Below are 144,179 nucleotides of genomic sequence, written 5' to 3'. Positions count from 1 at the left end.
TAATTTGCAGGTAACAGGTATACTACCCGTGGCACGCCACGGTTTTATTCTAAAACTTAAAAAGAACCAAAAACCATTTTTTCGATAGTTTAAGTCACATTCAATTTTAGAGAATGCTAATGTATAACAAGGCACAATAAAATCATATCTCTTATATTTCAACTAATTTATCTATTGAAGTGGAATTTGGAGTTCACCAGGATATTATCTGTATATTTATTTGTGCTGCTCTTTAAAATATTCACTGTAAATTCCGTTCTCAGTGAATGTGACCTCTGTGAATGATATAAAATAAATTAACTTATTAAATTTCTACATAGGCTACAAGATATACATAGAAAATTATATAAGCTTACAATGTCGATAAACGTCAGTCTTTCACCATTCCATGACTTTATGAAATTATATACAAGAAAGTCTCCTATTTTCCTATAGAAGAAGAGAGAAAGTGTTTGCTTGTTATAGATAAAATCAAATGACTATTTGATAAGAAAGATAAAAAAATCAAAATAAGCTTCTTGGATGATTTTTTTTGAATTCACGACGCCAGACAAAGATTTTGTCGTTCCATATAGGATTTGCCAATTTCATAGCGGGATTGAAATGATTCAAAATAATATTTAGTATAGTTATATATGGCTGATGAAGGTGTCCTATAAGTTGAATACGTTCCTCCAACGGTCATAGTCTGTTGATATTTCAGCGCGGTTGAAGTAAATAGTGCAAGGACCCATGAACAAAAATAAATATCATATTCTTATACCACGCAAGAATAGTGAAGATCATGCACCTGATTGATCCGGTGCATATGAAAGTACACTTGTTTCAGCCTTTCAGCGAGCACAGTATTCATGTTGCCTCGTATTCATCTCCTCCTGTTCCTCGTCCGTTTCTTGAGCCCTTTTTCTAGCACGGTACTCACGTTGTTTACTATTCATCTCCTCTCTCTTGAGTTGTTCTTCGTTGCAAGCTGTGGACATACATGTTTCTTATTTATGGCATTGTATATATCTCATTGCAATATGTGTATATGTACGTAACTAGAGTATATATGTTTGTTACATCGTTGAGTTGCCCCTTTTAACACCAATTGACAAGACATGGCTCCAACGTTTTGGTTTGAAATTTGTAGAATCAAAACGCAATGACTCTGAAGAAGAGACGCCTAAGCACTGCAATAGATGAACAGGGGCAGCAAGCAGCACCGACAATGTGCGACAATGGTAGAAAGGTGGAGGTCTGCATGCACCTGATCTGCACTGCCGCACCGGCCGCCGAACGTGTGGATGCCTGAGACTCCACCGGCCACCGAACGTGTGGATCCCTGACCTGCAATGGTCTCGCTCGGCGATGGTGTGATTAGCAGATTTTTGCGTACCGTGAGCAGCAGGAGCCCTTCGTCCTCCAAGATCACGACGAAGACAGCGCCACGGCAGATCGCACGCTGGCCGCCGCGGCAGTGACGAGGAGGAGACTGCTGTGCGGGAGCACGGTGGCCACCGTCACCAAGCTTGCTCGCTGCCGCGGCAAAGGCGAGCCTCGAGATTAGCAGCGTCAGGCGCGATGGATGGAGCGGTCGAGCACGTGATTAGCGGCGGCGGCAGGTGTCTTTGAGTTTTTTGTGGGGGCGGGTGGGACCGTGGGAGAGGCTGAGGAGGTTCATACAAGCAATCTTGGCCCTTGGATTTGAGTGAGTAAGGAGAGAGAATGCTCAGATTAAATCTAGACAGTCCATTTTGAAGATGTTGTATTTTTGGGATAAAGAGAGGGCTCCTCAGCGGGGGACCTTTTTTGGTGTGGAGGTAGAAAAAAAAAACTCGGTGCATTATTAGGGTAGATTAACTCTCGGTCATCATTTATTATATCTTGAGATGTTCACTTATTATACATGTGATGTTCTACGATGTATTTACTGTTGTTCACGTACTATATATGCAAAGTTCTATAATATCTGGGGATGTCCACTTAGTATATATGTAATGTTCTAGAATGTAGTTAGTGTTATTCATGTGCTATATATGTGATGTTCTATAATATATCTAATGTTGTTTTCAATGATTCATTGCAAGAAATATGATGATGTAATCGGAATTAAATTTGAATATTTGGTTTAGTAGTTAGTATGACTTTTTTTTAGTTCGTGCATGTGTGCCCTATGCTAATTAATTTTCGGAACAAAGGATGTGCAATGTTGTCCATGGGCCATGGCAACCCAACATGATGTTCTTTTAATTTTTTTTTCTATTATGTGTTTTTTTATATTTCCCCTGTATTGTACTCTAGATTTTATATTATTTGTTTATGTTATGTTCTTATTTTTATGTATATTACAATATTAATTTTCTAACCCTAAAATCTAGAATACTATTCTATAAAAAAAAGAACATTATTTTACAATGGCAGAATATTGTTCTCTGAATCTAGAACATTGTCTCTGGCTAATAAAAGAAAAATATTCTATCTTTGTAAAATTAATGTTCGTAATTAAAATTTATCTAAATATATTCATGTGAGATCTTGTTTTGAAGCATTTATTATAAGAAACATAATTTTGTAATCGGAATTTTATTTAGATTCTCGGTTTAGTAGTTATGAGTTGTTTTAGTTTGTTTCTGTAGGGGTTTGCACCCATGCAGTAGGGAGCAGAAATTTTTAGACGGGAGGACGGTGACTTTGGTCTGAACGGCCGGACTCTAGCAGCCCCCGACAGCTAGGGTTACCCAGCTGGCGCGGCCATAGCTATGTGCGATCGTGGAGGGGGGCGGCAGGCAGCTTGCCGTGTTCGTTTTAGCTTATTGGCGAAATTTGTTTGTTATTTATCAATTTTAGAGCAACTTCAAAACCTTGACGGTTTTTGTTGTGAAGGGTATTTTAGAATTTACATAATAAAAGGTAGGCTCCAACAGATGTGCTATTTAGTTTTGTAAAATAGAAATTTTGCTATCTTTGAATTTCGGTGGCTATATATATATATATATAACCAACCATTGACATTGGCTATCTGATTTTATAAAATAATAAGGTTGTTGTGGACTTCTTTTTAATTTTTTTTATTTTATAAAATAACTAAACAATAAAATTTATTTAGTTTGGAGTTACTCTAATAAATCAGCGAACACTATTTTTGAACATGCATGAGATCCGATCCACCTGGCCTCCTGTTTCATTTGGAGTACAAGTGACGATCGACCAGTTGCCTCGTGCCTGTCCGATGGAGGTCCTTTTCTACGATTGTTCAGCGGTGGACAAATTTGATGTAGGACTAAATAAAGGCAGCTGCTGCGATCCTTTAATAATTCAACTATAAAATTTGATTTAGATGAGTTGGTTTACAAATTTGGTTAAATTTAAAATATTTCAATTTTTGAAAAAAAGTTAAGACATAATTTAGAACGGATGGAGTAGTTCTGTTGTTATTGCTCAGTGTGAAATTATTTATTTAAAATTGTTTGGTAAAGACGACTCCGGAACAAATTTCTCATACAAGTCGTTAGTCAGGGTCACGGAAGAGACCAACTAAAAAAACTCAGCCACACCACACGCATGCAGCGTCGTCACACATAATGATATCATCATCTAGATGAAGAAGAATACAAGTATTTCATGCGAAACCACGTCTTTCCATTGCACATGCTAACCACTTATCTAGGACCTCGTTGGCCTCTACTATGGGTCTCATGATGTGAAAAGTAATAACATACACCCACGACCCACGACCAATGTACTTAAAACCCATAGAATCGTAGGATCGGAGAAAATAATGGAGTCGAGAAATCTTAGGAATAATTCATAAGAAAACATCACTTATATCAATTACTCTTCGCGTGAAAATGAGTAATCTATAGTATTTATTTAATTTAATGGTGGCCATCAACGTCGGTCGAATTCTGCGTGAAAATAAGATTCGTCGGTGCCACACACAACAAAACTGTTTTCTTAATACTCTCTCTGTCCTTAAAAGCTTCAATTCCTAGAGTTGTCTTAAATCAAACTTTTTACACTTTGACCGAATTTTTAGAAAAAAAACTAAGATTTATAGTATCGAATTATTACCATTAGATTTATCATAGAATATATTTTAATAAGATACTAATTTTATGTTAAAGTATTGATGCTTTTTTCTATAAAGTTAGTTAATTTTTTTAAAAAAAAATTGACTGGTACGGATTCTAGGAATTGAAGCTTGCAGAGTAACAAAACAGGAGCAATTTCAGCATAGAAAACCACCCACAAAATCGCTGTAAATTGAAACTTAAAAGCCAAGAAAAGCCAGCTAGAATGAATCGGCTGGAAAGGGAAATCTGTCCGCCCCAACGGGAAATGGGTGCCCCGTTTTTCAAAAGCCCGTTCCGTTCTGGAGAGTGTGACGATCGACCATGCATGCATGTGGCGCCGCACCTCAACCACCTGCACAAACCACCGTCGTCTTCATCTAGAAGCCCAGGACTTCTGCTGTCCTCTTGCATTGGCTCTTGCTCATGTCTCCGCTGTGTGTGGATAGTGATGCAAAAAAAATGACAGTTGCAGTAAAAAAACTAGAAGAATGCTCCTACGTTGCTACGGGAATCGGTGGTAAAACTATACTACTTATATTTACTAATATGATTGAATAAATATCACAATACATGTTAAAAACTAGAAGAATGCTTCGTATGTTGCTACGAGAATTGCTGGTAAAACTATACTACTTATATTTACTAATATGCTTGAATAAATATCATAATACATGTTAACGTTAGTGGATGCTTTTTAGCATTCTTATGTGGAAAACTAAATATATGTTAGCAAATTATGTGATTTTCTAATGTGAATAGCTTAAATGAAGACATAATGGCATGTGTTTGTTAGATATATTAGTAGATGTTGATGTAGACACTTTGCATGGTAAAATAGTTGAATATGCTAGTGAAATATTTTAGTGGATGCTGATATGGATATTTTACATGACAAGATAATTGGCTAGTAGAGTTTATCTTTATAAAAGATATAGATTCAAAGTTTGTTCAAGGAAGATTTAGATTTCAAGTAGATGTCGTCTCGGGGTATTAGAAATCGGGTTCTAGAGACTTGGTAGAAACTTCAGAGAGCCAGCTAGACACACAAGCACTCTACGTACATGTTTATTCACAAGCTAGATTTGTCCAAACTTAAGATCGCACACGTGGCTCAATCATTGATCTCTCTAGCTTGTATATCGCTCATAAGATATGAGATTGTATATGCATTTATCTCTCTTGTCCAGTTGTCCTTTTGGAGGGGTCGACACAGTCTTCCGATGACCATTTGCTAAATGTAGAAAAAAAGAATGGATGGTCCGTTAAATGACGTTAACGTATTGATGAGATGTTTTTCTACACGAATCTTCTATGATGAGCTCCGAGGGGTTCCTTTTTTTTTCTCGAATATATAGATAGGTGGACTGAGCAAAAAGACAATTCCAGGTTTTGTCAAAAATAAACTACTTAAAATTTATCTATATTTGTTGAAAATAGTATGAACATATATGACTCCTAGTAGATATACTATAAAAATATATTTGATGATAAATTTTGTAATTTAATAAATAAATTTTAGCATCATTTTATTATTCAAAACTAGTTAAATATTAGATTGTTTGACTTAGCTCTATGCTAGAATTTTATCCTTTCTAAAACGGACGCCATGTTAATTAAGAGGGGGAGACATTGTTCATTACATGTGACCCTAAGAGACACACGCAACAATGCGATATATAACTCATTAAAAAGACATATCTTGCCGCGTTATATATATCTCTGTGAGAGTCTCCAATATGGGTACTCATGCCGTACAGTCGATCATCTTTCATCACTCGAGGGAAGAGGGAGAAAATAAATAATTGGGCAAGAATCCTCTTTCCCGCTACATTCCGACGGTCCATCTCAACCTTTATGACATACACTAAGAGCATCTTCAAGAGATTCGCTAAATTATTTTCTAAAGGTAAATTTAGCTATTGTTGAAGTAAAAACGTTTCCAACAGACTCTGTCAATGATTCTTCAAATTTAGTAGCTCTCCATCTCACATTATTCGCTCTCTACTTTTGGATAGTCTATCTCACTAGCTATCCTTTACAGAGTCTGTTGGAGTACTCTAATAATTTTTTTGTCAAATCTATTTTAAAGAATAGCTCAATCGGTAAATTTAGCTAATGTTTTTGACTAATCTCTTGGAGATGCTCTAAGGGTATCTGTTTGGTTCCTGTTGGGGAATGGTCACATCCTTCCCCCTGGTAGCGTCGAAGGATATCCTTCACTCGAGGAACCTCCGACGTATGAAGCGTCGAAGGCTATCCTTCACCCAAGGAACATCCTTGCAGATGCATGCGGAGGATCCTAAGAAAGACTGGCGTTGACATGCCTCTTGTGATGTTGAGCATATGCAGGGACTGGGACACCGGCGGAGATCTGCAGGCGAAGAAGGAGGGAACCTTCGAGCCTTCCTGTGACGAAGGATGTTCGAAGGACGCGGCAGAGGAGATAAACCTCCGGCGCATCTGAGCCGAGGAGCCTCCGGAGTGGCCAGCCCGATGAACCTCCAGCATGGCCAGGCCAAGGAACCTCCGACGGAGAAGTGTCGAAGGATCGGCTGCTGGGTGGAGGATATGAGCGTTCGACAGTCTGAAGCCCCAGACGAGGAGCGCGTGGAGAGCTCGTGGTGTGAAATTACACAAGTGACTTAGGGTCAGTAGACTGTGATGTAAGAATATGCTGGAATATTCCTCCACCGTCACGGGGCATATCTGTAATTGTCTTAGGTCGGTTTCCGAGCCCTATATAAGGGGTGTGATACCGTCATTAATGGAGAGAGCATTCATTGTATTCTCCTACTGTTGAGTTCACTGTTCATTACCGTTCAACCTCTCACGGCACTGGGTGAGTAGGTTCTCGTTTCACCGTGTTGCTGGGGAGTGCGGTGCGCTACTTCCCAACATTGGCGCCCACCGTAGGGCCGGAGGATCAACTACGATGGCAGGAAAGAGATCAAGCACCACAAGACCTCGGGCGGAGTCCTCCAGAAGAGGAAGGTCGAGGAGGGCCGTGCGGAGTGCGTATGCGACCGTAGAGGAGGAAGGCTTTGAGGACGAGCAGCCGAAAAACATGCAGCCAGAGGCCGGCCAGGAACCTCCTCCCACCGCGGGGCCGGCACAACCCACAGCCGCGCAAGAGCTTCAACTGCTGCAAGCGCAGCTGTAGAACCTTCAGCAAGAGCGAGACCGGATCGCTGCAGCCTACGCCACCAGCCAGGAGGCAGCGCTGGCAGCAGCGCAAGGAACTGAGATCAGGCAGCAGCTTTCAATCTTGCAGGCAGAGATCCTTAGCATGCAACCTCCACCTCAGCCAACGATCCAGCCCACTGTGCTGCCCAGCGCCGGTCCGACGGTAAATGTGCAGCCGACAAGCTACGGTGGCACGCTGCGGAGCACATTGGACCTTCGTTCCCCTCTATCGGAAGGATTGCAGACCTCCCCCTGGCCGCCAACCTACAAGCCAATCACGCTCCCAAGTTCAACGGAAAGATAGACCCCCACCAATTTCTGATGAGTTTCGAGGCGGCTGTGGCTTCAGCTAGAGGGAATGAAACTGTAATGGCGAAATCCTTTGTGATCGCGGCCGAAGGAGATGCCTTGGCATGGTACTCGATGCTCAGGCCCGGGTCGATCTATTCATGGGAGAACCATCGTGACAATATTTTGGCAAATTTCCAAGGATTCGCTGTTGAGTCACTAACCTCCACGTACCTATTCTAGTGTCGCCAGAGTCAAGGAGAAGCACTAAGGGAATACTTCCAAAGGTTCGTGTAGACTAAGGCGAGAGCACCCGGCGTGCCGGAGGAGGTCGCCATTGAGGCAGCCATCAAAGGCCTTCGCATAGGGCCCTTTGCAGCTCACTTGGCCAGAGAAAAGCCAGCATCCAAGCACGAGCTGTACCATGAGTTTGAGAAGTATTGCAGATCGGACAACGACTACCGCAAGAGGTTGGAAGACCAAAACTCTTAGAAGAAGCAGGGCAATGACAGAAACTCGCAGAAGAACCTTAGCCAGGATGAACGCCGGCCACAGCGAGAGGCTGGTGGGCAGATGATGAATATTGAGCAACCAAGGAATGACAAGTCGGAATATAACCGTCCACCGGCAGAACCGCGAAACTCGGAACGCGGACCCAATCAAGCTGGAGGAGGAGGTCGAAACACAGGATGGCAAAAGAATCAGAAGCAGCGGCCGTGGAAGCAATATTGTTTCTTCCATGGAGAGGAGAAGGGTCACTCCACCAGAGATTGCCCGGATGCAAAAGAAACTCAGGAGAGGATCAAGAGCAGGTTAGCTCCACAACCTCCGTCGTCGGTCGCTCAACCTCGGGAGGTGAATCACACATTCCCCCAGACCTTCTACCACTCATATGCCGGAGGATCGGGCCAGCAGCACCCAGATCCAATTCAGCCCAACGCACTAGCCTCCGCTTACTATCCCAGTTTCCTACCAGCTTGGCGCCCAGCACAGCAGCCCGCAGAACATAACCTGCAAACAACCTATGCACCTCCACGACCCCCACAAATTACATACATCGAAACCCCGCAGCCCCACCAGCACTCGTTACCTCCTCCCCCAAACCAACTCCAGTTAATCCAAGCTCCACCTCCATCAAAGCCAGAACCCCACCCTGACAATCAAATCGGCCCCCACACACCACTGCCCACGATTGGGATGATCTTACCAATAGCTGGAGGGTCCTCAATGGAGTTCCAGACAAAGAAGCAGAAGAAGGATCACCTCCTGCTTGTCAACAAATTTGAGAAGAAATGTGATGAAGGGTTCTTACTTGGTTATTCCACCACAAGCAAGGCATATAGAGTTTGGAACTTGGCAAGTGGCACATTAGAAGAAGTCCACGATGTTGAGTTTGATGAAACCAAGGGATCTCAAAGTGAAGCTCAAAATCTTGATGATGTGAGAGGAGATCAATTGGCAAATGCAATGAAGAACATGGATGTAGGTGACATAAGGCCAAGGCAAGTTGATGATGATGGTAACATTCACATGATCAATCAAGAAGTGCAAATTGATACAAATCAAGCAAGTACTAGTGGCTCTCAAGATGATGATCAAAATCAAAATCAAGCTAGTGGAAGCAATCAACTCCCAATACTCCAACCTACAAGTATAGCACGGGATCATCCATTGGATCAAGTCATTGGAGGTATTCAAAGTGGTGTGCAAACAAGATCAAGGCTAGCATCCTTTTGTGAGCACTACTCATTTGTCTCATTTGAGGAACCAAAGAAGATAGAAGATGCATTGAAGGATTCCGATTGGGTAAATGCCATGCATGAAGAATTGAACAACTTCACAAGAAATCAAGTGTGGGAGCTTGTTGAGAGGCCAAAGAACTACAATGTGATTGGTACCAAGTGGGTCTTTAGAAATAAGCAAGATCAAGATGGTGTAGTTGTGAGAAACAAAGCAAGATTAGTAGCACAAGGTTACACTCAAGTTGAAGGTCTTGACTTTGGAGAAACATACGCACCGGTTGCAAGATTGGAGGCAATTAGAATATTATTAGCCTATGCTTGTGCCCACAACATCAAGCTCTATCAAATGGATGTGAAGAGTGCATTTCTCAATGGATACATCAATGAGTTGGTTTATGTTGAACAACCTCCCGGTTTTGAAGATGACAAGAAACCCAACCATGTGTACAAGCTCAAGAAGGCATTGTATGGTTTGAAGCAAGCACCTAGAGCATGGTATGAGAGATTGAGAGATTTCCTTCTCTCTAAAGGGTTCAAGATGGGAAAGGTTGACACTACCCTCTTCACCAAGAAGCTAGGCAAGGACTTGTTTGTGTTGTAAATCTATGTTGATGATATCATCTTTGGATCAACCAATCAAGACTTTTGTGAAGAGTTTGGAAGAATGATGGCGAATGAGTTTGAGATGTCCATGATTGGAGAGCTTAGTTACTTCCTTGGACTTCAAATCAATCAAATGAAGAATGACACTTTTGTAAGTCAAGGAAAGTACATCAAGGACATGATCAAGAAGTTTGGGTTGCAAGAAGCTAAACCAATGAGCACACCTATGGGAACAAATGATCAATTACGTAGTGATGCAAGTGGCAACATGGTAGATCAAAAGCTATACCGGTCCATGATTGGAAGTTTGCTCTATGTCACTGCATCAAGGCCGGATGTGATGTTTAGTGTGTGCAAGTGTGCAAGATATCAAGCTTCACCAAGGGAGAGTCACTTGAAGGAAACCAAAAGGATATTGAGGTATCTTAAAGGCACTCATGATGTTGGATTATGGTATCCCAAGGGGTCTAAGTTTGAGTTGATTGGATATTCGGACTCCGATTATGGTGGATGCAAGATTTATAGAATGAGCACAAGTGGCACTTGTCAATTGCTAGGAAGGTCTCTAGTTTCATGGTCATCAAAGAAACAAAATAGTGTTGCACTATCAACCGCCGAGGCCGAATATATTAGTGCCGGTAGTTGTTGTGCACAATTGATTTGGATGAAAGCTACTTTGAATGACTTTGGAATCAAATTCAAGAATGTGCCTTTGCTATGTGACAATGAGAGTGCAATCAAGATGACACAAAATCCGGTTCAACATTCAAGAACCAAGCACATTGACATAAGGCACCATTTCATAAGAGACCATCAACAAAAGGGTGATATTAGCATTGAAAGCATTGGCACCGAAGATCAACTAGCCGACATCTTCACAAAGCCACTTGATGAGAAGAGATTTTGCAAGTTAAGAAATGAATTGAACATACTTGACTTCTCCAACTTGAGATGAGTGCACCCCCACGTTTACATATGACATGCCTCTCCTCCAACAAAGCAAAGTAAAGTTGGTTGACATGGCATTCATATCTTGCTAAGGACATGATTAGAACATATAGACATGTTTGCATGACAATAGGCTCATTCATGAAAAACAAAATGATTTGATGTATGTATGGTACCACTATTGCTTCTATGATTGATTGATCTAGTGGTAGCATATGACATATTTATGAGCTTGCAAGCCTAGTGTTGAATCTAGAATATAAGCTTATGATGTGTAATTCAACATGGTCAAGATAACCCTTATACTTCATGAGGTGTGAAAAAGCTTGTCCTTGGATCAAACCGAATTACATGTTTTAGGCAAGTGATCTAGATTGAACCATAATTTGACCCTCACATTGCTTGACTTAATTCTCACTAAAATTTGAACCTTTGTGGTCATTGATGACAAAGGGGGAGAGAAACAAAGATAAAGTCAAAAAGAGGGAAGAGAAACAAAGATAGGGAGAGAAAACTTTAAACTTGAGCACACAAATAGGGGGAGCAAGCTCATGAACCATTTGTTGCATTTGAATGTGCATTAACATAATGAGGTGTTGCATTGCAAGTTTAAAATTCACAACTCTTGTTTGATTGGTGCTTGCTAGAAATAGAACTTGAATGATGCTTTGAATTCTAGCATAGAGTTTTATTTTCATATGGTATCTAGACATATAATGTGATTTCACGAGGTAATGTCTAGCTACATTGGTGCTAAGGATGGTATATTGGCAACTCCGATTGGTATCACGCTTCAAAGGTCCATTCTATATACCTTAGCATCATTTTGGTAGTACTAAATCTCCCAAAATTCCAATTCATGCATATGTGCAAACTTGAACCAAACTCATGGAAGCACATATGTAGGGGGAGCTAGTACTACCAAAACCAAAATTGAAATGCTTGTCCAACCTTGTCTCTTGATTAAAATGCTTTGGACAAGCAATTCAAGTTCATTATGATTTCATTTCATATCTTTGTGATGGTTGTCATCAATTACCAAAAAGGGGGAGATTGAAAGCCCAAGTTTGGTTTTGGTAATTAATGACACCAAGTTGCTAATGCTTTGTGTTTAAGTGATTTGAGTTAGGCATAGCAATACATGTGACGAAGGTGCATGGTGGCATGGAGAGGTGGCCACATGATCACAAAGGGATGAAGCATGAAGTGAAGATCATGGTGTTAGACGAGGAGCAAAGTTATCAAGGCAAAGGTATAAACATAGGATTTTACTTTTGCCGGTCTAAGATGAGTAGAGAAGTGATTGACCGGGTTTAGGATAGATAGCCGACTATCAAGAGGGGAAATCACGGTCATCTCTCGAATCAAGTGCTACTAGGTCTACATCTTGAGCATATGCATTAGGATCTAGTAAAGTGCTAACCTAACTCCTTTGATGAAAATGTTTGTGAAAAGCTAACACACATGGACTTTGGTGGTGGACACTTGTTGGTGTTAGCACATTTACAAAGGAGGTGGAGTTCCTAGGGTTGAGAGGGGTGTGACTTTCGGCGCTTTTGAGAAAAATAAGTGTATATTTTCTATTGTGCCGGTGGGAAATTTGGAGAAGTCGTGGGAGTGTTTTTCGCTGAGAAACACTCACCGGACGCTGAGTGCAGAGGCACCGGACGCTGGCCTCAGAGTCCGATGTGCTTGACCCTGCTAGGGTTGAGCACCAGACGCTCTCTGAGTGCATCCAGTGTGCGGGTGTTTTGCGACCCTCTCTGCGCATGGGTCCAGTGAACACCGGACGCTTCCGGTGCTTAGCCTCCGGTGACCCGCACGTTTGCGGAACTCTCTGCGCATGAGTCCGGTGTGCACCGGATGCGTCCGGTGTGGACTTGCAGAGCGTCCGGTGTGTTGCAGGTAGCCATTAGAATCTGACACGCGAGACTCAAGAAGGACACGTGGCTAACCCCAGTGCACCGGACGCTGGGGGATGAGCGTCCGGTGCTCATTAGTAGCGTCCGGTGCCCCCGTTTTCAGCCCAGTGAAAACAGTCAACGGCTAGTTTCTTTGAGGGGCTTATAAATAGTTGGTGGCCGGCTTTGGGAGGTTCTCTCTTGAACATTTGATTACTTGAGGCATACTTTGAGCTAGAGAACACTCTCTCCACTCATCTCCTTGCTTGATTGCTCATCCTAGTGAGATTGAGTGAGATTCAAGTGCATTGCTTTGAGAGTTGCATTTAGTGGCACTTGATTCTTGAGTTCGCTGCGGATTTCTTGTTACTCTTGGGTGTTTCCCGACGCCCTAGACGGCTTGGAGCAGCGGTGGTGTTGAGCTCATGATTGGAGATTGTTTCGAGCCTCACCAAGTGATTTGTGAGGGGTTCTTGAGCCTTCCCCGCGGGATATCGCAATTGGCTACTCTAGTGGATTGCTCGTGGCTTGGAGGATCCCCATCTTGTGAGTGGATGTGCGGCACCCGCTGAGGGTTTGGCTTTGGATTGCCAATTAGCTCGTGATCCATCAAGTGGGTGTATCGCCACAACGAGGACTAGCTTGCCGGGAAGCAAGTGAACCTCGGTAAAAAATCTTGTGTCATCTCTTGCCGATGATTCTCTTGTGATTGTGAGTGATTGATTGGATATATCTCTACTCTACAACGTTGGTTCTCCACTCCTTTACTTTCTTGTATATCTTGCTAGTTGCTTGTTTAGGAGTGTAGCAAGTTTGTAGTTGTGCTTTCTTGTTGTAACTTGTGTTTAGCTTTCTTGCTAGACTTGTGTAGGTGGCTTGCATAGCTTAGTCGTGCTAGTGCTAGAATAGCTTCGCCTTTTGTTTTACTAATCAACTTGTCTAGTTGAAGTTTGTAGAATTTTAAATAGGCTATTCACCCCCCTCTAGCCATTTGGACCTTTCAACCGCAGGAGTGTCATTAGCCTAAAAAGAGAGAAACTGTTGGGGAATGGTCGCATCCTTTCCCCTGGTACCGTCGAAGGATATCCTTCACCCGAGGAACCTCCGACGTATGAAACGTCGAAGGCTATCCTTCACCCAAGGAACATCCGTGCGGATACATGCGGAGGATCCTGAGAAAGACTGACGTTGACATGCCTCTTGTGATGTTGAGCATATGGAGGGACTGGGACACCGGCGGAGATCTGCAGGCGAAGAAGGAGGGAACCTTCGAGCTTTCCTGTGACGAAGGATGTTCGAAGGACGCGGCGGAGAAGATAAACCTCCGGCGCATCTGAGCCGAGGAGCCTCCGGAGTGGCCAGCCCGAGGAACCTCCAGCGTGGCCAAGCCAAGGAACCTCCGACGGAGAAGTGTCGAAGGATCGGCTGCTGGGCGGAGGATACGAGCGTTCGACAGTCTGAAGCCCCAGACGAGGAGCGCGTGGAGAGCTCGTGGTGTGAAATTACACAAGTGACTTAGGGTCAGTAGACTGTGATGTAAGAATATGCTGAAATATTCCCCCACCGTCACGGGGCATATCTGTAATTGTCTTAGGTCGGTTTCCGAGCCCTATATAAGGGGTGTGATACCGTCATTAATGGAGAGAGCATTCATTGTATTCACCTACTGTTGAGTTCACTGTTCATTACCGTTCAGCCTCTCACGGCACCGGGTGAGTAGGTTCTCGTTTCACCGTGTTGCTGGGGAGTGCAGTGCGCTACTTCCCAACAGTTCCCTTTACTAAATTTTAGCAAGCTAAATTTTAGTTATTTTAATAGCTAAATTTTCAAACACACTGACTAAAAAACTAAAATAATTTAGTTTCACTAGTCACCCAAGAGACACTAAAATAATTTTAGCTGACTAAAATTTAACAAGAAAAACTAAACAAGCCCTAAGTAGGACATACACAATAATGATATGAATGATACAACACTTGTCCTACTACCGAATGTCATGGCGGAAGGTTTCCGAATTTTGGCATTTTGTCATTAAATAAAAGGTGTGGCATTTTGATCACTATCATCCACCGACATATATAAGTCATCACAGCAAAACACAGAATGGCACAAAGGCACACTTTCTCCGGTTTCACAAGATTTCTACAAGCCACAAGCGGTGCAACGACGCCATACAATCAGTGGAATTTTACTACTCCTTTTGGACAAACATACTATGTTTTATTCAACATCGATTTTTTAAAAAAAAAGTCTATGTAACTGTTTGAGCGTTTACTATGTAAAACTATCAACCATAAAACCTAGTACATTGTAGCCCTTGAAGATTTAACACTGCAAACCAATCCTTTCGGATCATTTGAACTAGAAGGTGCACTGAAAATAAATTAATTTTGAGGTCATTTGAACACCAAGGCTAAGTAGAACTCCAATTTTTAGTAGCACTTATCAGCGTTCAAGTTCTTTGACCTAATGGTGTTTATTTTTTTTAGAGAAATGCTACATTCCACTCAAGTGTTGTCGGAACACTTGGTTCTTGTCTCTTCTCTTCCTCTCCCTCTCTTTTTCTCTATCTCCAACTGCCTTAGAAGAAATATTTAGAAGGCACGTATGCTATTTGGAGGGGACAAGAGAGATGGCAACGAGGTGAAGGTGGCGTGACGCCGGAGCAGGCAGCGGTGGCGGAGGTGGTCGGGCTAAGTTGAGGCGGAAGTGATCATGGCCATGACGGTGACGGTGGGAGTGGAAGAAGGAGGTCGGCCCTAGAGCTCCGATGAAACCCTACCACATCACGATGGGTGGCGGTGAAATGGTGGTGACGCGTCTGCCTATATAGGAACAAGAAGACGTTGGGTTTGGGTGAGAGCCATGAGCCGTTGGGTAAGGAGATCATGGTCCAAAAATGAACTATTTTTGAGACCCAAAACAACTTAGTGCTGGCTAGACGGATCCTTTTTTAAGTTTATTTCTAGAAACATTTTATGCTTTTCTTTTAGCGATAGATGACACACCCTGTTAACAAGGATACCGTCTATATTAACTTTGTCAATATCAAGATCTAGTGGCACTTTTTACTTTAAAAAACTCAGATAATATAGTATGCATGCTGCAAGTATATATATTCATAAGAAAGTGGAGTTCAAACCTAACGGGCAACTTGTCTGCGACGCAACGATCCTGGCCATCAGGCAATCTGATGATCTGGTAAAATTGCTCGGAGAGTGTGCGTATATGCATGCGATCGGGCTAAAATTAGCGTGAATGCTACCCCCTTTAAACACTTGATAATCCGGTGTATAACATGTGTCACACACCAAGATCATATATTATTTATACGCTGCGCGGTCACTTGCGTCTTCTTTTCACCAACGTGTAAAAGTTTTTTTTAAAGAAAGAACTGCAAAAGTTTTGCCGCTAGTTTTATTAAACAATGCAAAAGAAAAAAAAACTGTACAAAAAATTTACATCACACCGCAGGCCTCCACTTTGCTAGCAACAACTATCACTAATCAGCTAGTTTCGGGCGCTTCATGCCGTGGAGCCCAAGCCAGCCGATATTGCATAATATCATCCTTTGCCAAGAACTTGTGTTGGATATTAAGTAGTGGCGGAGCCAGAATTTAAACATTGGGTATTCCCCTATGGGTGTCTGGTAGCCCGTGCGCTCAACTGTTGTCTCTAATAACCATGACCGACGTGCGCTCTCGCTGGTCACCATGTAGGCATAGGGTATGTGCCCCAGGAATAGTCGCACACATAAGTAGACAAATCTCGAATGTACCATTGCAGTGTTTATTACATAGCGGAACAATAATAAATCACATAGTCTCATACAAAGATGATAGCATAAAGTAAACAACGCTCTCGACGGAAGCTCCACACGGGGACACTATTGACTGGTTGACACCAAACCTAATACTCATAGCGATAGTCCTCATTCCAGTCATCATCATTGGCATAACCTGGGGTGCTGGGAAATTGCAAGAGTGAGCACATATCGTAATCAACAAGTATAACCAGGGGTTCATGAGGCTCAAATAGCTGACACTGGTTTGACTGCATTTAGCTTTTAATAGTGGATAGCATATTCATAATTAAATAGCAAATGTCAAGGTAGCATAAATAATCCATTAATTACATGATCAAGTGTAAGCATAATTAATCTCATAGCATAAACGATAATCAAATGAACATAATAACATAATAAGCTCATCATCTTAATGTAGATGTCCCCAAGGCCGCTCCTGACCGTGAGCTCGGCTAGTATACCAGTTTTACACTCTGTAGAGGTTGTACATCTTTACCCATGAGTCATGATTTACCCTTTCGCCCGAGGTAGCTAGTCTCTTAACCCCCTTCCTAGGGAGGTCGGTAGGGATCACTATGAAGCCTTTCAAAAGTTCGTCTAACATGTTAGGGCTGCAAGGTTTCCTTTGCGCGCAGATATAGATACCCCTTCCGAATGGCACAATGACGCGCAGCCTATACACATAGGGACAGGGGCTCGCGCTATACCCAAAACGGTTCAGCCCCTCCGCCCTTTCGGGTAACCTGTAACAAGCTAGAAAAGGTCTTCATACTGAGCTAAAGCCAGAGCCATTATAGCCCTCATGGTTGCACTGTTATCCCGGGTGATCACGTACAAACAAGATCTCATACAGTTATTTGTCATTCTTTTATGTTTATTGCATAGCTATTAATCATCTTACAAGATCATAGATTATATCAAGCACTAGCACATCTACAACAAATGCATGTCAAGTAGGTAGCAAGGAATCCAGGTAACAATCATCTATGATTTTGCTAAGGTCGACAAGGTGATAGCATGCATATGATATATATGTGTAGTTATAAGTGAATAGGTAACAAGGATGATCCCAAGTTATACTTGCCTTGATCAAAGCTCTCCTGAGCCTGCTGGTCTTCAAAGGCTTGGTCTTGATCACCAACGTACGGCTCACCGTCCATACTCGATCATCAATCAACAACACGCAATCCAATATAGACAATCATACACGAAGCAAACAAGCTATAATTAGAACATTACACCAAACAGTGGTAAAACAAATATAAAAAGTTTATGAAAATATTCTACGCAGCGCTACGATCACACAAACGCAAAGTTCATGAAAATCGGAATTAAAACGTGGAAGATATAAATTTTCTAAGATTTCCTATAGAGAAATAATTAATTAAATGCTACTGCAGAATTAAAAAGTTTCAAAACAGTAATCTAATACTTCTAACATGTAGAGCTCATGAATACGAATCTAACGAAATTTGAATGGACAAAAACGGAGTTAAAATGAGCATTTTATGACCAAAACAATTTCAATGGCAATTCTGTAAATACTGGAAAGCGTAAATTGATTCAAACCGACGAAAATGCGCTTTTAGAAAATGAAAACGTAAACTGTGAAAAGCGCTATGGACCGCGGGTTCATTTAGAGAAAAGCTCAGGGACTCTTTAGAAAGATCTCCAGGCGAAAGAGTATCTTCTAATCTCGACCGTCCGCGATCGATCCGACGGCCGAGATCTCTTCCAGGAGGCTTCGGCGGCGGGCTGGCCATCTCCCTGCGCCCCAGCGTGGCGGCGCCATGGCCAGAGAGCCGGAGCTCACTGGCGTCGTCCGACTTCTCGTTTCCGAGCACCAAAACTCAAGCCGAGCATACGGGAAGAAAGAGGAGAGAGAGGCGAGCTCACCACGGGGTTCGATTCGGCCAGGAAACGAACCGAGAGCTCACACGACGCGGCGGAGCGGCTTCGGCCTAAGCTGGATCTCGACCGAGTTTGCTGGTGTGTCTAGGGCTTGGTTTCGCGGTGCGTTTGAAGCAACGGAGTGCGGCCGAGGTCTAAGACCTTTATAGGGGGCTCACGGCGCACGGAGAACGATCAATCCCTAGTATCACGGGATTGATTCGGTGCGGTTTTCCTACTCGGTTACGAACAAGAGAAAGGAAGGTGGAAGAGAGGGAGCTGACGCGCGGGAACCGGCTGGCGGTGAGAGAAGAAACGGGGCCCGCTCGTCATCCAAACAGAGAGAGAGAGGAGAGAAAGCACGCCCTGGGCCGCAAGCTGGGCCGAACTGAGAGAAAAGGGAACCAGGGGGGAGGCTCGGCTGCAGGGGGGGAAACTGGGCCGGGGTGGGGGGTTTGGTTGGGCCTCACGGCCAGTTGGCCACCAAGCCGAGTCCGGCTGTTTCTTTTCTTTTCTTTATTTTCCAAAGCCTCTTTAAATAGGATTTTGAGAGCAAATAAATTCCAACCAATGTCAGCAGCACAAATAAATAAAGATGCTCCAGCATGAATGCACAATCAGGGTTGCTAAACCTATGATGAATTTTTAATTCCCACAAAATTATTTAGTTGCTAGATTTATATGCCCACAAAAATACTTAAATAAATCAAATTAAACCCTATTAAATGAAATTCAAACTTTGGGTGTTACAAATGGGGATTACGGAATTGCCTCTCACTCATATTTCGTTCACTCACATGAAAGAATACTTTATTGTACATGTTGCTATGTGTATATTCCGATTTATCTTGAAAAAGAGTTTGAAAGCAAGATATGATTTAACCGATATTTAGCAGCATGAGTCAATATGTATGTGGTCTGGAGATAAATAATTAGGTTCTAATTTGCAGAAATAACAAAGTAGAATAATTTTGACAATCAAACTAATATAGAACCTGTGTGGAAAAAAGGAATACAAGTATATACTAAAAAAATGAGAGAGAAATTTATTAGCTCCTTAATATAGAAATGCTAATATATTAAATATACATATGTATAAATATATCTATATATACTTGGTGCATAAAAAAGTTGGGTATTCCTAGAAATACCAGGAATACCTCTGTATCCGCCTATGATATTAAGGGTGAAATAATACCAATTATTATTGTCAATAGAAACATATACATCTTTAACATAAATCATTACATTTGTACCAAAAAGAATTGTTATATATGCCACCACTACACAAATAACTTTTTTATAGTTACCTCCTATTGTTTTATGTAAAACGACGACCCTGAAAATGTTTTAAAGGTGATTAAAAAATCACAGCGGTTAACTTTGAAGTCAACTAGATGTCTGGGGTGGTTGACTTAGTAGAACTGCCCTTTGAAAAGCCACATTTCAAAAACCGCATCTAGCTAAAACTTGACTTTGTGTGACCGCGTCTAAAAATCATTGGTGTGATAGTGTACTACTACGCACGTATGACGTTGGATGAATCTTAAAGTTGCTATTCTGACGAATCTCTTTAAATAAATTTGACACTATGCCATAACAAAACTGCAAGAAAGATATTTTGCTTATACACTATTGTGAGGGCAGTCCAATGGAAGAAACTAGTAGCAATTTCTACATCATGGGACACTGTACCAGGAAACTACTTTTCCCAATGTAAAATTTTCACAAAATGACCGATCATTCACCGCGATCCTCTCTTTCCTCTCCGGATCTTTTGTGCACAAAACCATCGAGTGCAAGGCGAGTGTTGAGTGGTGGCGCGCAGGAGGATGGGAGCAGCGAGGCAGAACTAGTGAGTTCATGTTGAGCCTGCACAACCATAGGAGATCCGTGGGTATATAAACCCCTATACCCTTACGGCTAGGTTTGGGCCGAAAGGATTGGCCCATTATAAGATGATTCGTGGCTTGATCGATCTGCTCGGAGTTCCACGCAAGAAAGGTAGTGGAGATCAAGTAAGATCTAGTCGGTTACAATAGGAATTGATATCGAACTATCTATGGCAATTGTAATCGACTAGGTTTAGTTTCCACTACTATCTTGAGTATACCCTAAGTAGACTGCCGACCATATTTAGTCGATAGAATCCGAGCGAGTGGAGGAAGAAACGAGCTGAGTCTCCCCATCGCTCATGCATGCCATCGTTTCTTTGCGCATCAGTTCAAGAGACGACTCGATTTCTTAGGGAGGAAATAGTTTCTCTGTTTTTTTTTCTTATCTCTTAATAATAAAAGTGTTGCCATATCAGTAAATTGCCGAATTGTCAAAGTAATTAATGTAGATAGAAACTATCAATGTCCCCTGAGACCGCTCCGAGTGAGCGAATGCTTGTCAAATTCTGAAAAAAATAAACCTTAAACTAAAGGAATGTTCGGCGGGCCTGTTTAGACGTACCTAACTCCGAAGTGACACCTCTCTAATTTACAACTGAATCCTTTTTTGCGTCACCTCGCAGGTACTTCAAATTCAAAACCGTGTCCACCAAGCAAAAAGTCTTTGATGTATCCATGGACGACTCCTCTTTCTTTCGACACTGACTTTAGCATTCATGTATGGTTTCTTCAATCTGACTAATCACGAGACCACAAACGTTTTTAAAGCCGTGCCCAATTAGTACGGTGCTCATCATGCCTTGTGGCTCCAGCTCTCAGATCGAGACCCGCTTCAAATGTTGGGCCAGAAGTTTGCCGTGGATTTTCTCGAACTTTTGATCATCATTTCATCTCGAATAGTTATTTCTAATATAATCGCCAATTCATTTGCAATATATATATATATATATATACTTTGATTGGTATGCTATAGCTAATCTAGCTCCTTCACATATAGAGTCAGGCCCACATAGAAACACACGACAAATTACAAGAAAAATTTTGAGTTCAGTAAATTGTAGAAATTTTTGGGTGTCCACGTACGGCACAAGATACACGTACAATCAGGTAGGTAGAGAAATATCCATACTATTATTTATCCTACGTGGATCTATGGAGAGTTTTTTTTTGTCTTGTTTGGGTCTACAGGACTAACAATTAGTTGATTAATTTTCCAGACCTTAATAAAGATGTAAAATGCAAATTAATTATTAATCCAGTTTGTAATATATACAGGTTGTTAGTTCATTATCTATATATAAAAGTTAACAGAACTACTTGTTAGTCCTAGTTCATTAAACAGGTTTAAGTTAACTAATGGCTTTGCTTGTGTCTACAGCCGTTGCAAACGTAACCAATGAGGTCATGACATCATCAGGTGACATGGGTGCAACAAATTTGCACGTGCAACGACCTTCCACGTTTGACCTTCTTGTCAGGCTCTTTGTTTCCTTAATTAGGTTAGTTTCAACATTCTCCACGATGCGTGCTAGAGCTCTTAGCAAGCATCATATATCGAAAGATGAAGACAAACATATCCAGCATTATTGCATAATTAAAATAATATATTAATATTTTTCAAAAAATAGCAGGAGCACTGTTATATATACTTCCTTTATTCTAAATTATAAAATATTTTAACTTTTTTAAATATATAGCTTTTGCTATGCACTTAGAATATGAGAAGAATGATTCTGCTATTGAGGCACAACAAGCGACTTTGGAGCATGCACTAGAAGACAAAAAAATTGTAGGCAAATTCACTTGCCGCCACTGCAATTGTTGGAGATGAAGCTGGTCGTGATATTAGGATTCTAGGTTTCAGGGGTTTTGTACTATCTGAGCTTGCAAGGAGCTTTCAGGGAGGATGTTGGACTAGCAGCGGCGGTGATCAAGCCAATGACAGAGGACTAGGCGCTCATGCCAGATCTTGAGAAAAGCTCAAGTTAGAGGTGGTGATGGTCGAGGGCGGTAGTTGAGGCCGTAATGAGAGTCGTGTGGAGTGAGGTGTAACCACAAGATAGCGCGAGGAAGACGAAGATGAGAGAGAGAGAGAGAGAGAGAGAGAGGAGGCGAGGAAGAATAGAGAGTGTGTATACCGCCCCATATGCTCTGCGTGTGCTAATAGAGTTTAAGACTTTTTTTTCTAGCCTCTTCATGTACAATTTATGGATCCACACAAGTTTTAAATGTAAAGTTGCATTTTGTCCCAATACAAGAACACCGTTACACTTGTACAACTCTAGTCTGCTTAGCGAGCAGGCTAGTCAAGTGGTTAGTGCTCCCTGATAAACCCAGCAGGCCATGCTCGGAGACGAATTTCTAGACTAGGTTAAAAAAACAAAAAAAATATAGTTAAGGGTGCCGACAACGGTTAAAAAAACTCTAGACTGCCTACATCACGGTATGTCTAAGTCCTTGTCTATATATACTTCCTCCATACCTAAAATAAGTGACGTTTGAGGTCTATGGTCTATTTTCATAAAGAGTGACGTTGTGGACTTAGCGTTAGTAGTTTTTCCTCATATGCCCTTGGATGCCATGCAACGTAGTAATTGCAACGTCCGTGAACACGCGCATGCGACGCGCTCCCCTTGTTCTCTGCTGCAAAAAAATGGTCCTTACAGGCGTCAAACACAGGACCTCACGCTTCGGGGACCAAACTTCCTTTGTTATCCATCTGAACACTTGGTTGTTTCTCGATGTAGATTCACCCAAAACCACATTTATTAAGGGCAAAGACGAAAAACTAACCCTATACTAATCACTCCTTGGTAAAAATAATCATGTTCAAAACATCACTTATTTTGAGTATGGAGGGAGTACATACTAGCTATGGTTGGAAGAATGCTCTAGTAAAGTATGTACAATGAATATTTTTACAATCCGTATATACAGGAAACGGCCGGCCATCACAGCATGCGCGTGCGTTATTATATCAAGGATTGGTACGTCATACTATCTTCGACTCTGATTTTACGCCCTTAATAATGATCTATATACACTACAATTGAGCTAGCTAGGTCAAGTCTGGAGATGGAAACGTGCCTTGATTTTTGAATCCTTCCAGCACGCTCATCGATCGGACCAAGAATTAATTAAATCTCTCATCGGGCCGCGCCACACAAACTCGTGCTTTCTCATCAATAACACAACATGCATGAGTTTATGGTGATCACCAGCGACGTGGTGCTGCTATATATATCTGCTAACCTATTCACACGCAACACGGCTGGCGGTCATTGCTTGCGAAAGTGATCACGTTCACACGGCCGGCCTGATGATGGCGAACGAATCGAGCTTGCTGCTCGATCGGTTTTGCAGCTAATAGTAACACTCAGTCATCATTCCTTTTGGTACGGTGTGTGGCGATCGATCGTCGATGGCTGATGGCGACCTAGCTAGCTATATGTCGTGTGGAAGAGACATACATACACAAAGTGAGTATATAGAGAGAGAGAGAGACAAACACACATTAGGGATCGACATTGAGATAAATCTTTATTAAAGTACCTCTATTGATCAAACAAGTCATATCAAAATAGACGATATTTATAAAAAAGTTTTAATAGGACGAACGGTTAAATAAGATGTCTAAAAGTCAACAACAACGGTTTTTTGAGACGGATGAAGTAATTTGTTTGTTCAACAACGCCTTTTGAAGATGAAATATAATGCGTGCACACTGCATGTACTGATGTACGGATGTAATTAATTTACGTACTCGTTCATTTAATATGTTCCGTGGTCGATCCACCTTCGAAAGTACTCTCCCTCCGTCTCAAAAATTAAAGAGTGACGTTTTTTACTTTCCGACATCGTGTTTGACCGTTCATCTTATTACACTTTTTTTTAAAGAAAAGAGGGGTGTACTTAATACAGCTAGCGGTGAATTCGAACCTACCTACACTACACCAGGAGTCCAGGACAGGAGCGGCAGCAGCGGGGGCCCGTAGATCTCGATCGGTGGGGGTTGAGATGACTCTGAAGTTCTGTTATTGTCAATCACTACTACGCTCCCTAGTTCTGTTATATTGCTCAGTGCGAAATAATAATAATTTATTTAAATTTTGGTTAGTAGAGAGACTCTGAACCGGCCGGAGTCATACAAGTAGCTAGAGAGGGGATTGTTGGTCATGGGTCGTTAGTCAAGTCAGGAAAGACCAATGCAACCCCCAGCCATGCACACCACACGCATGCAGCGTCGTCACGCATATATAACGATATCATCTAGATGCTGGAGAATACCAGTATTTTTCTCCATCAACAATATGTCAAACCACGTAAGTCTTTCCATTGCACATGCTAACTTATTTATCTGGGACCTCTTTGGGCTCTACTATTATATATGGGTCTCATGACGTGAAAATGACAAGAACCCACGTACTCAAATCCACAGAATCGTATAGGAGGAAAAAAAAACTAGCAGCACGTGTCAGTTAATTAGGAATAATTCATAAGAAAACACATCACTTAATTAATCTATGGAGTACGTATTTCATTTCTTTAATGGTGGCCATCAACATCGGCCCAATTCGGAGCGCGCGTCAAAATAAGATCCGCCGGCGCCACACATACACAAAAAAAAAACAAACAAACAAACTGATATATTTTTTTCTAATAAATAAAGTAGCAACAATAATTTTGGGATAGAAAACAAACGCGTGAAAAATCTATCGCTGTAAATTGAAACTTGAAAGCTAAGCTAAGAAAAAGCCAGCTAGAAATGAATCGGCAGGAAAGGGAAATAAACCTGTCGGCCCCAACAGGAAATCAGTGGTGGTGCCCCGTTTTTCAAAAGCCCGTTCCGTTCCAGAGAGTGTGGCGATCGACCATGCATGCATGTGGCGCCCTCGGCACCTCAACCACCTGCATAACCCACGATTATTTCTTCATCTAGAAGCCCACGACTTTTGCTGCTGTATCCTCTCTTTAATTTGATCATCCCCTCTCAAGTCTCAATCAATCAAACACACACATATATATACATTTGTGTGGATAGTGATGCAGCAAAAAAATGACAGTTGAAGTAAAGAATTCAGAGTTTGTTCAAGGAAGATTTTGATTAATTTCACAAAAGTAGATGTCGTCTCAATCGGGATGTTAATTAGGAATTGGGTGTTCTAGCTACAAACCTCCGGAGAGTCCAGACACACAAGGCACTTGCTGCTATTTCTAGCAGATTTCAGACAGATTAGTGTGACAAACAAAAGACCATTCTACCCTTAATTAATTTAGATTCCACCATTTAATCATGCACGTTAAGCCATGATTCTCTTGTTCCAACGAGCTGCATTTAATGTCAACTGAATAGACTCAACCAATTACCATGCGCCAAAGTACTACTCCCTAGAAGAAATTAAATGAGTTGGTGAACCACGCAAGTTCTGAGGATAATTAAATGGGCTGGTGTACTGAGTATGCTAGTAGAAATAGCAGTATTTGTGGACAAAATTTTCTCCTAGAAATAGCAGTATTTAAGACGGAGGGAGTATATTCACAAGATTTGTACAAACTTACATCACACACGCGTGGCTGAATTATTGGCATATATCTATGCATTTATATATATCTCTCTTGTCCAGTTGTCCTTTTGGACAAAGATACAGAGTCTTTTGACCAGTTGCAAAATACATAAAATATTAAAATGCATGGTTAAATTACGATAACGTATTGAAATGTTTTCTACGAAAAATCTTGTACGATGAGTTACGAGGTTTTTTTCTCTCTAATGAATAGGTGCACTGAGCATCTTTCTATACCTCTGTCCCACGAAAGAACTTTAGGTTTAGCTAAATTCATAATATTTTAAATTTAATTAAATTTATACAAAATATTATTAGTACATATGACTCCAGGTAGATATATACGTTGAAAAATATATTCCACGATGATCAAATGATATTATTTTTATTATGATAAATGTTACTCCCTTCGTTATAAATTATAAGATGTTTTAACTTTTCTAAATACATTGTTTTAACTAGTATATATCTAGACATAATAATATATATCTAAGCATATAGAAAAAGTTATGTATTCAAAAACAAAACGTTGTAAAATTTAAAATGGATGTAGTTGACCTTAAAAAATGGATGTAGTATCTTTATGCAATTGGCTATTTGAGTTAGCACTATGCGGACTCCCTCCATACTCAAAAGTCAAGTCATTTTGGATAAAGTCTGAGTCAAATATTGGAAATATAAATCATGAATAACTTTTAAGTTGTTGAGTTTGGTAATGTAAAAACCATATGAATAAATTTATCTTGAAAAATACTTTCAAAAAATATACATATATTACTTTTTGATAAATATTTTTATAAAAAATAAGAAGTCAAAGTTATATTTTGGAGACTGTGTCGTTGTCTAAAGCAGCTTCAATATTTTAGTATAAAGGCTGGTAGTACGCAAAATGTGGCCTGATCGAAGAGACACACACAAAACAAATGACATAGTTACCCATAATAGAATCTCAAACATGGATAACTCATGCTGTACAGTATATCATCGTTCATCACTTGGGTTGGGAACAGAGGGAGAGAAAAGGAATAATTGGGCAAGAATCCCGTTCTCGAAGCCACCCCCTCTCCCTACATTCCTACGGTCCATCTCAACTTTAAGACATGTACTAAGTACGACATATATACAATAATGAAATGCTACAACACTTGTCCTACTGAATGGCATGCCAGAACTACCTGGGTTTCCGAATTTTGGCATTTTGTCATTAATAAAGACCGTGGCATTTTGATCAGTATCATCCACCAACACAAGTCATCACAGCAAAACACACAAGCTCCTGTTTCACAGGATTTGTCCAAGCTACACGTGGCGACGTCATACAATCAGTCACTGCTGCATATTCTCTCCCTCCACGTAAGAATGTAATTCTCGTTTTTTAAGGAGTCGGATTATCTAAAATTTGACTAAATTTAACATTAATCATGTAAAATAAGTATCATTGGGTTAGTTATATAATATATTTTCATAATAAATTTATGTAGAGACATAGATGCTAATAATACTATTTACTATAATTTTAGTCAAACTTTAGCTAGTTCAACTCGCAACATTATATTACTGTAACAATTGTAATATAAATCTATAAACCAGTCCTTTTGGACAATTATACTATGTTTCGTTGAACATTTATGTTATAGCTCTTAAAGTATGTAACACTGCAAAACAATCTTTTGATTATTTGAACTAAAAATAGTATTGCAAAATATATTTAAAGGGCTACAATACATATTTTTATAGTTAATTAAGGAGTTATATAATTGAAGCGCCCCTGGTAAACCAGGAACTCAAATGTGATACAATACTAGTCCCAGGAGGCTAGTAACACATTTATTACATCAGATAAGTTTCAGCGCAGTAGTCTCGATAAGCGTGGACAATGAAGGCACGCTATAATAATAAACACCAAAATACAACATAGGTCCAAAGGACCCAGAAACAAACGATATCGCCATCGAACATCTGACGAGTCCCAATGCCACAGGCTTAGTTGGGTGCAGACACGACCTTACTCGAACGCCACTTCGGGATCGAAGTCCGGATCTTCCTCTGTTTAATAAAGCAAGGGTGAGTACAAAGTACTCAGCAAATCCAACCTTACCCTACGGAAGGGGATAACAGTATATATGCATATGGATAAATCAAGGATGAGGCTTAGTTCTATTTGCATAAAGCTATCTTTTTACACATGCAAGGTTTCATTTCACAAATACTGTTGTAAAAGACCTCTTTTTCCACATATGATAGTATTTCTAAAAAAATGGGGGTTTGATCACAATTTTAAGTGTTGTTGAACCCTTGTTCCCACAACACAATGGCAGTCAACCATTTATTTCCAAAATCACACTCACTCTCATGTTTTCACTCATCCCAATCCATCTAGTTGTTGAAACCGAACCATAACCCGTCCGAGACCGCGGACACGGCTATCCAGATAGATTTACACTCTGCAGAGGTTGTACACTTTTCCCACAAGTAGGATACCATAACTTACACCGTCGTGCAAGCACAGATCCATCAAAGTCATTACCCTCCATAGCTAAGTAATGGCGCTCACCACGGGAACACTAAGGCCACATCTCATGATACCACAATAATTCACAAAGCTCTTTTCATACAATTCCACAATTTCACATACATCACTTAGTGTCTCGTTGCACACCTGCCTCCAGGTGATTGTCATACTAACTAGAGGGATTTAGACTAAGCCTTTCCCATGCAAGGCGAGTGGTTGTACGATAAATGAGTTAGGCAAGATGAATCATCAACTCAGTCCTTAATCGAGACAAGGCGGATATCTTCACGCTTAACCCCGCAAGGTATAAGCCACAACACCAGGGCATCCCAAAAGAGATCCCATCCGCCCCATCTCTATAGTAAACACATCTGTAACTTGTTCATTAACCCTTTCACAATACCCACAATTTATTTTCACCACTCACACCTTTTACTTTTAAAATCATTATATTTGGGAAAATATAGCGATGAGTATCCAGAATGAGTAACAAGTCCTAAGCATACTAAATAATAATATTTCTGTCGTAGCATATTATTTGTTCCTAGGTTCGAACAAGACAATTACCGGGTAATATCAATTCAAGGATGGCTATTCAACAGGTTTTAACTAAGCAGCAAAAATACTTCGTACATATATCGTACAAGCAATATTTAAAACGGCTTCTACGGGTTGTGTTTAAAAATAGGATCAATATGCATCAAAGGGGATCGGTTGGACTTGCCTCCGTCGGCGTCCTCAGCAAACTCTTGCTGACAGTCCGAGTCCTCGGCGTCAAACTCGCGGTACTCGTCTCCAACGTTCTCGTTTTCCGGCTCGTTCACTCCGTCAGCTAAAATACGTGACGAACGACACAGACAACAGGCACAGATAAATAATCATATAAATTCAAATGAGCTCTAAAAATCATGAAATTAATATAGGAGGTAGATCATGATTTTAGATGAATTTAGGAAAAAGAATTATTAAAATCAGAGTTAGCATGTGGCATTTGTGAAATGGTCGGAATTTAATCATGCGAAAAAGTCTAACGATGATTAAGGAATGGATGCTTTACGTGGGCATTTGTTTGGCTGGTAGTGCATGTTGCATGCATGCATGTACTATTTGGAGTTAATGCTTGGCCCACACATGCATGGTTAGAGAGAAATTAGCAGGGGTCATTAGAACTCTTCTGTATGTCATGGTTCTATTCGTGGAGTTCTTGGCAGTGAACCGGTACAGACAAATATATGGAAAAATACAGAAAAATACTACAGAAAGACAGAGAAGAGCAAGGAGATGCTCATGAGCTGCTCACCTCGTCTTGCGACGACAGTCGAGCTCGGCTTGTGCGTATGGTCGTATACGGTATACGCGAAGTGAGAGCGAGTGAGTGAGTGAGTGAGTGAGTGAGTGAACGTGTTTCTCGGGTGGTGAGAGTGAGCACCCGAGAGTGCCTTTTTATAGGCCAGAGTGCTCAGCTCGTGGCCATTAGAATTGCTACTGTAGTGCATGGCTACACAGGACGACAGGACGGTGGACGGTGCCTAATTTTCATGCAAAGGACGATGTCCCATTTGCATGCACGTTGCATGCAAATGGACGGTGCCTAATCACCGTGTCCTTGCATGCAGGTGCATGCAAATGGTCGGTGGCATGTCCTGCATGCATGCATGAGATATATATTCGTGTAGGTGCACTGCTATGTTTTCTCGCATGTAAGCTTGCTGGTACTTGCTATTATTTGTGCGCGAAAAATAAATATGGATGGATTAGATGGAGATACTATAGAGCTCAAATTATTTTATAGTTTCTGAAATATATTTTGAAAATAATTTTTAATGCGAGTGATTTTTGAATGCGAATTTTTGGGATGTTACAAACCTACCCCACTTAAAAGAAATCTCGTCCTCGAAATTCGGCTGGGTCCTAAATAGATGGGGAAACTCTTTTCTCAAGGCATGTTGCTTCCGCTTCAGTGTGTCTACTCCATTGAACACGACAAATTCAGACTGTTGTCGTTCGAGTTTGCTTGGTGACTGTATCTAGGATTTTTATTGGCACTTCTTGATATCTTAGGTCATCTTGTAAATTAACTGTATCTGGCGATATTTGTTCCTCTGGTACTCTGAGACATTTCTTCAATTGGGAGACATGAAACACATTGTGTATATCTGACATTTCTTCAGGTAGCCGAACACGATAGGCTACAGCTCCAATCCTCTGTAATACTTGATATGGTCCAATATACCGTGGTGCTAGCTTGCCTCTAACTTGGAACCTTCGAGTTCCTCGAATAGGAGAGACTTTGACATACACAAAATCTCCAACTGCAAAACTTAACTCTCCTTCTTTTATCAGAATAGCTCTTTTGACGTGATTGTGCCTCTTTCAATTTTTCTCTGATTTCAGCTACACGATCTTCTGCTTCTTTTATAAGGGCTGGTCCAAGCAAGGTTCGTTCTCCAACTTCTGACCACATCAATGGGGTTCTACATTTTCTTCCATACAGAGCCTCAAAAGGTGACATGCCCAAACTAGCTTGGTAACTGTTATTATAGGAGAACTCTGCATAAGTTAGGCTTTTCTCCCAATCTTTACCATATGTGAGCACACATGCTCTTAGCATATCTTCCATAATCTGATTTACTCTTTCAGTCTGGCCATCTGTTTGAGGATGATAAGCTGAGCTAAAATCTAGATTGGTTCCCATAGCTTCATGCAAACTTTTCCAGAACTTAGAGGTAAATTGGGTACCTCGGTCAGATACAATCCTACTTGGCACACCATGCAATTTGACTATGTTATCCACATATAACTGGGCCAATTTGTCTCCACTATACTTGGTGCGCACAGGTATGAAGTGAGCAACCTTGGTAAGGCGGTCCACTATTACCCATATTGAATCATTTCCTTTCAGAGTTTTGGGTAATCCATTCACAAAATCCATGCCTATCTCATCCCATTTCCAAACAGGAATAGGCAATGGCTGGAGCAAGCCTGCTGGTTTCTGATGCTCTGCTTTAACCCTTTGGCATACATCACATTGTGCAACAAATCGTGCCACATCAGCTTTCATGCCATTCCACCAATATCTTTCTTTTAAGTCCATATACATCTTGGTGGCACCAGGGTGGATAGAATAAGCTGAGTTATGGGCTTCATCAAGGATTAATTCTTGAAACTTTCCCTCCTTGGGCACACAAATCCTGTTTTTATACCACAATACTCCTTTGTTATCCACTCTAAAGTATGGAGCTTTATTTTCTCCAGTTTGCTCACGAATCTTCATTAGATCCTTATCCTTATGTTGTGTCTGCTTGATTTCTTCCACAAGAGTTGGCTGCACCATCAGACTGCCATTTTGAGGTTGGCGTACTATATGCATGTTCAACCGTGCTATCTCTTCTTGTAGGTGAGTGTTCTTAGGCACCAACTGCTGACCATATGACCTTCTGCTTAGGGCATCTGCTACCACGTTGGCCTTTCCTGGGTGGTAATGAATCTCAAGGTTATAGTCCTTGATTAATTCTAACCATCTTCTTTGCCTTAGGTTCAAGTCTGACTGTGTGAAGATGTACTTCAAACTCTTGTGATCAGTGTAGATTTCACACTTGTTTCCAATGAGGTAGTGCCTCCAAATCTTGAGAGCATGTACTATTGCTGCTAACTCCAAATCATGGGTAGGGTAATTTTGCTCATGAGGTCTAAGCTGACGGGATGCATAAGCAACCACTTTTCCTCCTTGCATGAGAACACATCCTAAACCTTGTCTTGATGCATCACAGTATATGATGAAATCTTGGTGAATGTCTGGCAAAGTTAACACTGGTGCTGTTGTCAGTCTCTTCTTCAACTCTTGGAAACTCTTCTCACATGATTCTATCCAAGTGAATTTCGTATCCTTCCTAAGAAGCTCTGTCATGGGTCTGGCTATCTTGGAAAATCCTTCTATAAACCTTCGATAATATCCAGCTAATCCAAGAAAACTTCTAACCTCACTCACATTGGTGGGTTGCTGCCAATGGGAGACAGCTTCTACTTTCTCAGGGTCGACTGCAACTCCTTCAGCTGTCAAGATGTGGCCTAGAAATGCAACCTTCTCAAGCCAAAATTCACACTTGCTGAATTTAGCATACAACTTGTGTCTTCTTAGCTTTTCCAACACTACTCTCAAGTGTTGCCCATGTTCTTCAGCACTCTTAGAGTAGATAAGTATGTCATCAATGAAGACTACAACAAACTTATCTAACTCTTCCATGAATACCTTATTCATGAGGTTCATGAAATAGGCAGGGGCATTAGTTAACCCAAAGGACATCACTGTAAACTCATATTGTCCATATCTGGTTACAAAAGCTATCTTGGGAACATCACTATTCTTGATCTTGAGCTGGTGATAACCCGATCTCAAATCAATCTTAGAGAAATACTTGGCTCCTTTAAGCTGATCAAAAAGGTCATCTATCCTTGGCAGGGGATACTTATTCTTGATGGTGACTTCATTTAGGGACCTATAATCCACACACATCCTCATACTTCCATCTTTCTTCTTTACAAACAAGACTGGGGCTCCCCATGGTGAAGAACTAGGTCTAATATAACCTTTCTGCTGCAAGTCTCTTAGCTGCTCTTTCAGTTCAGCTAACTCTGCCGGAGCCATTCTGTAAGGTCTCTTGGCTATGGGGGCAGTCCCGGGGATAAGATCAATGATGAACTCTATATCCCTGTCTGGTGGCATTCCAGATAGTTCCTCAGGGAATACATCAGGGTATTCTTGCACTATTGGTACTTCCTCTATGGTCCTTGCATCCAAGTTGAAGACCATTGGATTAACTTTAGACCCTCGGGTTTGGCATTTCACTTTAATCCCTTCATGGTCAACTAATGATACTTCCTTGGTTGCACAACTAATAATTCCATTATGTCTGGTTAACCAATCCATTCCAAGGATAACATCTATTCCTTTAGACTTGAGCACTACTAAGTCTGCTAAGAAAACTACCCCACTTAGAATGATCCTTACATTTGAACAACCTAGATGACATTTGATGTCAGACCCAGGTGTTCGGGTTATTAGGGGTAACTTTAGTAGTACTGTGGGTATTTGATGCTTCTCAACAAAACTTGATGATATGAATGAATGTGATGCTCCAGAATCAAATAATACTGTTGCAAGTACTGAATCGACTAAGAACTCACCAAGTACCACTCCTGAAGCAGTCTGAGCATCCTGAGCATGAATATGGTTGACACGGGCTCTACCATAGGATTGTTGAGGTTGCTTCATCATCTGGCTATTATTGTTGGTGTTGCTATTGTTGCGAGGGAAACCACGGTTGACTCCAGACACTGCAGGTCTTGGTCCATTAACAGTGTGGGACTGAGTGGATACTGCTGGTGGGTTGTTCTTGTAGGGACAGTTGGCGATGTAGTGTCCAGTCTCATGGCAATTAAAGCAAGTCCTAACATTGTTTGTGACTTGACCAATGCTGTTCTGTTGAGTCTTGCCATAAGTTTGATTCTGATAGGTTGTCTTGGGTTGATATGATGACTGCATTTGGTTATTGGAGACACTAGCAGGAGAGCGAAACTGCATTGGGGCTTGAGTCCGCTGGCTTGGTTGGCTGAAGGTTTTCAGCCTCTGGGATCTAGCACCATCTTGAACCTTGCGCTCCAGAAACTTGCGCTTGTTTTCTTTCTTTTCTTCAGTCTTGGCCACATCAGTCAGAATGGTCCTGTTCATCAAAGTGTTGAAGTCTGGATAGATCTGTGGGGTCATGAGGGTTCTAAGCTCACAGGTCAATCCTTCTATGAACTTTGTCTGCTTCTTAGCATCAGTGTTGACCAATTCTGGGGCATAGCGAGACAACTCAGTGAATTGGAAGATGTATTCACTCAGGGTTTTATTTCCTTGCTTCAAGTTGCGAAATTCATTAGCCTTCAGCTTCATGATTCCATCTGGAATGTGGTACCGGCGGAATTCATCCACAAATTCTTCCCATGTGATCGTGTTGGCATTGTCCACAGCTCCACTATAGGCTTCCCACCAAGAAAGGGCAATTCCTGTCAGCTGATGAGATGCTAGCAGAACTCTATCCCTTCCATCGCAGTGGATTGTGTCCAACTTCCTTTCAATCACCTTAAGCCAATCATCTGCTTCCATGGGGTTGTCAGATCCAGTAAAGGTGGGTGGCTTAAGCCTCATGAACTCAGTCATCTTGTCTTGGACTCCGGCTCCACGGTTGTTCCTAGGGCGGTTCATGCCTTGAGCCAAGGTCTCCAGAAGGCGAGTCTGAGTTGCCATGACTTGTACTAAGTCAATTACTGGAGGAGGGGGCAAGTCATCTCCTTCATTATGGTTCCTAGTCTGACTCACTTCATCTTCATGAATACCGTCAACATTTGCATTGGCTTGACTTCCATTTGGATTTTGGCTTTGCCTACTAGCTGCACGACCACTTGGTTGAGAGCGGGTAGCTGGTTTGGGAGGCATCTGTTGGTTAAGATGAGAAAGCATTAGATAAGGGTTAGATCTATTGAGTGATGTTGTTTTTTTTGTTACGGCGTTATATTTTAAAAAGGTGCAAGTTTTAACACTTGCTATCCCGTAGGGGAACAACATAGAGCACTCAATTATTTAGCACAACCAACAAGCACAAATATATATTTTGAATAAGAGGGTGGTTTACAACATAGTAATGGAGGAAATAAGCGTACTACAATACGGTTCATCTACTTTGGGGGGGTTGAACAAAAGTGAAGTAAACTTCACTTCCCCAAGACATAAGGAGGAACTAGGTGCTACTATTCTTCAACTTCTTCGGACAGAACGGCTTCATTCCCTTGGTGTTGAGGAGGATCATGCTTCCGGCATTTGTGGTTCTTCTTTTGGACTAAGAGGTGGGTCACCGTCTTCCTTTGGTGGTGGCTGGGTGAGGAGGGGAAATCCTTCTTCCTTACTGGGCTCCAACTCTAAAGCTTCATGAGAGGCTTCTGTGGGTGGGGGAGCTGATGGCCCTTCTATGTCCATCTTGCTTTTTGTTTTTAGGGACATGATTGGGATACCTTTTAGGACTATGGGCTCTTGGTCTTCCTCTGCTAACATCCTTCTTTTGATCCTAGTGATAAGGTAGGCATCCTTCAACTCCTGAGCATGGCGGTCTTCAGCTGCCTTCAAGACTTCAGCAATGGCAGTTTCACGACTCTCGGCTGCAGCTGCTTGGGCCTGAGCTTCCGCAAGCTGCACATGGAGCTTTCTAACTATGATCTCGGCTTCCTCCGCACGATGGATGCACTTCCTTAACTCTGAGGCCTGCTCATCGTATTGCTTATCTAGAGCAAGTAGGTATGTGGTCATGAATACCACAGTTGGGTCATCTTCAAGTGAGTAACGTCCTTGCAAGAGCTCCATGCGGGTCCTCCAAACTGGTCGATCTTTTTCGTCGGGTGGAAAGAACCTCATGGGTGTACGGGTGATGGGCTTCTCGTAGATCTGGCATAGGTACCTCAAGGCTTTGCGGGCGACGGCTTGATATGTATCTGCAAACCGAAATCCGGTCGCAGTCATACTCCAAGCTTCAGCTATGTTAGGGAAGTCCTCACTTTTCCCAATATAGACGGTAACTTCACACCGCTCGGTCTCATGCTCTTCATATTCTCTGCCTTCATATTCTGGACGATCCTTGATTCCAAGTTTCTGCATGGTAGCATACAAGAGCTTGGGAAAGCCTTCTACACTTAGACAGTAACTGCTGGTCCAAACACCTTCTGCCATCTGAGAGAAATAGATGAGAGTAAATATTTTTTTCAAATAGAGGGAAGAGGGTAAGAACTTTTGTAAAATATATTTATTTAGTAAAATACTGGTCCAGAAAAGCCTAAGGTCGCGTCCTACAGCCAACTACGACTTTGATACCACCTGAAGCGCCCCTGGTAAACCAGGAACTCAAATGTGATACAATACTAGTCCCAGGAGGCTAGTAACACATTTATTACATCAGATAAGTTTCAGCGCAGTAGTCTCGATAAGCGTGGACAATGAAGGCATGCTATAATAATAAGACACCAAAATACAACATAGGTCCAAAGGACCTAGAAACAAACGATATCGCCATCGAACATCTGACGAGTCCCAATGCCACAGGCTTAGTTGGGTGCAGACACGACCTTACTCGAACGCCACTTCGGGATCGAAGTCCGGATCTTCCTCTGTTTAATAAAGCAAGGGTGAGTACAAAGTACTCAGCAAATCCAACCTTACCCTACGGAAGGGGATAACAGTATATATGCATATGGATAAATCAAGGATGAGGCTTAGTTCTATTTGCATAAAGTTATCTTTTTACACATGCAAGGTTTCATTTCACAAATACTGTTGTAAAAGACCTCTTTTTCCACATATGATAGTATTTCTAAAAAAATGGGGGTTTGATCACAATTTTAAGTGTTGTTGAACCCTTGTTCCCACAACACAATGGCAGTCAACCATTTATTTCTAAAATCACACTCACTCTCATGTTTTCACTCATCCCAATCCATCTAGTTGTTGAAACCGAACCATAACCCGTCCGAGACCGCGGACACGGCTATCCAGATAGATTTACACTCTGCAGACGTTGTACACTTTTCCCACAAGTAGGATACCATAACTTACACCGTCGTGCAAGCACAGATCCATCAAAGTCATTACCCTCCATAGCTAAGTAATGGCGCTCACCACGGGAACACTAAGGCCACATCTCATGATACCACAATAATTCACAAAGCTCTTTTCATACAATTCCACAATTTCACATACATCACTTAGTGTCCCGTTGCACACCTGCCTCCAGGTGATTGCCATACTAACTAGAGGGATTTAGACTAAGCCTTTCCCATGCAAGGCGAGTGGTTGTACGATAAATGAGTTAGGCAAGATGAATCATCAACTCAGTCCTTAATCGAGACAAGGCGGATATCTTCACGCTTAACCCCGCAAGGTATAAGCCACAACACCAGGGCATCCCCAAAAGAGATCCCATCCGCCCCATCTCCATAGTAATCACATCTGTAACTTGTTCATTAACCCTTTCACAATACCCACAATTTATTTTCACCACTCACACCTTTTACTTTTAAAATCATTATATTTGGGAAAATATAGCGATGAGTATCCAGGATGAGTAACAAGTCCTAAGCATACTAAATAATAATATTTCTGTCGTAGCATATTATTTGTTCCTAGGTTCGAACAAGACAATTACCGGGTAATATCAATTCAAGGATGGCTATTCAACAGGTTTTAACTAAGCAGCAAAAATACTTCGTACATATATCGTACATGCAATATTTAAAACGGCTTCTACGGGTTGTGTTTAAAAATAGGATCAATATGCATCAAAGGGGATCGGTTGGACTTGCCTCCGTCGGCGTCCTCAGCAAACTCTTGCTGACAGTCCGAGTCCTCGGCGTCAAACTCGCGGTACTCGTCTCCAACGTTCTCGTTTTCCGGCTCGTTCACTCCGTCAGCTAAAATACGTGACGAACGACAAAGACAACAGGCACAGATAAATAATCATATAAATTCAAATGAGCTCCAAAAATCATGAAATTAATATGGGAGGTAGATCATGATTTTAAATGAATTTAGGAAAAAGAATTATTAAAATCAGAGTTAGCATGTGGCATTTGTGAAATGGTCGGAATTTAATCATGCGAAAAAGGCTAACGATGATTAAGGAATGTATGCTTCACGTGGGCATTTGTTTGGCTGGTAGTGCATGTTGCATGCATGTACTATTTGGAGTTAATGCTTGGCCCACACATGCATGGTTAGAGAGAAATTAGCAGGGGTCATTAGAACTCTTCTGTATGTCATGGTTCTATTCGTGGAGTTCTTGGCAGTGAACCGGTACAGACAAATACATGGAAAAATACAGAAAAATACTACAGAAAGACAGAGAAGAGCAAGGAGATGCTCATGAGCTGCTCACCTCGTCTTGCGACGACAGTCGAGCTCGGCTTGTGCGTATGGCCGTATACGGTATACGCGAAGTGAGAGCGAGTGAGTGAGTGAGTGAGTGAGTGAGTGAGTGAGTGAGTGAGTGAGTGAACGTGTTTCTCGGGTGGTGAGAGTGAGCACCCGAGAGTGCCTTTTTATAGGCCAGAGTGCTCAGCTCGTGGCCATTAGAATTGCTACTGTAGTGCATGGCTACACAGGACGACAGGACGGTGGACGGTGCCTAATTTTCATGCAAAGGACGATGTCCCATTTGCATGCACGTTGCATGCAAATGGACGGTGCCTAATCACCGTGTCCTTGCATGCAGGTGCATGCAAATGGTCGGTGGCATGTCCTGCATGCATGCATGAGATATATATTCGTGTAGGTGCACTGCTATGTTTTCTCGCATGTAAGCTTGCTGGTACTTGCTATTATTTGTGCGCGAAAAATAAATATGGATGGATTAGATGGAGATACTATAGAGCTCAAATTATTTTATAGTTTCTAAAATATATTTTGAAAATAATTTTTAATGCGAGTGATTTTTGAATGCGAATTTTTGGGATGTTACAATAATCGACCGCTAGTATGTTGCAGGTTGTATAGAACTTTTTACTGTAGTTTCTGCATAAACTGCTGGAACTTTCATTTTGTACTAAAAGGCACGGTTCTACGCCTTAATTAAGAATGGTCAAAATATTTATAACATAGTGTATATACACAGTTATGTGATAAAAGTTTTGTTGAATTACATAAGATATATAAGTAGAAGAGCTTTCAACATTTTTGGATGCACTTATCAGTGTACAAGCTTTCTTTGACCTTGCATGGTGCTTGCAGTTTTTTAGTTTCTGTTTTAGGAATTTACACTACCGGATTCAGTACTTGGCAAAACCTCAAATACACTCGACACTCGGCAAAGAGTACTTGTCAAAATTTTGACGCTAAAGAGCTCTTTGCTGAGTATTAAACAAACACTCAATAAAAAACACTCTGCAAAATAAAAAACCAAAAAGAACCTAAAAACAAAGAGCAGTTGCCAAAATTTTAACGGTAAAGAGCACTTTGTTTAGTGCTAAACAAATACTCGGTAAAAAACACTATGCAAAATAAAAAACCAAAAAAACCAAAAGAATAACGAAGAGAAATTCAAATGTAGTTTTGCATGACAAGATGAACTCAAATGAAAAAGTTTTTAACTACAAGTTTCATAATTTTTTGAGATCTACATTTTTTATTTATGTTGTTTTTCCATTCGAGGTCGTTTGAAAAATTCAAGTTTTAAAATTTTGAAATTCAAACGTAGTTTTGCATGACAAGATGAACTCAAATGAAATAATTGTCAACTACAAAATTCTATAACTTTTCAAGATCTACAAAGTTTATTTTAGTTATTTGGTCATTTGTTCATGCGACATGGTAGTTCTAACATTGTTCACAAATCTTATATATCTCTATTGAAGTTTCATGAAACTTAGGAGAGAGATGTATTGTGAACAACGCTACTATCACTTTATCGAATGAAAAAATAACTAAAATAAAAGTTGTAGATCTTGAAAAGTTATATAACTTTATAGTAGAAAACCTTTTCATTTGAGTTAATTTATTGCATCAAAATATGCTTTGAAGCAACTCTTTGCCGAGTGCAAAAAAAAAAACACTCGGCAAAGCAGCTATTTGTTGAGTGCAAAAAAAAAACACTCGGCAAACAAACTATTTGTCGAGTGCCACAAAGAAATACTTGGCAAAGTAGTTGTTTGCCGAGTGCAAAAAAAACACTCGGTAAACAAGTTCTTTGCCGAGCGTAAAAAAAAAGTCGACAAATTTTTTTTTAACACTCAACAAAGAGCTTGTTTGTCGACTGCTCGAAATATTGCACTCTACAAATAATTTAGCACTCGGTAATTAGGCCTTTCATTTAGCGACAGATGATGTACATGTACGTTAACAATGTGACGGTTATACTGACTTCGCCGATGTCAAAATCTAGGGGCGCTTTATTTTGGCGAAAACTCTGATAATAGAGTATGCATGTATGCGAGCATTCATAAGAGCAATTCCGAGAGTTTGGCTATTCTCGTTGTGGAGGCTATTTTAGAATTTGTATAGCAAAAAGTAGACTCCAACAGATGTGTTATCTGATTTTGTAAAATAGAAAGTTGGCTATTCCTTGATTTTCGCCAACCACTGACAAGCTATCCGATTTTGTAAAATAGCAAAGTTGTTTCGGACTTCTTCTTTTTTAAGAAGTTTTCTATTTTACAAAATGGCTAAACAATGAACTTTGACTACTAATTTTAGCAAAGCTCTTGGAATTGCTCTAAGAGAGTGATATTTTTTTCGGTTTGTGACCTGACATACAGCTTGTGATCTGCCAGCAACGATCCTGCCCATCTCAGGCAACCAAACCCAACATGCATACGTATATGCATGCGATCGCCCGGGCTACAATGACAATCGACGACCGTGAATGGTAGCTACCCCTAGCTCTTCAAACACTTGATAAATAAATCCGGTGTATAACATATTAACACGTGTCACACACCAAGATCATATCTCAGTCACTTGCGTCTTCTTGTCACCAAAAACGTGTAGAAGTAAAAACAAGATGTGTTTCTGAATTCTTGGCATTCCGATTATATTCTGTGTCCAACACGTGTCACCTGGATCATCACTAGTTGTATCTCTCGCACCAACACGTGACTCTGTTTGACAAGGAGACAGACAGAGTCCCACGGCGTAAAGTGTGAACCGTGCCATGTCTTCATTTAATTAGCCTTTGTTTGATACAACTCAGTTAGAAAAGAACTTTATGAGTAATTTTCTAAGTAAAGTTAAGCTGTTTCAAAAAAATTATTTAACGAAATAGCTTCATCAACAGCTTTATGCATGGATGAAAAAAAATAAATGAGAGAGAGTTAGAATAAGCTACTTTTTTTTTTAAGTTCCATCCTAACTAATATCTTCGTGAGATAAGAAGAAAAATAGCTTCACCTATAAATATGTTTTAAAAAAATATTTGACAGAAAAAATAGTAGCTCACTACACTAAACAGACCCTAACTGCACCGGAAATGATAATAAAAAGCCGCCACGTCGTGCCGTGTTCTTCCCATCCCTGAATCCCTCCCGGTACGCGAATTTAAAGCCGCCGAAAATTAGCGCGAATTTAAATCCCCGCGACGACTCCGCGCACCCACCCCGCACGTCGCCCGCCATCGCTTTCCGCTCACCTCACCACCACCCTCCTCTGCTTCCGCTGCCGCTCGACTCGACTCAACTCGACGCCGCCGTTGTTATTACCCAACCGTCTCATCTTCCCCGCCTCCACCTTCCCCTCCCCCCCACGCGCGGCACGGAAACACACACATCTCTCTCTCTCTGTAGTCTGACGGGAACCGACCGACCGATCGGCTTCGTTCTTGGCTGGCCAGGCCATGCATCATCGGCGGCCGGAGTTCAGCTTCCAGGCAGGCTCGGCGTCGCCGGCGCGCGGGGGACTACCGCCGCGGCCGCCGGCGAGCAACCCGATACCGGCGCCGCGGTACGGGGACGAGGAGGAGGAGGAGGTGCGGTGGCTGCAGGCGTCGCTGCAGGCCTCGCCGGAGACGAACTACTGCAGCTCTGGCGGGTCTGGGTCCGGGTCGGGCACGCCGTCGCCGCAGCTGTGGACGCAGGCGCAGTCGCAGTCGCACCACCACCACCACCGGCAGTACCCGGCGTCGGCGGGGAGCTCGCCGTCGCGGGCGCAGGCCATCGCGGGGTACCGCCGCGAGATGCTCGACCTCGTCCGGGGCCTCCCCGAGTCCGCATACGAGCTCTCGCTCCGCGACATCGTCGAGCACCACCCGTCGCCCCCGTCCCCGCCTCGCGCTCCTCCGTCTCCCTCTCCTCCACCGCCGCCTACCACCGCCGGGAGGCACCACCACACAACCCGCGCTGCTGTCGCCGTCCCCGTCCCCGCGGGTGCGCAGGAGAAGAAGGACGAGCCCGCCGTCGTCGCGGCGGCGACGGACGCCGAGGACGGCGGCGGCAAGAAGAAGCAGGGGAGGAAGCAGAGGACGATGATGCGGAAGCAGCGGAGCCGGAACCTGGAACGCAGCGTCAGCCTCGACACCGGCTTGCTCATCAAGCTCTTCCTCCCGCTCTCCATGGGCGGCGGCAAGAAGAAGAAGGTCTCGCCCAAGCCCGACGACGGCAAGAAGAAGAAGAAGAAGAAGCAGGGGAAGAAGGAGGCGGTGCCGGTGCCGGTGCTGGTGCCGGCGGCCGCGGCGCAGGAGGAGGAGTGGTGGACCAAGAGCGAGTTCAGCGAGGCCGGGAGCAGCAGCCGGACCAGCAGCACCGGCAGCAGCAATAGCAACAGCAGCAGCGCCGCCAGCGTCAGGAATGTCGTCAATGGCGGTGCCAATCCCAGAGCGCCGGTTAGGAGTTGGAGCAGGTAACGAACTCCTTTCCCTTCAACTTTTAAATTAGTTCATCATCAAGTTTTAGTTTAACAGTACTACATCAGGTGGTCTGGCAGATTTTTTTTGGTAATTTCTTTACAGATTCATCAATTCATTATTGAAATGAAAATTACACAAATTTGTTTCGGTGGTTCTTAGATTCTTGGGTTGGGCAATTTCAGTGAAATTCAGGTTGCTGCATCTTCTTGGCTGCTAGTTCCGATTATCTCTTAGAGCGGTTTTAAAGAGTAGTAGAAAGAAATAAGCTGAAATAAGTTCAGGAAGGAACCAGCATGTTTCAACCTCCGTATTGTTCAGTTTTCCTTGAGAAACAGAAAACGGAGGAAATTTTGGCTTTGGCATTAAAGATAGACAGATAAAGATAAAAGGAACCTTTTTCAACGGATGCAAGAGAAGACAAAAATCTGTTCTAGAAGAAATTTATTTTCTAATCTAATAAAAAAATTGGAGCAAACAAACTTTTTTCAACTGATGGAGGAGACAAGCAGCTGTTCTGGACTTCTAGTAGTCTTCTAGAACGTCCAAAACAAAACAAAAAAACAAAGAACACACTTTTGGAAAAAAAAATGGCAGCTACTGAAGTCAGAGGTACACACTGAACCACCTATACGGTTCCAAGGATGGAGATGGTAGGATTAGACTGGATCAAAGGAAGCACAGCCATCTAATTTGTCACTGAATACGTCTGATGTGAAAAACACTGCACGGCCTGACGGCCGGTTTAGGCTGCTAAGCATGCCACGATTATTTCCTATTGTGAAGTCAGCAAGCATGGAACGGAGATAAAACCGGTCAACACGGCAGGCAGAGTCGTCGCTTGAAGTCACTTCTTGTTGCATCACAATCCAGCTTTGCTGTCAATTCCTTCCTGCTGCTTTAGGTTTCTTCTCTCTTGGTATATGAACTCCAAAAGGGAGCACGTAGCAGGACTGACTTCGCATGGAGCTTTCTGTGGTCGTCTTCTCCTACCTCTAGTCCCAGAAATTCTTGATGGTTTTACTAGAAGATTTCATAACTGGGCGTTAATTTTCTTGAAGTCGTGGCATTGCCAGATAATTTTTTATGAGCTCATTAAGGGCTTGTTCGTTTCAGTCTATTCCTGACAAGGAATAGTTCTTGGTGAGGATTGTCTATATAAACCACACTAGCATTCATGTCAGGAATGGTTTTTGCTCACCATTCCATGCCAAACGATTGCAGCCTAACTAGATTTTAATTCCAACCCAAGGGTTACTAAGGGCAAATGTGATTAGTGCTAGTTGTTATCCCTTGAAATATGGGATATGGGTTGGTGAACACACTCAAACACGGTAGCTAAGGGTAGTGCTGTAGCTGACAGATCTGAGCCATCCTTCTGCTACTGATGATTATAGCTTAATATCATAAAAAAAAACCGCGATTACTTTGCTCATGTGACATTACTTCTTCAAGTCAGATGATCCTATTCCTGAAATAAGATGATCAGATAATCACCTGCAACGGTAGTTAAGTTGTTTAATATGAAATTAGCATCTTTGTAGCATCATTTGAGTAAGTGTCCGTTGGATCAATTCATCTCTTTTGGGACCTATCTGTTCATATGGCCTACTTTGGCCTCACTTTCTGTCACGCAAAGCATAAGGCTGACTTCTTGCCACCTGAAGCCCAAGCAGCAATGCTTTATGTCTCATTCTGCTATTGCTAATACGATCATTACATTACCACTTAGAAACACTAGAGGATATCTAAATCAGTTCATGACAGGATCTTGCTAGTCTAATAATCACTGATCTAATCAGCTCTTCTTTATTTGTTTTGGCGCAGAAAGCGGACTGGGTGCTATGCTTTCTTCAGGGCAAACAAGGGCAAAAACGGAGTGAACCAAGACTAGAATGATGACGACAAAGGCCACCATGAAAAGGGAAAATGCTTCTCCGGTGAAATGTTCATGGAAACCATCAGCACTGTCACACAGCACAAAGAAGTTCAAGCAAGCAACAAATCTTCATACCTAAATTGATGCTATTCAGTGCCTGATTTTTGTACACAAATATCGGCAATTTCGTCCTTTTCTTTCAATTTGGCATGTGATCTTCATGGTATAAACAAAAGGACATGTAATGTGTAGTAGCATACAATAGTTTGACTGGTTCACACTTCATAGAGAACATCAATATGGACAGGATACTGGAGCTAGTGACACCAATGAATACTTGCAAATTCTCATGTATTTTCTTGACTCGGTCACATTCTCTCATGTACTATCTTCTATTTGTACATATCGTATGACATATTCTGGTTACTGAGACAAACTTCAGGGCTAATGTACATTCTTTGTCAGTTGTTGTGAATAGAAAACAGAAGTGGTGGACGATGATGACGCATCAGCGCACCATTTTTTTTAGTGTTGTTCAATCTTGACGATGATGATGTACAATCTTGACGAGCCATTCTCTTTCTTTGAAACTTGTGTCCTCCAAATGATCAACGAGAAGAGATCCATGAGATCTACAAATATCTTTGTTTTTCAGGTCCTTTTGGATCCTATGGCCCAATGTATATATTATATAGCGCTTGCTTTGCATGATACCTACCCTAACAGTATAGGACAAAATAAGGCGACTTTCTAGACCTGATCAGTTCTTGAAATGGAATGGAGCGGGAAGAACATATCAGCACAACGGCTGATGATGCTTTGCAGGTGAGACTGCCTGGTGGAGCCCAGGAATCTGGCTTTTTATTACTAACTATATATTTTCTTTTGAGCAACACTAAATAACTATGTTTGCTGGCCCAACATCTCCGAATGGATGGATGTTGAACAGAGGATCTGGTATAAATTCCATGACCCAAAAATTTCTTTTCAGAAAGCTAAACAACCCTCAAATTTTTCCAGAAATTGACGATTGCAACATACTCGGCTTCTTCGGCCATAAGCATCTGTAGCTAGTTCTTAATGAAAGAATAATAATCTAAATTCATCATCTGTAATCTGTCCAAATGGAAATAACGGAACTCAAATCAAAACACTTTAAAATGGTAAAAAAAACAGAATTAGTATGACAGATATCCATGATTTGTAGCACCCTGATACGGACCACCAAACTCTGTTGTCACAGCATGTGGTATAAAAACAGAGTTGAATGGTTTCCAGAAGCAGAGGTTAATGATACTCACAAACAGAGTTTTTTTTTAGGAACTAAAACAGCAACAAAAAAAAAATCCAGCTCTTGCTAGCACCGGGTGGCCTCCACTTCTTGTTGATCGGATGCTAGGATCATCTTGTCCTCAAAATGTCTGATTAGCTCGAGGGTGGGATGGTTGGGATGGATCCGTACAGCGTGTCTCAGTGCAGCCTCTGCTTCCTCCACCTCCACCACAGAGGCACCCTGACAGCCAATTCTGACGGTGACTTTCTTAAGTGCGGTGAGGTATTCCAAACCAATACTGCCACAGTAACCGTTGCAATCCTTCATGGTCTGGACGAAGAAAAAGAATTCGAGAAATTCAAGGCATGGCATCACGATAGGTGCTACACTGCCTTCGCCATCCTTTCTAGTACCAAAGGGCACAGCATCCTCCCCATTCCACATATGAAATGAAACGCTGGAGTCCTCATTTCGCAGGAACTGGACCATTGAAGAAAGCATCGAACAGGACCTCAGCTTCTTGAAATACCCACCTTCGGCAATGTTACTGATTGTCACCGTGGAGCTTGTTGGAAGAAGGAGATCATGGAGCCCTGGCATCTTACCAATGACTTTGAGATCCTGCTCTTCGATGGTAACTACATGAACACACAAGTGGGACAGAAGACAGGAGGGATTGATAATCCATGATGGCAGTGTAGGAAACATAATGCATCCTAGTAGCAGACGTCGGAGCTTTGGAGGGGACACAAAGCCTTCTGCCTCCCAGCTCACTTTACTCATCCAGGGCGAAGCATCCATGGTATCATCAATAGCTGGATATATAATTTCTACATGTATATACTGGATCTCCTTCAGATTGCATAGAGACTTCACCAAATCTCTCTCCATGTTCTCATCCAACACAGCAATGCCAGCCCGGAGGACTCGCAGTCCTGTTAAGTTGCCCAGTTCCTTCACAAATCGCCTCGCAGACCTGTCGTCAGCACCACGGTATATCCGTAGGTCCTCCAGGGATGTAAGCATCCCTATCCAATTTGGTACTCTCGTCTTCCAGTCAGCACGTAGGCACATTAATTGTGGCAGCAACCGGAGGCTCGATGGCAGTTCTTCTATCCCCGTTCCGTTCAACAAGAGTGTCTGCAAAAACCTTAAATGCCCTATTTCTTTTGGTAGCACACGGATGTTTGTCTCTATTAGTCCAAGATACCTTAAGTGAAGTAAATTCCCGAGATGCTGAAGTTGGTAACCTTCCTTAAACTCGCAATACTCAATAGCTAGCACACGTAATACTCGGAAGCTCAAAAGTGGGACCATCTTGTCAATAGCACAATACCATGCAACAAATGACCTCAGATGTGGCATGCCCGTATTTCTAGCTTGAGGGTTATGATCCACAGTTCTCTTTTGGTGGGCTAGCCTGCGTGGACTGCTTTCTGTTAATGTGTCTTCACTATCTAATCCATCTAATACTGAGAGAAACTTCTCGTCACTTGACAACGAACGGATGAGATCAAGTACCATATCATGAACTCGACAACCTTGTATGATGCCTTCTTCTTCTTCAAACTCCACTGCCTGGATTATGCTTCTATTTTTGAGCTCATCAAAGTGTCGCTCTCCAACCTCAAATAACCCACACCCTCTCTCCTTATGAACAAAACCTTCTGCTATCCATTTCCATATCAAAGGATCTTTACTGATAGGGGAATCATCTGGAAACATACTTAGATATAATAAGCAGGTCTTTAGATGAGAAGGCAAATCATAGTAACTAAAAGACAATATTCTCATTGTACTCTCAGTGTGATGGTTATCTTTATGGCTAAACCCAATAGAGTTGTGCACTTGAGGCCATTCCTCCAATCGTTTACCCACCAACAAATTAGCCATTGTGATGATAGCTAATGGTACACCACCACATCTTTTTAATATCTTATCAGATACTAACTTGTCTGGTAATTTATCAAGATAATCAGCATCAGCACCAAATATTCTTGTGTAGAGTAACTTTCTAGATTCAACATACGAAAGTGGTTTTATATTGTAGACTTCATCGACTTTGGCAACTCTGGAGTTACGAGTAGTTGCCACTACTCTACTTCCACAATTGTTCTCAATAAGAGCCAGTTTGATTGTTTCCCAAGATCGTGTCTCCCATATGTCATCAATAACAATGAAGTACCTATGCATGAGAGCGCAAAGATCCCTGAGTCAGTAAAACTATTGGACAATTAATTCATACAGTTCTGTTATTAACAATCATAAATCTAGGCATGTTGTACATTTTCAGATGGACTTTTCCTAACCAAGCAGCAAAGTGACTAGTTCATACTCCATAAAAGCCATTGGGGAAAATAAATATTGCTCATGTCTTGCTTTAGTTGAAAATTAAGTTGCTTTATAGTATATTAAATCTTAATTGTACTATAGGCTAATAAATGCTCAGAATGTAATAGATTCCATTGTATAGCTAACATTAACAAAAATATTTCTTTTGAACTGATGTTTTTATGTTTACAGTCAACTACTTGTATATATAAACTAACACTCTCATGTGATCCGTGAATCCATACTTTTCTTTTCCTTTTTGAAAAATAATGGTAAACCTCATCAGCACAGGAATATCACCACAGATTAGAGATCTACCACAGATGCATTATACGCAGCACCACAGAGATGGCCTATAATTGTATTTAAAATTACGGATCAATCTATTACAAAGTGTATTTACTTGAGTTAACCAATCCATTCTTTTATGGTTCTCTTAATTAGCCAAGTATTACTTCTGATATATACACAGGTAGTTATTTGACTGTCCGAGCATGGATATATGGACTTATATGGTGAATATATGAGCACTAGCTAGTGTTTACTTCATGTATAATCTATACAGAGGGCCTATCCACATGCTGATTTAATTCCACAAAACATTGTAAAGGCATCACTTGAGTATAGTTGACTTAAACATAAGATGTATGATCATAGAGGATCATAAAAATAAAATAAAGAAGTAACTGTACAACTAATCAAATAAAATAATGCTCGCCAAGTGTTGGGTGGGCGATGTGTACCTTTTGCACTTGAGAAATCCGTGAAGCTCATCAATTAGCTGCCTTTCATCTAGTATCATCATATTTAAATGTGTCATGTAATGTTGCTTGTCAAGATCAATGAGAACATCCTTCAAAACTTTATTAATATCAGGATTCCGTCCAACAGGAACAAAGGCTACGCAACCGAAATCAATTTTAAGTTTCTCATACACTGCTTTGACCAGAGTGGTCTTGCCAATTCCACCAGGTCCAACAACAGAGACTTTCTTAACCTTGTTCACATATTTCCCATCATCACACTGGGATGAGAGCATAGATATGAGGTCATCACTTGCCTTGTCAATGCCAACAAGCATTGTCACGTCATTATAAAGAGCTGATAAGCGAGGATCAACAATTGTTACTGTAGACTTAGCCATAATATCACCATCCATGTACCTGGCACGCCGGTCAGCCACCTCCTGGAGTTGCTTCATGATATCTTTGATGGCATCAGAAATCATACGGCGTGCCTTGCTCTTGTTGAACAGCTTGGCCGTCTTCTCCGTGAGGCGTTTGAATCTGTTCGAGGTAGCAGGCTCCTGGTCCTCCACGTGAACCAGGAAGGCGTCGAGGATGTCCTCCATGTTATATGACACCATCCTGACTTGTTGGGCCCATGCCCTGACCTGAACATCAAGCTGGTCCGGCGTCAGCTGGGCCACCTTGCAGAGGACGGCGCTCATGCTCTCAAGCTCTTTCTGGAGAGACTCGACTCGCTTCCTCAAGCCCTTCTGTAGCCTGTATTCCTCTTTAAGCAGCTCCCCCAGCTTGAGAATGAGGTTGCTGATTGCTCCGGTCACGAGATCCATGCTTCAATGGTTGCAGAGCTAGCAGTCACGATGAACTAATATTTGCTCACTATCTGTGGTTTGATGTGGATGCAAGCAACTGTGCTCCACTGTGCTGCCGAAATCGCAGCTTGGTGTTCATGATGCAGAGCTACAGAAGATAGGTGCAACTTAGCTAGATGGTCTGTTTTCTGGATACACTTTTGCTATATCTGGAAAACCATGCTGCTTTTGGTAGCTCCAAGTGCAGTGTTTCCTGTCATCTTCTTGCTTAACAACAAATGTAATGGCATATTTTCTCCAGGATATTAGCAAGGGAGGAACAAACAAGCCAACAACTGTTGGATGATCTAGTCAAAACACAGACGGAAAATGAAGGAGCCACAACAAATGCCTGCCACATAAAAGAATATAATATGATGCATTTAGCTTTAAAACGGATGATGGATAAGTGTACATTCTGATAAATTGCGCAAAGGGAGTTTCTGATAAGTAGTTTATTGATATATTGCAGAAATATATGTAGTTTTGTGAAATTCGCTCAAAAGAAATCTTCTTCATAATGTAATGACACACAGCTCTCCTACTTATTCGATAGAAAAAAAAATGCTCAAATACTTTCAAATATAAACCTGAATATTATTTTCACTACAAATTCCATGTGTTAGACTAGTTTTATTCATGAACATGTACAGTCTGAATTTTAGATGCTTCTGCACCTAATAAAAGGTAAAGAGCAAGTATTTTGGTTTGCAAATGAACTAAGTATTACTAAACCTTTAAAAAAACTAACCCCCACCCCCCACCACAGTTATACTCCTCCCATGTCCCATTTGCCTCTTGCCAAGTTTACAGATTATGCCAATTCCTACTGAGAATTCCACTCATAAATAAGAAATCTGTAACATATCAGTTGAAAAGAACAATGCATATTCATTTTATGCAGCCCTACCGCAGTTATACTCCTCCCATGTCCCATTTGGCTTCTCCCGTACTGACTCCTGGATGTCCCTGAATCCATGCCTAGAGAAATAGCACCACCTTATATTGTTGTGTGACAAATTATCTGGTTGCAGTTTTGGCAACTCAGAAAAACAGGACAGCAGGTTATCTGACTCTCACTGCCTGCACGTTGATGTTTCGCAGTTAATGATCCATGCCAGTATTTCATTAAGAAGCTATCAAGATATGTTGACAGCTAACAGTACCTACATGGCTACATCATCCATATGTAGGTCGGCCTCCAGTGAGAACATCAGGAACAGTGTGGTGAAGGTGTAGGCCTACCATGCACCACACAGGAAAACTTCTCAATTCTGAAAAGTGGGTTTGCCTTGGAATCAGAGTGCCACATTCAAAATTAATTAAATTGTTTGAGAAAAGAATGTAACTAAATGGAAGGAAATCAGAATTTCACTAGCACCGCAAACAGTAAATAACACAAAATATGCCAAGTGATCGAGGAGATCGCTATTTTCAGAAGGCAATAAGCCTTAGAAAGATGTTTCTCACAGCTTAAAATTAGAGGATTGAAGGTTTCTTAAAAGTGCTAAATCAGCAGCAGTATGAAACTTGTGCTGATTAACAGTTCAAACCTTCATCTGTATGTGTTCCTCACTGAGAAGAGTGACTGAGTCAGAACAAAGCAGCGCGTGGTTAGTGAATAAGCAAGCAGGAACGGATGAAGTGCTCTGCTTTCATCTATTACTTAGAAAGTCTGGTGGATCAGAGTTAAGAGCAAGTACCTTGAATCCCAGCTTGGATCAGCTTTTCCGCTACTCCTACTCCATTATTCCCAAACTCAGCTTCTGGGGTTCAGGATGCAAAGCTGCAGAAGGCAGGTGCTGCAGCTTAGCTAGATTGCAGAGAGACTGCTGATTTATTTGGTAGCTCCAGTGCAGTCTCTGCAAATTGATGAAGGAGACTTGGAGGGTGCAGTCAACACAATGGACAAGGATAGAGAAGGCACGACGAAACTTCATTCAAGGAAAAGTCAAACTGTTGCCATGAGAAGGACCTAAAATGTGGTCCCACACTCCCCACTCCCACATGTTAAAAGGCAGACCAAATCCTTTTGGCCCTGTGCAGACGCATGAGACAAGTATGCATCTTAGGCCTTGTTTAGTTTCCAAAAAAATTTAAAATTCTCTATCACATCGAATCTTGGGGCATATGCGTGGAGTATTAAATATAGATGAAAACAAAAACTAATTGCACAGTTTGCCTGAAAATCGCGAGATGAATCTTTTAAACTTAGTTAGTCCATGATTAGATAATATTTGTCAAATAAAAACGAAAGTGCTACTGTGCCCAAAAACCCAAAATCGTAATGCTGGCAGAATGAGATTGACGACTACAATAATTAGGTGAATATATGAAAAAAAGAAACAAAAACAGAGGAAACAACTTGCCTCCGTGCCCTTGTTACCCATAGGATGAAAGGCACTACGGACGACGAGACGAGGGCTTCAGTTCCAGTTCCAGAGGCCACGGCAGCAGCGGCAGGAGAGCACGCGTCCAGGTCAAAGCCACCTCGTCCGGTGGCAGGACGATGGACGGTGTGTGCTGGAGCAGCGCGTCCTGGACCTGGAGTGATGATGCCGACGCCATCCTCGCCCTCCGAAGCAATTTGTATGCGCCCGTTGGGGTTGGCATTCCGTCGAGCAGGGGGCGGGCGCATGTGGTGCTTGCGGATGAGGAGAAGAGTAGCCCGACATACACCTGACCGGAGAGGAAAAAGAAGGGAAACAGAAAGGTTTCGATGCTTCGCCTCACTTTACGGGTTTCGTCGGGACCCTCAGCGGTTGCGCTCACCGGTGCCACCACGCCGGTCGCCGGGAACAGAAGAGCACCACCCCCGGACTGCTTGAGAAGGCCAGGGCAATCCTCCCGGTTGCATTGCATCAAAAAGCTATGTGATTTAAATGGGCCTTGCAATATGAAAAGTACTGTACATGTTGAAACAATTTAGGCCCACATTTCAATTTGGGCCATAAATATAACATAATATTTTTGCTGATCATCCCTTCTAATTTTGTATTTGTTCTTCGACTATTTTTATAGTAATAACGGTTTGTTTCATGCTTCAAATCCTCATCAAGACATAAACTTCCGTGATGAACGAAATGCCACTAATACACACAACATGATAGTGAAACAATGTTATCATTTTGCCGGTTGAGAAATAGACACTACCAGAAAAACTGAGTATCCTTGAGGGCCAGCAATTTCCTTGAGGGGCGAAATTAAACCCCCAAGGATATACAATTACCTTGAGGGTTGTATAAAACACCCAAGAAAATGCATATTCTTGAGTGCTAAACCAAACCGCCAAGTTAAATCTGTATTTCCTTGAGTGCTAGTTTAAACCGCCAAGGTAATTCTATATTTTCTTGAGTGTTATTATAAACCACTAAAGGTAATTACATTTCCTTGGGTGTAACTAGAAACCGCCAAGGAAATTCTAGTTTCTTTAGGTGCAAACCCTCAAGTAAATTATTGTAGCTGCCAAGGAAAAAAACAGTTTATAGTCATATTTCTCTTAACCACCGATATAGTGAACTCATTGCATTCTTTGTTAGTTGAATATTGCATTTTATAGACATAAATGCTCCTTTGACATGTTTGGAAAATGATATATATTTGTTGTTAGTAAATTAATCCAATAAAAGTTATAATTTTGTGTTGTTATGCATTAGAGAATGCATATATTAACACTTAGCTTGAGATGCCTGCTTATTTTAAAGCTAAAATGTAACATACTAATATCGTATGGAGGCAAAGTTTATATCAAAGTTATAGAGCCCGAAGAGATATACAACTTCTTAGTTGATGAAATTTTTATTTGAAATTATCTGAGGTCCATAAAATATGTTTTAAATTATTAGAATTTTGAACTTTAATTTTTTGAATCTTTCAAATGACCTCAGATAGAGATACAACCTAACCAAAGTTATAGTACTCGATGAGATACAAAACTTTATAATTCAAATTTTTTTCATTTGAAATCATTTAGGTTCTCAAATATTTATTACAAGATCCGCTAAAGTGAAAACAAAAAGAAAGAAACATTCACTTGGTCACAAAAGACTAAGTGGTGTAGTGGTAAGTTAGTTTCACTTGGAATCTCACGTCATGAGTTTGAATCACAGCTACAACAAATATGAGATTGTTTCTCTTTTTTTCCATGCATATCCTTGAGGGTTATCGGCACTCAAGAAAATATCTATCCTTGGGTGTTTTTACATTTTATTGGGTGCCATCGGCACTCAAGGAAACCTATATCCTTGGGTGTTCTTACATTTTCTTGAGTGTCATTGGCACTGAAGGAAACCTATATCCTTAGGTGTCGTTATATTTTCTTGACGATGCTAAAAATCTGACCACTAATTTATTTTCTTGACGGTTTAACCCTCAAGGATTCCTTGTCTCTCTACTCTTGGCGGCCATTCTTTGAGTGCTAGCTGCCAATATTGATTTTCTTGGCGGTTTTAGGGGTTTCCTTGATGGTTTTTGACCCTCAAAGGTATTCAGTTTTGTGGTAGTGACATGGCAATAAGTTCATTTTGCCGGCTTAAGGATGGACACGACAGTAATAATAATATAAGTATTACTACCGGTTCTCTACGGATATTGTCAACACATGAATTAGTGCATTCTCTTTTGCTTGACAAATCTGAGCACACGGTCTATCAAAGATTGAGTAAACTAGAGGCGTTACAAAAGGGCTACGGTCCAAAGCAAAATGCAAAAATGCTATTGCAATCCATGTGAGGTGTGGGTCTTGCACCTGTATAGCACCGCTAACCAAGTTGCTCCATTAGGGCACTTCTAGAAACCATCATAGTTTTTATACCTTGAAGACTTCATCACAAGAAACTATCTTTTCCAATACATAGTTTATAATACTAGTTTCTATAGATAAAAAAAATTCAATATACAACGCAAAGATAGCTGATCAGTTGTGGAATACACCTTACACATCTCAACAAAAATACGTCTCAATAAAACATACTTATATCATGAGATGACACAGCCAATCACGCACTCTCCCCGTTGTCCTCTTCTTACGGGACGAACTGCGGCATGTGGCCGGAGCACGGCACGAGGGTGTCGAGGCTCGACGGCAAGCACAGAGGGCAATGACAGAGCAGGCCGGCCTGCAGGCCAGAGGGCCTAAGGCGCGGCAGATCCGGCGGCCAGCCAAGGTAGACTACGACAAGCATCACATCTCCCCCTGTTCAGCCAAAAACCATGGCGGCCGTGCGAGCGAGCTCCAAGCAGGGCCTTGGCGACGATGAGTCCCCAGGCGCCATGGCCACCATCTCATGGCTGAGGCTAGCGACCATGACCGTGCGCAAGGAAGAAGACATGCGAGTTTGGTGGCTCAATAGGCGGACGCGGAGCGAGCTCCCTAGGGGGCAGTGCCAGTGCTGGGCGACGACGTGGGTGAAGCACCCCGGGTCAACCTGAGGAACAGTAACATATTTATTATACCAGCGTGGAAATAAACATCTGACGAGTTCTAATGTCATAGGCTTAGTTGGGGTACAGACACGATCTTACACGTACGTCACTTTGGGATCGAAGTCCGAATTTTCCTCTATTTAATAAAGCAAAGTTGAGTACAAAGTACTCCCTCCGTACCTAGAAAAGTTGAAAAGTTGACGTTCTGGACTCCTATATGATTTTCGCGAAACTTGTCGTCCTACCATCGCAGCGGCTCGTGCGGACGGAAATACCCCCGATGGCTCGCGTCCTTGTGGTCTACCGATGGATCAAAAAAATAAGTAGCCATCAGGGCTCGAACCTGGATCACGACACACTAGTAGCAGTGCACTAGCCAACTGCACTTTCTCGTATAGAGAGCACCCGCCACTCTATTTATTAGGGACAGATATGGAAAACTAACCCCTAATTAATTATTTCTTGGTTACCACAATCATGTCCTAAACGTCAAGAATTATGGGTATGGAGGGAGTACTCAGCAAATTCAACCTTACCCTACGAAAAGGGATATCAATATATGCATATGGATAAATCAAGGATAAGACTTGAGTTTTATTTGCATAAAGCTATCTTTTTACACATGCGGGTTTTATTTCATAAATATTTTTGTAAAATACCTCTTTTTTCGTATATGATAGTATTTCTGAAATTGGAGTTTTAATCACTATTTTTAAGTGTTGTTGAACCCTTGTTCCCACAACACAATGGCAGACAACCACATTTCCAAAATCACACTCACTCTCATATTTCCACTCATTCCAATCCATCTAGTTGTTGAAACCAAACCATAACTCGTTCGAGACTGCGGACACAACTATCTAGATAGATTTACACTATGCAAAGGTTGTACATTTTTACCATATGTAGGATACCATAATTTACACCGTCGTGCAAGCATAGATCCATCAAAGTCATTACCCTCCATAGCTAAGTAATAACGCTCACCATGAGAACACTAAAGCCACATCTCATGATACCATAATAATTCAGAGAGCTCTTTACATTTCATATATTTCTATAATTTTACATACATCTCTTAGTGTCATGTTGCACATCTGCCTTCAGGTGATTGCCACACTAACTAGAGGGATTTAGACTAAGTCTTTCTCATGCAAGGCGAGTGGTTGTACGATAAATGAGTTAGGCAAGATGAATCATCAACTCAGTCCTTAATCGAGACAAGGCAGATATCTTCACGCTTAACCCTAAAAGGTATAAGCCACAACACCAAGGCATCCCAAAAAGGGATCTCATCCACCCATCTCTATAGTAATCATATCTATAACTTGTTCATTAACCCTTTCACAATACCCATAATTTATTTTCACCACTCACATAGTTTTGCTTTTAAAATTATTATATTTAAAAAAATATAGTGATGAGTATCCAGGATGAGTAACAAGATAATAATATTTCTATCATAGCATATCATTTGTTCCTAGGTTTGAATAAGACAATTACCGGGTAATATTAATTCAAGGATGGCCATTCAACGTGTTTTAACTAAGCAGTAAAAATACCTCGTACATATATCGTACATGTAGTATTTAAACGCTTTCTACGAGTTGTGTTTAAAAATAGGATCAATATGCATCAAGGGAAATAGGTTGGACTTGCCTCTGTCGGCGTCCTCGGCAAACTCCTGCTAGCAGCTCAGATCCTTAGTGTCGAACTCGTGGTACTCGTCTCCGACGTCGTCGTTCTCTGGCTCGTTCACTCCGTCAGCTAAAATACACGACGACCGATACAAGGAACAGGCATAGATAATTAATCACATAAATTTAAATGAGTTCTAAAAATCATGAAATTAATATGGGAGGTAGATCATGATTTTAGATGAATTTAGGAAAAAAGAATCGTCAAAATCAGAGTTAGCATGTGGCATTTGTGAAATAGCCGAAATTTAATCACGCGAAAAAGATTAACACATAATTAAGGAATGAATGCTCACATAAGAGATTGTCAGGTAGTGTATGGTGCATGCATGTACTATATGGCGGAGTTAATGCTTATGGCCGACACATGTATGAAAAGAGAGAAATTAGCAGAAATCATTAGAGTTCTTCTGTACATCATGGTTCGTGGAGCTTTCTTGGCAGTGAATTAGCATAGACAAATACAATGAGAGATACAGGAAAAATACCATAGGAAGACTTAGGCGAGCAAAGGGATGCTCATGAGCTGCTCACCTCGTCTTGCGACGACAGTCGAGCTCAGCTTGTGCGTATGGCCGTATACGATATACGCGAAGCAAGAGTGAGTGAGTGAGTGAGCGTGCTTGAGAGAGAGCACCCCAGAGTACCTTTTTATAGGCCAGAGAAGTGAGGTTGTGTCTCTGGTGCTCAGCTTCTTAACATTAATAATGCCACTGTAGTGCCATGGCTACACATGACGACAGGACGATGCTGCAGGTGGATGGTGCCTAATTTGCACGCACCGTGCATGCAAATGGACGGTGCCTAATCACCATGTCCTTGCATGTAGGTGCATGTAAACGGACAGTGGCTTGTCTTGCATGCATGCATGAGATATACCATGTGTGTGGGTGCACTTCTATACTTTTTTGCATGTAGGCCTGCTGGTGCTTGTTGTGCACGAAAAATATGAGTATTGCCCGACTATGCATTGCGACTTGCTATCTTTTTGTATAACAAAAGAGGAGCGAGGGAAAGGCGGGAGATGGAGCCCACATGTCGCGGTGCGCGTGCGAGCGGTTGTGCTCGGCGAGAGGCCGAGCGTGAGTGCGCTGCTACGATGATGGTGGTGGGGTCGGCGCATGTGTCGTTGCCGGGTATTAGGCAAAGCGAGCGAGAGAGATGAAGAGCGGATAGGTGACGTTGATACCATGTTGTGCAGGATGTATTAAAAGATAGATAACTAGGATGGATAAAAAACAATTAGAAAGAGATAATATAAAGCTCAAATGCTTTATAGTTGTTTGAAATATATTTTAAAAATAACTTTTAATGCGAGTGATTTTTAAATATAGTTTTTTTTATGTTACAGTGGGTGCCGGCCGGATCCGGTGGGCGTGGTAGAAACCACACGCAGGTTCTGCCCCCAACGCTGCCGAGCGGTTTCATCAGTCTCGAAGGATGCGTAGATGTATCGATCTCCTGGCCTTGTAGGGTTAGGCTCGCCAGGCGACTGATAGCAGCCCGATGTCCGCCTTCTCGTACTTCCCCTCCGGCGGTCATCACCAAGACCTAACTAGAGATCTCTCTCTTCCTTCCTTTTTAGAATGGATCACCGCCTTTGTTCTATATGGAACAGATTGTCTCTCGTGTCGATCGGCTGGGGTGTCCAGAGGTGTGGTATGTACTTTTAGAACATATCTTTCGATAGTTTGACGAGCTCTTCATCACTTGCTGAATTCGTTGCAAAGTCTTTCATCGGCATCTTGGTGGGGACACTTTTATCCATTTATCTTTTTTATATCTTAGACTAGTCTCAATTGTGTTTATCAGAGTTTTATAGATATTAAATATACTAGTGTGTGTCACTATATTAATGAAGGGAGAGGTGAGAAAAAGTTTCATGGGAGTAGAGAGAGTTTCATGGAGATGAAACTCTTCTGCACTATTTTCAAAATATAGATGCATTGGAAACTAAGTTATAAAACCCTAACTAAGCATGGCCTAGTTTCCAACACATCCATATTTTGAAAACAGTTTAGTTTCATCCCTATGAAACTCTCTCTATTTCTATAAAACTTTTATCTTCTCTCTCTTTATTAATATGGTGCTACATCAGCATATTTGATGTTCATAAAACTCTAATAAAATCCTATTGAGACTGGCCTTATTAACAAACAGTTTCTTCTCTTTCAGTTTCTTCTCTTTTTCTTCTTTCTCATCAGTAAATAGGCTGTCATATCGGTAAAATGCAATGAATAAAATGATGATAAATGGTCATAGAAACCATGATAGAGTCTGCATTAGAAATGTCATTACTAAACATGGATGCTACACGCAACATACATCGAAGCATTATACGGAACCTACAAGTGTGTGTTGGTGGGGGGGGGGGGCAAAGATGAGTTAGATTACTAAAAACATTTTAATCAAGTGCCAAGGAAAATTGGTGAATGAGTTAGATTCTAAGATATGTTGAGTTATCAGCTCCATATATATATATATATATATACACGGTAGCGCTATTCTACACCGCAAGTCAAATTTGAGATCATTCATGACTACACCCAGGACCCTGAAATACTGAAAAATACTGAAATACAAGTACTGAACAATATTAAATTTTGTTCAGTACAATAGTTTGGTGTAGAATAGTATTCTACACCTAGGGTGTAGAATAGTATTCTACACCTAGGGTGTAGAATAGCACTTGTATATATATATACACACACAATACACTATACATGGGCTGGGCCCAATATACACACACATAGAGCCCAACAGGAGATAAGGTGCCAGTCATCTCCCACTCCGTCATAACGCCTGGTCAAACCACGGCAGCCAAAAAAGGAACAATTTCTGCAGGGCTGTAAGACGTTTTATGGACTGGGCAGGGATTTAAGGGCAGAACATTCGCTGATACGGAGTGATCGAAGTGCAGACAGTTGTCCGATCCCCTCTGGATTCTGGAGGCAATGTCAATGCATCACATTCTGCCAATTTGAAAAGTCGAAGGGCTGTGAGATCTGTAAATTTGGTTCTGCATATAAATAGAGGTGTAAAGATATTGATGCATTTTCAAAGCATTAAAGACTTTCAGCAAAGTTTGTATAAAAATAAAACCTCACACAAAGACCAGACCCAGAAAGCTTAAAAAAACTAAACATACGAAACTAAAATGTTTTGCTAAATTTAAAATCAATTTGCAAACTTTACAAAAAAAAAAATCTGATGTATTTGGAGTTTTCCTGACAAATATGAAACCAATCTAATGCCATAGTTTATTTTCTGAGTGATTCTTGGAGCCACAAAAACCTAACCTAAAATCTTTGCAAAAAGGGTCTATAACAGGTAATCATTCCAAGGGTTGGACATTACCAATGCTATGAACTCATGTGTACGCTATGAGATCAAGATTCATTGATGCCAGAAGGAAGATACTGGAGGAGTGAGAAATGATTTAGCCACTGTTGCTAATACGGGTGATTAGGCTAAAATGTCTGTAATATTTCATTCTACTAATAACGAATATGTATATTAGGATTGAAGCACCATATTACCTGTAAAAGAGTGCTAAGAGATGGCGTAGAATTACCCACAGTCCCAAACCACCTAACTCAAGAGGTAGCAGATGCACATGCTCTGTGACGTTGGAGTAGAAGCTCTATATCATCTACCATCACATCAGGAATATGGGAGATAAGGTGCCAGTCATCCCCCACTCCTTCCTCACAACGCTCGGTCAAGCCACGGCAGCCAGAAACGAACAATTTCTTCAGGGCTGTAAGACGTTTTATGGACTGGGGCAGGGATTCAAGGGCAGAACATTCTGCCAACGCGAGCTGTTGAAGGGAGGTCAGGTGCTGGATCCCCTCAGGCAGCTTGCAAAGAGTAGAACATCTCGTGATGTGCAGCAGCTGGAGGGAGGTCAAGTGCTGTAAAACCTCCCAAACCGGCGCTGAGCCTGTCACTCTGTGTAGCCTCAGCTCCTTGAGCATAGGAACTGTCACGAGCGCGCTGCAGGAAGACGAGACTGGAGGTGTAGGCTGACAGGAGAATAAACTACCTGGGGACAGCAGCTGTTCATTGCTTTCTTCGAATGTCAATATCTCCAAACCTGGTGGCAACCAGGGCTTCACAAACAATTTTGGGCAGCGCTCTATATGTAGATTGGTCAGCACAGGGAAACAGTACTTGACTCCCACCTGTTCGTCACCAATTTCCAAACCATCTGTAATCCACAGCTCTTCCAAATTAGGCATTCCGATCAACGATAAAGCCCACAATGACGGCAACTCCACAAGACCTTGCAGAGACTTCAAGTTCAGCAACAGTTCCAGTGATAGTTCGGTTAGCCAAAGGAATTTTGGTGAGCTGGTTTGATTTGTCATAATGGATCCAGAACAAGAAGAATCACTTTGCTTCCTCATCCAACAAGGCAAATGGGGACCCAGATAACCAATAACTTGTAAGAACTCAATTCCTGATGGTGGTTCAAGAGAGTCCAGCACGCTCAGGTCTTCTTCAATATCTGACACTAATTCTTCTTCCGTTTCATATCGAGACCAATTCAATGTCAGTGAATGTATGTTATGCTTCTTCTTCAAGCAAGCTTTCTTAGCATCACCTAGATCCTTTAGATATTTGAGGTTACAAATTCTCAGCCAACCACTAATCATATCAAGATTTTCAAGCTCTGATATTCTTGCAGCATCTCCATCACATCCCACAACAAACAGGCCAAGCCATCTCAAACGAGTCAGCTGACCAAACCCTGATGGCATGCAACGGAGTTTTGAGCAACCATTTAGGTACAATACTTCGAGCCTTCTTAAGTTTGTTATGTCTTTGGGCAACTCCACTAACTTCGTGCAATATTCAAGCTTTATGCATTCCAGAGTACTAATTAATGTGACCCATTGAGGAAGTAAGGTGATGTCGGTTCGAGAAAGATCCATAGTGCGCAATGTACGACAAGAAAAGGCACTTGGAAGATCTCTGAGGTTATGACAACCCGATAAATTAACTGTATCCAGATTTCTAGGTTCCCAAGTAAAGTTTTGCAGCTGGTTGTTCAAACACACACAATTGACAATACCAAGCACATTTAACTTTTCAATCTTACCTATGGAACTGGGTATCTCAATGAGTGTGTTACAGTAATATATCTGCAAAGATCGCAGGTCTTGACAATCACCAATAGATTGTGGTAGACTCCTAATGTCAGTAACCATCAACAACTCTAGAGTTCTCAGCTTCTTAAGCTTGCCAATAGACTCAGGTAACATTGAAAAGCCTTTGCACTGCATAATATGAAGTGCCTGCAAGTTCCAACAGCTTGAGATAGCTTCTGGAAATTCCGTGCAATTAACATTACATATCTTTAGGTAACCAAGAAATTGAAACTTTAGTATGAATAGTGGAAATGGGGTATCACTTGTATAGTCCAGAACAACACTACGGATGTTGCAACACTTCTTCATTGGTTTTTCAAAAGATATGTTACCACCAGAGACATAGAGAGCATGGGCCTTGTCAAATAGGTTACTGGAAACCTTCTCGGTAGTTGAAGTCAAAGATAAATATCGGCATCTGAGAATACAGTTTGGTGTTATATTCTTCTGTAGAGATGTCACCATTTCGTGCTGTAAAATTTGCCGAGTGAGATCATGAATCAGGTCGTGCATCTTGTATACTAGTTGACAAGTGAAGATTTTTCTTGGTGCATCTTGAAGAAAGCAGAGTTTCGTAAGAGAATCAAAGTAAGCACTTCCAATATCTTCTGGCAGCTCTTCATTCATTGCATTAATGAATCCATGGGCTATCCATTGGGCAATCAAGTGGTCTTTCGTGATTTCATAGCCTTTTGGAAATATAGAGCAAAATGTAAAACACTGCTTCAGATGATCTGGCAAGTGAATGTAGCTCAATTTCAATGATGCAAACACTCTATCTTTTATACTATCAACATTCCATAAGTTACTTGCTCTTATGGCCCTCCAAGTGTTTATTTTCCTCTTGTCATAGAGGACACAACCTAGAGTTCTGATTGCTAGCGGCACCCCGCCACATTTATTCACAATTTCTTTTCCAACCTGCATAAACTCATATTCCAAATCATCCTCCACCAACCCAGAACTCTCTAGAAACAAGTTCCAACTCTCGACCTCTGACAAGAACGCCAGGCTGAATATATTCCTAGATTTTGCTGCTTCAGCAACCTTTTCGTCACGAGTAGTTAGCAGAATCTTGCTTCCAGGTGCTCCAAAGTTCACATGAACCATGAATTGTTCCCAGTCAAGCCGGTCATCATGCCAAGCATCATCCAGGACAAGAAGAAATTTCTTGCCTCTCAATTTGCTTGAAATTGCATCGACCATGTGTTGTTGGGCATGGAGATCTGATTTTTGCTCAAGGATAGTTTCAAAAAGCTTCCCGATAAGCTCTTTCACATCAAATTCTTCAGACACATGAACCCAAAATATTGTAGATTTGAAGTGCTGCTTTATCTTGACATCATGGCAGATTTGTTTGGCCAGTGTAGTTTTGCCAGACCCACCTAACCCAACAATAGAAACTATCCAGACATTCTCTCCTTCATTAGATTCTATAAGCTTTTTTATGATGCCATCCTTCTCCAGATTCCTTATGGGTATTCTCGATTGTTCAACATTGCACAACAAAGACATCTCCCCATTTGCCCTCTTTTTACTTGGAAAATGCTGATAAGAAGGCAAATTATTCAGTATAGTGCTGACATCGCTTCTTTGCCTTACAATCTCAGAGAATCTATGTTTAATTGCCTTGATCTTATGGGCCATCTTGCATCGGAATAGAAACGACTTTGGTTTTGCACAGAAATAATCAGCTCTAGAACAGTTATCGCCATTGATGCCCATCTTGTGTTTCTCCTCCTCTATCAAGACTTCATTCAGTAAATCATCAATATCATAAGCAACATTTTTCAATTTTAAAACCCATCGACAGGATGGCTCACTCTCTATTCTGTCACGAACTGTGAACAGCCAGCTAGTAATCTCTGCAAGTATATCCTGGAGCTCAGAGAGATCTTTTGTTACACCCATTATGGAGGCAAATTCACTGGCAATCAGTGGAAATAACTTGCTGCCTGTGACCTTCAACAGTCCAGATGCTAAGGCAGCCTCTAGTCCGGTCATATTTCATAAACTCTCTTGTGAAGTCCCTGTGAATGAAACTGCAACCAATAGTCATACTTAGTTTTACAAGCTTCTGCGGCACTGCTACTGTTAATGTACAAACATCAATTGTCAACTAGAGCATAAAGTTATGAAATAACTGTCTACGTATTCAAGAAAAAATAAATGAAATAACTGTCTGGAGATTATATATGTTTCACATACTCGAACTCAATGGACACATATTAGGTGTGTTTATCTCTCCTTTTGGAGAATCATTTGTGAAATCCCTTCCACTGTATAGTTATTGTAAGCCAATTTCATATTACATCATCACGAACCATAAGTATATATGTGAGGATACAGGGAAAGATCAGCGTACCAAGGGCTCCAGAAAATCAGAGTAACAGCAACCAGACGTCTGGTATGTACAGCACTCACTGAAAATATTCAGAAGGGGGGAAAACCGATTGGTTATACTGAGCAAACCACGTGAGAAAGATGTGCAGAACCATTAATCAGACATTGTGCTGGATCAAAGTAGGTACCTTTAATTTCAGATCAGACAGCTTCTTTCTCCTACTCCATAACTCGAGACATGGCACTGCATTTGACTCTAAAAATCACAGAACTTCTGGGTTCAGGAATCAGGATGCAGATCCACAGAAGGTAGAAGTAGGCGCTGCAGCTGAGTTAGATAACAGAGAGAGAGAGAGAGAGAGAGAGAGAGAGAGAGAGAGAGAGAGGTGTGTTTCGTAGCTCCAGTGGCACTAAACTACTAAAGCCGCTTGTGTCCTATATAACTTTAGTGAGGTAGAGGCATCTCAACAAATCTTTGAACAAAGCGAAACTTGTCTGCCAAAGAAAAGTCTAGTCATAGTGGTGAAGGAAAGCACAGCAAAACTTCGTGCCAAACAAAAGTTTGAAACCGTACCCGGGCATCAGAATGGTGAGGCATCAACAGCACCTCCACTACTAAAGGCTAAAGCACTCCTCTTGCTAGTACTTGTTGTTGATCTCGATAGAAAGCAGAGTAGTGGACCAATGACGCGTCCATGTTACAGATGTTTGTAGACTTGTCCTTCAATCTCTTAATTATTCTCCATATCTTTAAGTTGAATGTCTGCAAATTTACATGTGTTTGCACTTCAAAAACAATGGAATATCTTGTGACGTGCTTTTGTTTCCTTATTACAATTGCACAGGGATTTCCCCTCTCCCACTCCACTTTTCCTTGGTGGCTTGACCATACGCGTGGCCTTGTTTAGTTCCAAAAAATTTTGCAAAATTTTTTAGGTTTACCGTCATATCAAGTCTTGCGGAACATGCATAGAGCATTAAATATAGATAAAAGAAATAACTAATTGCACAGTTTATTTGTAATTAGCGAGACGAACCTTTTGAGCCTAGTTAGTCTATGATTGAACAATATTTATCAAATACAAACGAAAGTGCTATAGTGTCGATTTCTCAAAAAAATTTGAACTAAACAAGGCCAGCAGAAGTCAGATCATAAGAATGATATATAGCTAACGAACCTCCCTTTGATTAATTATGCGAGGGTAGCAAAAAGCATCGACCGATGTGTAGCCAGATAGTAGTACTGTAGTAGTAGTAGTAAACAACCTTGTGGATGACGTTGCTGGATGGGATCCTCCGGGCAGAATGCTGACACCCTGTTAGCAGCGGCCGGCCGTCTTCTTGCGGTTGGATGCATGCCGCATTCTGTCGAACACACCGCAGGCCGCTGAGCCACACAGTTTGGGTTTTCTCCATAAACCAAGCTGCAATAATGATTCCGCTGTTGCACCTCTTCCATGTTCCATCAATTGGCGTTGGTGAAGACAGAAGCTCATGACGCTGGATGGTGGACCTCGATTCCACATTCATAGACCGCGTTAGTTGCCGATGAGCGGGCGTGCAGGTCGACACAGCCTCGTCCTCACAGAGCATCTCCAGTTATTCCTTAAAATATGGTATTTGCCAACTTTCAAATGAGTATGGGAAAAAAAAATGAGGTCATCTCTAACACCTTTTTTTTCCACGATTTAGTCTCATGTTTTGCATCAGGTACTCTAAATTTGTTTCTATACGCGTTTAATCCCTTCCACTACATCTTTCTCTTGCGCTTCTCTCATCTGGAATCTATCTTTCCTCTTTTTTTTTTCTTTTTCACCTCATTCTATTTCTCCCGATGCACACTCCTAGGTTGCGCTTATATTTATGCGCAAGTGACGGTAGTTTGCCAAGTGCGGAAAGATAGGGAAGTGATATGGGGAACTCTTGGAGATAATTTTTTCTAAAATATATGGATGGGGAAAGAATATGGGACACTCTTGGAGATGCTTACATGTTGCGGGAGGATGCCAATGGGATGAGAATCATGAGATGCTCCCTCCTCGTTCTTCAGCATTCTGTGGCGGGGCACCGGTGCTGTCAGCACCCCAAACCAGGGAGCATGATTCGAGATGCAAAAGAAGAGAGGAGACGGAAAGTTGCCCGACCTAGCAACAGATGATAAATAGTTTAGGCCGTTATTGCAAACACTATTTGGTGAGCCTAAGCTATAGATGGCCAAATGGGTTGGGCCTCATGGGCAGCACAAGCACAATCCTCTCTTCCTCCATTCTCTGTTTTGTGATGAATTTGCTTTGATATGTGAAATGTATTTTATGATAGATCTGTGAATATGTGAAGGACTCGTAGTCTTATGAGTTTTTCTTTTCATTTACATATTTTGGATCCAACGGGTCAGCATAATCCAATGGGCTTAACGGTTAAACTGACCTAGTGTCGTGCTTGGGTTGAGTATTGAGCTTATGGACGGCACAACACAACCGGCAAAAGTAATATGGCCCAATTTAATTTTCATCTTAAAACTTTTCGTCCCGTCACATCAAATGTTTAGAAATATACATAGAATATTAAATATAAATTAAGGCCTTGTTTAGTTCCGAAAAGTGAAAAGTTTTTGGTACTGTAGCACTTTCGTTTGTTCGTGACAAATATTATTCAATCATGGACTAATTAGGATCAAAAGATTCGTCTCGTGATTTACAGCTAAACTGTGTAATTAGTTTTTGTTTTCGTCTATATTTAATGTTTCATGCATGTGCCACAAGATTCGATGTGACGAGAAATCTTGAAAACTTTTTGGTTTTCAGGGTGAACTAAACAAGGCCTAAAGAAATACACTAGTACACAGTCGTAACCCCTTTTTACAGGCGGTTTGACGAACCGCCTGTGTTTGGTGGCCTGTGGAAATAAATTTTTCCACAGGCGGGTAACTGAGAACCGCCTGTGGAAATGTATTTCTACAGGCGGTTCAGTTATGCCAACCGCCTGTAGAAATCTTTTTTCAGAAAATATGAAATCGGTTTTAAAAAATAGGAAAAAAAAAGAAAATATGAAATCGGTTTTTAAAAATAGGAAAAAAACATTTTAATACAGGGAAGACTCACTAGCTATCCGCCCGCCCGTCTTAGTCGCAGGTCGCGTATTTTTTCGCGTAAAATCGCGTGCTACGCGATCGGTGGGATTCGAACCTGAGACCTCGCCCTCGCATGTACACTCCTCTACCACTCCACCTATCACTTAGTTGTGTTCGAATTAGAGTTTAGTTCCCCACATACTATCATAAACCAAGCATAAATTGATTATTTGAGGCCCTAAACGGATTCAAATGGAAAAGTCGTCAACTACAAAGTTTTACAACTTTTAAAGATCTACAACTTTTATATTGGTAGTTCCTTCATCCGAGGTCATTTAAAAAATTTGAATTTCAAATTTGAGAAATTCAAACGTAGTTTTCAATGACAAGATGATTTCAAATGAAAAAATTATCAACTACAAAGTTTCATAACTTTTCAAGATCTACAACTTTCATTTGGACAGTTTTTTCAAATGAGGTCATTTGAAAAGCTCAAAAAATTCAAGTTCAAATGTATTTCTATAGGCGGATTTCTTAACAAACCGCCTGTAGAAATTGATTTTCACAGGCAGTTTTGTAGTCGGGTAAACCAATTTCTTTCCACAGGCGTTCTTTAATTAAAACCGCCTGTAAAAATTATGTTCCACCGCTGGCTTTGAGCAATTCTGTACTAGTGATAACTAATTACCTAGTTTGCATATATATTACGAGATAAATCTTTTAAACTTAATTAGTTTATAATTAGATACTAATTGCTATAGTTACAAATGTTCTATAATACACAAAAAAAAATCGTGAACCAAATAAGGCCTTAATGTCGTGCCTGAGCGGGCCATGCTTAGATGGGCTAGGGCTGTACTAGGCTGTGCTGCCTTTGGGCATCTCTGGCCTAAGACTATCTCCAACAATCGTCACCCAAAATACAAGACCCATTTGTCCTTTGGGTAGCGCTACAGGTAAAAGGTTTCATACCTATTTTTAGTCTTCTCCAACAATAAGACCTAAAAGACAACACTCTCTGCAAATGGGTCTCGAAGAGAGAGGATACCCAAATTTGAGTTATGTCTCTCCTGACACCCAAAATAGGTCTTCTGTTTAGGTACTCTGTTGGAGGCTATATGTATTGTGTTGGAGATCCATTTTGGGTTTGGGTTCCCAAATGGGTCTCCTATTGGAGACAGCCTAAGCCAGGGCTGTCAACAAAGGCACGTGAGGAGAGCAATCCAACAGCCACCCCTAAATTTGTGAGCTCCCAAGTGGAATCTTTTCAGCCAGCCTCAAAGTCACAATCGTGTGAGTGCTTGCATCCTGACATATCATTAATTCGACAAATTGCATACTTGTAGTTGAGGACATGTGCGCGTAGCCTCGTAGGTGCTTGCCCCTTTGGGCTTCAACCCTCTATGTGCCCACTCGATCATTGGTGGTTATTCATATGCTAGGCTATTGATTGCCAAAATATCGATTTAGGGCCTATTTGGTATAACTAAGGTTCACTAGTGAATCAGTTTGTGTTGGCTTTGACTCCAAAAGAAGCTTTACCAGTAGAGCGGATTCTGTTTTTTGGTTCATTTTGTTGAAGTTTGGCTTATGATAATCCTGATGCTGAAATGCTGTGAGAAGAAAATACTCTTCCTTCACTGAAAAGTACTGCTGAAGTAGTACTGTTGTAGAATAGGGCTAGCTTCACTTGGGAATTTTGCCTGTGAGTGGAGCTAAAAAACAACTTTTAGAAAGAAGTTGTCTCATTAGGGCTTGTTTGGTAGTTGAAGCTGAAAGGAACTTTTTAACGCTGGGGTAGAAATCCTACCAAACAAGTACACAACTAAGTCTCCTGACACCCAGCGACTAAGGCTACATTGTCCTAGAACTGCAAAATTAGTAAATCGCCAATCAAGTCCCTGTTCCAAGCCTGGCCTCTCGTCCTAGCCACGACTATTCTTCTTCAACCGAGTAGCCATATCAGAGTACTACCACTATATAAATACAAGGTACCTATCGATGTTTTACCACTGATATCCTACCATTGGGGTACCCGAGATAGTTGTTCGGACTTCGGCGTATGTTGGAACTCGATGGTTAACGCGAGAGACAGTCAATCTATCCTGGTTCAGGCCCTTGAGTTTGATCTCAAGTAATAGTCTTTATGTCTAGTCAGTGTTAGCCTTTGCATTTGATTGATTGTATGGTGTTCAGTATCTGTTGTTCAGATATCCTCTTTCACATGGGGAGAGGTGAGGTCTAGTTAGGTTTAATCTACTGATCTAGGGAGCCCTGCCTTCCTTATATAGTCCACGGGATAGGATTCCTAGTCGATTACACGATAGGTGTCCTAATAAGATTATAGGATAGCAATCTTACTAGGATTACATGGGAGGAATCCTAGTCAGACTAGATCTTATCCCTTCTATGTGGGGTACCTAGGTACTATACATACCGGCAAACCCCTAAGCACTGTATGGTTGAACTTTGGAAGCCTCTTCTTGTTCCTCTAGATCTTGTCGAGTAGAAACAAGCATTGTCTGAGTGGTTTCTCGAGTGAAACCATATAGCGCTTCTTGATATCTTCGAGTGGTGTGCACTTTTCCGAAACAAGTGCACCCATTGGGTGTAGCCCCCGAGCCTCTTGCAATTCCTTGTCGAAAAAATTTGAAAGCATCCTCTGAGGATATATGTCCCACAGCCCCCGAGCCTACAATCTGACTACTTAGAGTCGATTGTAGGATCTTGTAGATGTCCTCAAGGGTGAAGCCAAGTTGTTGAGTGCTTGTATGCTTGGTCTTCCATCCTTGAATGCGAGCCCCCGAGCATAGTCGGAGTGAAGGTGAAGAAGCCAAGGAAATGTATGAGTATAATCCGTGTGTGCATCGTCTTGGCATTTGATTTGCTTGTAGCTCAGATGTCTGAGCCCCCGAGTATTAGTTCGATCTCCGTGTTCGGGTAGTCGGGCACCATGATCATCTGTGGGAGAAATTATCCCGTATATATGCTTGCATGGGCCTCCATGTGTGATCTTAGAAGATGGGGACACTATGGAATTGTCGTGTCATTCTTCATAGAGTTGCATCATGCCTGTCTTGTAGCTTTGTAGGTGTAAAGTGACTGCTTGTATATCTTCGCAGTTGGTTCATGCTCTTCGATCCGCTTGCTTGTGAGTAATAGAAGTACACATAAGCGTGTATGTGCATGACCACACTTGCACCTCTCTTGACGGTGTAATAGATCTTCGTTTTGGTGCCACATGTTGGCTGTGGCTGATGTATGGGGCGGTGATAATCATGTAATCGCCCGCATATTGATCGAGTGTATGTTCCTCTCATCCGAGTGTGAAAACACCTAGGATAGATGACTTTCTTAGCCAAAGGCGAGCATCGATGCTAGATCGGACGGATTTCTCTCATCTAAGTTATTATGACTTAGGACGGGTTGAGCATCAATTCTCGCACCCGAGTTCTTTATACATTTCCTTGTTTGAACGCATCCTTGCTTTTTAATGACATTGTTTTACCACGATAGCCTGCACAGGGTACTCGGGATAGTTGTTCGAGCATCGGTGCAAGGTTAGCCGGGTTCTCTCATTGAACCTTTCTGAAGACTAGGATAGGTTGAGCTTTAATATTCTAATCCGTGCTAGGAGTAGTCACGAGCCCTTGCTTTTTATGACTTCTAATCCATGCGAGCATTGACACAAGGTTAGGCGAGTTCTCTCGTCCAGCCTTTCTGAAGATTAGGATAGGTCGAGCATCAATACTCTCATCCGAGTGTGAAAACACCTAGGATAGTTCGAGCTGCGGCACTAGATCGGTTGTCTGGTTTGCTCTCATCCGAGTTGATATGACTCGGGACAGGTTGAGCATCAATTCTCGTACCCGAGTTCTTTATATGTTCCTTGGTTTGAATGCATCCTTGCTTTTTAATGATATTGTAAGTCATTTTGAGCATCGACGCAATAGCTGGATTCTCTCATCCAGCTTTGCAAAAAACTAGGATAGGTCAAGCATCAGTACTGTCATTCACGCTAGAAGTAGTCACACCTTGCTTTTTATGACTTCCAAGTCATGCGAGCATCGACATAAGGTTAGTCGTGTTCTCTCATCCAGCCTTTCTGGAGACTAGGATAGGTCGAGCATCAATACTCTTTTCTGAGTGTGAAAACACTCAGGATAGTACGAGCTGTAGCACTAGATCGGTCGTCCACCTCATTTCTCATAAGCTAATAATTAGTATATGCATGAGGAATAAGTTGATTCAACCAAATTTCATGGAATAAACTCATAATGCGTCACCTCATCAAGCATGGGGTGACTCCACAAACCAAACACACCATTAATCGGCGGCGCCTCACCGATGCAGTGCAGACAGGAAAAATTGGTCAGGTCAATTTCACCATTGTTCAACTTTGAATGCTTTTATATCTGTCTAGCTTAGCTCCTAGGGCCTATAGTTCTACTGTGACCACGAGATCTTGGGTAGCACTCCTGGGTTGTCTTGAGATAGGGCTACACACTCATCTATTTACCTCATGGTCGTCTGATTTCGTCCTTCAATTTGTTTCGTCCAAACGCCTCTAGGATTTCAAAAACAAATGAATTTTATAGAACCATTAGTATTTTTGGTTCATAATATTTAATTTGCATCCAAACAAGACATAGTAGGTTTTATAAACACAACCAACAATTGGACCAAACATGAGACGTATATGCAAGCTAAATAAAGTTGCATATCCTACTCCAATAGTTCAGGTGATCAAATTGGAACATATCTTTTTTTCACTCAATAAAAGCTTGATCACCGCTTACATAGACCACACAGGAGTACATGATGGAGCAAATGTGGCTCATCATTGCACATATATACAAATAACACAAGCGTACAAGCTGAACAATTACTTAAAAAAAGCATGTCCCCTTGTAACTATAGGCCTAGTTACCAGAGTAAACTTATCACAAGTTTTAAACTTCTAATAAGCTCCATCCATCAAATGGAATGGATCTACGATTGCTGCTATGTGTACCAATTCTTGCAAAACAAAATCCAATAACTTTCTGAATAATCCAGCTGACTGGATAGCGGATCCTTGCCGAGCACGCGTAGAAAGTCAGGTGTAGCATACACTAATGGGATTCCATCAGGCTGAAGTTAATTTTGCTATATATACACCGGCCACAGCAGAGGACATGTGCTAGTTTGCTCTACCTCCATCAGGGAGGAGTGAGGACCAAGTAGTAGTAACACGGTCTGGAAACAGCCCAGGAAACAAAGAGTGACATAAAATAAATCAGCACAAAACACAAAAATAATTCAAAAAAACAAAGTTGCAAATCAGAACCTGTAGAGGGTAGAACGTACCAATGGTTGATTGGATAGATACTGCAGCAATCGCGTGTCCACCCTAATTTATACGCACATCAGGAATGTGAGAGACAAGTTGCCAGTCTGGGCCCACTCCTTGATTGTAACGCCTAGCCAAGCCAGGGGAGGAACTGATGTGCAGTTCGTGGAGAGCAGTAAGCCGTTGTAAGGACTGGGGCAGACATTGAAGGGCATGGCAATGCTGGATCTGCAGACGACGAAGTGCCGACAACTCTCCAATGCACTCTGGCAGCACAGTCAGTGCAGGACATAGTGCCAAGTTGAGCACTTGAAGGGAGGTGAGATGCTGAATCACGTCAGGCAGCTCCTTCATTTTGTCCCAACGACAAATTTGCAATGAGACAAGGGATGTAAGGCGCTTTGCCGATTGTGGGAGGCTGTCAATCAGTGGGGTCATAAAGACATACAGGGATTGCAAGGAACGCAGTTCGCCAAGCCACTCCGGAAGCATGCAAAGCCTCTTGCATTCCGTTAACCACAGCACCCTTAAGGAGGTGAGATTTCGAATGCTATCAGGTAACTGTTTCAGGTCATTGCAACATTGAATATGCAAGATTTCAAGTTCAGTGTGGTTCTGCAGTAGTTCCCAGCTAGATGATGATCCCATCATGTTTCTTAGTTGTAGTTCCCTGAGGCACGGCGCTGCAGACTGCACATTGCAGGATGACGAAGATTCATTGGCAGGTCGAGGAAGTAGAGAGAAGCTACACGGGGATAGCAGCTGCTCATTGCTTTCTTCAAAAGACAACGACAACAACGATGGTGGGAAGTAGGGTTTCACATTCAATTTCGGGCAGCATGTAATGCGAACTTCAGACAGGACAGGAAAACACTGTTGTGCTTCCGATTCTTCCCCCTGAATTTCAAAACCACTTGTTGTAGTCCACAGCTCCTCTAAGTTAGCCATTCTGAGCAGATCCAGGGACTTCAGTGAAGCAAACACCAAAAGTCCGCATATATACTTTAAGTTATGAAATTCTTCTAGTGTCATTTTTGTTAGAGAAAGAACGGACATAAACTGGCCTGCTTGAACAGTATACCAGCACAGCAAGAAGAGTCATTTTGCTTCACCATCCAACTTGGCAAAATGGGGCCTCTGTAACCACATATTTTCAAGAACATAATTTTTGATGGTGGCTCAAGAGCATTAAGCACACACTGATCTTGTTCCACATCTGATACTAACTCTTCTTTGGTTTGACTTGAAGACCAGGACAAGTCCAAACTCCATATATTCTTCCGCTTCAACATGGCCTTTTCTGCCTCACTTGGATCCTTTAGGTATTTAAGGTTGGTAATTTCCATATGACCACTTATCATATCAAGATTTTCAAGCTCTGAGATCCTCGCATCATCTCCACCACACCCAACAGCAAACGAGCCTAGATTTCTTAAACGGGTCAGCTGTCTAAGCCCTGATGGCATGCATTGTAGTTTGCTGCAACCCACTAGATTCAAAACCTCAAGATTTTTTAAGTTAATTATACCTTTAGGCAACTCCAGTAGCTCCTCGCAATTTTGAAGGTATAAACACTCTAGAGTACAAATGGATATAACCCATTGGGGCAGCACAGTAACTTTGGTTTCAGAAAGGTCAAGGGTACGAAGCTTCGGACAGGAAAGTGTTGTTGGTAGGTCTTGGAGACCACAACAACCATGTAAGTTTACTGTCATTAAGTTGCTTAATTCCCCATTGAATTCTAACAATAGTTGTTGCAACGATGAACATCCGATTATATGAAGCACCCTTAGTTTTCTCAGTCTGCCTACAGAACTTGGTATCTTTCTGAGCTTTTCACAGTAATTTAGTTGCAAGGACTGAAGATCTTGGCAGTTACCAATGGACTGAGGCAAAGTCTCGAGATCAGTAATATAATTAAACTCTAGAGTTTGGAGCTTCTTAAGTTTTCCAATAGACTCAGGTAATGTCACAACCTTTGCAACTAATAAAATGAAGTGACTGCAAGTTCCAACAGACAGATATAGCTTCTGGAAGTTTTGGGCAGCTAACATGATGTATTTCAAGATATGCAAGATATTCTAACTTCAATACAAATAATGGAAACGGAGTATCAACTGCATAGTCTAGAACAACACTGCAGACATAGAAACTCTTCTTAACAAGATTATCAAATGATGGGTTACCTCCAGAGACATGTACAGCACGGACCTTGTAAAATAGAGCCCTTTCAACATTCCCACTGCAAGATGTCAAAGATAAATATCTGCAATTTTGTGAAGAATCTGTCATATTCTTCGGTTGAGACGTCACCACTTCATTCTGTAAAATATAGTGAGTAAGATCATGAATTAGGTCATGCATCTTGCAAGATACACTTCTCTGTGGCAAAGTTTCAACTCGATCCTGTAGAAAACCAGCTCTCATAAGGGAATCAAAGTATTCGTTTCCAATATCATGTGCTAGCTCTTCCTTCTTCAACTTGATGAACCCATGGGCCATCCATTGTTCAATCAAGTAGTGTTTGTTGATTTTACAACCTTTGGGGAATATAGAGCAAAATGTAAAGCACTGCTTCAGATGATCTTTCAAGTAAATATAGCTTAGTTTCAAGGATGTGAAAACACGAGCTTCTATATTCTCTTCATCCCATAAATTACTCTCTCTTATGGCCCTCCAAGTATTTATGCCCCTTCTTTCCCAGAGTACAGATCCGAGTGTTTTTATTGCTAGTGGCACCCCACCACACTTCTTGACAATATCTTTTCCTACTGGAATAAAAGCATAGCTCAAATCTTCCTCTACCCATCCACAAGTCTTTAGAAAGAAGCTCCAGCTCTCATCCACTGATAAGTATGCCAATTTGAATATAGCCTTAGATTCCACTGCTTCCAGAACACTTTGATTCCGGGTAGTTAGAAGAATCTTGCTTCCCGGTGCACCATTGTCTAAGAGCACCATGAAATTTTCCCAGTCATGCCTGTCCTCATGCCAAGCATCATCCAAGACAAGAAGAAACTTATTACCACTCAATTTGTTTGAAATCACACGGACCATGTGTTGTTGAGCGTGATGATCTGACTTCTGCCCAATGATAGCTTCAAATAGCTTGCCTATAAGTTTGTCCCTGCAAAATTCTTGCGACACATGGATCCAGAATATTCTACCTTTGAAGTGCCCTTTTATCTTGTCGTCATGGCAGATTTGTTGGGCTAACGTAGTTTTGCCAGATCCACCAAGCCCAACAATAGAAACTATACGACCAGCTTCTCCTTTTTTAGATGCCACAAGCTCTAATATGATTTCACTCTTCACATGATCCCTTGATGGTATTTTTGACTCTTTATTATTACTCAATAAGGACGGCTCCCTAGTTATCTTATTTTTGCTTTGTATTAGTTGATCCAAATGTAAATTATGTAGTATAGTATTGGCATCACTTTTTTGGTTCACAATTGCATCAAATTCCACCTTGATTGCTTTGATTTTATGGGCCACCTTCCATCGAAACAGAAGCAACTTCGGTTTCCCACAAAACCAGACAGCTATAGCATGCTTGCCATGGTCTCTATCTACCCTCTGTTTCTCATCTTGAAGGTATACTTCATCAAGTAAATCATACATGTCATTAAGAAGATTTCTCAATTTTATCAACCATCGAAGCGATGGGTCACTCTCCATTGCTCTGTCATGAAGCATAGACAGCCAACTCGTAATATCTGCGTGTAGACTCTGGAGCTCAGAGAGATCTTTTTCCACACCAGTTATGGCAGCAAACTCACTCGATACCAGTGAAACTAGCTTGTTTCCTACAACCTTTGACAGTCCAAATGCTAAAGCAGCCTCCATTCCACTCATAATTGAAAGGCTCTATTGCATGACAAATCCCTGTGGATGAAATTGCAAAGCTAACGGTTATATCAAGTTTTGCAATTCAAAACTAATATAATATGGTCGACATGCAAATATAGCAACATTGATGTTCAACTCTGTAATCAAATAATGGATGATAAAAGATCTGAAAATTATGAATTAGCCTGAGTTGTCTGGATGTTCTATTCTTTTTCACATCCCAACTCAGTTGGAGAAACTAAAAATGATAGTTTGAATGTTGGTGTTTGCTCTATTTGGTGGACCCACTAGATTATACAGAATTACTGATCCATGCCACATGATTGATGCAGGGATGGAAGATTAGTCAGGATGCAAATGACCTCTCCAGAAGGCCAGAGCAGGAGCAACAGAATTATAATACTTGTGCTGTCTTGAGTACTTGGTGGCACTCAGTAAGAAATGAGAGAAAAGAACTCAACATGATTAATAAGTACGTATTTAACAAGGGAAGAAAATATGTGTGCAGGAGGAATCAGAGCACGTACCTAGAATTCAAGCTCCGATCAGCTACCTTGTGCAATCCCACTTATTCACAAACAAGTTGCTGGGCTGCCCTGTGCCGTTGAAACTAGGGAGCATTTGGTGCTCAGGTTGCAAGAGTTGGAGAACGCAGGAGGTGCAGCTTAGCTCCAGTTCAAATCTTCCTACTTCATGCTTATAAGCCCAATAAATGTAGTGTCAGATGTTTTCTCTGGATTAATAGTATGAATGAGACATGTAACAACCCTTGGAGACAGCAAGGAAGGTGGAAAGGAAGGCACCATGAAATTTCCTTGGCAACCAAAATTCAAACCATTGGCATCCGAAGGGGCCGAGGAATAGAATTGATGGAATTGGATTGGATGCTTCGAATTGGGCCTGTCAGATGGTATATTTAGAGTTTATCAGACTTGGGAATTACGATACATTAGCATAGCAAAAAGGCTGCCAAATACTAGAGCAAGAGCAGTATGACACTACACAAGACTACCAGAGATGTTCAGTATGTACAGTGTTATATGAGAAGATTCGGAAGGGGGAAAAACACGACTTGTTCACCAAACAAACCAAGGGACAAAGTGGGACAAAGATTTGCAGAATTATTCACCAAACAGCGTGCTGGATCCAAGCAGGTACCTTGAATTTGAGCTCGGATCAGCTTCTTTCTCCCTACTCCATAACTCCAAACACAGCAGTGTGTTTCAGGCTCTAAAAATCACTGAACCTCTCGGTTCAGGTCTTCAGGATGCAGAGCTGCAAGAATGTGGGTGCTGCAGTTTAGCGAGATAGCAGAGAAAAGTGGTGCCTTTGGTAGCTCCGGTGGCACTCACTTGTGTCCTATAACTTTAGTGGGGAAGAGGCATTTCAACAAGTCTCTGAATCTCTGAAGGAAGGTAAAGCGAGACTTCCTGCCAAACAAAAGTCTGGTCAATACTGGTAAATAGTGGTAAAGGAAGGTAAAGCGTGACTTGCTGCCAAACAAAAGTCTAGTCAAGAGTGGTAAAGGAAGGCAAATCCAAACTTCCTGCCAAACTAAACTTTGAAACTACACCCGCAGAAGGTGTGGCATGATAAGGACTCATCTTGTTAGCACTAGTTGTCGATAGAAAGCAGAGGACAATGGACTATGGCGCCTCCATGTGACAAAAGTTTGTGGATTTATCCATCCACAAGTCTTAATTATTCTCCACATGCTAAGTTTGAATGTGTGCAAATGTGGTTGAGTAGCACCGAGAAACAACTAGAATTTCCTATCGCCCCTTTTTCCTTGGACATACAAAAGGCACGTCACAAGATATATATTCAGAACGGTTGTTTACAATGCAACCTCCCCTTTGACTAAGGATGGCAGCGAGTTAAAGCATGAATGGAACTGCAGAAGTTTAGCAAGATAGTAGTAGTAAAGAAACAACCTTGTGGATGACGACGGTGATGGATGGGATCCTCCGGGAGGTCGCTGACGCCCTGCTAGTAGCGGCCGGCCGTCTTCTTGCCGCTGGATGCATGCCCTCAGACTCAGGCATTCTGTCGAACACAACGCAGGCCGCTGTGCCAGATTCCCAGGTTTCCACTAAACCAAAGCAACAAGCATTCCGCCGTTGGACCTTGGACGCTATTCCATGTTCCATATCCGTCGGCGTTGGTGATGCGGCGGGCGCAGACGGTGGACCTCCATTCCACGTTCCGCAGACCGAAGCGCCAGCTGCTGCCTGCCGGTCGGTGGGCGGGCGCGCAGGGCTACACGGTCTCGTCCTCCAGCTGAGTCAGGGCAGTCTAAATTAGCCCACGTATTCCAAAAAACCAAAAAGATTACTTCCTTCGTCCCACAAATAAACATATTTCTTTGACTTATATGATTCATATTTGACTGTTCATCTTATTCAAAAATTTTTAATAAATATTATTTATTTTTATGACTTGTTTTATTGTTAGATATATTTTTATAATGATTTATTTATTTTATTATTTGTATAAAAAATTTAAATAATACGAATAGTTAAACATGAATCATATTAGTTAAAGAAATACATTTATTTGTGAGATGGAGGGAGTATGTGGAGAGAAGCTTCTTCTAGTAAGCAGTTTCCATCTGTTTGGTTGACGCTCTGTCAGAAAAAGCTTTTCAGAAGCTAAACTAAATTTGCAACTAAATAACTGCTTAGGCCGATGATTAAGAAACGAGGCCCACGTAAGATATATAGGCCAATATATAAAGTAAGTAAATGGTCCTTCACTTATGTGCATGTGTGCTTCCTTACTTTTTTTTTTGGTAAGCTTTCACCAAATAATATTAAATTCATGCATTTAAAGATGCTTTTAGAAGTCACATATCAGATTTTTATTATGGAAAGGTTTTAAAACATGCTTAGACATTGATTAGAACATTTTACGGTTTTTGCTGCTTTTCATATTTTTCTCATTTTTGAAGAGCTAAATCTATTTTTTAAAGTTTCTAGAGACATTTTCACAACCACTAGATATATTATTTGAGTTTCTCATATCTCCTTTCTATTTATAGAAAATTTTAAATTTTGATTAACAAGCTTAGATATAATTTTTTGGTTTAAAAATCTTATCAAGTACTTACTGAAATTTGTGAACCATAACAGAATGATGAAACCACCTCGAAAAGAATTCCTGACCTAGAAGGGAGGTGACATAAATTGTTTTGAGATGAGGGAATATGAGATCAGGTTTACAGTCCAAGAAGAAAAATCATCAGATTCAGAAATATATAATGAACTTTCCATCATGAACAGAGGAACACCAGACTGAGACGATGATTTAGGCAAACTTTAGAAAAATTTTAGGCCCAGATTGCGACACACGGTTCATGCATTCAAGCCATTCTTTTCTCTTAGTTGAAATTGCATTCAAGCCAACGCTCGGGTAGAGCGGGCTTTAGAAAAGTCTATATTCATATGTCGTGAGCTAAGCTTTTAACTACACACATATCCCACATACATAGAAGGATGATACAAAAAAGAAATTGATTGCAGCCGAATAGATGTTACATGGATGGTGTTACGACATGAACAAAGAGGTAGCATAGAAATTTTTTAATACATTTTAGGTCTTAAATTTATCCTTAAATTTGCAATACTTGTCTCCTAAGACCGTGACCACGTTAGATTTTTTGCGTATCTATCTCAAAGCAAGATCACACAGTACAGAGAATGGAATGACAGACTTGATAAAAACAGAGGACAGATCACATTCGAACATGGTGATGCAATTTGTTTGGACACTCTCCGCACTTCCTTGAAACAGTCCCAACCAACCCTTGTCCTATAATCTGATTGTGCATCTCCTATGACACCGTTGATCAAAACAAGACCTGTATATTGACAGACAGAAAACTGTCAAAGCTGTTATGTCCTTCCAAATGGATTTTATGTATCAGGGATTGAACCGCCGGATGCTGGCATGATGCCACATATGGTCTGCCCTCATCTTAAGCTTGTATGTCTACCTGAGAAATATGGGAAGAAGGTGCCACTCGTCCCCAACTTGTTTCTTGTAACCTGCCAAATGAGGGCAGCCAGCAATGGACAAATACTGGAGTCTGTTACGGCGTTGTATGGAACGGGGCAGGGACTCAAGGGCAGTGCATCTTTCAAGAATAAGCCGTCGAAGTGCAGAGAGTTCTCCTATCCACTCCGGCAGCACAGCCATCGCGCTGCATTCTTCCAATCTGAGCGTGTGAAGAGATGTGAGGTGCTGAATCACCTCAGGCAGCTGTTTCAGGTTGTGCCAACCACCAATGTGCAGTCTCACGAGGCATGTAAGCTGCCGCGTCGATTGAGGAAGGCTGGCCATCAATGGGGTTTCCAAGACAAGCAGCTGTTGTAGACAGCTCAGTTGCCCAAGCCACTCGGGAAATTTGACAAGATTGGAACATTGCTTGACTTCCAGCCGCTTGAGGGACCTGAGGCTACGAATGGTCTCTGGTAATTGTGTCAGGTCATTGCAGAGGCAGATTTCCAAGGACTCCAGTCCGGTGAGATGATGCAGTAATTCCCAGCCAGACATCGATGCCGCCATTCCTTCTAGTCTCAAATCCTTGAGGTGAGAAAGCAGATGGGAGGACGAGCATTCCGGAGATAGCAGCAGCTCATAATTGCTGTTTTTCAGTGATAACCTCTGCAAAGAAGACGGGAAGCATGGTTTCACAACCAATTTCGGGCAGTCCACTATGATCAGAGTGGTCAGGAGAGGGAAACAATAATGCTGTACACACACTTCTTCCTCTGTAACATCAGAAGCACATGTTATAATCTGCAGCTCCTCCAAATTAGGCATTCTGCACAGTCGCAGCTTCTTCAGTAAAGGCAATTGCACAAGCCCTCGCATATGCTTCAAGTTTGGTGATTGCTGCAGCTGTAGATTTGTTAGACAAAGGAACAGAGATAAAGGAACTGAGTCACTTTGCTTCGTCATCCAACGTGGCAAGTAGAGACCTCGGTAACCTCTTATGATCAATTCCCTAATTTCAGATGGTGGTTCAAGATAGTCCAGCACAACCAGGTCATGTTCCATGTCTGATACTGAAGCCTCTTCCATTTGATTTTGGGACCAGTTCAACATCAAAAACTCTATATTCTTCTGCTTCAAGCAAGCATTCTTTGCATCACTTGGATTTCTTAAATATTGAAGGTTGGTGATCTCAAGGCGACCACTTATCATTTTAAGATTTCCAAGCTCTAAGATCCTTGCATCATCTACACCAGCCCCAACAACAAACAAGCCCAGCTTTCTTAAACAAGTCAGCTTTCCGAATCCTGATGGCAAGCAACACAGTTTGTGACAACCAATTAGACATAAAACTTCAAGCCTTCTTAATTTCACTATATCTTTAGGAAGATCCACTAATTCCATGCACCAACTAAGGTCTATAGATTCAAGATTATGGTTCAAAGTGACCCAGTTAGGTAGTTCTGCAATATTGGTATGAGAAAGGTTCAGAGAACGTAAGGTCTCACAAGCAAATGTGCTTGGAAGGTGTCGAAGACTCTTACAACCAGCCAAATTGATTGTCTGTAACCTGCCAAGGTCCCCACTCAATTCAATTGTATCGACAATATGACATTTGACAACCTGAAGCACCCTCAGGCTTTCAATTTTACCAACAGAATTTGGTAACTCTCTGAGCTTCTCACATAGATATAGTAGCAAGTATTGAAGATTTTGACAATCACCAATTGATTCAGGCAAACTCTCAAGGTCAGTACTCTGCAACAGTTCTAGAGTTCTCAGCTTCATAAGCTTGCCAATAGAGTCTGGTAATGTCACAAAACCTCTGCAATTTACCAAATGAAGCGTCTGCAAGTTCTGACAGCTAGAGATAGCTTCTGGAAGTTCACTGCATCTGAGATTATACATTTCCAGATACCCAAGAAATTTAAACTTCAATAGGAACATTGGAAATGGAGTGTCAGTTGCATATTGTAGAATAGCACTGCGGACATAGCAACTCTTTTTAAATGGTTTCTCAAATGATAGGTTACCACCAGATACATAGAGAGCACGTGCCTTGTTAAGTAAGCTCCCATCTACCTTCTCACTGCATGAGTTCAAAGATAAATATCTGCATGTGTAAGTACTGTTTCCCGACATATTCCTTGGTAAGGATGTCACCATTTCATGCTGTAAAATTTGTCGACTGAGATCATGGATAAGGTCGTGCATCCTGTATGCAATTTGTTTAGTATGCTGACTTTTGAATGGTGATTCTTGAAGAAAACCCACTTTCACAAGGGAACCAAAGTAATCACTTCCGATGTCTTCAAGCTGGCATGCATTCATTGGATGGATGAAGCCATGGGCTATCCATTGGGCAATCAGGTGGTCTTTGTTGATTCCATATCCTTTTGGGTATATAGAGAAAATTGTAAAGCATCGTTTCAAATGGTCTGCCAAATGAAAGTAGCTCAGTTGCAACGATGCAAATACTCGATCTTTTATATCCTGATGATTCCATAAATTGCTGCTTTCTATGGCCTTCAAAGTATTTATTTCCCTCTTGTCACGGAGTACACCCCCAAGAGTTCTGATTGCTAGTGGTACTCCACCACATTTATTCACAATCTTCTTTCCTACTTTTACAAATTCAGAGTCCATATCTTCCTGTGTCTGATCAGAACTCTTTAGGAAAAAAATCCAACTGTCACTCTCTGTTAAGAACTCCAAGTTTAAGATACACATAGATCCAACTGCTTCTGCAACCTTCTGATCACGAGTAGTTAGTAGAACCCTGCTTCCATGTGCACCACTGCGTATGTGAACCAAGAATTGTTTCCAATCATCCCTGTCGTCATGCCAAGCATCATCTAGGACAAGAAGAAACTTCTTACCACTCAACCTATTCGAAATTGCATTAACCATGTACTGTTGAGTGTGACGATCTGCTTTTTTCTTAGCAATAGATTCAAATAGCTTACCAATAAGCTTTTCCAAATCAAATTCTTGGGACACATGGACCCATAAAATTGAATCTTTGAAGTGCTCTTTTGTCCTCTTGTCAAGGCAGATCAGTTTGGCCAATGTAGTTTTGCCAGATCCGCCTATTCCAATGATAGAAACTATCCAGCCATTCAGTCCTTCATCAGAATCTATAAGGCTAGATATTATGTCATCCTTCTTCTTATCCCTCACAGGTATACTGAACTCTTCAACTTTACTTATGAATGACAACTCGCCAGTTATCGGTCTGCTTCGAACAGATGGATCTACTCCAGAATTGTCCAGTACAGTATTTATGTCACTTCTTTGCTTGACAATTGCAGCAAACCTCACCTTGATTCCCTTGATCTTAGAGGCCACCTTGCATCGGAAAAGAAATAACATTGGTTTTGCACAGAAGCAGTCAGCCGTAGAATGATTGTCAGCATCGATGTCTATCTTGTGTTTCTCAGCTTCTAGGTGGACTTCATCAAGCAAATCTTCAATATCATACGCCAAATCCTTTAATTTTGTTGTCCAGCAAAACGATGGATCATTTTCTATTGCTTTATCTTCAAATCTGGAGAACCATCTTGTAATCTCAGTAAGTAGTTGCTGGAGTTCATGGAGGTCTTTTCTCACACCCATTACGGAGGCAAACTTGCTGGTTATCAATGCAGCTAGCTTGTTCCCTATGACCTTCAAAGGTCCAGATACTAAAACAACCTCCATATTTCCCAGAGGCACGTGTAGAATACCAGGTAGCTGAATGTTTCATAATAGAGAATTGCAATCAGTTTTACAAGACAAAAATAATTAAGGCACAGTGCTAAAATGGCAAAACAAATTGGCAACTCGGAAATAAAAATATGAAAAATGAATGACCTCAGAAATAATTACTTTACATGAGTTCCATGGAAATTATGTTCATATATTCAAACTTATAATGGTTTAAGAAAACATTTTTTTTGGAAAACTATAAAATGACATGTTCGGATCACATAGGCTAACAACTAGCTATAGCAGCTAGAAATTAGCTTAGTCCATCTAAACAGGAAGACTAATATAATGGATAAGCTAATTTTCAGCCAAACCCATGGCTACCAATTAGCATGTTAGGCTCAACTACCTATTAGCTAATTATCTAAACATTCACCGGTAAACAGTTAACTGACTAGAGTATCTTTTAGCTAACTACTTTTTTAGCTCCAGATAGTATTAGTTTTAGCCGAATAAACAAAATTATAGTTTCTACAGTATCGAATATGATGCCACATAAATATTTTTCACAAGAGTTGAATAAACGAGACCTACTCCCTCCGTCCTAAAATAATTGTCATTCTCACTTCCCGAGAAACAACTTTGACTAAATATATAATAAAAAATATTAATACTTATGTTACGTAATTAGTATTGTCGGAAAGATCTTTGAATCTAGTTTTTTAACAAATTTATTTGGTGATACAAATGTTGCAGGTATTTTCTATAAAACTAATCAAACTTGTGTGACACATAAACCCAAATCGACAATTATTTTGGAACGGAGGGAGTACAAACCATTCAACTCACATACTGCTTTCAGCAACAGCGTCATCGCTAGTCCATGTGGGGCCTGCAAGGAGCATCACGCTGCCTCGCCGGGCCCTCGCTGGCCGTGCTGTGTCCTCAAACCACACCACCCGCCTCCCAACCGACCACGTCGCCCTAATTCGCCGCCCAACCATGCACCAACCTCACTGGCCTGACCACCACACCACACCTCCTCACCTGGCCTCCTTGGATTTGGATCTGCCATGGGAATTGGGGAAGAAGGCTGCGCTCCAGTGGATCTCCTGGACGCCTTGTCCAATTGCACCACGCTGCACCCTGGCCCCGTGTGCTGCGCCCCGCTTGGCTACATCATGCGATGCCCCTAGCCCTGACGCCCGATCGAGCCTATGCCACATCGCTGCGTTGCTCCTGGCCGCGCCTCTCCGTGCACTAGCCCCCTCGCGTCGTCCGAATCAGTTTTTGCCGCATAAATTTTGGATCTTTTTTATATAAAATTCTGTCAAATTTAAAAAGTTTGAGATAAAACATCTATATTAAACATGATTTATTTAGAGAGTGAGGGAGCATAGTTTCTAAATAAGTTTATAGTTGATGTGGCAGGTATATAAAAATAATATAATGAAAATAAAAATTACTACATGTTCTATGATGAAGACTACTCTAATGGCACATTTAGCTTTACCCCTTTTATCTGATGGAGTGATTCCATTAGATTCCTAGAAGGGAGCAGCGAGGGGAGTTGATATAAAAGGGAGCAGGGTGAAGCAGGTATTTCTATCTCCCAGCTCCTAGTGTAAATGGAGAAATGATTATCTTTCTGATCTCCACCTGAATCAGTTAGTGTCAGTGTTTCATAGACTGACGAGTAGGTTTCTGAATGTCACATTGCTCTAGGAAGACGATGGTAGCACTCAAGACACACAAATTATACTAGTTCAAGCCGGAGCCCTATGTTCAATCTCAGAGAGGGTAGCAAGTTCGTGTTCCTCGGTTCAATTGCTCTAAGAACCAAAAATATGGGTGTGTAAGCTAAGGAATTTACAGTAGGAGGAATCGAGAGTCCAAATGGAGTCTTGAAGTTCTGTCCCCCTAAAGGGGGGCCTAGCCACCCTTATATAGAGTTCAAGGGCAGATTACAGTCAAGGGACTTGAGTGGTCGAGAGCCTGAGGGAGGGAGAAGTGAGCAAACTTGGCAAGCAATCTGTCCTGTCTTGTCCTGGATTCATTGCACGTTCAGGCATGGTTGTCACTGTAGTCATCATGAACTTGTTCCCCACGCCATGCCATGGCATGGCGTGGTGCTATCGTGCCGATCAGGATGGTACTATGGGCATGATAGTGGTTCACCAACTATCTTGTGTAGTGCAGTCATGTTGTGGCTGTCGTCCTTGTTTCTAGTTCTTTGTGTGGTGTCGTGGTGACAGTGTAGGAGTAGGTGGCTACTCTAGGTTGGTGTTTGTCTTCCTAGGTCGTGGCATCGTGGACCTCGACCTTGGGATACCGAGTCAAGGTTTTTGGTGGTCTAGTTGGTCTTGTGATGATATGGTTAGGGTCTTGTGACCCATCCCATAGCGTATGGGGAGGGGGTTGTACGCCCATCTTATCGGGTTGAATTTGGATGGTGCACTGTCATACCAACCGTCACTATTCTATAGGGTTGTCCTATCTATGCAGAGGTGCATAGGGGGATGGCATCCGCCTTAAGACCCCATGTCTTGAGTGATGGTTGTCCTCTATGTCCTCGCAGAGTGAGCGGTGCATGGTGGTCTCTGTCAACGAAGGCATACTTGATGGCGCCCTACCTCTCCATATCCTTTCCTAGGGGTCAAGATGTGGGAGAGGTTGAGTACAACTATGGGGCATGCAGTAGAAGGACAAGGAAGTGGTTGCGGTGGATCACACGTGTTGCTATTTGGCCTAGGGCCTATGTGGCTTAACTGGGCTATACTTGCTAGGCTTTGGCTAGCTAGGCCACCCAAATGGTTTTGCACTGGACCCTGACAGTTACTATTTTAAGCACTTAATTAGTTTGTGAGTGATTCTCTTCAAAGAAGCCAAAGCTAGAGCTCTCCCAATCGGTCCTGAATAGTCTTCCATAAATACAAAATATACATATGTTTCAAAGTTGTGTTGATGCACTTGCAAGGGCTTAGGGTCCAGTGGCGGAGCTGCTAAGCCGTACCAAACACTCCAAAATGGCCAGAATGCTTTTGCACCCAAACTAGAAAGTGGAAGCACTTTTCCAAAAGGGCTCCAGCTCCCCTGCAGAGCCCTCGGAGCGTGGCCAGGTTACCTTGCGGTACATGTGCAAAATCCTACTACTCTGCATGATAACTACAAGTGTTTTGGTGATTGATAAACACAAGTGTTGTGACTAACATGGCAGTGGTAATAATCACAATATCACATAGGAGTTAATCACAAGTTGATTGGCCACATGTGTCTTGGCCACCAAGATGTGGATTGATGGTGGCTTACTAATCCTTTTTTTGTTGGGCTTTTCAACCTACTTTGGCTTCAAAATATCAAAAATACAACCAAAGGGCATAGCATCCAGCCAAACCCTTCAACAAAAGCAGCTTTTCGCTAGTACAATTTCTAGAGCACCCTTGCCTCCTGCTTTCACTACCATGGCTTCTAAGTTTTTGTGAAAATTACTGACCTACCATTGGTTATGTACATAATGGTTCATTCTTCCTCGATTATTTTTCCCCATCCATGTGAAACCTTCACTCATATGCACACAACAAGGTCTCTAGCCGACAGTAGTGCTTCTGTCGGCCCTCTCAAAGATCCCACAACTGCACCTACCTTCTTTGCCACGACAACCTCGACATCACGACTCCGGTGGGCACCCCTACATTCTTCACTGATCCACATGGCCACCTTCTTCCTTGACTCTTGCGGCCCCTACCCTAATGATAGCCTTGCCCTAGCCTCTGTGATGGCCCTACCCTTGCCCCAACAGTGGCCATGCCCCTAGTAGCACACGTACTGCACTACACTCTTGGGCAATGACTAGGCCAGGGAGTCTGAGCTGTATGAGACCCCTAGTGAGGGACATAACTACTTCCATACCAAGATGGGATCACCGTAGGTGCAGAACAAGCCCTCATGGCGAAAGGCAATTATAGGCACAATGATTAGGCGCAGGAGGTAGCTACAAGTGACCTAGAGGTCACATCACATGATGGGGCGCACCTGCAACCTCTTTAGCTAAGAGTTCGATGTCGTAGACATGAGCCAGCCAATGGAGGCATGAGGAAGGGATGCTTGCAAGGGGGCGCTCTAGGATATCGAAAGCCTCCGTAGCGGCCACCATGTCGGAGGAGGCCTTGGAGAGGTCAAGCTTAGCATCCTAGATGCAAGAAGCCTTGGTGATGGTGTCCTTGTAGAAGGGGTTCTCCTTTGTGGCCAGATGATGGATCTAAGAAATCTTGGAGGCACTGTCCGCCACGTGCTTGCACTAGGTGCGGCGACACCTGATGTTTACCTCGTGCTCCTATTCAACAATGGGGTCTGCTAGGGAGGGAAGGCAAGAGTGAGCACCCCTAATTAGAGCCACCTCTTCAATCTCCAACACTAGAGTAGGCATCAATGGCAGAGGGGGAGTTGGTAGGCACGTTAGAGTAGGAACGTCCAACAGAGTGATCCTAGACGGTGAAGATGCAGATAGTAGAGGGGCCCTGTAAGTGATGATCTTCAAAGAAGAGGCAAAAGCAACCTAGAGGGGGACAAAGGGATATACACAGATGACCAAGGCAGTTGTCCAAGTGCTAAAAACCACTAGAGGTGTCGAAAGAGGCGACGAGCTTTGACCGAAGACATACCACTACTGAAGTGGGGACACTGAATGAGCTGGTAGAACCACTGGTGCCATGGGTGGAGTGTCACAAGCACCACTCGAGCTGTTATCATCCTTGGTGCCATAGAAAACATGGGCTATGGGAGGTGGGGTGCTCTTTGGGTGAACCTAGAAGTCAACCACCTAGAGGTGGACCACAATAGATAAGTTAGTGCCAAATTTGCAGAGGAGACACTCCATGACATCATCAAGGTCATCCACCAAAAGACGGACGTGGATCATGGAGTAGTCAATGTTGAGGAAGCAGTCTGGGTCGACCTAGCAGATGTTCCCATTGGTAAGGACACGAGCATGATGTGTTCTAGGGTCTATTGCTCCAAAGGGAAGTCAGACATAGCCCTCAATGAGCAGATGGTAGTGGCATATGTAGATAAAGTTTGCATCTTCATGATGCTCTAGCACCATCTGGATGGATGAGTGACGGATGGTGGCCTCCATGTAGTAGGGGTGGTGGAAGGTGACAATCATGTTGCCTCATGAAGAGGCTACCAAGGTAAATGCAAGGTCGCCCACTTAGCGCTCTAGGGCTAGATGGATGAAGAGGCCTCCGACCTGGCTGGCTCAATGTACGTTAAGGCATAGCAACGGCTAGGCTCTAGGTCCACAAAAGGCATGTGGACCTCAGCATAGTAGTTGATGGATGAGGAGGAGAGACCCACCACCGCCATGTGTGGAATGGGGTTGGCTCATGATGCACGATAGTGTGGGGGAGCTTGGCCTCGAGCAGACACCATCGAAGAAGCAAACCACCATGGAGCGGCTGCACCATTCTGATCTATAGGAGGGAATTAGAGAGAGAGCAGGACCCTTGCTAGGCGGAGAGGATGGGGCATGATCCTAGGAGTGGTGGTTCACCATGGGGATTATTGCTAGTTGTGGTGAGAGAGCTAGGAACGAGGAGCGGCATAGTAGGGAGGAATGCCCAGACAGGTGCTCATAGAGTAGATGAGGCAAGGCAGTCATAGCACACTTGAAGCTACAGTGGCTAGTGCAAAGGCGGACATGACACTTAACTGGGTCGCGACAGTCGGCAACACCTGATCAATGGAGATTGAGGCAGGGGAAGCACTGGTTGCTAAGGGGGAGCGAATGGTTGTGACATCGATGATGGTCGACTTGGGTATAAATAGTCCAATAGGAAGGGGAACCAGAACCTCTAGGTATGAGCGGGCAAGGGACACCCTTGACATGGCGTGGTGGAGTGGCACTAGTGGAAGGTGGTAGATTAATGTTAGAGCAAGGATTCGGCAAAATATAAAAGGTGCCATCACCTTAAAGAAATGGAGATCTGAGAGACTAGGCGTGATCTCCAGGCAATGCAGCTGTAGTGATGAGCACAACATTCCTGAGGGTTGTTGGGTGAGTGCCACACTTCTGGGTGTCACAGAGGATGGAGGGATCAAGCATAGTGTCTAACGATGGTAGGGGAAAGAGATTGGAGACAGTAATGGTTAGCGAGGGGTAGGGTGCCGTGCGGCATGGCAATAGTGGCTGCGAGCAGTGACTAGCCATTAATCGGGTACGTGGAGTTGACACTGACCAGGTCAAGTCAGGGGTGGGCATCGGGGTTGAGGCTCCCAAGCCTAGGGTGGGCCTAGGAGGAAATACACAGTCGGTAGTGGCTTGTTAGGTTGGCATAGGCCTCGGTCATGGGCTGTTCTAGGGAGCGATTGGAGGGTACCCTAGGCCCATCCCGCCAAAACTCAATACCGGTGTTTGAGTTGACACGCGGCTCATGTCTGTCTCCAAAACCTCATCGATGGTGAGACAGGTAGCGCCCAAGCTGTGGTCCAAGAAAAGGGAGAGGCAGAGGTCACCAAGCTTGCATCGCCTGAAGGCAACGATGAGGCTGGTGACATTTTGATTTTGCGTCGCCACTTTGACATACGCCACAACTACAAGGGGTTGTTGGAGTATATGGAAAGGGCCTTTATAATTACGGTAGCATAGGATTAGTTTCCATCTCTTTATGTTGGGTTGTTTATGATAAAAGCCACCATATATCATATAACATCCCACAAGGCTCAGATCACCCAATACTCACAATCTTCATATTCTCACAACGACAATCAAAAAGAGGGTAGCAAGTTAACCTTCCCTCTTCCATTCACTATTCCCTTGTTTAGTTTCCCTCTTTCTTTCTTTCTCACATACTATGGTTATTTCATGATGCTTGTCGAAGCCGGGTGTGTGTGGGTGATCAATTTTGTCGCTACAGAGGCTGGACAGCTGAGTTGTGGTCCTAGTTGTTGTGTGGCTATGAAAGGTGTGTTCTCTTAGTTTGTCCATCACGGGCAACAATAATGGAGGAGGGAGCCACCATAAACCGATTGGTGCTATTGATCCCTTGATGCTTGGTTTGTTCACTGGTTCTCATTGGCGTCTTTTGTTGTGTGCGGCACCATACTCCATTGAAAATCTATAGCAAGATTCTTCGGATACTATGACAATGCCATGCCTCTCCTTGGAGACGTCACCTTGTGGTGCTGTATCATATACTTTCTATCATGTAGTGTATCTATGGTGAAAACCTTGTTCTGCTTTAAATTGGATTAGGTAACAATATCATGTCTAACATCATGACTTTCTTGGATGCATTGTTATGGACTCACAAATCTCAACCTTTTTGTTGTTGCGGTGGTTCTAGGTGAATTTAAGCTTTGGACTCTAGTGAGGTGCCTTAAAGCTAGGAAGAATCTTGACGGTGAAACCTTAGTTCTGTAATTTGATTTTACCTTTGTCAGCTAGCATAGAGGTCGTTATTGCCATCTTCAACATTGTTTTCATCAACATATGCCTCTGTTCATCTTCCCCAGCCAATAATGCGTATGGATATAGGAATTTTGGGAATTCCACAGGATTGGATAGGTCTGAAAGGGAAGACACAAATAGACAAGAGTGGAAGAAAGTGCTTATATGCCATGGATTGCTTGGTGGTTCGGAGCTGAAATACTGATTGGTTTAACTACGGTCCTAAGGCTGCTGATTTTTGTCTCAGTCTTCTTATGTGATACCAGCATGACAGATTGGTGATCATCGTATCCTAGATATCTTGTATTGTGTGCAGTGGCTAGGAATTGTAGTTCCATTTGCTAAGAAAATTTGATGTGAAGAAACTGTTTGCATCCAGGTTTGACGACCTGGTAGATAGGTGATGTTGTGGTCAACTGTTGTCTATCAGGAATTCAGCATACGCAACATCCTAGTGATAAAAGCCGCTGTCGTCTCTTCTATTTGCTAGTTTAGTGGCACAAAAAAATCAGAGAAAGAAAATCTTCTTCTTAGATCTGGATAGTTAAGCAGCCGTGCTACTACCCAATAACACTGACTACTGATTTAATTAATTAAATGATGTTGGATCTCAATTTGAAGTGTAGCTTTTTTGTAAGCCAACTCCACAAGAAAAGTATTAGAACCACAATGAGCCACAGGCAAAAGAGAGTAAAATATGAGCGTACCAACAAATCCTCAAGTCGCGGCCAAGCAACCCCAATGGTGGTAGTATGGAACTTATGCCGGTAGTAGGACTTTTGAGTATTTACAGCATGCACTCACTGAGAACATAATACAACATAGATTACCAGAAGAAATCAGGGGAAAAAGCAAGAGAAGAAGGAATCCGCGAGCATGGCACAGGGCAACATAAGCCATAAAGGCGTTATTAGAACCTGAATCGTAATTCTGAGGAAGTACCTGGAATACCGACTCGGATCAGCAAATTCTGCGTATTCCATCCCGATGCAACTAAAGGAGAACTTTTTCCTTTTGGAGCTATAAGGACGCGGAACTTTAAAATGTATGTGCTCCCAGGTAAGTTATATGCATGGTGTACAAACCCTTGCTTGGCGCTTTCAGGATGGCAGTGTAGCGCTTCACTGTCATCCACACTTGTTTAGCACCAAATGAAATGACAGCTAGTATTGGCACATAGTATATATGATATATAGAATAGAAAGGGGCAGCCAATCTAGATCTATTCAAGTGATTGAATGGCAAGGGCATATTCATAGAAACTTCCTGCCAAGTCAAAATCTCTTGTGAGAAGGAAGTAAACAAACAAATTGCGAATTAGTTAGTTGCACTGGCCCCCCATGTTGATGTCAGGAAAGACGCTCGAAGATGGAAAAAGTCTTGTATTGCGTGCCTTGCACGAGCTAAAATCTTAGGAGACATGATCTTATAACAACATACATTTTGATTTTGATTTTCAAATTAAGGTTTGATCTTATCTCTTGCTTCAGAATTTTCTATCATAAGTTAATAAAACTCTTGTGCTTAATTTTGCTTCAGATTTTTCTATTCAAGTTAATGAAACTCTTGTGCTTACTTTGTCTTAATTTATTAACTATCCTTTCATATTTTTTAAAAAACAAGGATGTAGACTGTACTTAAAGTACTACAATAACATATAAATGGTCATTTAAATCTATACCACGTCACTCAAGATCGCTAGTAGAGCATGGAATGAGATTAGAACAGATTAGTGTATTAACCATAAAGGAGTGTTGATATTTAAGCCTTATAATCACCGCTTACTCTAAAGAAATCTCATACACGTTGAAGGCATAGCCATCTTTGGCCTCCACTAACCTCTCCCACTTGTTAAAATAGAACTCTTGCACTTATAATATCAAAATATGATATGGCAACCATTTCAACTAAGAATATATAAATTATCTAAATAATAATTTATAGTCCATGAATATGAATACAACTTTAAATCATTTGTTAGTACCAGCGTATATACGAGTCATTAAGAAAATATTTTCATGATTACTTATATAGTTATTGATTATTGATAATGTATGCATGTGTACTTGCATGATGGGAATTCAAATCATGCATTTGTGGTAGTACCATTTTATAAAATCCCAGAATGCTTGAAATTAAATTACCATTACTGATATGATATAATAGGTTAGTCCAAACTTATAAACTTATTTAAAATAATATTTTTTTATTTTCATGAAGTACTAATATAGCTTGAAGTGAATTGTCAATATCATTATCTATAGTGTGTTGAGGGAACATTTTCCGAGTTTCGTAACCTATTAAATTAAATATTTACCACAATGTATGTGTACTTGGTATTATGTTTACTTTAATTTAATTTTAGCATAAATGTGTAACTTAGAAATATTTATACCGTGAATCATTTTTATGATATGTATATCAGTTTGAAGGATATTTTAGTTTATTTTTATGGCAACTGGCAACGTAAGTGGATAGTTTAGATATAAATAAAATGTTACTTTATTTTATCTTTTATAGTGACATGGTGGCATAGGTAGTTATTCTAAATGCAAATTTATGGGGTTACTTTATGTATTCGTAGTGGCATTAGTGGGTAATATTCGTAAAATAAAAAAAAATGATCCAGTAACTATTATTGGTGATGTTTAGAGTATTCTAGAGTAATAACGGCTAGATATTTCTAATCATTATAAGAACTTCTAGGATTTCTAGGATTTTCTTTTCTGTTAGTATGTGTAGGTAGCATTAATGTGATAATTTGTTTGGAATGTCTAATCAGTAATAGTAAAATAAGATGCATAAATTGATTGGCTCTTTTATCTGACATCTATGCTTCTCAGAGCAACTCCAATAGGAACGTCCAAATCAGGGCCTCCCACTTTTGAGAGGAGTAAATCGAGCCAAATATTAATTAGTCTGGACATTTGAGGCAGTAATCTGGACTTCTTCCTATAAATATTAGAGGCTCCAATACAAATCCTACATTAATTCTCACCATACATAGTTGAAAAACTAAATTCTAAAAGTTTTCATGATAATCAGAAGTATATGGCCTTTAATTTAATAGATTCTAATCATTATCATTGACAATAACTGAATATATTCTATTTTATAAAAAATACTTATGTTTTCTATTATATAAAAAATATATAATGTAACCCCTAACCAATTCGAGATTACATGATAGTTAATATAGTAACACGTTTTTGTGTCACATATTATTATAGTAATTAAGACTAATCTAGGACCTAAACTCTACAAATTTTTATATAACAAAGGATACATTTAAATTATAGTTAAAAAAAGGTATTAGAGTTCAACTTAACAGATGGATAACAATATTTAATCAACAATTTATATCAAAATTTCAAAAGGTAAAAATCTATATTCATCTTGGCCTCAACTAAGCTCCGCCCCTAATTCACACAAGGAACTGATAAGGTCAAAGTTCCACATTTCAATCAACTCTTCTATTTGTTTGGTCTCTGTGTCGCCATCGTCTATTTCATACAGACAAAGAGAAACATCTAGAACGTCCAGTTAAAAAAAAGATGAAAATGCTCGCAAACAAAAAGGATGAAAATAATGACAGCATAGAGAAACATCCAACCAAACAAAAACGGACTTTTCCATGTATAAAACTCCAAAACTAGCTAGGATTAGGAATGTTGGACCTCCCAACTATTCAAACTATTTGTGATTCTATTTTTAATTTTAACAATAATAAGAGTACATTATTATTCATATTACTATATTTTATAAATCATTAATCACATTAACTATTGTGTATCATTGGTATTTAAGATCAACGCGGGCTTAATTTTTACTGATACACAATTGCACACAACTTTTAAATGTCGAACATCAACTACTACAAAACTATATTATATATCATTGTTCATATTAATCAAAATTAAGATAATCAACAATATTAAGTTAATGTTATTAGTATATGAAAAATAAGTAAAATTGTCTTTATACATCATTGTTAATATTAAAAGTAATATTATTAGTCATTACTTTAAATAATTTCAGTTGATGCTTATTAGTAATATCGTAAAATAAATTCAGTTAGCCATTGGCCACAAGATTAACTTCTAGATAATTTGATCTAATACTATAATCTTCATATGGATACACATCCATTTTTCTATACATATTCAGATAATTCAGATTTTTAGACATCCAATTTCCAACCCTGACCTCAAGGCTAAACTGTAGAACCATGCTATTTTCATCACCACTTACATAAAGCACAAGAGTATGCTCATCATTTGTGCGCGCGCGCGGACATACACACACACACACACACAAAGTGTACAGGCTGAACAAGAACAATTACTTAAAAACACGTCCTTTTCTAACCATAGGTCTATTTACCAGAGTAAGCTTATCACAAGTTTAATTAATATCCATTTATCAAATGGAATGAATATAAGATTGCCGATACATGTAGCAATCCTTGCAAAACAACAAAACCAATAATTTTCTGAATAGTCCAGCTGACTGGACTCCGGATCCTTCTTAGTCCTCGAAACTGAAGTCAGGTACATACTCAGGTTGCAGCAGACACTAATGGCTTTCCATCAGGCTGAAGATCACTGTTATATAAATAACATAGATGTGTAATTACAGAGGACATATGCGACTTTGCTCTACTGCCAGCCATCAGGGAGGACCGAGAAGTAACACGCTCTGGAAATAGCACAGGAAACAATGAGTGACACAAAACCAATCAGCACAAAACACAAAAACAACTCAAAAACAACAAAGTTGCAAATTGGAATCAGTAGTGAGTAGAGTGTACCAATGGTTGGAATGGATGCTGCAACGTTTGCGTGTCTGACTTTCAGCCTCCTAATACATGCGAATATTAGGAATGTGAGAGATCAGTTGCCAGTCCGGGCCTACTCCTTGCTTGTAACGACTAAGCAAACCAGGGCAGCCACCGATGTGCAATTCGCGGAGAGCAGTAAGCCGCTGTAAGGACTGGGGCAGGCATTGAAGGCCAGGGCAAAGCTGGATCTTCAGAGTACGAAGTGCTGAGAGCTGTCCAATCCACTCCGGCAGCTCAGTCAGAGCATGACACAACACCAAGTTGAGCAATTCAAGGGAGGTGAGATGCTGAATCACGTCAGGCAGCTGCTTCATCTCGTCCCAACGACAAATTTGCAATGAGGTAAGGGACGTAAGGTGCTTTGTCGATTCTGGGAGGCTGTGAAGCATTGGTGTCATGAAGAAAAACAGGAATTGCAAAGAACGCAGTTCCCCTAGCCACTCGGGAAGCATTGTAAGGTTCAGGCATCCTTGTATGCACAACACCCTCAGGGAGGTGAGGTTTCGAATGTTATCAGGTAATTGTTTCAGATCATTGCAGCATTCAATGTGCAAGGTTTCCAGTTCTGTGTGGCTCTGCAGGAGTTCCCAGTTAGATGATGATCCCATCATTTTTCTTAGTCGTAGTTCCCTAAGGCAAGGCGCTGCTGAATGTACATTGAAGGAAGACGAAGATTCATTGGCAGGTGGAGGAAGTGGATGGGAGAAGCTACCTAGAGATAGCAGCTGCTCGTTGCTTTCTTCAAAAGACAATGTCACCAACGATGGTGGGAAGTAGGGCTTCACAATCAATTTTGGGCAGCCTGTAATGCAAACTTCAGACAGGACAGGAAAACAGTGTTGTGGTTCTGATTCTTCCCCTTGAATTTCAAAACTGGTTGTCGTAGTCCACAGCTCCTCTAAGTTTGGCATTTTGACCAGAGAGAGGAACTTTAGTGAAGGAAATTCCTGAAGTCCTCGTATATACTTCAAGTGAGGAAATTCTTCTAGTGTCATTTCTGTCAGAGAAAGGAATTGACATAAACTGGCCTGTTTGAACACTATACCAGCACAGAAAGAAGAATCATTTAGTTTTGTCATCCAACATGGCAAAATGGAGCCTCTGTAACCACAGATTTTCAAGTCCTTAATTTGTGATGATGGTTCAAGAGCATTAAGCACACCCTGATCTTGTTCCATATCTGATACTATCTCTTCTTCGGTTTGACTTGAAGACCAGGTCAACTTCAATCTCCATATATTCTTCCGCTTCAACATGGCCTTTTCTGCCTCACTTGGATCCTTCAGGTATTTAAGGTTGGTAATTTCCATATTTCCACTTATCATATCAAGATTTTCAAGCTCTGAGATTCTTGCATCATCTCTACCACACCCAACAGCAAACAGGGCCAGATGTCTTAAAAGAGTCAGCTGGCGAAATCCTGATGGCATGCATTGTAGTTTGCTGCAACCCACTAGATTCAAAACCTCAAGATTTTTTAAGTTAGCTATACCTTTAGGCAACTCCACCAGCTCCTTGCAATTATGAAGGTCTATATGCTCTAGAGTACCAATCGATGTAACCCATTGGGGAAGCACAGTAACTTTGGTTTCAGAAAGGTGGAGAGTACGAAGTATCGGGCAGGCAAATGTGCTTGGTAGGTCTTGGAGACCCAAACAAGCATGTAAGTTGAGTGTCTGCAAGTTTCTTAACTCACCATTGAATTCTGAAGGAAGTTGCAAAGATGAACATCTGAGTATATGAAGCACCCTTAGGTTCCCCAGTCTACCCATGGAGCTTGGTATGTCTCTGAGCTTTCCACAGTAATTTAGTTGTAAGAACTGAAGATCTTGACAATCACCAATGGACTCAGGTAAACTCTCAAGATCAGTAATATCATTCAGCTCTAGAGTTCTTAACTTCTTAAGCTTGCCAATAGACATAGGTAACATCACAAAACCTTTGCAACTAATAAAATGGAGTGACTGCAAATTCCAACAGCCTGATATAGCCTCTGGAAGTTCGGTGCATCTAAGATGATGGATTTCAAGATATCCAAGATGTTCCAACTTCAGTATGAATTGTGGAAATAGAGTATCAATTACATAGTCTAGAACAACACTTCGGATATAGCAAATCTCATGGTTATCAAGTGATGGGTTACCTCCAGAGACATATACAGCACGAACTTTGTCAAATAGGTCCCCCTCAACCTTCTCACTGCAAGACATCAAAGACAAATATCTGCATTTTTGTGACCAGTTATGTGTAGTCATGTTCTTTGGTAGAGATGTCATCACTTCATACTGTAAAATATAACGAGTAAGATCATGAATCAGGTCATGCATCTCGCATACTACACTTTTTTCAGGCCAAGTTTGAACCGGGCTTTGAAGAAATCCAGCTTTCATAAGAGCATCAAAGTATTCATTTCCAATATCATGTGCTAGATCTTCATTCTTCAGCTTGATGAATCCATGGGCAATCCATTGTTCAATCAAGTAGTCTTTATTGATTTTGTAGCCTTTGGGGAATATGGAGCAAAATGTGAAGCACTCCTTCAGATGATCTTTCAAGTAAATATAACTCAGTGTCAAGGATGCAAACACTCTGCCTTCTATATTCTCTTCTTCCCATAGATTATTCTCTCTTATGGCTCTCCAAGTATTTATTGTTCTCTTTTCATGGAGAACAGATCCAAGAGTTTTTATTGCTAGCGGCACCCCACCACATTTCTTCACGATATCTTTTCCAACTTGAATATAAGAAGAATCCAAATCTTGTTCCACCCAACCACAACTGTTTAGAAATAAGCTCCAGCTCTCATCCTCTAAGAAGAACGGCAATTTGAATACATCCTCTGATTCCACAGCTTCCGCAACACTTTGGTTACGAGTAGTTAGAAGAATCTTGCTTCCACAGGCACCATTATTTAGGATAACCTTGAAATTTTCCCATTCTTGTCTATCCTCGTGCCAAGCATCATCCAAGACAAGAAGAAACTTCTTTCCGCCCAATTTGTTTGAAATTGCATGGAGCATTTGATCTTGGGCATGGACACCAGAGTTTTGCTCAACGACAGCTTCAAATAACTTCCCAATGAGTTTATCCTTGCAAAATTCTTGTGATACATGGACCCAGAATATTGTATTTGTGAAGTGCTCCTTTATCTTGTCATCATGGCAGATATGTTGGGCTAAAGTAGTCTTGCCAGAACCACCAAGCCCAACAATAGAAACTATATGATTACATTCTCCTTTATTAGATTGTACAAGCTTAGATATGATATTGCCCTTCACATGATCCCTTGATGGTATTTTTAAGTCTTCAACATTTCTCAGCAAAGAATGATCTGATGTTTCCTTGTTTCTGCTTTGAACTGATTGATCCACTTGTAAATTGTGTAGTGTATTTTCCATCACAATTGTATCAAATGTCACCTTGATTTCATCGATCTTATGGGCTACCTTCTGTTGGAACAGAAGCAACTCCGGTTTTGCAGAAAAGTTGTCAGTTATAGCAGGCTTATCATGGTCGCTATTTACCTTGTGTTTCTCATCTTGAATGTAGACATCATCAAGTAAATCATAAATCTCATTAGCAAGACTTCTCAATTTCATCACACCTCGACCAGATGCTTCATGGTCTATTGTTCTGCCACGAACCATAGACAGCCAGCTCATAATCTTTGTATGTATATCCTGGAGCTCAGAGAGATCCTTTTTTAAACCAGTTATGGAAGCAAACTCACTGGATATCAGTGAACATAGCTTGTTTCCTGCAACTGTCAACAGTCCACATGCTAAAGCACCCTCAAGTCCAGCCATATTTGGAAGGCCCCCGTGCCAAACCCCTGTGGGTGAAGTTGCAAAACGAATGGTTATATGAGTTTTGCCACCTCAAACTAATATGGTTGATGTGCTAATACAAGCAAATATTATTTTTCAGCTCTTGAATTATAAAACGGATGTAAAAGGTCTAAAATTACGAACTAAGGTAAGCTATCTGGATAGTATACTGAAACTCACTGGGAAAAATTGGTCCTATGGCATTTTATCTTACATGGGAAAACAAAAAAGATATAGTTTGGAATGGATGTTGGTCCTTGCTCTCTGTACAGATGCTCTAGATTAAGCAATTCCATGCCACATGCTTATGAGCCACAAAGAGCATGCATATGAGAGGATACACATTGAAGCAGCGACAGAGAAATAAAAGTTAAATACCTCCGCTGATAGTCAGAGCAGAGCAAGACCACTTGTTACTTATGATGTAAGTACCTTGAGTAGGTACTCTAGTTTGTGGCACTCACTGAGAAACCTGAAAAACAATTCAACATTGTTAGCGAGAAATTTAATCAGGGAAGACAACAGGAAGACATATTTGCAGAAGGAATCAGAGCATGTACATAGAATAGAAGCTCGAATCAGCTGCCTGATCCTATTCCATTCCCCTGATACGGCACTGGCTTTGGTCGTTCAGGATGCAGAGTTGCAGACAGTAGATGCAGCTTAGCAGAATGCCAGGATGGTAGCCCCTGCAAGCGTGAACTTCCAAAATCCAGGCCAGCAGCGGTCGTGGACGCAACTGCGCAAGTACCCATGCCTTATATCCACCAGAACCTGTGCTCTGACACGATCCTCCGTCCTTGGGCACTCCGTCGACGGGGTCCGCATCCATTTCCTCGACGTTGCCGTCCTTGGGCATTCCGTCGAACAGGCGACGGGCGCGTGTGCTGCCTGGTGGCGTGCGGAGAGAATCGGACGAATGAGCCGAGCCAAAGAACACGGTGGAAACAACGAGGAGAATAATATCCGTGAGAAAGGATATTCAGGACGCTTCGCCTCACCGCATTGGTTGAGAGCACTCGCCGTCGCCGGTGCCCGGTGGCCGCCGTTGCCTGTATAGAGAAGACCGAGCCACCGGACGCGCCGGACTCTTGAGACAGTGAACCGACTTATTTAAAGCATATAAATAAAAATACATTAATATTTAGTTACTTATTCTTTATCTTACATTAGGGCCTTGTTTAGTTCTAAAATTTTTTATAAAATGGACATTGTAGTACTTTCGTTTGTATTCGAAATATTATTGTTCAATCATGAACTAATTAGACTCAGAGATTTGTCTCGCAAATTATAGGTAACTATGCAATTAGTTATTTATTTTGTCTATATTTAATGTTTCATGCATGTGCCGCAATATTCGATCTGACGGTTGAAAAATTTTACAAATTATTTTGGGAATTAAACAAGGCCTAGGTGAGATCAACTGATCATCGAGGTACTGTATTTAATTCTCGACAAATTCATATATTAATAGTTCTACCATTTTTTTTGTTTATGCAAAATCATGTGTTAACTAACTTATTTATTAACTTAATAATTTTAGTACGTACTACGGTAGCCATCAATGCACCAAATTTTTATTTTTCATTTTTATAAATTTTATTTATCTACTATATCTAAATAGGAGGAACTAGCATATTTCTCTATGATATCATATAGCCACATCATTAGAGGACCCTACAACCTGATCCATTTCCACCGAGTCATCGGAGCTCCTTCGCCTCCCTGTTCATAGCATCATTTGCAGTCATTGTTCACCTAAACGGCCGTTTAGACCATTTAAACGCTATGTAAACGCAACACAGTCGTACACTATTTCCGTTTAATCATCCGTTTAGTCCGTTTAATTAACCGTTTAACCCGTTTAATGGAATCTTTAGCCCGAGTAATAGCTAAACGGTAGGTGACCGACTGTTTACCATTTAGCGTTTAGGAAAATATTGTTTGTAGCTCGTTTAGTTGGGGGTAATTTAAAGCAAGGAATGAGTTCAGAGATAGGAGTTTAGAAATTTTTTGTTTGTTTTTGTGGGAATGAGAGTTTTGGTGGAAAGAGGAAGAGGGGTTTAGAGGATCAGCTCCTATGGAAAAATGAAAATTGGGCGGGAGTTGTGTTTTTAACAGAGAAAAGTTCTCCGACTCATCAACAAGAGCGTGACTGGAACAGTGGCTGGTCGACTGATCCACGGTGGACACGGCAGGATCTATGGTAGGGTGAGCTGGATGCCTCGACTACGTTGTGAATGCTATGGATGAGGCAATGAAGTCAACCTGCAAATGGGGAGGTTTGACCGCGTGTGAATACAATCCACTCCTCAAAATCAACAACGGTTCGGGGTGGGTCAACCCCAAAGAGAATAGGGTACTAGCGGGTCGTGTTCCAATCGATCTTGGGTCAAACCAAACCGAACCCTACGCTCATCCCCATCGCTCGTTTGCCTCCACCGTCTGCTTGTCCGAGACTAGCCACATCTTGCTTTCGCTTGTCCGAGAGATCTCCTTGTCCGATAGCCGCCGCAATTGCTGCTGACTCGGTAGCTAGCACACTCCCCTCCACCGTCTCCTCGGACTTGGACTCTGACGACCTACTCCTCCCGAACCTCCTCCCCATTGCACGTTCGCTCCCCTCGCGGGACCTCTTGTTCTAGCTCTGGCTCTTGGCCTCCACCCTCTTGCGAGTCATCCCTGTCACACCGTGCCTCCTTCCGCGCCTACCCACCCTGGGGAGCCCGCCTCGAGCTCGGCCACAACACCGGCTCGCCCGATCTCCCTGACACGCTCCCCAACCTACTGCGATGGGCATTACCTACCGGTTCGACCCTAAGGCGGTGCTCCACGGGTCATCTAGGTTTACGAAGAAAGTGAGGTGATTCGACCCTGATCCTCTAAATTAATCAAACGGGGCGGAGGGGCAACAACAGGAGCGCAGGGACCCACACCCTTTGCAGGTTTACAGTGAAGATAGATGTGTTTCGTAACCATTAAAGTATTATTTACTAGGTAGCGTGCCCGTACGTTGCTACGGCATAATTAATATTTTGTACTAAAACAGACGGATCACATTATAAAATAAAAATACTATAAAATTAAATATCAACGTTAACGTGATATTTAATTAAAAAATAAAAATTATAAAATTAACATAGTCAAAGAGAACGTAGTGTCGCATGCTCACAAACTCTACTTTAAATACCTTTCCGTGATACGACTAAGATAATATTTTATATCGGGGCAAGAAGAAATCTCCAATATCTATTTCTTTCGTGCACCAATATATATATATATATATATATATATATATATGATAATTCTGTGTCTTAAAAAATCTTCCACAAAAAACTTAAAACAAAGCATGTTATACTCACATTCTCGTAGCCTCACTCTGCGGCTCCGTCTCCCTCTGCTAAGGCCTTGTTTAGTTTCCAAAAAATTTTGCAAAATTTTTCAGATTCCCCGTCACATCGAATCTTTAGATGTATGCATGGAGTGTTAAATATAGGCGAAAATAAAAACTAATTGCACAGTTTGGTCGAAATTAACGAGACGAATCTTTTGAGCCTAGTTAGTCTATGATTGGACAATATTTATCAAATACAAACGAAAGTGCTACAGTGCTCATTTTGCAAAAAATTTTGGAACTAAACAAGACCTAAAGAGGAGATGACAGCCCTCCCAACATCGCCAGCCTCATCTTCTCCACCTCCTTTGCCCGCAACTCCTTATTCTCCAACTGGCTGTGCTCCCTCCACCATCGCTTGAGCTCGCCATGACGCCACTCGAGGTTGCCCCGGGCTGCTCCCCCTCCTCAGACCTCAGCCATGTCCCCTTGCCGCAACTCAATAACGCATCCGTCCGTGCCACAGCTCGAGCTCGCCTCAACGAGCTCTATTTGCTTGTGCACATGCAGATCCATCGATGCTCTTCGTCCTTTTTCAGCATGAGTGATTTTTTTCTTTCATAAGAAGCATATTCCAGCATAAATAGATGAGAAAATAAAAAAATAATTATAAATTTTCCGTACTTTTTAACTTTGCTATTTTACTTTTTTTTTTGTCTTTTGAAATTGAAGACACCATTTGTCCCTACTTTACATATTGTTAATTAGATTTTGATTAACATTTAAAAAATAACAATATTTAGGATAAAATGAAAAAAGACCAAAGTACCCATAACCTTATCCACACTCACACGTCCACCTGCTCTCCTCTTGCTCAACCTTCTCCATCCCTCAATGCTCAGCGGTGGATGCAGTGGAGTGTGCTGCGGTGCGGAGATGAGCGGGCGCGCGGGCACTCGCCCCCAAATCCCAGCCTCCTCTGAGTCTCCTTCCCATCCCTCTCGCCCATGGCGGTGGGCGGCCATGTTGCGGCTCTTTCTCTGCACCGCGACCTTGCCGTGCTCTGGGCGCCCTGTCCGTGCCAGCAGCTTCATAAGGCCGGTGCCAGGAGGTGCGCGGCGGCGGGGCCGCGGCCACCTCATGGTGGTGTAGGCTGGCGGGCCGCCTAGCACCAACCAGCTAATCCTCGCCTTCATGCTCCCACTCCCCCTCTTCATCGGCACGCTCGTCATCGCCGCCCGCGTTACCGCCGACCTCGAGGACCGATTCCTAAGGGAGGTACGGTATGAGTACCACTACCCCACGCTTCTGTTACTGCTCCGCTAGCAGCTATTGCGTGTACTCTACTAATCAGCTATTAGCTTCCTCGTTAATTTGCTTGGTACTAGCAGCCACTAACAGATTGCAAATGAGGAATTTTCAGGTGATAATCTCACACAATAGGAAATACATATGTTCAAGCAAGTAGTTAGAAACAAAATAGAGATAAAGGCCTATATCTGTAACGGCTACCACCTGACTCAACGCTAGGCAAAGCAACAAATTTGAAATTCAAAGTCAAGTTCTAACAGATTGACACCAACTATCATACTGCCACATCCGGGTGAAGACGCTAATAGTATTCTAGCAGTTTACAACCTTGATTCTTTTTTATACACCAATATGTGTCCCACTGTCTCCCACTGTCTGGGACATATTGAGTAATTTTTTGTCTTTCCAAAGATTGCTCCAGTTATTTTTAACCCAAAAGCAATGCAAAGTACAAGCTAAAATATGCCCCAACACTAACATACTGCATGTAGTCCTTGTAATTTCGCAAGCTCTTAATTATGTATGGTCTTAATTTCTGAAGTAATGTTTGCTCCAAAAATAGTGATCCAAATAGCAAAATAAGAGATAACATCTCACTTTGGGTATCAGATTTGTGCCTACAGGTTCTTATTGTGGTTTAAATTCTCTTCCCTCTCCTGATAATCATATTATCTGTTGCATTGGGATTTACCTATTGTTAAGAAATTAGAATACGTCGTCTAGACGAGTGGACATGCTTAACTTAAACATTGCTCTGTTTATTTTTACAGGAACATAATGTATTAGGATTTGAAAAAGGTCAAATTCATAAATGTTGACTAATAGCTACTCAGATTATGTTTATGCTTAGTGAATAAAAGTTATATCAATAGATTCAGTTCAGAAATCTTTTAATACGACATTGATTTGTAGCAATTCGTAATATATTTTAAGAGAAATCGATGGTCAAATTACACAATTTAAAGTCTTGTCCAAATCCTTATACACATTAAGCAGATGGGTTATGATCTGCATGATGTGGAGGCTCATGGTCCGGTGGTTCTTAGCTCTTGCCTGATTTTATTGTTGTGTGCGTGGTTGCTTTAAGGTCTGTTCTTATTATCACAACTATGTGTAGCCATTTTCCAGATTAGAAAGGGTTCCAACCATGTCTTCTTTATTTGAATTGTATAAGATGCATGTCTTCTTATTATCACAATATGTGTAGCCATTTTCCAGATTAGAAAGGGTTCAAACCATGTCTTCTTTATTTAAATACTGTATAAGATGCCTAAGATGCTTGTCTAGAATCACAACTATGTGTAGCCATTTTCTAGATTAGAAAGGATTCAGACCATATCTTCTTTATTTAAAATCTGTATAAGATGTTATAGCACGACACAGGTACGAATGCTTCGTTGGCCAAATTCGGTTGAATTTTCTTTCCATGTCTATATTGCGTGTTTGCATGGGTGGTTTTAGTGCATTTGTGTTTTCATCTATCTATCATTATGGTCCATACTTAGATGTCATCTCTTAGTTTTGTGGAGGCAAGGTTTGCATCAAGCAATACCCATATAAAATCTTCCACATTATCTTCAATCATTCATTCATTATAATGATAAAAAGGTAAGATTTCAGTGATATAAATAAGTGGCATGAATGAATTCCACCTGATTGAAACATAACTGGATCAAGAAGTGCAGTAAACGTGGAACCAAAATTTGAAATCATGTTTGACATTGTCGAGGAAGACTTCACAATGAGATTTCTTTATGTGTTCTAGTTCAGTTATGAAGATGGGCAGGAGAGGATGAACCTGGGGTTGCCGATGGACCTAAGGACTGGTACCGTTGGGTGAGTCTACTTGCTCAGATCTTGCGGCACCTGCACCAGCGTTCTTTTGTACAACAGATCAAGGTGGAACTATGTAAAGCAGATGCAGTCGCAGGCTCTACAAGGACTTCTCTGGCATGTCGACACCCACCACGAATCGTTGTTGATCCGACACCCACTAGTGAATTGTTGTTGATCCAGTGAGTCGGGCGGCGCTTTGGCTACAATTGATCGATGAAGATAGAATCAGGTGTGGAACTGTGGAAGAACCCATTGAAAAAAAAAAACCTAAAAAGAGGAGAGAATATGGATCTCACCAGAGTTCTTAGCGTGGAGGGGATGGCTAGACTGGTCAGTTTTTGCTATTTCCTGACCGTCAGGCGCCAGTAGAAGCTGTTGGTGGCCGTGTGATGATCGAAGACCAGACGGCGCAGGTCCTGCTCGGGCTGGGGAGGTGGCTTGGAACCGATGCGAAACTTGTTTAGTATTTCCTCGCAGAGCAAGAGGAGAGGAGGCAGCATGAATTTCTGTTGATCGTGATCTGGTGACGCTGTGAAGAGGGATCATGGCGCTGAGCGATCCAGCTCCCTGGGAAACAAAGTGGAGCCACACGGACGCAGCCCAACATGGTCAGTAGCTAGGGTTGCAAAGCAGCGGCGAGGGTCGAGAGACCTGAGGTGGCCGAAGGAGGCACTGGTAGCGAGAGGCGCGACGGCTGCGTGAACGTGATTCCTATCAATCACGATATGTTGCTTGATTTGTTGGACCAGGTCTGGCGAGGGCGTCGGGCGAGGGCGAGGCCGACTCCAGGACGACGCACGAGATTGTGTTTTGTTTCCTTATTATCTGTGACCATAATTTTTGCTACGTAGGATTGGAAAGTGTTACGGTGATGAAATTTTATATCAGGAATCCTTTATTTTTCTTTATTTCATTTCGTACCCTTCCACAATATATTATTCCCTATCGTAAATTTACATCAGAAATTCTTTCTTGTTTTTTTTTTTCAATTTTCACCCTTCCACCTTCTATACGGCTACTGTTGTTTCGCACGTAGGGGAGCGGGAGCGACCCAAAAAAAGTCGAACCATCTGGTGGTCTTACTTTTATTCTTTTTAGTTGTAGGAGATTGGTATTCTTTTCATCTATTTGGTCATCTTTTCCTCCTATGGCTGTCTTCGTAACCTGGCTTTCAGAATTGTTTACTACTTGCAATTTTATAACTTCTATATTTCTTTCTCACATTTGTATACGTATTGCAGAATATATTATATATGTTTCACCAAATATTCGATTAGCTAGAGAACATTTGTATACGTATCACTAGAATACATTATGTTTCACCAAATGTCCAAATAGAGTATGACGCTACAAATTTTCATAGTAACGCGCCGATATAATCTAGCTTTTAACATACTATAAAGGATCGGTCCTGTTTGGCAGGGATTTACTTCATGTAAAGCTACTTTTTTGTCTTCAGCTCTACAAATGGCTCTTTGAACGGTGACTCTCATATTTTGTTTGTGCAAGCAACCTTTACCACATATATCTTGTGATAGATGAGATTTAATGTAAAATTTTCTAATCTTTGGATAAGTATAAGACATTTTAAATAAATAAAACATCATATAGAGATTCTGTATTTTTAAGCACACCTATGTAACATGACATGCACTTTTTATATTTTTCATCTATATAGCTAAACATCACGAATCTAGCGGTACTATTTTTCCTATAATAGGAGTATGTTTTCTTTGATTTTTATTAAAGCCAACTAACGCTTTTACTGTACACCTATAAATATGTTATCTCTAGATACGCAATGAAAGTTGTGTATGTATATAGAGACTAGAATACCAAAATGACATATGTAGAGACTCGAATGCCAAAACGACCTATATATGTGCTTCAGCTTATCTACCTGTCATTCAGTAGTGTTTTTTTCTCACAACAAATTAGTGTCTGTCAGTAGTATTTTCTTTCGCAACAAATCTTGTTGTCTGTGAGAGAAAAACACTACTGACAGATAGTATTGTTTGTTAATTTGTTGTGAGAGAAAAACAGTTTTAACTAGTAAGAGCAACTCCAACAGTTTCTCATTTTTTTTGTTTCCCATATCTTGATATTTGCTAACTCCCCAAATCATATGGGAAAGGAAAAACAAGGCCATCTCTAATAATTTCCCATAATTCACTTCCTAAAAACCAATTTTCTGGACCCACCTAAAATTTTCCCCGCACTTTCTCTTCCCGCGCCGTCTTCGCGGTCTTTTCTTCGCGCCGTCCTCGCCAGGTCGCGACTCCAGATCAGGACGCCGGCTGTCACCAGGTTCGAAGGTTGCTGGCCGTCACCAGGTTCGAAGGTTGCGACCCATCGCTGGTGCTAATCCCGGCAGGCCGTCCGTGCATCGTTGGCCAGGAGCAGGTCACAGCAAGCCATCCTCTCAGGTTCGTGCATGCTAATCCCGGCAGGCCGTCCGTGCATGCTAATCACAGCAGGCCATCCTCTCAGAGCTATCGCACGGGAAAGAGGATTGTGCGCCCGGGAAGAAGTGACGGCGCGCGGGAGGACGATGTGTCGCGATGGGAGACGCGATGCGCGGCTCTGAACGCGCGGAAATATGCGCCGGTTCAGATTGTTTTTGCGATCTCTCCCAAAATAGGAAACCCAGATGGAAAACTGTTGGAGACATATTTTTTTCTATTTTTCTTAAAAACCAAGGATGGGAAGGAGAGATGGGGAATTGTTGGAGTTGCTCTAACCAGATTTGACTGATAAACTCAAACCATATATAAATTGAAATGGAGAAAGGCAGAGCAGCCCAGCGCTTCCGCATGATGAAAAAAAAGCTGATCGATGAGCTATTAATGATGCGGCCAATACTGCAGTTGATTACGTTACTTGGAAGCTATACTATTGGGGTGCGAGGGCAAATAATGTGCGACACATTCGTTTCTATGCTTTTATTATTGGCTATCACGGAATCATGCATTCAACGATCACGACTACTCACTCTCTAACAATAACACCTAAAGTACAAGATCTATTTAAGAGGACGGCGCAGATCTGGAACGATTGGCTACACTCGTGTTTTTGTCAGGACTCGGGAGGCTCAAGAGAGCGACGACCGTACTAGAGGATGAAGGGAAGGAACGAGACCATTGGATCGCAGGTGGACGGCTGGGATTGGTCACCTGGGCAAAATCTTCTGCCTCCCTTTGCCTCATGGATCTAGCATGCCACTTGGTGTCTGGTGGTGTGATTCTATGACCAGTTCTAGTCTTGTTGTGGTTCCTGGTGTTGGGGTTGATCGATTTGCGTGTTACATCAGCGAAAAATTGTTGCTTTATCTATCTCAGTGAATAAAAGTACTAATACTAATAAATTTGAAATCAAACTCTTGAATTAGAATTCCTATTTAGCTTACTCAAAAAATTGAAGTAATCTATTTATATTAGAATTAAGACTCTTCCTAGCTATCAAGGTGACCATATATAAGACCTATATAAAACTGAAATTGAACTCCATATCATATTAGACAATAGTTATTTTAACTCATATAATAAGGACGAGTTATATATAATTTCGAACGAAAGAAACTCTGTATTGTCCGGTATCTAGAGGGAGACATAAAAAATAGATGGACAAAAAAATAGACTGAAATATTGCCTTTTTATTATTATATATATAATTATGTAATACAGAAATATAAATATAGATATAGATTTGATAGTTTTTCCCTTAAGGCAGGGGCATTTTTGCTATATACTCCCTCCATCCCAAATTGTAAGTCATTCCAAGAATTTTGGAGAGTCAAAACATTTTCACGTTTGACCAAAATTATAGAGAGAAATACTAAGATTGATTTGTAACGTAAAGTAAGTATACTATGAAAATATAATTAAGGAAGAATCTAATGATATTTAGTTGGTATCATAATAATTATTATTTTATCATATAAATTTGGTCAAACTTAGAAAAGTTTGACTCTTCAAAATTCTTAGAATGACTCACAATTTAGGATGGAGGGAGTATAAACTAGAGTATTAATAACAATTTAAGTACCCCACGTTGAACTGAAAAAGTATTGGCCACGGATACCCGTGTCGATAATCTTAACGCCGCCGGTATACTCGTCGGTGCGCTTCTTCTGCATCACGGCCGCCATCGTCGGCACGCTCGCCTCCACGAGGCCGCCGCCGACGCTGGCCCTGTAGGCCTGCTCCCAGCTCTGGAACGCGATCCTCTTCATGCACGCCACGTGCAGGTACGCGTGCGTGCCGCCGAAGCCCCATCGGTACGCCCAGAACTTCTTCTTGCCGCCGGCGCCGTCGCAGACGATGCAGCGGTGGTCGGCGTCGACGGCGGCAGCCTCCCAGCAGAGCTGCGCCTGCAGGTGGCCGCCCAGGAAGGCGCTCATCTCCATCTTGAGCGCGGCGCAGGTCGGGTGGAGGTCGAGGTCCCTGTCGAAGCAGTGGTAGACGAGGCCGGGCGCCCGGAACCCGCACGCGTTGCAGAACGTCTTGTCGACGGGCGGCGGCGCCTCCGGGAGGAGCTCGAACTCGAGCTCGAGGCCGCCGTCGCCGATGAAGAGGGGGTGCTTCAGGGTGGGCGCCGCCAGTGCGCAGGCCACGTGGAGGTCGAAGTCGCAGCCGTGTTCGCCGCACCTGTACCGCCGCCCCTGGCCGTTGCCGGGCTCCTTGCACCCGTCGCACCGGAACGGCGGCGCGCCGTCCGTGGTTGTCACCAGCTTCAGCGCGTGCGCCGGGTGCGCGTCGCGGGTGATCTCCGCTGGAAGCTCCTCGAACTCGGGCATCCTCATGATTGGCTAGCTTTTCTTTGATTTTGTTTGATCTCTACGCCTGCCACTCGTATACTGCAGTTCTGAATTTGTAAACAATAATAGAGCTTTGCAATGGCACAGCGTCGACGATGGAAGGAGAAGACAATAATAGAGCCTTGTAAACTTGCTTCCCTGGCCGCAACGAAAATGTCAAAGATACGACTTGCTCCAAATTAAACGCGTTAGAAAAGCAGGCGGTCCAACGCGTGAGACTTTTCCACACAAAATCCAAAAACTTTTTAACTCTATCACATTAAATCTTATGGTATATACATGAAGCATTAAATATAAATTAAAAAAATAACTAATTACACGTTTTGACTGTGATTTGCGAGACGAATCTTTTAAGTCTAACTAATCTATGATTAAACAACAATTATTATATACAAACAAAAGTATTACAGTAATAAAAAATTACAGGAGAACTAAACAAGGCCTAATTAACCAAGCTAATAGGGTGGCGAACCAGCTTGGCTGGTTCGGCTGTTGTGCTCACTGGTCACTGCCCAACCAGTCACTGGTTTGGAAACTGGCGTAGCCGGTTTGCCTGCTGCCTGGCCACTCTGGCTCCCCGTCGAGCTCGTGAAAACCAGCCTCGCCGATTTGAAAACCGGATAGTAGGTCAGTTTATTTATTCTACTTTGACTAGGACTCTTTTTAATCTAAGGTCTTGTTTAGTTCACCTCAAAAACCAAAAAGTTTTCAAGATTCCCCATCACATCGAATCTTACGGCATATGCATGAAGCATTAAATATAAATGAAAACAAAAACTAATTACACAGTTTGTCTGTAAATCACGAAACGGATCTTTTAATCCTAATTAGTCCATAATTAGACAATATTTGCCACAAACAAACGAAAGTGCTACAGTAGCGAAATCCAAAAAAAATTCGCATCTAAACAAGGCCTAAACTAATAGACATATTTTCATATAGAAAACTTAGAGATCACGATCTGAAATTATTTTTTATTGGAATAAGGCCACCACACTCTCTATATAGGAGGATCATGGTCAACTTAAGGATTTTTTTTACAACAACCACATTTTATTAACCACAACAAGATGCTGTAAATATTCTTATATTGTTCAGATCTACATTGAGTAGAGCCTGAAGAAGAAAGCACAATGATCCACAATGTGATCTGTTACAGTGGAGAGATAGCGTAGAAGATATTGAACTTTGGGCTTGTTTTGCCAAAGTGTCAGCTGTTGTATTGGCTTGTCTACTAATCTTGAAAAGTTGAGCCAGCATTGTTCCTGCAATGTTGGAATAAAGTTGTGTGTACGGTTTAATCCTCCACTGCTGAAGGATCTAAACCTTAATTGTCAAAACAAACACTTTTACCCTCTTCTCTTTCTACCTTGTTGTTCGTCACACCTCCCAGCGAGATTTGACGGCGTTCTATGTGGTTTTATTGGTCCTAGGATATCCTCCACGTGCTCCTTCCCGGTGGGTCATATCGGGAGATGTTCGGATGCAAGGAATGAGCCCAAAATCGACCTAACCGGTCTCTAGATTGGTTTTATCAATTCGCACACGTTCTTGCTGGTTGTGGTTTGATTTGCAACCCCCTAATGTGCTAGTCTTGTTGGTGTGTGATTTAGATCGCATCTGACGTCAACAGTATGGAATGCTGACGACTCTGGATCTGGACGGTATGAATGCACCAGCACATTGGACCTGGAATGCTGACGACTCTGGATCTGGACGGTATGAATGCACCAGCACATTGGACCTCAAATCATAACGCTAGTCAGTCAAAGATTATGCAGAGACAAGAGAGATGCAAAACGGACCAGGCATGCCGCATCTGTCAGCACCCAAGAAAACTAAAAACTGCCACATTTCCTGGAATTTTGTCATATCTTCAGCTGTCGTGGTTGTGGTCTTCTTTATTGTTGTTGCTGCTCTGTTTTCAGTGGCGGAGCTCGTCAACTTTGATGCCTAGGGCCACTATCAAAGTGTATATGCTTCACGCACCAGGTCAAAATACCATCCGATGGTCTTGCTCGCTTGAGCTTATCTGTTGAATCTGTCTGTCATTAAATAATATTTTTCTCTCACAACAAATCAACGAACAGTATTTTTAGCCACGGCTTTTTAGACAAGTGAACAACAAAACTAACTCATAAATGCATAAATTTTTTTACAAGTAAATGCATAAGTTTAGATGATACTTAAATCCACAACATAATTGATGGAAATATAAAAGTAGTTAAAGAAATATCTGATTAAAAAATTTGACAACTCTATACTTTCAAACTATATAGGCTACAAAAATTAACATAATAATCAATTATTCATTCATGGAATTCCTCGATTGGTAAAAGTTTATTGTCAAAAATAGAACTTAGATTTGAGAATACGAAAATTACCAATCTCCTCTTCTATTGTAATCTGCAAGACAACAACAAATAAAGTAACAACGCAGCAGGTTCTCAGTAGGTCCAACTGTCAAGGTCCTCTCCTGCTATCTCCACTGGGCCTCCATCAGCGACTGAGCCTCTTTCTTATCTCTTTGTCAGGCCAAAGTATACAAGATTTAGCCCAACATCTTGAGCCAGGCCAGAAAACTGCATATACTATAGAGGAGATTTTGGGCCACGCCTAGGGCCATGGCCCTACTAGCCCTAGGCCCAAATCCGCCCCTGTCTTGTTTTGTTACTAGTGTGTAAACAGAGCGCAACAAAATGTGCTAGGTAGGTCAACTTGAACTCTGCAGAGTATCAGGACCTAGCCCACCATTCCAATACGACGAGCTGGCGGCAAAGACAGTAGTCATCAAAACATAATGGAGGCTGGATATATCAATGGTTATGTCACACCCGGTTTTAAAGAACAAAACCAGGCTAGCCGTATGTGTGCCCAGGAAGTCCACACATACAACAACAGAAGCAATAGTATCAAAAACAATGTTATATAGCGAAAACATACTTATAATTAACACTTACATCAGAGAATCACGGAATGGTAACTAATCTTCAGGCTCAATCTTCACAGGGACGGTTGACTGGGGGTAACATATGCCTAGCACTTCTTGTATCTTGAGAACATCCTTTATGCCTCCATCCTTCTAATCAACTCTTTCTAGTGGACTGGAGTGGTGGGAAATAGCAAGAGTGAGCACATATCGTACTCAACAAGTATAACCAGGGGTTCATGAGGCTCAAATAGCTGACACTGGTTTGACTGCATTTAGCTTTTAATAGTGGATAGCATGTTCATAATTAATGAGCAATTGCCAAGGAAGCTGAAATAATCCATTAATCCCATGATCAAATGTAAGCATAATTAACTCATAGCATAAACAATAATCAAATGAACATAATAACATAACAAGCTCATCATCTTAATGTAGATGTCCCCAAGGCCGCTCCTGACCGTGAGCTCGGCTAGTATACCAGTTTTACACTCTGCAGAGGTTGTACATCTTTACCCATGAGTCATGATTTACCCTTTCGCCCGAGGCCCGTCGACCTCTTAACCCACTACCAAGGAAGGTCGGCAGGGATCACTATGAAGCCTTTCAAAAGTTCGTCTAACAAGTTAGGGCCGCAAGGTTTCCTTTGCGCGCAGATATAGAGCCCCCCTTCCGATGGCACAATGACTCGCAGCCTATACTCATACAGACAGAGGCCACACTATACCCAAAACGGTTCAGCCCCTCCGCCCTTTCGGGTAACCGCTAACAAGCTAGAAAAGGGCTTCATACTGAGCTAAAGCCAGAGCCATAATAGCCCTCATGGTTGCACTGTTATCCCGGGTGATCACGTACAGACAAGATCTCATACAGTTATTTGTCATTCTTTTATGTTCATTGCATAGCTATTAATCATCTTACAAGATCATGGATTATATCAAGCACTAGCACATCTACACCAAATGCATATCAAGTAGGTAGCAAGGAATACAGGTAACAATCATCTATGATTTTGCTAAGGTCGACAAGGTGATAGCATGCATATGATATATATATGTAGTTATAAGTGAATAGGTAACAAGGATGGTCCCAAGTTATACTTGCCTTAAATATTTGCTCAATTCTCACACCTTCACCTTTCGGTCATCACCTTCTGATCTTCAACGCCCACAAACGGTTCTCGTCTACTCGTATCAAACACCACACATAGACAAACATACAAGCAACAAATAAAAGCAACTAAGAACAATACACCACATAAGAGAAAAGAGCGTACTAAAAGAGAATCAATGCTACAAGATCGCAAGAAGCACTGGAACCGAACCTATCGTTAAAAGAAATTATTAATGGTAGTTTTATATTATAGAAGAGAAGCCTATATATTTGATTTATTTAAGTAAACAAAATAATTAAAAGTTTAATTCAGATTAATGTTAGCATATTTATTTTCAAAGGTCAAGTTAAAACTAATCATATTTTATTTATAAATACTTAGATATCATTTATGCCAATTCAACACTAACATGTAAATACAAATTGACATATGAGAGCATTTAATCGAGTGTAATATGCATGTATAGACTGGGCAAATTATAATTTAGGAATATAATTGTGTTGGAAACTAATCATGTTAATCATTTATATATAAAATACATAAGCATAAAATCTATTTTGATTTTTAATTATAAAACTAGATACAAGTATAATAATCAATTTAGTGTTTAGCTTTGCGTATAAAACCATATGACAGCTAAATTAAAGCACTTATATTTTAAGGTTGAACTAAGCATATTATAATTCAAAGGATATAAAGATTAATATTAGTTAAATCAACATTAATTTATGAAGGACCAAAATATAAACCTATTATGCTTTTAATTAGAAATACAATTGCGTAAGCATAAAGTAAATTAATATTTAACTTATGAAATTCAATGATGTGAGACATGTTAAACATCGTCGCTAACGCGTAGCTTAAACTCGACACAGTCATAATGCAACAAAACGTAATTATAACCCTAGGTCGAATTTAATTAGAAAGCTATTAAACGAATTACATTTGATATCAATAAATTTAGAATTGAGTTACATAATAAAAGTTCATACTACTATGTAGAGCACGTCGATACGAATCTAACATAACTTGAATTACTCGAAATGAACGTAAAACGAATAAACGGCGGGGATTGAAGAAGCAGTGGCAAAGCCGTAAATATAATCATCTTCTACCTTGCTCCACGTTGTGCATCTGGACGTGACCTCCATGGCCACTGCAGGCTGCTGCTGCACCACGCACAGGAGGGAGGGATCTCGGCCGTAGAGCTTGCTGGCCGGCCGGCGCCGCAGCACGCCATGTGGAGGTGGCTAGCAGGACCAGCAGCTAGGGCTGCTCCCCTTGCTTATCACGAGTAGCATCTCGGCCTGCTGCTCTGCACAAACAAGCAGGGCGCGAGCTTCTAGGACTAGCGCGGCATGAGGCCACGGGGGACAGGATCAGGACGCGCAAGGAGTGGCCGGAGATATCCTGCACAATCGGAAAACGAAGAACTTCACGAGCGTCAATGGAGGTTCGCCGGAAAAGAAGAAGATGGGTTAGGGAATCGATCAAACGGGATGGGTTCGCAAAATAAATGGCGTGCCGGTGTAGAGGGCAACGAAACGAACCTCGTGGTGGAAGCGGAATTCACCGGAGATGAGAAACGTGACCGGAAAAGCTCGCCGAACCTCGCCGGAAGTTCGTCGGAGCTCTAGGTGTCGAAACTTCGGCTTTAGATCTAGGACGATGGAAGTGGCGGCTTGGAAAAACGATTGTACTTTCAGAATCAGCGCGTTTAGGGCTACGCCGGCATATATATATTGTTAGGGTTTGATGTCATGGAAAAATTGGATATTTATTATTTTCAGATTTAATTAATTTCGTAAATAAAATAATTCCAGAAAGTCCAGAATTGATATTTAGGGTCTGAAAAATACTTCGAAGGCTCCAAAAATTTGGAGAAAATTCTTAGAGACATTTTAGAACATGAGGAACCCAAATAAAGTATTCAGACCTCATGATAATTTAATATAGAGCATCTAAAAATTAGATTATGCTGGTAGAAAATGAGAATAATTCTAGAAAAGATGGAAAATTTCCAAAGAAGGTTCAATAGGTCGGTTGATGGAAGATGAACTCAAAGGAATGATTTAGAGTAGAAGAATAGGATCCGGAGCAACTCCATATGAAAAGATTAAGACTGGGAACGTAGGGATTTTATTTTTTGACAGACACGTCGCAAAAAGATAAACGACTTACTAAACGCACTCTAAAACTTTACCCACTTAGTCAAGTAACAAGCAAGCATCACATCACATCACAAAAACCTATCAAATTAAATTAGAAAAATTTATAGATTCACATATTTCCTATAACTAATTGATGCTATTTTCAACTAACTTTGGAAATTTTATCCAATTATCAAAACATTTATTTTAATTAGTGTTTTCTATGCACAACCCAAAATTTAAAAATTTTGGGGTGTGACAATCTACCCCACTTAACATGAATCTCGTCCCGAGATTCGAAGAGACTAGGAAGAAGGATAAAGCAGATCATCAAGGTTGCTTTGAGACTTTTGATGACATATGATTTAGGGGTTAAGTATTAATAAAAGTAGATGAAAATATCAAGGATTGGTTCTCAAGACTAATTCGAGATTTATGACATGAGATCAAAGGATTGAAGATCAGCACAGGTGGAAAAGAAAGATCAAGGAAGGTTAAGAAAATAGATAAAGGTTGATCACGGGTTTTCACATTATCATGCTTAAAGTCAAAGAGTGAAGAACACAAGAGATAATATAAAAGATAAAGATACATCTTATAGTGCTCAGAATACCTTGATTCAAGATTTATGAGATTTATGATAAAAGATTATAAATTAGCAAGGATTGATGAGGAGAATGAAGATTGGTTCTTCAATGTTATTTCAAGTTCTATGATGAGAGTTGATAAAATAATTGTAGACTAACAAGGGTTAACCAGAAAAACAATGATCGATCACAAGAAACACAAAGATCGATGACAAGAAAAGTAGACTTGAAAGGATGAAGTTTACCTTTAGATCATTATATTATAAGGTAAACGATCAAGGGGCAAAGACTAACAAAAGAGCATAAGAAGATGAAGATTGGTGATAGAAAGGATAAAATTTGATATACAATAAAGAGATATACAAGAAGGATAAGATTGATCATTATATCTTCTTGTCTTGAAACTTGAGATAGATGATGGTAGCGGACGCTACCCCACTTAACAAAGGCCTTTCTTGACTCAAAAAAAAACTTCTATATTATCCTTTGTTTGGAGTAATCTTGAGTACTTTCTTCCAGAGGTTACAAACTTAAACAATACACCAAGCAACACAACAAGCAAGATAAACATGCACCACATCATCGAAACTATGTGTCCTTCTGTTCAACTGGTAGGCATCCTAAAGAGTGGATTATAGAGATGAATGGCCATCGTGAATTTGAATAAGGTGAGACCAGAAAATTTTAGTAAATCAAAGACAAAAAGAATCAAGGAGATAAGAAGTAATAGCTCAAAGGAAGCTATCAAAGAGGAGAAACAACGGGACAAGGATTGAGAAATAATCAAAATCAAGGAATCAAGAGATAATAAAACATTTTTATAGCAAATTAGACTTTTCTAATCGACCAGTTCTACCTAGGCATACGTCCTACAGTCAACACTGCTTTGATACCACTCTGTCACACCCGGTTTTAAAGAACAAAACCAGGCTAGCCGTATGTGTGCCCAGGAAGTCCACACATACAACAACAGAAGCAATAGTATCAAAAACAATGTTATATAGCGAAAACATACTTATAATTAACACTTACATCAGAGAATCACGGAATGGTAACTAATCTTCAGGCTCAATCTTCACAGGGACGGTTGACTGGGGGTAACATATGCCTAGCACTTCTTGTATCTTGAGAACATCCTTTATGCCTCCATCCTTCTAATCAACTCTTTCTAGTGGACTGGAGTGGTGGGAAATAGCAAGAGTGAGCACATATCGTACTCAACAAGTATAACCAGGGGTTCATGAGGCTCAAATAGCTGACACTGGTTTGACTGCATTTAGCTTTTAATAGTGGATAGCATGTTCATAATTAATGAGCAATTGCCAAGGAAGCTGAAATAATCCATTAATCCCATGATCAAATGTAAGCATAATTAACTCATAGCATAAACAATAATCAAATGAACATAATAACATAACAAGCTCATCATCTTAATGTAGATGTCCCCAAGGCCGCTCCTGACCGTGAGCTCGGCTAGTATACCAGTTTTACACTCTGCAGAGGTTGTACATCTTTACCCATGAGTCATGATTTACCCTTTCGCCCGAGGCCCGTCGACCTCTTAACCCACTACCAAGGAAGGTCGGCAGGGATCACTATGAAGCCTTTCAAAAGTTCGTCTAACAAGTTAGGGCCGCAAGGTTTCCTTTGCGCGCAGATATAGAGCCCCCCTTCCGATGGCACAATGACTCGCAGCCTATACTCATACAGACAGAGGCCACACTATACCCAAAACGGTTCAGCCCCTCCGCCCTTTCGGGTAACCGCTAACAAGCTAGAAAAGGGCTTCATACTGAGCTAAAGCCAGAGCCATAATAGCCCTCATGGTTGCACTGTTATCCCGGGTGATCACGTACAGACAAGATCTCATACAGTTATTTGTCATTCTTTTATGTTCATTGCATAGCTATTAATCATCTTACAAGATCATGGATTATATCAAGCACTAGCACATCTACACCAAATGCATATCAAGTAGGTAGCAAGGAATACAGGTAACAATCATCTATGATTTTGCTAAGGTCGACAAGGTGATAGCATGCATATGATATATATATGTAGTTATAAGTGAATAGGTAACAAGGATGGTCCCAAGTTATACTTGCCTTAAATATTTGCTCAATTCTCACACCTTCACCTTTCGGTCATCACCTTCTGATCTTCAACGCCCACAAACAGTTCTCGTCTACTCGTATCAAACACCACACATAGACAAACATACAAGCAACAAATAAAAGCAACTAAGAACAATACACCACATAAGAGAAAAGAGCGTACTAAAAGAGAATCAATGCTACAAGATCGCAAGAAGCACTGGAACCGAACCTATCGTTAAAAGAAATTATTAATGGTAGTTTTATATTATAGAAGAGAAGCCTATATATTTGATTTATTTAAGTAAACAAAATAATTAAAAGTTTAATTCAGATTAATGTTAGCATATTTATTTTCAAAGGTCAAGTTAAAACTAATCATATTTTATTTATAAATACTTAGATATCATTTATGCCAATTCAACACTAACATGTAAATACAAATTGACATATGAGAGCATTTAATCGAGTGTAATATGCATGTATAGACTGGGCAAATTATAATTTAGGAATATAATTGTGTTGGAAACTAATCATGTTAATCATTTATATATAAAATACATAAGCATAAAATCTATTTTGATTTTTAATTATAAAACTAGATACAAGTATAATAATCAATTTAGTGTTTAGCTTTGCGTATAAAACCATATGACAGCTAAATTAAAGCACTTATATTTTAAGGTTGAACTAAGCATATTATAATTCAAAGGATATAAAGATTAATATTAGTTAAATCAACATTAATTTATGAAGGACCAAAATATAAACCTATTATGCTTTTAATTAGAAATACAATTGCGTAAGCATAAAGTAAATTAATATTTAACTTATGAAATTCAATGATGTGAGACATGTTAAACATCGTCGCTAACGCGTAGCTTAAACTCGACACAGTCATAATGCAACAAAACGTAATTATAACCCTAGGTCGAATTTAATTAGAAAGCTATTAAACGAATTACATTTGATATCAATAAATTTAGAATTGAGTTACATAATAAAAGTTCATACTACTATGTAGAGCACGTCGATACGAATCTAACATAACTTGAATTACTCGAAATGAACGTAAAACGAATAAACGGCGGGGATTGAAGAAGCAGTGGCAAAGCCGTAAATATAATCATCTTCTACCTTGCTCCACGTTGTGCATCTGGACGTGACCTCCATGGCCACTGCAGGCTGCTGCTGCACCACGCACAGGAGGGAGGGATCTCGGCCGTAGAGCTTGCTGGCCGGCCGGCGCCGCAGCACGCCATGTGGAGGTGGCTAGCAGGACCAGCAGCTAGGGCTGCTCCCCTTGCTTATCACGAGTAGCATCTCGGCCTGCTGCTCTGCACAAACAAGCAGGGCGCGAGCTTCTAGGACTAGCGCGGCATGAGGCCACGGGGGACAGGATCAGGACGCGCAAGGAGTGGCCGGAGATATCCTGCACAATCGGAAAACGAAGAACTTCACGAGCGTCAATGGAGGTTCGCCGGAAAAGAAGAAGATGGGTTAGGGAATCGATCAAACGGGATGGGTTCGCAAAATAAATGGCGTGCCGGTGTAGAGGGCAACGAAACGAACCTCGTGGTGGAAGCGGAATTCACCGGAGATGAGAAACGTGACCGGAAAAGCTCGCCGAACCTCGCCGGAAGTTCGTCGGAGCTCTAGGTGTCGAAACTTCGGCTTTAGATCTAGGACGATGGAAGTGGCGGCTTGGAAAAACGATTGTACTTTCAGAATCAGCGCGTTTAGGGCTACGCCGGCATATATATATTGTTAGGGTTTGATGTCATGGAAAAATTGGATATTTATTATTTTCAGATTTAATTAATTTCGTAAATAAAATAATTCCAGAAAGTCCAGAATTGATATTTAGGGTCTGAAAAATACTTCGAAGGCTCCAAAAATTTGGAGAAAATTCTTAGAGACATTTTAGAACATGAGGAACCCAAATAAAGTATTCAGACCTCATGATAATTTAATATAGAGCATCTAAAAATTAGATTATGCTGGTAGAAAATGAGAATAATTCTAGAAAAGATGGAAAATTTCCAAAGAAGGTTCAATAGGTCGGTTGATGGAAGATGAACTCAAAGGAATGATTTAGAGTAGAAGAATAGGATCCGGAGCAACTCCATATGAAAAGATTAAGACTGGGAACGTAGGGATTTTATTTTTTGACAGACACGTCGCAAAAAGATAAACGACTTACTAAACGCACTCTAAAACTTTACCCACTTAGTCAAGTAACAAGCAAGCATCACATCACATCACAAAAACCTATCAAATTAAATTAGAAAAATTTATAGATTCACATATTTCCTATAACTAATTGATGCTATTTTCAACTAACTTTGGAAATTTTATCCAATTATCAAAACATTTATTTTAATTAGTGTTTTCTATGCACAACCCAAAATTTAAAAATTTTGGGGTGTGACAGGTTACAATCAGTACATGAAAATACAGAACATGAAAACATGGAAAGAAAAATTAGTGCAAACGCAGTAACAGTCTCCGGAAACAAATTGAAATGCCACTGGGGAAGTGCTCCCGTAGTTCTTTTTTAATAAAAAAAATAGCTAATCTCAAAACGGACAAGTAGTTGGGCCCAACTGCCCAAGAAGATATCAAAACAACTTGTGGAAAAAAAGGGGAAAAAAAACTTGGAGGATCCAAAAGCTCCGGTCCACTAGTTTCCTCTTTAATTTGGAAGCTCCAGAAACGTCTAATGCTCGCTTTGGTTCTAATGTCAGCACTGATGTGCTCTGTACTCCGAAAGATTGGGTTGGCAGTGAACTGAGTTCAACTGTTGCAACTGTTTTTGGGTAGAGTATGTAATTTGTCATCTATTTATGGTTTTCGTGCCGAAATCTAGAATGATGGTTTATTTTGGGATGGAGGGAGTATCTTTCTTGCAGTTGTAGTCTGCTGTATTGCTGCCCTGCTTTGGACTTTGGTACAAATGTAGGAATAGAGCTCAACAAACTGAGCCCTAGTTCAAATTGTCTTTTGAGCCTAGTAAGTCCATGATTGAATAATATTTGTCAAATACAAATGAAAATGCTATAGTGTCTATTTTGCAAAAAGTTTTGGAACTAAACAAGACTTAAAATGACCTAGGCCTTGTCTAGTTCACCCCAAAAATCAAAAAGTTTTCAAGATTCTCGTCACATCGAATCTTTCGACATATGCATGAAGCATTAAATATAGACGAAAATAAAAACTAATTGCACAATTTATCTATAAATCGTGAGACGAATCTTTTGATCCTAGTTAGTCCATGATTAGACAATATTTGTCACAAACAAACAAAAGTGCTACAGTAGCGAAATCCAAAATCTTTTTGCATTTAAACAAGGCCCTAGGCCATTCCAGTGTACCTTGTAAAGATGACAATTTTTACCCGAAACCCGATGGGTAATTACCTCATTAGGGTAAGGATATGGCTATTTTTCTGTACCCATGGGTAAGATAATGGGAAAAAAACTTTACCCAGCGGGTAAAGCGGGTAAGGGTATGGGACTGCATTGCCCATACCCGTTAACCCATTGGTAAATTGAACCCGATAAATTATACTAGAATCATGGAACTTGTGGATTTTATGACTTGTTATCTAGTAATGATGGATTTATCCATTAGATCATTTGATTGTGTGTTCATGTAGCTTGTATATTTGAAGAGTTTATTAATAATTTATGATATTTTGGCTAAATTTGGGAGCCTGATATATTAAAATATGTATTTTTTATAGCAAATATTCTTAAAATCATGGGTAAAGATAACCCATGGGTTACCCGTTACCCGTATGGGTAAGGGTATGGGAAAAAACTTTTACCCGCGCATAAGTATGGATAAATTAGTGGGTAAAATATTTTCTCGTGGGTAAAGGTATGGATAACACATACCCAGCACATCCCTAGGACCTTGGCTTCTCGAGGAACCTGGACCGCCATGTGGCCGTCAAGCTGATGTCTGCAGGATCTTTCAAGCGCAGAAGGAGTTTGAGGCAAACGTGAAAGTCTTGACACAGCTGAGACACAGGAACGTTGTCCACCTCGTCCGCTGGTGTGACAGCAATGGAGGGCTCCTCGTTTACGAACTGATGGCTGAAGACAGTCTTAAAAAGCATCTTTACTATCATGTCAGAATTTTACCTTAGGGGCAAAGGTACCAAAATTGGCATAAAAAGTTCATCTCAAATTGGCATAAGTAGTTTCATTAAACTATATAAATTTAAGACCATCATCAATTTAAACTACACGAATTTATGATAAGGTTAAGTGGCCTTTCCTTCAACAAGCCCTTAGAATGAAAGGTTTTGCACCTTGGTGGTGTCAATGGGTCCTGTTTTTGGGGGTTCTGTAGGATTAATGTTAATATGATGTAGGCTGTTACTTTCAGACAAAGGTCCGCTTTCACCCATCCTTTTTAATCTCGTTGTGGATATGTTGGCTATTTTAATTGGTAGAGCAAAAGAAAACAGTCAAATTCAAGGAGTTATACCACATCTAGTAGATGATGGCCTCTCTATATTACAATTTGCTGAGGACACAATCTTGTTTATGGGACATGGTATTCAAAAAGGAAAAAATATGAAAATTCTTTTATGTGCTTTTGAAGAGTTATCATGATTGAAAATTAACTTTCATAAAAGTGAGCTTTTCTGTTATGGTGATGCTAAGGAATATGAGGACCAATATTCACAAATAGAAAGCTCACAAATAAAGATTGGGAAGTCATTGTGGACAGAATCGAAAAGAAAACTAAGCAACTGGAAAGGAAAAGATGTATATGTTATCCTTCTTTGAAGTGCTTAAGGGCATTCTAAAGGAGTTAGATTTTTTGATATCAAGAATTTTTTGGCAAGGCGATAACCACAAGAAGAAATATAGGTGAGCCAAATGGGAGACTTTATGTGTACCAAAAGATCAAGGAGGTCTTGGAATTCTGAACCTTGAATTACAAAATGAATGTTTTGTTAAGCAATGGTTGTTCAAACTTATAAAAGAGGATGGTGTCTGGCAAGAACTTAGGAAGAAGTACCTGAAAGACAAAACTATTGGGGAAGCCAATTGGAAATCAGGAGATTCTCATTTTTGGCCTGGCCTTATGAAGATAAAAGACCATTTCCTAGGTTTTGTTCTTCATAATGGTACTTCCACAAGCTTTTGGGAAGATAAGTGGTTAGGCGACTACACACTGAAACACAATTTCCATCTTTGTATAATATTGCTAGGAAGAAACATACAATCGTTTCCCAAGCCTTTAGTAGCATACCTTTAAACATATCATTCCACAGAGCTTTGGTTGGGTACAAATTAACTAAGTGGAATGAACTTGTCGTGAAAGTTGTATTTGTACAACTTATGATCATCTGGATACTCTGAAATGGAATCTTACAAGACATGGTGTTTTTATAGTACAATCAATGCATAACTATTATATACATAGCAACTTTGTGCCCACAAACAAACACATGTGAAAGTTAAAATTACCTCTTAAAATTAAAGTTTTTGTTTGGTTCTTAATCAAAGGTGTAATTTTGACCAAAGACAATTTAGTAAAGAGAGATTGGATATGGAGTGAGCGTTGTTGTTTTTGTAACAGCAATGAAACTATATCCAACACTTGCTGTTCGGTTCTCATGTTTCACATTTTATTTGGAGAACTATTCACGTTGCTTTTGGTTACCACCACATAGTGTAGCTCATTTATTTGATAATTGGTTGCAAGGGATAGACAAAAAAACATGCTTCCAAGTTTGGGTGGGAGCGATTGCTGTTTGTTGGTCTATCTGGCTAAGTAGGTAGATATAGTTTTTGATAAAAAAAAAGAATACATTCTTATATGCAGGTTATCTTTAGAGCTACATATTGGACACGATTGTGGTCCTAATTACAGAAGAAAAGCGCTTAGGTGACCATGAAGTGGGCTTGTCATCTTCTGGAAACAACTGTGTTGGAGTCTTGGAGATCTTCGCCAAGCATGAGTGGATGTCTTCTATTAGGCTACAGGCTTAGTTCGCCTTTTGAAGTCTCTTTTTTTTTTCCAGCGTCTTATTATTGCCCTTTGCTAGTTTAGCTTTTTTTTTCCAGTTAAAGGCTACTTCGTTGTAATAATGAATGGTTGTGTGCAAAACTCTTGTAGAGGCTGGAATATAATTTATTCTTTTTTCTAAAATGTTATTAATTTGTCTGATAACTTCTTTTAAATTATCCATATCTAGGTACAAGATTATACTTGATTTGGGCTCTGCTTTGCTCTGTCTCCACCAGTGCTGCAACAAATGCATGGTCCATGGCGACATCAAGCCCAGAAATATAATGGTTGACGCCCCATACAAGAATTGTTTTCTCAACCGAGGCAACCGGCCTCTACCTAGGCCACATACACCCCTAGCCAGGTTGTGGCCACCATTAAAAGGCTGCCACCGGCCCAGGCCAGGCCACAACCTGCCACAACCAATCAGAGAGTCCTAGAGCAAAGATCGGTGTGTATTTTTTTTCTGGTGATAGAGCAAACAAAGCGAGATAGGTCATGCCGACAATGATTGGAAGTCGTCCTCCTTGACATATCTTTTTGCGAGGAGCTATCGACTTTTCCGAGTATAACAAGTTTTGGAGTTGGGATAACAATAGCTAGAGAGTGTTTTTTCTTTCTATCTTACCAAAAACCGAAATTGAGTGTGGGTTTCCAAAACTATTGGAGATGCTTTTATCTCCTAAGTCCTAAGTTCCTCCAAAAATCCTTTCTTTCTTGCCTCTTTTGTTGGATTTCATGAAAATCTTTGAGCGAGAGTTCTTTGGTATTCTTGACTAGTTTGTAGGTGCTATGATCTCATCAAGGGAACATATCTAGACTTGCCCTTCAACCGACTTCCCATGAGCACCTTCAACTCCCGCTTTTGTGTTTTACCAAGAAAACCTCAACTTGATAGATGATTGTTTTCAATTAGCAGTGGAACACTAATATTTTTTGAAAGATACTATGGGATTAGTTTCATAATGAGTTAGTTAAGGTGTGGAGTAACTTTTATAATGTTTGAAGTCATTTAGATCAATTTTGGATTTTTCTTTGGATGAGCTTGTTGTTTTCTATGCAAACCATTTTTTTGAAGAGCTAGCGACATGAGTATGACGGACATATATTAATAGAGAAGAAACAATTGCAAATAAAAAAACAACAACAACCTCACCAAGGAGGCAACAACAAAACCACTATCGCAGGAAACACAAAGCCCGTGATCCTTGAAAGCAATGGTTATCAAGTGACACTCTACAAGCCATAGAGCACAGGCGATGAAAATTAGTAGGGGAGTAGGTTTTCTATAGAGATGCTTACAAGGGGGAATGACATCCTTACATGTCGTCAACGCCAAATGGAGAAGCAAGGTTTTTTAAACCAAACTCCTATAGGGTAAGGGGGCCTCACGAGTCACGACAATGCCTCGAACAAGGAATGTGCCACCATAGACGTCATCATTCTTGTCCAAAGACAAAGGCCAAGTAGGGCATTCGCCCGATAACCCCCGACACCCAAGCCCAAATCAGTCACATCATGGATGACCACAGTCAACCGCAATCAGAAGGAGATTGTTGCGGCACCGGCAATGTCACAGGCATGCGGACCATTCTGTGCAAAACTAGCATGGCTACTTTCCAAATCTGGCCAGCCGGTATTGGTATCTTGCCCCTATTGAAGAGATTTTTGTTGGAGTTGTTTTCTATGATGTTATGAACCTATCAACAAAATTTCATGATTTTCAGATTCTGCTTTGCTGTAAACTATGATTTCATTAATTGGGCTGACCCTAGAAGGGTAGCCATATGGTCACATACATGGGCCTCATGGGCCTAATACTTATACTCCAACACCCCCCCAGTCTGGACTACCGACGCAGCCGAGTTTAAGACTGGACAAGAAGGAAAACACATAACACACAATACCCCCCGCAGCCACAACTAGCCACCGGTGACGTTGAGGCTGGAGCGAAACTCGGCGGAAGTCGAGGAAGGGAGGCCCTTGGTGAAGATGTCCGCAAACTGTGAGGTGGTCGGGACGTGGAGGACCCGGACGTCGCCGATGGCCACATGGTCGCGGACGAAGTGCAGGTCGATCTCCACATGCTTGGTCCGCTGGTGCTGCACAGGGTTGGTGGAGAGATAGACGGCGCTAACGTTGTCGCAGTAGACAAGCGAGCTCCTGGCGAGGGGGCGGTGAAGCTCAGCCAGGAGCTGGCGGAGCCAAGCGGCCTCGGCCACACCATTGGCAACGGCGCGGTACTTCGCCTCGGCACTGGAGCATGAGACCACCGGTTGTCTCTTGGACGACCACGAGATAAGGTTGCCGCCCAAGAAGACAGCGTAGCCGGAGGTGGACCTGCGGGTGTCCGGGCAGCCCGCCCAATAAGCGTCGGTGTAGACAACCAGCTCGGTAGAGGAGGACCGATCGAGGAGCAGCTCGTAGCCGAGAGTGCCATAGAGGTACCGGAGGAGCCTCTTCATAGCAGCAAGGTGGGGCTCCTGCAGAGCATGCATGTAGAGGCATAGTTGCTGCACGGCGTAGGTGATGTCAGGCCGTGTGAAGGTGAGGTACTGGAGCGTGCGAGCAAGACTCCGGTAGGCGGTAGAGTCCTCTAGCCCAAGCATCGGACCCTCTGCCTCTGACATCTTGCCCTAGGTATCGACCGGAGTAGAACAGAACTTGCAGTCAGTCATCCCTGCTCGCTCCAAAATGTCACAAGTGAACTGCCGCAGGTGGAGGAACAAGCCTGAAGGTCGGGGCTCAATAGTGAAACCGAGGAAGTGATGGAGCAGACCAAGATCCTTCATAGCAAATTCCTTCTGGAGAGTGGTAATGATGCACTGGAGCAGTGACTCGCTGCAGGCGGTGAGAACAATGTCATCTACATAGAGGACCAAGTAAGCAGTCTCACCCCCATGGTGGTATATGAACAGTGAGGTGTTGGACTTGGCCTCTGTGAACCCAAGAGTCTGCAGGAAGGTAGAGAACCTAGAATACCACGCCCGAGGCGCCTGCTTGAGACCATAGAGAGACTTGTGGAGCCGGTAGACCAAGTCAGGGCGAGAAGAATCCACGAAACCGACCAACTAACTGCAGTAGATTGTCTCAGTCAGAGTGCCATAGAGGAAGGCATTCTTGACATCCAGCTGATGCATAGGCCAGGAGCGCTCGAGAGCCACGGATAGTACGGTGCGAACGGTAGCTGGCTTCACCACTGGACTGAAGGTCTCATCGTAGTCAATGCCGGGCCGCTGAGTGAAGCCCCTGAGGACCCAACGAGCCTTGTAGCGCTCCAAGGAACCATCAGCACGCCGCTTGTGCGTCCAGATCCACTTGCCGGTGATGACGTTGGAGGCCGGCGGACGGGGCACCAGATCCTACGTATGGTTAGCGAGGAGGGCCGCGTACTCCTCTTCCATCGCATGGCACCAGTGAATATCTGACAAGGCCTCGCGGACGGAAGAGGGTACCGGAGAGATCCCCGTCTCGTAGGTGGCGGCGGTGAGGACCCGTGGCTGGGATGCCTGCCTCGTCACCATTGGGTGAGTGTGACGAGGATCCCGGTGAAGTAGAGGCGGGTGGTACACCGGCGGCTCGGCGCGAGAGCGCGTCGGGGCCGGAGGCGGCATGCACGGGTGCTCCGCCGGAGGTGGCGGGGTCGACGGCGGAGCGTGCACTGGCGACACCGGCTGTAGAGGCGGAGCCGGCTCTCGCCGCCGCTGGGAGATGAGGCCGAAGCGCCGAGGAGGAGGTGAGGGCGGGGCGTGCGGTCCCGCAATCGGGACGACGACTTCGGACACAACGGGAGGCAACACAGCCATAGGTAGCGGTGGAGGAAGCTCCGGGGCTGCCTCTACCGTGCCAGGTATAGGAGGAGGGTTCTGGCTCAAAGGACCACCAGGAAAGCGTGCCGGAGCAAGACCTACAGGATATAGTGGAAACGGTGGCGGAACCACCAGGTCAGTGGGAAAAAAGAAGCCTCCGCAGGGTCAGCAGGAGGTGTGGAGGTGGGGATGGTGGAGAAAGGGAATGCCGACTCGTCAAACACGACGTGGCGAGAGATGAGGACACGGCGAGAAGAGAGGTCCAAACAATGGTACCCCTTATGCTGAGGGGAGTAACCAAGGAAGATACAGAGAGTAGAACGGGGGGCGAGCTTATTAGTAGAAGTGGCGGATGTGTTGGGGTAACAAGCGCACCCAAACACACGAAGGTGATCGTAGCGAGGAGGGGTACCGAAAAGAGCGTGGTGTGGTGTGGGGGTAGGGGAAGCCGTGGAGGGCAAGCGGTTAAGGAGATAGGTGGCGGTGTGGAGGCTCTCAGCCCAGGAGCGAGCGAGAAGCGAGGCCTATAACAGAAGGGTGCACATGACATCGTTTGTGATGCGAATCATGCGCTCAGCCTTGCCGTTCTAAGGGGAGGTGTAGGGGCAAGACATGCGCAACTAGACACCACAGGAGAGGAAGAAGGAGCGAGCGGCGGTGTTATCAAACTCACGCCCGTTGTCACACTGCACGGCCTTGATGGTGAGGCCGAACTGGGTGGACACCCATGCAAAGAAGTGGCAAAGAGTGGTGAATGTATCGAACTTGGCATGCAAGGAAAAAGTCCAGGAGTAATGGGAGAAGTCATCAACCACCACCAAGTAGTACTTGTAGCCAGACATACTAAGTACAGGAGATGTCCACAGGTCACAATGGATAAGATCAAAGATGCGAGCCACATGTGAGGAGGAGGTCGGGAAAGGAAGTCTAACATGACGGTCCAACTGGCATGCATGACACAAATGCTCATCAGGAGTGCGGGGGCAAGGCATAGCGGAACTGCGATTGAGCTGTGTCAAAGCAGTGCTGCCAGGATGGCCAAGGCGACGGTGCCACGTAGTGGAGGAGGTGGTGGTGAAGGCAGATGCCGAAGGGGGGGGAATAGCAAAGGAGGTGCAGCTGAAACTGGGAAACGAAGGGCGTAGAGAGGCCCAGTGCTATCACAACAGAGAAGAGGACGCCGGGAAGCCAACTCCCGCACGGTGAGGCCAGAGGGGTCGGACTCAACCGAACAAGAGTTGTCAGTCGTGAAGCGACGAATAGAGAGGAGGTTGTGAACCATACCGGGAGCCATAAGAACATCAGAGATATGAAAGGAGCCATGGGAATTGACAGTGCCTACGGAGGAGATAGGAATGCATGTGCCATTAGTGACCATGATGGAAGAAGGACAAGAAGGGTGGGGAGGACTGATAGAAGAGAGGAGACTCGCATCGGGTGTGGTATGGAAGGTGGCGCCCGAGTCAGCGATCCAGTCAGGACTGACTGGTCGCAGCCCTGCGGCAGGAGGAGCCGCGGGCGGAGGTTTGGCGGTGGTGATGAATGAGTAAGCCGGTGGGGAAGGAGACGCAGCTCCTCTAGGCACGGCGGCCAGAGCGGCGGGGGCCATGGCCCGCGCACGTGGAGCCGCTGTGTCCGACAACAGAGGCGCCGATGACGTCGTGGTGAAGGGGGCCGGCCTGCCGTCGCCCCACATGGTCGACCACGGATGGCGGAAAGATGCCCAGGCCGCCGGGTCCCATCCGACAGGCCCGGACAAGGCACCCGGAGGTGGACGCCACAGAGGGGCTGAGAGACTCCCACCGCATCCACCGCGGCGGCGGCGATGGTGGCTGCCACGGCCCCCCAACCCCCGCTCAGCTCGGAGGGAGGAGGAGCAAGAGGAGACGAGGCTCTATCCGCCGCGGCAGCGGCCCGGTCAGCGGCGAGGGCGGCGACCGCCGCGGCTGCGTCAGCACGCGGCAAGTCCAGTCCGGCTGCGTCAGCCCGAGGCATGCCCAGTCCGGCAGCCACTGCAGCAGGCATGGCGGCGACGGCCGCGTCCCCGGAGCCGGAGGAGGTCGCCCCGACATCGTGCGTAGTTGCGCCGCCTCGGCGATCTTGCGAGCCAGGGCATCGGCTGCATGGCGCTCGCGCTCCCAAGCGAGGGCAGCCGCCCGCATGCGCGCATGGCCGTCTGCAGCAGCACCGCGGCCAGCGGTGAGGACAGTGGCGAGGGCGGAGTTTGGTGGAGGTGGTGGGGGAAAGGCAGCAGCTGCCATGGCGTTCTCGGCGGCCTGGACATAATCTGTAGGAGGAGCCGTGCCCGCCGCTGCCATGAGAAGGCGAGCAACAGCGACGGCACCGGCTGGAGGATTGGCGGCGCCGGCGTCCGGCACCCTGGCCAGCGCCTCGGCGTTCCGCGCCGCCTGCTGGGCCAGCGCTCCGGCGGCCAGGGTCCCGGCAGTGTGTGCGCCTGCGCTGGCGTCCAGGAGAGCCGCACCCGCGCCCAGGGGCGGCATGCCCACAGCTGCGCTCAGGGGCGGCGTGCCCACGCCCAGGGGCAGCGCGCCCGCGCCGGCTGGTGGTGGAGGAGGAGGGGCAGACATAGTAGGTTTTATAAACACAACCAACAATTGGACAAAACATGAAAAACATGCAAGCTAAAGTTTCATATCCTTTTCCAATAGTTCAGGTGATCAAACTGGAACATATTTCACTTGATAAAAGAAGCTTGATCACCGCTTACATAAACCTCAAAGTGTACATGATTCAGGAAATGCGGTTCATCATTGTGCATATATACAAACAACACAAACTTACAAGCTGAACAATTACTTAAAAAAACATGTCCTTTTGTAACCGATATATGGTCTAGTTACCAGAGTAAATTTATCACAAGTTTTAAACTTTTAATAAGCTCCATCCATCAAATGGAATGGATCTAACTTTCTGAATAGTCCAGCTGACTGGACAGCGGATCCTTCTTGGTCCTCGAATCTGAATCTTGTTCAAGCGCGCATAGTGAGTCAGGTGTAGCAGACACTAATGGGATTCCATCAGACTGAAGTTTCATTTCGTTATATAAATTACACAGGCCACAGGCGTGTACGTAATTGCAGAGGACATGTGCTAGTTTGCTCTATCTTCATCAGGGAGGACAAATAGTAACACGGTCTGGAAAACAGCGCAGGAAACAAAGGGTGACACAAAATCAATCAGCACAAAACACAAAATTATTATTTTTTTTAAAAAAGTTGCAAATCAGAACCAGTAGAGGGTAGAACGTACCAATGGTTTATTGGATAGATACTGCAGCATTCGCGTGTCCACCCTAATTTATACGCACATCAGGAATGTGAGAGACAAGTTGCCAGTCTGGGCCCACTCCTTGCTTGTAACGCCTAGCCAAGCCAGGGGAGAAACTGATGTGCAGTTCGCGGAGAGCAGTAAGCCGTTGTAAGGACTGAGGCAGACATTGAAGGGCATAACAATGCTGGATCTGCAGACTACGAAGTGCCGACAGCTGTCCAATGCACTCTGGCAGCACAGTCAGTGCAGGACATAATCCCAAGTTGAGCACTTGAAGGGAGGTGAGATGCTGAATCACGTCAGGCAGCTCCTTCATTTTGTCCCAACGACAAATTTGCAATGAGATAAGGGACGTAAGGTACTTTGCCGATTGTGGGAGGCTGTCAATCAGTGGGGTCACCAAGACATACAGGGATTGCAAGGAACACAGTTCGCCAAGCCACTCCGGAAGCATGCGAAGCCTCTTGCATTCCATTATCCACAACACCCTTAAGGAGGTGAGATTTCGAATGCTATCAGGTAATTGTTTCAGGTCATTGCAGCATTGAATATGCAAGACTTCAAGTTCAGTGTGGTTCTGCAGTAGTTCCCAGCTAGATGATGATCCCATCATGTTTCTTAGTTGTAGTTCCCTGATGCACGGCGCTGCAGACTGCACATTGCAGGATGACGAAGATTCATTGGCAGGTCGAGGAAGTAGACGAGAGAAGCTACATGGGGATAGCAGCTGCTCATTGCTTTCTTCAAAAGACAACGACAACAACGATGGTGGGAAGTACGGTTTCACATTCAATTTCGGGCAGCATGTAATGCAAACTTCAGACAGGACAGGAAAACACTGTTGTGCTTCTGATTCTTCCCCCTGAATTTCAAAACCACTTGTTGTAGTCCACAGCTCCTCTAAGTTAGCCATTCTGAGCAGATTCAGGGACTTCAGTGAAGCAAACACCAAAAGTCCGCATATATACTTCAAGTTATGAAATTCTTCTAGTGTCATTTTTGTTAGAGAAAGGAACGGACATAAACTGGCCTGCTTGAACACTGTACCAGCACAGCAAGAAGAGTCATTTTGCTTCGCCATCCAACTTGGCAAAATGGGGCTTCTGTAACCACATATTTTCAAGGACATAATTGTTGATGGTGGCTCAAGAGCATTAAGCACACACTGATCTTGTTCCACATCTGATACTAACTCTTCTTTGGTTTGACTTGAAGACCAGGACAACTCCAAACTCCATATATTCTTCCGCTTCAACATGGCCTTTTCTGCCTCACTTGGATCCTTTAGGTATTTAAGGTTGGTAATTTTCATATGACCACTTATCATATCAAGATTTTCAAGCTCTGAGATCCTCGCATCATCTCCACCACAACCAACAGCAAACGAGCCTAGATTTCTTAACCGGGTCAGTTGTCTAAGCCCTGATGGCATGCATTGTAGTTTGCTGCAACCCACTAGATTCAAAACCTCAAGATGTTTTAAGTTAATTATATCTTTAGGCAACTCAAGTAGCTCCTTGCAATTTTGAAGGTATATACACTCTAGAGTACCAATCGATGTAATCCATTGGGGTAGCACAGTAATTTTGGTTTCAGAAAGGTGAAGAGTACGAAGCTTCGGACAGGAAAATTTGCTTGGAAGGTCTTCGAGACCACGACAACCATGTAAGTTTACTGTCAGTAAGTTGCTTAACTCTCCATTGAATTGTAACAATAGTTGTTTCAGAGATGAACATCCGATTATATGAAGCACACTTAGTTTTCTCAATCTGCCTACAGAGCTTGGTATCTCTCTGAGCTTTCCACAGTAATTTAGTTGCAAGGATTGAAGATCTCGGCAGTTACCAATGGATTGAGGCAAAGTCTCGAGATCAGTAATACAATTAAATTCTAGAGTTTGTAGCTTCTTAAGTTCGCCAATAGACTTAGGTAATGTCACAAAACCTTTGCAACCAATAAGATGAAGTGACTGCAAGTTCCAACAGCCAGAGATAGCTTCTGGAAGTTCTGTGCAACTAACATTATGGATTTCCAAATATGCAAGATGTTCTAGCTTCAATACAAATAATGGAAATGGGGTATCAACTGCGTAGTCTAGAACAACACTGCGGACGTAGAAACTCTTCTTAACAAGATTATCAAATGATGGGTTACCTCCAGAGACATATACAGCACGCACCTTGTAAAATAGACCCCTTTCAACCTTCCCACTACAAGATGTTAATGATAAATATCTGCAATTTTGTGAACAGTCTGTAGTCATATTCTTCTGAAGAGATGTCACCACTTCGTTCCGTAAAATATACTGAGTAAGATCATGAATAAGGTCATGCATCTTGCAAGATACACTTCTTTGTGGCAAAGTTTCAACTGGATCCTGAAGAAAACCAGCTTTCATAAGGGAATCAAAGTATTCGCTTCCAATATCCTGTGCTAGCTCTTCCTTCTTCAACTTGATGAATCCATGGGCCATCCATTGTTCAATCAAGTAGCCTTTGTTGATTTTAGAACCTTTGGGGAATATAGAGCAAAATGTAAAGCACTGCTTTAGATGATCTTTCAAGTAAATGTAGCTTAGTTTCAAGGATGCGAACACTCGAGCTTCTATATTCTCTTCATCCCATAAATTACTCTCTCTTATCGCCCTCCAAGTATTTATTCCCCTCCTCTCACATAGTACGGATCCGAGAATTTTTATTGCTAGTGGCACCCCGCCACATTGCTTCACAATATCTTTTCCAACTTCAATAAAGTCATACCCTAAATCTTCCTCAATCCAACCACAACTCTTAAGAAAGAAGCTCCAACTTTCTTCCTCTGATAAGAATGCCAATTTGAATACAACCTTAGATTCCACTGCGTTCGCAACACTTTGATTACGGGTAGTTAGAAGAATCTTGCTTCCTGGTGCACCATTATCTAAGAGCACCATGAAATTTTCCCAATCATGCCTGTCCTCATGCCAAGCATCATCCAAGACAAGAAGGAATTTATTACCGCTCAATTTTTTTGAAATCACACGGAGCATGTGTTGTTGTGCGTGATGATCTGACCTATGGCCAATGATAGCTTCAAATAGTTTGCCTATAAGTTTGTCCCTGCAAAATTCTTGTGACACATGGATCCAGAATATTGTATCTTTGAAGTGCACCTTTATCTTGTCGTCATGGCAGATGTGTTGGGCCAATGTAGTTTTGCCAGAACCACCAAGACCAACTATAGAAACTATACGACCAGCATCTCCTTTTTTAGATTCCACAAGCTCTAACACGATTTCACTCTTCACATGATCCCTTGATGGTATTTTTGACTCTTTATTATTACTCAATAAGGACGGCTCCCTAGTTGTCTTGTTTTTGCTTTGTATTAGTTGATCCAAATGTAAATTATGTAGTACAGTGTTGGCATCACTTTTTTGCTTCACAATTGCATCAAATTCCACCTTGATTGCTTTGATCTTATGGGCCACCTTCCATCGAAACAGAAGCAACTTTGGTTTCCCACAAAAGCAGACAGCCATAGCATGCTTGTCATGGTCTCGATCTATCCTGTGTTTCTCATGTTTAAGGTATACTTCATCAAGTAAATCATAAATGTCATTAAGAAGATTTCTCAATTTCATCAACCATCGAAGCGATGGGTCACTATCTATTGCCCTGTCACTAAGCATCGACAGCCAACTCGTAATTTCTGCATGTACACCCTGGAGCTCAGAGAGATCTTTTTTCACACCAGTTATGGCAGCAAACTCACTTGATATCATTGAACCTAGCTTGTTTCCTACAACTTTGGACAGTCCAGATACTAAAGCAGCCTCCATTGCACTCATATTTGAAAGGCTGTATTGTGTGACAAAGCCCTGTGGATGAAATTTCCCAACAATTATATCAAGTGTTGCAAGTCAAAACTAATATAGTGGACATGCATAGCAACATTAATTTTTAACTCTATAATCAAATAATGAATTGGCCTGAGCTGTCTGGATGTCATATTGTTTTTTACATCCCAACTTAGTTGAGAAAAGGGTCCTATGCCATTTTTGCAGAGCCATATGTGATATCTTTTATGAGGAAACTAAAAATAATGGTTTGGATGTTGGTGTTTGCTCTGTTTGGTCGACCCTCTAGACTATACAGAATTTCTGATCGATAACTGATGTAAAGTGTAAAGATAGTTTGGGTGCTGGTCCATGCTCTCTGTCCAGAGCCTCTAGATTAAGCAATTTCATGCCATATGACTACCAGCCAAATATTAAAGAGAATGCATACTAGAGGATACACACTGAAGGAGGAATGAAAGAAATAAGCTGCATACAAATTACCTCTGCCGATAGCTGCAGCAAGAGCAACAGACGTATGACACTTGTGCTTATTACCACGTATGTAGTACTCTAATTGTGGCACTCACTGAGAAGCCAGGGAAAAAAACTCAACCTGGTTAGGGAAAAATATAATCAGGGAATAAAATATGAAGATATTTTTGCAGAATGAATCAGAGCATGTACCTAGAATTAAAGCTCCCATCAAGATGGCACTGTCTTGCACCCAGTCATCAAAACAGGATAGCTTTGGTGGTCCAGTATGCAGAGTTCCAGAATGCAGACAGTAGGAGGTCCTGGTAGTGTTTTTGGTACCTCCAGTTTCAGTGCTTCCGGGTCAGCTATCCTTGCCTAACAGCACAAAGTGTAGTGGGACAATATTTCTCAGGATTCATAGCATGAACGGGACACGTGCAACTACTCAGAGTGGAGACTGATGCAATCAAGGAAGTGGGAAAAAAAGCCACCATGAAAGTTCCTTGCCAACCAAAATTGAAACCATTGCCGTCAAATGGACCCAAAAGTTGAAAATTGGGCCAAACAGGATTTGCTCATTTGGAAACTACACGAGGAGAGAAGATAGATTTCACGAAGTGATGCAAACAAAGTGAACACAACCACTATATCTGTGCGATTGTGTGACCAAGTTGCTGAACTCCCTGGTGCTCTCCTATATATAGACGTTATAGTGATGCATAGGATTACAGGACAGGCGTGAACTTCCAGATGCCAGGCCAGCAGCGGTCGAGAACGCACGCAGCTACGCATGGCTTGTCTGCCAGAATGTGCAGTCTGACACGATCCCTCGTCTAGGCTGCCATTTCCTCGACCTTACCGTCCTTGGGCTTTCCGTCGAACAAGTGGTGTGCGACTATGCTGCCTGCGCATGTGTGGAGGATACGACAAATGATCTGAGCCAAAGAACACGGAGGAAAGAGCGAGGAGACAATCACAAAGGATATTCTGGACGCTTCACCTCACCACACTGGTCGAGATCGCCGTTGTCCCAACTCCCCGGTGGCCGGCGACGCCTGGAAGAGAAAGAACGCACCACCGTACGCGCCAGACTGCTGAGGGCTGAGGCAGTGAGGCCCACCTTTTCTTTTCTTAGGGCTCGTTTAGATAAAAAAACTTTTTGGATTTTGGCACTGTAGCACTTTTATTTTTATTTGACAAACATTTTTGAATCATAGATCTAGGCTTAAAAAAATTCGTCTCGTGATTTACAGATAAACTGTACAATTAGTTATCTTTTTTATCTATATTTAATCTTTTATGTATGTGCCGTAAGATTCATGTAATGAAGAATCTTGTAAAGTTTTGGGTTTTTGGGCGCATCTAAACAAGACCTTAAAGGAATAGGAAATTCTTTCTGAAATCTGAATGGACAACGGAGGTGCCAGCAGCGGATCCCAGAACAGAGTAACAACATCTCCAAGAGTTTTTATTAAAGCTCTCTAAATCATTGTTTTAAAAAAACTCTCTAAATCATTATTTAGAGAAAATTTGAAGAAATCAAACAAAAAAACTGTCCGTTAACAAATTCAATTTATGAGCACTCTAGAGAGTCATCTTCACTCTCTGTCTTTAATTAGTTAGGTAACAAGAAATTCCAAAATATAGGATAGCAATATTTAGAGGTCTAGTTAGAGAAATTGTTGGACAATATATATTTACAATGGTCTATAGAACACCTCTAAATTTTTTTTCTCGAATACGCAGGAGAACTGCGTATCATTGTATTAATAGAAGGAAAAAGGAACCGTACAGAGACTCAGCACTCAAACACAAACTCTCTCACACACAAAGACACACACACACGCAAGGACACAAACTAAACCCCACTCACAAAACTGACAGAAAAGAAACGCCTGAGGCAAGGAAATGACCTGACCGGGGCCCCCAAAAGCCCCTCCCTAACCGACACCCCGAGCTGGGTTCAAGGACAGCCCCTTGGCCCCAGACAACGACCAAAGCAGAGCTTCCTCCCGAGCAAGAGTCAGAGCTGTGGACAGATTTGGGGTGGCTCCATTGAAGACACAATCATTTCGATGCTTCCAGATGGTCCAGGCGCCTAAGATGATAAGAGAATTCAAACCTTTTCGCCCATCTCCGCTGCGGGGCAAGATCTGCCAGCCCATAGCCTTGCAGGATAATAAACCAAAACTGTCTTGCAAACACACACCCAATAAGAAGATGTTGGATGCTCTCGTCCTTCTGATCACAAAGCGGACATTGATCAGGATGGGGGAGGCCACGCCGAGCCAATCTATCCGCTGTCCAGCAACGATTGTGAGCAACCAGCCACATAAAAAAGCGACATTTTGGGGGGGGGCCCAAGATTTCCAGATGCGCTCATACGGGGCAAAACTAATGGCTCCCTCAAAGAGTATATCATAGGCAGATTTGGCTGTATATTCCCCTGAAGCAGAAAGCATCCAAATGTGTTTATCAGGAATCCCTTCCTGCAGAACAAGTCCCTCTAAAGTATCCCATAAAACAAGGTATTCCATTAGAGCCTGTGCGGGGATTTCCCCCTGAATGTCTTCTATCCATTTGTTCTCATTGATAGCATTCAGCATGGTGCGCCTGTTTGCTCTTCTTTTAGATACTAGAGCATACAGATTAGGTGCCAGGCTCTGGACACTTTTACCAGATAACCATTTATCCTTCCAAAATAGAGTATTAGCCCCATCACCAATTTCAGTAATAGTGGCCACTGAGAGAAGATCCTGAACCTCCTTAGTTGCGTGGAGAGGCAAGGTTGCCCATGGTTTACTGGGTTCAGATTTCCTGAGCCATGGCCATCTTACTCTTAAAGCCACTCCTAGCGCTTTCAGATCAGAAATCCCAAGCCCTCCAAGCTCCTTGGCCCGACAAACTTTAGGCCAAGCAATGAGGCAATGTCCACCTTTTGAACACCTCTAAAATACTATTCATATCATTCCTAGTTGATAGGAATAAATGTTTTGATGAAAAAAAATAATCTTTAACACTTCTTTATTGGTTATTCAAATATATCCAATTCTAGTTTAAATTTCTCACTAGCCAAAGATAGAAAATGAGAATAACTTATTAGAGTGCACACAAGATGTAGAAAAACTGTTAGAGAGTGGAAAGATATAAGAGAACAATTTTTGCACAAGTGGCTCTCTAAATGATGATTTAGGTATTGAAATTTAGAAAAACTCTCGGAGATGCTTTTATTCTTATTCTTTAGAAATGGGTTAAAGGCACGAGAGGCCCTCGAACTTGTATTAGTCTAACACTTATAGACTCCTAAACTTTGAAACTACATTTTTGGATTCATGAACTTTTTAAATGATTCACTCCATATCCATTTACATTTATAGAAACTCGCCTTATTTATTTTTCTTTCGCACAGTCTTACACTTCCCTATAGTGATGGACGTGCCACTGGAGATGGCCTAGTCCATGAGCTCCTCCAATGTCCTTGACCGCACCACCCGGATCTCTAGCGGCCCAATGGATCGGAGCCGTCTGCATGCCACATGGCTCTATGGGTATACTAGATGTGTTTAGTTGGTTGGATTTGTATGGATGAGATTGCATTGGCGTTTGGTTGGATGGATCACTCGGACCAGCAAATCAATGTATAGAGAATATACCCCCAAATGTTAGATTTCCTGATTCGGAAAAATCTCATGACCTAGCTCATCCATGTCTTCTAATATTTGTCATTAGTAAATACATTAAAGATTATTAGTATTTTATATTATTACTTAGTAATTTTGATGATAGGTTTAGTTTTGATAAGTGCTATTACATTGATTAGTGCATGTTTCATTTGCTAATTAGGTTATTAGTGGTGCTAATTAACATATTTATTTATTTTAAATTAGTAACTATCATGGCAAAATTAATATTAGCACATATTTATTAGTGCCTAATTAGTTGTTATTATTTCTAAATAATAGATTTAATTAGTCAACTATTCTAATTCCATCCATCCAACCGAACACAAAAATATATAGCTCGTCCCATCCATCCAACCAATCATACATCATGTATATTCTTATCACAATATCCATGAATCATCATATCCTATCCAAGTTTGTCCTCGAAGCAAATGCACCCTAAGTTGATCGAGCACCTCATCTATCTCTAGGTAGCAGAGCTGGAGGGGTCACCTCATCCTCGAATGGCTGCGCTCCCTTGGCCTTGGTGGTGCCCACGGATGGCTGCGCTCCCTTCGCCTTCTTGGTGGTGAACCAAAGTGCAAGTCTAATTGGCTGGAGAACGAGAGTCCACTAGTGATGCTTCACTTCTTGAGTGGTGGCCGTCTGACCCAGGTGTGCTACTGGGGGGGCACGTGATGAGTGAGGCAGGGAGCTCCTCTAGTACTGGGTCGATCCATGTTAGCGGATATATAGCCGTTCTTGAGACTTTATTAAGTGCTCGCGGTGGTTGTGGGGAGGAGATCATCCATTTTGCGCGGACTCCATCGCTTGCAACTCTCACCGTCGCCGCCGCGAACGCCAGGCACCGTTCTTGAGACTTCGATCGGCGTCATCGTTGTGAGCGCCAGCGTCGTCAGCAGCTACACGTACGGCGCCACCACGGGACGTAGCGCTAGCGCGCCGGTCCTACTTCTGTAGCGCTTCGACCTGCTCCAGCCACTGCCACCAGAGCCACCGTTACGAAAATCGCTGCGGCTTTGCAGAGAGCACAAAACTCCTGTATCCACTTCAATTCGTATCCGCGTCGATCGTGTACAACTCCGGCTCGCCGCCGGCAGTCATCTGACGAGCAGCCGTCGTGTTGTCCTCGCCGACATGCACGTACCACCTCGAGGCCTTGTTTAGTTTGCAAAATTTTTGGGTTTTGGGTACTGTAGCACTTTCGTTTTATTTGATAAACATTGTCCAATCATAGAGTAACTAGGTTCAAAAGATTCATCTCACAAATTACAGGTAAAATGTGTAATTAGTTTTTATTTTCGTCTATATTTAATGCTTCATGCATACGACCAAAGATTCGATGTGACGGGAAATTTTAAAAATTTTTGCGAACTAAACAAGGCCTCATTCTGAACTATTGTCTCCACAACACAATTTTTTTTTATTTTAATTTAGGGCAATGCTACGGTACTCCTTTTACTTGCTAGGAGATAAATCTAAGCCATTAATTTTTTTTTATTTTTAATTAATGGATTAATTGATTAGTCTAGGAAAATAAATCAATTATTCTAAAATCCCCCTCATCATGGGATGCATATAAGTGGATGCATCCATGTTCATCAGTCGCACGGTTACATTTCTTCCTTTTTCATATTTAGCATGAATTATGGCTAATGATGATATTCTTCATTTTTATGAGTTTTTATTTATCGATGTGTGTTGTTATATTTATTTTTAGATCCCTATACACATGATTGTTTTGTCCTAATAAAAAAATAACACGTTAATACACGCAATGCAGTTGGCTCCTTTTTTTTACGAAAATGAACAGGTTATGTTCATAGAAAACATGTTACATTAATTACTTAAAGAAATAAATTGGACCTAACATGTATCATTAAAAATGTTACATGCATATAAAATTATAATGCAACTCTTATATTATACACCCAAAATAAAAAGGTCTATTGTGTTCCAAAAAATTTATGTACTAAATATGAAAAGATAAATACAAATATCTTTGTATTAGTTTATTAGTTCTAAATACAACTATCATGTCATATGAAACACGTCTCTGCATGTGACGGTTTTTTTGCCCTTAAGGGCACATGCCCTCACTCTCCCACTCATTAGATTCGCTTTGAAAAGTGTGCAAACACACATCTCAATACAATTTCGCATTGAGATGTGTGTTTGCACATTTTTTAAAGTGAATCCTAGGAGATGACTGTTTACGTTGTGTCCAGATAAGTTCACCTACATCACTGTGAGAGGCTTTTGTGACCGAGGAAAAAAACAGGTAGCAGCCACTCTTGAATGCAGATGCTTACGAAGAACTGATTGATAAATACTGAATGAACAACATTCACTATTGC

At 41.8% G+C, this 144,179-nt stretch overlaps 9 protein-coding genes and 1 long non-coding RNA gene across 20 annotated transcripts; 2 read left to right on the top strand and 8 right to left on the bottom strand.

Annotated features, from left to right (window-relative positions):
* LOC8076760 (atherin) lies at positions 41,541-45,201 on the top strand. The gene is made up of 2 exons (XM_002450451.2): positions 41,541-42,790; positions 44,622-45,201. Exons 1-2 carry the CDS (start codon positions 41,790-41,792, stop codon positions 44,686-44,688), a joined length of 1,068 nt encoding a protein of 355 aa, XP_002450496.1. The 5' UTR covers positions 41,541-41,789; the 3' UTR covers positions 44,689-45,201.
* Positions 45,739-52,015, bottom strand: LOC8076759 (putative disease resistance RPP13-like protein 3). Of its 5 annotated transcripts, XM_021461318.1 has the most exons (6): positions 51,578-52,015; positions 51,428-51,462; positions 51,041-51,148; positions 50,785-50,957; positions 49,021-50,226; positions 45,739-48,131 (listed from the first exon to the last, which is right to left on the bottom strand). In XM_021461318.1, exons 5-6 carry the CDS (start codon positions 49,851-49,853, stop codon positions 46,031-46,033), a joined length of 2,934 nt encoding a protein of 977 aa, XP_021316993.1. In that variant the 5' UTR covers positions 49,854-50,226; positions 50,785-50,957; positions 51,041-51,148; positions 51,428-51,462; positions 51,578-52,015; the 3' UTR covers positions 45,739-46,030. The 5 variants fall into 5 exon arrangements, with proteins under 5 accessions (XP_021316993.1, XP_021316994.1, XP_021316990.1 ...); XM_021461319.1 differs by lacking the exon at positions 51,428-51,462 and having other exon boundaries at positions 51,041-51,165; XM_021461315.1 differs by lacking the exon at positions 51,428-51,462.
* On the bottom strand, positions 59,472-65,087 carry LOC110435346 (disease resistance protein RGA2-like). 3 transcript variants are annotated; one of them, XM_021460805.1, is made up of 4 exons: positions 64,680-65,087; positions 64,514-64,571; positions 60,535-64,190; positions 59,472-60,014 (listed from the first exon to the last, which is right to left on the bottom strand). In XM_021460805.1, the coding sequence occupies exon 3, from the start codon at positions 64,150-64,152 to the stop codon at positions 60,592-60,594; it is 3,561 nt and encodes a 1,186-aa protein (XP_021316480.1). In that variant the 5' UTR covers positions 64,153-64,190; positions 64,514-64,571; positions 64,680-65,087; the 3' UTR covers positions 59,472-60,014; positions 60,535-60,591. The 3 variants fall into 3 exon arrangements, with proteins under 3 accessions (XP_021316480.1, XP_021316481.1, XP_021316482.1); XM_021460806.1 differs by having other exon boundaries at positions 59,472-59,967; XM_021460807.1 differs by having other exon boundaries at positions 60,535-64,178.
* LOC8076755 (putative disease resistance protein RGA3) lies at positions 74,708-78,442 on the bottom strand. The gene is made up of 4 exons (XM_021461680.1): positions 78,098-78,442; positions 77,904-78,020; positions 77,273-77,645; positions 74,708-76,781 (listed from the first exon to the last, which is right to left on the bottom strand). Exon 4 carries the CDS (start codon positions 76,749-76,751, stop codon positions 74,853-74,855), a length of 1,899 nt encoding a protein of 632 aa, XP_021317355.1. The 5' UTR covers positions 76,752-76,781; positions 77,273-77,645; positions 77,904-78,020; positions 78,098-78,442; the 3' UTR covers positions 74,708-74,852.
* LOC110435864 (disease resistance protein RGA2-like) lies at positions 80,736-85,302 on the bottom strand. The gene is made up of 7 exons (XM_021461947.1): positions 85,282-85,302; positions 83,470-84,473; positions 82,289-82,566; positions 82,154-82,204; positions 81,792-82,048; positions 81,510-81,647; positions 80,736-81,410 (listed from the first exon to the last, which is right to left on the bottom strand). Exons 1-7 carry the CDS (start codon positions 85,300-85,302, stop codon positions 80,736-80,738), a joined length of 2,424 nt encoding a protein of 807 aa, XP_021317622.1.
* On the bottom strand, positions 96,053-101,672 carry LOC110435721 (putative disease resistance protein RGA3). Of its 2 annotated transcripts, XM_021461678.1 has the most exons (5): positions 101,544-101,672; positions 101,103-101,433; positions 100,921-101,014; positions 96,686-100,547; positions 96,053-96,573 (listed from the first exon to the last, which is right to left on the bottom strand). In XM_021461678.1, exon 4 carries the CDS (start codon positions 100,519-100,521, stop codon positions 96,736-96,738), a length of 3,786 nt encoding a protein of 1,261 aa, XP_021317353.1. In that variant the 5' UTR covers positions 100,522-100,547; positions 100,921-101,014; positions 101,103-101,433; positions 101,544-101,672; the 3' UTR covers positions 96,053-96,573; positions 96,686-96,735. The 2 variants fall into 2 exon arrangements, with proteins under 2 accessions (XP_021317353.1, XP_021317354.1); XM_021461679.1 differs by having other exon boundaries at positions 101,103-101,672.
* Positions 104,652-108,242, top strand: LOC110435722. The gene is made up of 2 exons (XR_002453572.1): positions 104,652-105,154; positions 106,958-108,242. It is a non-coding gene; the product is annotated as an uncharacterized LOC110435722 (long non-coding RNA).
* On the bottom strand, positions 111,037-112,012 carry LOC8056290. Its single transcript, XM_021461681.1, has one exon. The coding sequence runs from the start codon at positions 111,822-111,824 to the stop codon at positions 111,060-111,062; it is 765 nt and encodes a 254-aa protein (XP_021317356.1). The 5' UTR covers positions 111,825-112,012; the 3' UTR covers positions 111,037-111,059.
* On the bottom strand, positions 128,668-129,375 carry LOC110435863 (uncharacterized mitochondrial protein AtMg00810-like). Its single transcript, XM_021461946.1, has one exon. It carries the CDS (start codon positions 129,373-129,375, stop codon positions 128,668-128,670), a length of 708 nt encoding a protein of 235 aa, XP_021317621.1.
* Positions 133,188-139,241, bottom strand: LOC8076753 (disease resistance protein RGA2). 4 transcript variants are annotated; one of them, XM_021461676.1, is made up of 6 exons: positions 139,140-139,241; positions 138,631-139,043; positions 138,350-138,514; positions 138,167-138,278; positions 133,825-137,704; positions 133,188-133,710 (listed from the first exon to the last, which is right to left on the bottom strand). In XM_021461676.1, the coding sequence occupies exon 5, from the start codon at positions 137,672-137,674 to the stop codon at positions 133,868-133,870; it is 3,807 nt and encodes a 1,268-aa protein (XP_021317351.1). In that variant the 5' UTR covers positions 137,675-137,704; positions 138,167-138,278; positions 138,350-138,514; positions 138,631-139,043; positions 139,140-139,241; the 3' UTR covers positions 133,188-133,710; positions 133,825-133,867. The 4 variants fall into 4 exon arrangements, with proteins under 4 accessions (XP_021317351.1, XP_002449185.1, XP_021317350.1 ...); XM_002449140.2 differs by having other exon boundaries at positions 138,167-138,251; positions 138,350-139,043; XM_021461675.1 differs by having other exon boundaries at positions 138,350-139,043; positions 139,145-139,241.

Source organism: Sorghum bicolor, chromosome 5 (assembly GCF_000003195.3).
Source record: "Sorghum bicolor cultivar BTx623 chromosome 5, Sorghum_bicolor_NCBIv3, whole genome shotgun sequence".
NCBI lineage: Eukaryota > Viridiplantae > Streptophyta > Magnoliopsida > Poales > Poaceae > Sorghum > Sorghum bicolor.
The sequence above is the reverse complement of the archived record's forward strand: the minus strand, read 5'-3'. Positions and strand labels throughout refer to the sequence as shown.

Excerpts from the sequence above, each read along its gene's own strand:
- LOC110435346 (XM_021460805.1), bottom strand. The coding sequence starts at position 64,152 with ATGACCGGACTAGAGGCTGCCTTAGCATCTGGACTGTTGAAGGTCACA.
- LOC8056290 (XM_021461681.1), bottom strand. The coding sequence starts at position 111,824 with ATGAGGATGCCCGAGTTCGAGGAGCTTCCAGCGGAGATCACCCGCGAC.
- LOC110435721 (XM_021461679.1), bottom strand. The coding sequence starts at position 100,521 with ATGGCTGGACTTGAGGGTGCTTTAGCATGTGGACTGTTGACAGTTGCA.
- LOC8076760 (XM_002450451.2), top strand. The coding sequence starts at position 41,790 with ATGCATCATCGGCGGCCGGAGTTCAGCTTCCAGGCAGGCTCGGCGTCG. Across the intron at positions 42,791-44,621 it reads CCGGTTAGGAGTTGGAGCAG|AAAGCGGACTGGGTGCTATG; the intron begins GTAACGAACTCC and ends GTTTTGGCGCAG.
- LOC8076753 (XM_002449140.2), bottom strand. The coding sequence starts at position 137,674 with ATGAGTGCAATGGAGGCTGCTTTAGTATCTGGACTGTCCAAAGTTGTA.
- LOC8076759 (XM_021461318.1), bottom strand. The coding sequence starts at position 49,853 with ATGGATCTCGTGACCGGAGCAATCAGCAACCTCATTCTCAAGCTGGGG. Across the intron at positions 48,132-49,020 it reads GGATTTCTCAAGTGCAAAAG|GTACTTCATTGTTATTGATG; the intron begins GTACACATCGCC and ends TCTCATGCATAG.
- LOC110435863 (XM_021461946.1), bottom strand. The coding sequence starts at position 129,375 with ATGTCAGAGGCAGAGGGTCCGATGCTTGGGCTAGAGGACTCTACCGCC.
- LOC8076755 (XM_021461680.1), bottom strand. The coding sequence starts at position 76,751 with ATGAGTGGAATGGAGGCTGCTTTAGCATTTGGACTGTCAAAGGTTGTA.
- LOC110435864 (XM_021461947.1), bottom strand. The coding sequence starts at position 85,302 with ATGACGCTGTTGCTGAAAGCA. Across the intron at positions 81,648-81,791 it reads CAGACATGGAACATGACCTG|CTGCAGCAATCACCAAACTT; the intron begins GTTGTGCTGGAC and ends ACAAATCTACAG. Across the intron at positions 81,411-81,509 it reads CTGATGTTACAGAGGAAGAA|AGGTTATCACTGAAAAACAG; the intron begins GTGTGTGTACAG and ends TCTTCTTTGCAG.